The 122,291-nt window shown below is 32.2% G+C and overlaps 1 protein-coding gene across 9 annotated transcripts; it reads right to left on the bottom strand.

Moving 5' to 3' along the window:
• Positions 1-773: 773 nt before the first annotated feature.
• On the bottom strand, positions 774-87,740 carry LOC129808126 (neuropeptides capa receptor). 9 transcript variants are annotated; one of them, XM_055857936.1, is made up of 12 exons: positions 87,435-87,740; positions 72,948-73,543; positions 65,699-65,849; positions 40,877-40,967; positions 38,061-38,260; positions 37,763-37,939; positions 32,091-32,162; positions 27,571-27,615; positions 27,354-27,453; positions 18,555-18,723; positions 15,396-15,512; positions 774-1,407 (listed from the first exon to the last, which is right to left on the bottom strand). In XM_055857936.1, the coding sequence occupies exons 2-12, from the start codon at positions 73,239-73,241 to the stop codon at positions 1,147-1,149; spliced, it is 1,677 nt and encodes a 558-aa protein (XP_055713911.1). In that variant the 5' UTR covers positions 73,242-73,543; positions 87,435-87,740; the 3' UTR covers positions 774-1,146. The 9 variants fall into 9 exon arrangements, with proteins under 9 accessions (XP_055713911.1, XP_055713855.1, XP_055713872.1 ...); XM_055857880.1 differs by having other exon boundaries at positions 72,948-73,555; positions 87,303-87,733; XM_055857897.1 differs by having other exon boundaries at positions 87,303-87,733.
• Between the last annotated feature and the right edge of the window lie 34,551 nt (positions 87,741-122,291).

Here is a 122,291-nt window from a genome sequence, read left to right as displayed (position 1 = left end):
CTTTATACCTGTATATTCCAATGAAAAGCCATCGCAGATGGTGTTTGTTTGCTAAATATCCAATATAAATTATGCATGTATAAAGGGAAATAAGCAGAATATCAGTATTTTTTGAACAAGAACAAGAAAAAATGTTTTCCAAAAATCGTCAAAAAACAGATCACAAAAATTGTGCCAGAATTGAATAAAAATGAATACAGTAGAGTCTCGCTATAGGCCATCGCTCTATAGTCTACAATTTATCGACCGTTGATTTCAAAACATTGATTTTAAGTTAGGTTATGTTTTTTAGTATGCGACATGCATAATTATTTTAATATTTTTGGCAAACTTTATTAAGTAGTTGTGATAATTGTGATCCACAATGAAGAGAGCAAGGACAAGTACCACAATCACAAAGAAAGTGGAAGCCGTCGAGCAATTTCAATACTAAAAATCGTTGATAATTTTAAAAAATTACATGGACTATAGTGCGACCCAAGTGTCAAATTTGAAACCAAATATGGACTATAGCGAGACTCTACTGTAGCTATTTGAAAAGTAAGGGAATCTAAATTAGATATTCATATCCTTAATTGAATTTACTGCGTAAAATCCCACAATCAACCGAAAACAATCATAAATCACAATTTTGCATTGGTCTAATAATAATTGAAAAGACCCTTCCTATAACTGACTGTATTGTTTTAGCGGTTAGTGTATGTGGTAATAATCCGAACAGCTTCCTTTTCCATGTGTCATGAATGTTGGATTTGTCGAAAGAATTTTACAACTTTCTTTTTTTATCATTTTATATTTTATTTTTCTTTCATATATCAACTTTTTCAATAAAATCTCACAGTTTGAATCACAAAATTAAATTCATTACGTTTAATTCAATTACATGGTGCTTCCTAGTGGCTTTTCTTTCTGAATCATTATACAAAGTTATACATATATTATCTTTTATAAAGAAATTCCGAGATAAGACATCTCTCGGGGTCTTTTGAGCGGAAGTACTGAAGAAAGATATTTTCTTCAGTTGATGAGATATTTGGGGACTGTTGTACACTGAGCTATGTACATGATATTCCTTGAGGCCGGCATAGTTGATGGGCCGGGAAAACACCGAGTTTTGTGTGTTGGTGGTTCCTAATGAATGATTTATTAAATACGCGTTTCGTCTTTGTCTGATGAGATGGTGTCCCTGTCGCAATTCCTGTGACTTCCGTTTGATGTGGAGATGAGCGGTTGACCCGATGGTGTGGCTCTTTCGACTCCATCGGCAATTCCTCCGCCCTCCACTGAATCACTCTTTTGTGCTTTAGAGGTCGATGTTGCGTAACACTTTGGTCGACCATTGATACTGTTTCCAATAACCACAACCACATCGGACTTTTGGCTCAGCTCAGAGGCGTTCTTCTCCTCCTGCGGAAATGGACCAGAAAACAATACCACTCATCAGAAGTGTGATAACGAAATGCTTTCCTAACATTAACTCTGAACTTTCCCTAACTTTTCGATGGTAACAATTCCGCATAACTTGATCAATTTGCAAACCCTTAACACATACTTTTCCCTCACAGTAATTTGTCCAAAAGAGTGCTCAAGTGAATAATGAGAATAAGGTGCTAGATAAATTCCTGTATTGAACAGTCCTAATCACATTGAGACTATCACGTGCAAATTATCTCAATAAAGTCGCTTCCTTAAGTATTTTTCTTAACGAAATTGAAAGCAATTTGAGCAGCAAGTTTTTGCAACACAACCACCCAAAAAATAAGGATACTTTTACTTTGCGAATTTAATTTTGGGCTGGAAGGGGACAACGTATCAAAAAACTTTTACAATTTAATCCCCTCTATAACTTCCCAAAGTGGAATGCTGCAGATTTTTAGCTGGTTACGTATATATACATGTAGTGTTTATTGATGAAATAATTGGTTGTGAAAAGGGGAATGGATATTTCGGGAATTTTCCGCTTCATGTGTGGAAAATTAATTTTATTTTTTTCACATACTTGCGCGCTTCCAATGAAAAAAAAACGCCTCGAGCTGCTTTTTATTAATTGTTTTTCTCATAACATTTTGTACGCTAATAATAATTTATTGGATTACAACACAAAGTTAGTACGGATAAAATATGGAGAGAAAACTTTTACTCATCAGTATATGGTAAAAACTGAATGAACAGTAAAACGAAATTCTAAATCTAAATGAAAAAAAATGATCAAAATCGTCAGGGCCAATTTTTTGCAAAATTAGAAAGACCTCATTTTTTGCCTATTTTTGGGGGATAGGAAAAGCATTAAAGGGGAGGGGGAAAAACTAAAGACGTTGAGTTCGAGATAAGGTCATTTGAGGAGGGGTCATCGCATACTGGAAGTCGATATCTCTTACCGTTTAAATTTTATATGGGTCAAAAGACTGAAAAAGTGCGAAAAACAGTATTTCCAAAATAAATCTATTACCGTTACTTTCCAGATTCATCACCGATTATGACCGATGCAGTCGGGTTCAGAATTAAAATATCTTTCAAAAATGTCCAAATTTATCCAAATCCGTTGAAAATTAAGCCTTCCAGCACCTTCCAGGGTGGTTGACCTTTGACCTTAAATAATTCAAGATGGCGAATTTTCCGGTGATAGGTGTCTAAGGACGAAATGTTCAGCTGGACTACTTCCAAAACATATCGAAAAATGAAGGAAATCGTCAGGGGCAATTTTTTGCTAAATTAGAAAAACCTCATTTTTTTGCTTATTTTTGGGGGATAGGGAACGCATGAAGGGAGAGGGGATAAAAACAAAGAGATTACTTTCGAGATAATGTCATTTGAGGAGGGGTCACCGAAGACCGGAAGTTGATATCTCTTACCGTTTGAATTTTATATGGGTCAAAATACATTAAGAGAATAAATACGGTGTAATATTATAATTTTTGTTAATCCTTTGAGGACGATTGGAACACCTAGTGTCCCAAGAAATTAGAAAATATGATTTTTTCTGACCCTCAATTTTTGACCCACTCGTCTTTAATGGCTTAAAGGGGTAGGGAAATAATGGGAGAGGGTGAAGTAAAAAGAAAACAATAATTTCTAATATAATGTCAATTCAAAGCAAGTCATCGAATTGGCCTCCAGATCCAAAATAATAGTTAAATTAAAAGAATATAAAATGAATCAATTTATCGATACCGATCAAAACAGGTGTGCGGTGCAGTCAGATTGGATATTTCAATGCCTTTCAAAAAAAATCCAAATTTAAGCAATCCGTTGAAAATTGAGCTGTCTAGACCGATTCAGCTTTGACAAAATTGGACATTTGAAGGCGTAGGGGTTGGTCTCGATTTAAGAACTCGCTAGAAGACCGGAAATCAATATCTTTTATTTTTTTAAGCTGCAGAATGGTCTCGAGTTGAAAAAAGCTTTTTATCTATACTACTCTCTGAGTTCAAGCAGTGAAAACAATAAAAATTACAATAATCGTAACATTATTTTGACCCTAAATTTAGATCCACTTTGATTGTACCTATTATACTCTGACTGTTCAGACGTATAAAATTTTAGTCATTCTGCGATCATAAAAACGTTTAAACAACGTCTTTACAGCCTAATGTCGTGCCTCCAGTCAGGCGGTGCTTCTTGGGAAATCTTGATTTAAATATACAGAGAAAACTTATGTTTATTCCCTGCAATGGCATTTCACTTGCTATATTTTGCAGCTGCGTTTTTTAATCATTAAAGAAATCGTTATTTTACTAGGGGGAAGTGGGGCACCTTTGAAATTGGGATTTTTCTCCTATGTTTATGTGGAACTGAGCAATATTATAAAATAATTTAGGTTCTCAATCTGTTTGTGCAGGTAAATTACATAGCCATAAGGCTCAATTTCAATTTTAGGTGAGATTCTTAACAATCTCACCTACTACTATCATCCTACCAAAATTTCATATTCTCCAATCGGGCCCAAACTTTGCTAAAATGTGTTTCGCCATTTCCTGATCACGAATATATGGGTGGTTGACAAACTAAGAAAGATATCACTTGCGGTTTTCGGCAAAGGTTATCGGATAAAAATTGCAACTTGGTGAACTGACTCAATAGTTCCGCATTATGACATCGATCGGGCTCATATTTTAGTATGTTGTAGCTGGGCCATAGAGCTTTCGATCAGTACCAAACTTAAGGTGTCCTGAGTCCTGACCCCCCTGACTGACCCGAGCTATAAGGGTCCAAAAAAATTTCTTAAACTGGCCATAACTCCGGTTCTAATTGTCAGAATTTAAAAAGTGAGAGCGTTTTCGAAATCTCTCATGAAATGCCACTTTCCTATTGACATCGGAAGTTTATAAAACCACCACTAGAGGCGCTATTATTAAAAACAAAAATTTTGAATTTTCTAAGCTAAATAACTCAAAAACTTCATTGTGTATCGTGCTCAAATTTTAGTATGTTGTAGCCACAGATTATACTTATCAAACAAAAAAATACTTAAGTCGATCGATAACCCCTGACCCGAGCTATAAGGGGTCAAAGTTCTAACATTGACCGGCCTATATCTCCGGTTCTAATTAACATTTTGACCTAAATTTTGGTGTTTTGGTTTCATCTCGATGAACCCTTTCAAATGAAAGTTCAAAAAGTCACCACAGGTTGCGCTGCGAAAGCGCCAAAATTCAAACTCATTTTTCTCAAAAACGGCATTGTGCAAGTTAATCAAATTTTAGAGTGTGTAGTCTGGGTTATTAGGTTTTCAAAAGGTGGCGTGGGTTCGCTGGGGTTATAATAGAACCGGAGATATGAGGGGTCAAAGTTTGATGAGTGAGGGTTCATACGAAAGATCTCACAAAATGCTTTCTAGAACATTTTGAACTTCGTGAGACGAACGCCAGAGACGTCACAGTTGAAAAACCAATTTCAATATCACATAACCTCAATTATCTCGACTGTCGCTGACCCGATTTTGATGATTACTGTGACATAATTGTAGAGAACATTTGTCTCTATATTTCGTCCATATATGATTTTCTGCTCAGACTACGCTATCTCCCCGATTTTGCCGTTTTAATGTGAAAAAAAAATCATTTTTCCATAATAACGCTTTGAAACCACTCAGATGCCAATTTGACTACTTCTACTCGACCAAAACACTTAAAATAGGGTTTTAAATGAAAAGTCTCACAAAATACAACAATTCTTTGATATAGTTGAAGTTCATCAAATGAACACTTGGGGCGCTCTGGGTGAAAAAACGAGTTCACAAAGAAGCTTGATTATCTCGGCTTCTGAGTACTCGATGAGATCATCTATGAGTATTATGGCCAAATTATAAAGAACATTCTGGTCTACATTTCACCCGTATATCACTTTTCGGTCAGTCCATCTAAATCCTTGATATTTTGGTTTAAATACAAAATTTGTATAATTCCACGAATTTGATTCAAGATAACTGAATGGCGTCCCCCAACTTCAGCTCTAAATCGAATTTGCATGCATTCTGAGTTAGCTCACGTTAAGAATCTCACCCACATAAGCCGGTTAGAATTATCTGTCCCTTATTTAAAAATATAGTAGACTGTCGCTAATTCGGCTCTTTTAAGATCGGGCTACTTTTTAATTCGGGCGGCAGTTAAATTCAAAAAACGTTTGTTGACATTTTTCAAGTTTGATTATAATTATCGAATGAAGCAAATATCCTTATATTGCCATGGTTTGTTTTAGTTTTGATGTGATCTAGCTTATAAGGTCTTCATGAAATTTACAATAAATATGAGTATGTGAAATTAATTTGAGTATGCAGATAAACAAAAAATCGTTACATTTCAAACAGTTTGATGCCCGAATTTCATCTCTAAATCGGGTGACATTTCGGTCCCAAATGCCCGAATTTGAGAGAGTATACTGTAGGTGTAAAATCCCAATTACAAAGGTGCCCCACTTTCAAAAGTGCCCCACTTCCCCCTACGTGTGACCCTCGACCCGACTCGACTCTCACAATTGTGAGTTCGACAATTGCCCGGTGCAAATGATTGAAGCATCTGAATGGACATTGTGTGCCGAAAAATACATTTTAAAACTGTACAAAATGGTAGAAATAGCCCAGTACATCAAAATAAAAATATAAATAAAATTTACTATGCAAAATTTTATTTCAAAATAAAATATTTTAGACATCGCTGATATTAATTTATTTTGACCTATATTTGGAGAAAATCATACTCAATGAATTAAATTATTGCAATGCAATTTATACTGAAATTTGATGTAAATCATTATAAATCTTCTAAAGGGTAATTAATTGGATTATTTTAGTAACAAATTAAATTTATCTATATAGCTTTTTATCAGTCAATTAAAGTAATTGTATAACTCTGTTATTGTATTTAAAGTTCAAAAAGGTTTCTTTCAGCAAAATGGGAAAGTCTTTTGTGAAGATCACTGTGTCACTTTCCCTTTTGTATTTCCTGGAGGGATTTCAGTGGTATTTGATAGAGGAAATTTATAGGTGTTTAAGGAGATACATTAGGAAATTGTAGAAAGACATTTGATATGGGTATTCAAATCGACGCAAATTGATTCTATCCGGACGATGTTCTCTTTTTTTGAATGGTTGATTACCATAGTGTTGTGACCGTTGTGACATAGAGAAATAGACCCAAATGGGACGAATCTTGAAAAAGAGAATGAAAAAATACGATTTTTCTGTGAAAACATTTTTCGTCCACAGACGCTCCAGATACGTGACTGTTTTGGATGTTTATTTTCTAACACTTTTTCTCGACAGGAGACCACCGAAAACGAAGGCTTTGGGGGATGAATGAGAAAGCGCCTCCAAATGGGGTGTGAGTGAGGAATCGTAAATTGGTATTAAAGGGGTTTAGTTTACATAGAGACTGAGATATTCAATACATTTGGGATTGGAATGAAAAAAATATAGGAAAAGACGATGAATTTGACTGTATAGAAATTGGTGTTAAATAATTGAAAATAGACTACGTATTGAAGGCTTTCTTTCTTACTGAATATTCAGCAATTCTTTTGCAATTTACTTTCCATTTGAATTCACACCTTGTGCTTTTCGCACGAGAGCAATTTTAAGATATTAGACTACCGGGATCACCGTATAATCACTGAATCATGAATGAAAAGGTATTCTCTGGTGTCTAATGTGATGAGATTTTGATGGCAAGGCAGAGGCCTCATTTAGCATGTGAAAAATATCCCTTTTATTGTAAGCGATTTAAGAAGACATAATGCTGAAAAAAATGTGTGTTATTCAATTCGGATTTACCGACATTTTATTTTATGTAGAGAGTTTAAATTTATTGAATTAACATTCAATAATTAATTTATTTAAATTAGAATGTGGCATTTAAATTGAGATTTCTTCCAGAACACCAAAAATACTTTGGATCTTGGTTAAATTGTCCCCAAACTTGAGATATCCAAAAGTTTGAATTTTAAGTAATACTAGTAGAAGGGTAACATACCATGTGTACCCCATTGTGTTGGCAAAAGTTTTTAGTTTATCTCAACAAACTTTTACTCCAAATTGGATTTCTAACAATTTCCTACTCATAAATGTTTTGGAATAGTAAAATGAATTATTTACTGAATAGTTTCCGGAATATGTATGATGACGTGATAAATTAATTATTATAAATACTTAAATTTTTCGAAGGAAAATTTATGACTTCTTTATAATCCTGTAAAGGACAATGGGCAAAAGTGGTCTATGGTACATCCACCAATAAGACCTATGTCATTGAATATTGGTATATAGGTAACAACTTTAGTACCGGGACCAAATTTCTAAGCCATGGGGGGGGGGAAGCTATGAAATCACTGCATAGTCTCGAAATGGACATAAAAGCATCTTCTTATAAATGCGGGGGAAAACATTAAAACATGAGGGCTCAAGGTCCAAACTTTTACCCTTATATCTCAGAGATTTATCAACCGAATTTATTCAATGAATAAACTCAATCGAAAAGTCTCGAAAAACCTTACAAAATGACAAGAGAGAGGTTTGCAAGTCGACCGAAAGGGGCAACTTCAGGTCATTAAAGTTTTCAAATAATAAGAAAAATGTTATAAGCTTCGAAACTATTCAACCAATCTCAATGATATTATAATATGTGTGTATGTTCTCTGAGAACTTACAACTTTTTCAAAGTTAGAAGTTTTGTGATACTAAACGTCCCCGCTAGAAGCATTAAAAAAATCATTAAAGTTTTAGAGGAATTTTAAGTAAATAAAATATCGGATGCAAAATATTCCAAACTTTGGAAATACACTCGTAAGCTTGCTATTAAGCCCCTACATATAGGTTCCGCTTTTATTGTTTCGACGAAGCGAAATAATCAATTGTCCAAATTATGGAAAAAATCCTATCACGAGGTTTCCTCAAATATTATTTTATACGTTAACCGGAGTACAATTATTTTATACTGAACCATCTAAGGGTTCAGTATAAAAGGTAGAAGTGTATCTATAAGGGGGGTAAACCTAAGGGTTTTATATAATATAAATTTCGTTCTCCTTGGGGTTTCCACCAATAAAAATAATATGTCCATTTATTCATTTTTAGGTTTTTCAAAAATAAGTTACTGGAAATTAGTCATATAACTCCCAAAAAAGCATGATATAAAATTAGGCAGAGTTTATTTCGGGGTTTTCAAGAATTCTTTCCTACAAAATAGTGATAAAAATCTCAGCTAAAACTGAAATTAACAAGAAACTATCTGGGATTTTTAACTAATTTTAGATTATCTTATGAAATAAATATATTTCATAAAACCTTTCAATTCCGATATAGAAAATGTATTGCTCGATAACATTTACAAGTTTTCAACTTAGAAATTCAGTTGTTAGTAACATTCCTCTTCATTTTCTCTAGTTAATAATGTAATTTTCTCAATATGTAAAATTGGTATTATGAAAAGTCATAAGGAAGTAATAGAAATGAATATAAATCCTTATCATATTCTAGAGCGAATAAGGATTTGTTGGAAAATCTACACATAAATGTATATATTTTGATTTCTTTTAGAAAAAACACAATCCTACTTTTACTGGTTAAAGGATGACCCAGCACCAGGCTCTTAGAAAAGCTATTTGAAAACAAATGGGCTATCGTTTTCAAGATTATTTATAGCATAGTAGTTTACAAACGAGGAAATTTAATCCGTATATAGTGTTTGTATCAGATCCTCACATTTCTTGTAAACAAAATCAAGTTCTATACGTTGTATCCCTCCTACATATAAATATTTTTAATCTAATTTGAAATAGATAAATGCGAAATTATAATTGCATTTTAAGTCCTTTAAGCTTCTATATATATAATATTTCATGTGAAATTTTGACATTCACAAGAAACACCGGATGTTATTTACAATTAAATTGCATTATTTTCAGTTTTACTACTTTTAATGTTATTTAAAGAAATAAATTGCACACAACCCTATTACTGTACATCAAGTAATCCACTCATTATATCCGCTAAATCAAAATTGTGAAATATTTTTGTATACCATCTTGAGGCAATAAAGAAATGCCTTCATTATTTCATATTTTGGTCTCTTAAAGAATTTCCCCCCCATCTTTTGTTATTATTGTTAGCATCCATGAAGTTAAAGACCCGTTTCATTTCATTCATATCATGAACTGACCAGAGGGGCAATTTAATTTTTATTTCTCTCAATAAACGTCCATCTTGTAGGGTATAACCATTTTCATATCTTAAGGGTACTTTAAGAATGTTGAAAGACGAATTTTCAAGTTCCTCGGAAAGAAAAGAATGGCCAGAAGGAAGATTTTTTTTCTCTCTAAGAAATATATATGTTTTTTTTGTGTGTTTCTACGGAAATTAGAAAGGTTTCCTATCTTACCAATATATTTCACTGTTACTTCCTTTACCGTGTTCTTTGTAGAAAGTTAAATTGCAGGTGGGGAACAAAAGTGTGGACGATATATTGTTCCACCATATATTTTACCCATTTTACCAATTTGTTCACAACTAATTTTCTCACTGTCGACATTTGTGGGTAGTTCTCTCCGTTTTTACTCAACTTTTAACCACTTAACTTTCCCATATTCGAAAAGGATCACACACCTATTCTGACTGTGGAGAACATAGATACGGAGAATTTGAATTACAGACGGATGATGTTGCACAAAGAACATACTTCTATTATTTAATGAAATTTAACGTTAGAATTGATTCGCCTTTGTAAAGCTAGAACAGTCGTGTTGGAGCCTTTTAATCACGAATGCATTTAAAATATCTTTGCGTGGTAGAGAGATAGAAGTATAATTTAGTCACAGAGGTTTTTTTATGCTTTTGATGGTGATACAAGAGATGATACCTCCTGAAACGGAACTAGGTAATACTTGGTATATTGGATCTAAGAAATAAATTTCTTTGATAGGTGTATATTTCAATTTTTCACCGGTAATATTATGGAATCATTTGAATTTATTGTATCATTTCAACCCACAAACGCGTTTTTTTTTACAATATTACACCCACAATTTAAGAGTTTCCTTCCACAAAAAGTCATTTATATATTTTTTTACTCACAAAGCTTTCTCCTAAATTCTCCACATAGCTTATTTTGTTGAAAAATAGAATACGGTTCTTGGCCATTTCTCACAAATAAAACGATCAACATTCCTTGCCTATGGGCAAACAAAAGGTTCAAAATATGTTACTAAAATTTTCCCAACTTAAGAGACACTTTATCAAGAAATTTATTAGTTTGGGATTAGAAGTTTCATCCCATCAACAGAAACGTGATTGTAAGATAAAAGTATGTGGTGGCTGAGACCCCCAAAGACAATCCTTGATTTTCATGGTGTTGCACATACTTTTGAGCTTAAGGAGATTCACATGGAGTTTCCAGTCAGTGATTTATTCGTGGGTGAAATGAAAGACTCTTGGAATTGGATTTTAGTATTCAATTCACAATTTTATACATCACGTTCATTTATCACTCGTACTATGGGGGGATGCATAGCCCAAGAAAATAGCCAACATTTAACATGAGAAGAATGCGAAGAGGTGCAAAGATTTTCTTGGATCAGATAATATCAAACAGATCACTCTATTTCAAAGGGTTCTTTTTCAGTTATTTTTAAAAACAATTTAGCTTGAAATTGAATTTCTGAGATTTGGCTAGATAGATAGGGTTTTAGTATCATGATTTATTGAAAGTCAATAACTTTTTCCTTATCTCGTTTTTTAAGTAAAATAAAATTATAAGGATGCTGTTAGAACTCATCAATTAGAAGAGGAAAGCCCAATAATGCGATTTTAATGTAAAATCAGAAGAAAAATTAAAATGTCTTTCATTTTACTGCTCGAACTCAAAGAGAGAGCGGTATTTCCGCTGTTTTCCAGCCACCGCTCTAGAGCTTAAACGGTAAGAGATATCAATCAACTACCGGTCTTCGTCCGTTGGCCCTCAATAAAAAAAAGAATATCTTCAGGGGTCCCGGTCAAAATCCCGAAAGCCAAAATCCCGAAAGCCAAAATCCCGAACGCCAAAATCCCGGAAGCCAAAATCCCGAATTCTTAAAAATATCATAGCTATTCTCACGATTGCAACCGCGCTTGCTGAAGGCAAAGGCAAATTTTCTGTGTCTTGGGAAATTATTCTACATATTATCCTCCATATAATTTCATCCCTTTCAGGATTTTGAACATTCGGGATTTTGGCTTTCGGTTTTGCTTTCGGGATTTTGGCCCTTTCGGGATTTTGGCGTTCGGGATTTTGGCTGCCTCCGGCCTTCAAACGTTTTTTTTTCCAACCACCTTTAAGTTCTCTAAAACCATGTTTCTTGGTTTAATTCGAAATCGGCTCTATAGATTTCTTTTATTTACGGATATGTTTTAGAGGGTAGGCTAAGCGAACATTTTGTCCATGTTGTCCATACACCAGTGACCGGAAAAATCGGCATTTTGAATTATTGATGGTCAAAGATCAATCACTTTGGTCGGATCATTTTTAACCAATTTGGTTAAATTTTGAATTTTTTAGAAAGGTATTGGAATTTCGAATCCGGCTGCATCGATCTTCATCGGTAATGAATTGGGAAAGCACAATTTCTATAATTTATAAATCAAATTTAATCAGTAGTATACTACACCGAGAAAAATTTGTATGGTATTTTCTACAAATCGTGTCTTTAAATTCTACTGTCTCAAAAGATAGTAGAAAATACCATCCTCCATAGAAACTTTCCTTTAGAATCTACCATCTTGACATTTTAAATTTTACTATTCTATGGATAGTAAATTCTAATAGCCGGATGGTAAAATCTACTATCCTCCTTTAGATTTTACCTTGACCTCTCTTAGATTCTAATATCCGGGTAGTAAATTTTACTGGCCGCATATTAGATATTAGAATTTAACTGGAAGACAGTAAATTTTAACGGAGGATAGTAATTTGGATTGAAATAACTATCCAAGCCAGTAAAATTCGCCATCCTGCTATTAGAATGTCATTTTGGAATATCGTGTGTGCCGATGCAACGGTTCCCGATATGCTTTGAATACATTATAGCAATTCGTGGCGCAGCTGGAAGATGCTGGACTGTCATCACAAAGGTCGCGTGTTCAAATCTCGGCGTAGTCATCAATGTTGGAAAAAGATTTTCACGCATCAAAATGGCTTGAAATACAGAGATTGTCATCCAAGAAGGGCCCCAAGCTCTCAAATAATGGCTAAAAATTAATGGAAATATGGAAAAATAAATTTTTCCGACATTTTTCGTTCTAATATCCGGCTAGTAAAATTTACTATCCTGCCAGTAAAATTTACCATCCGGCTAGTAAAATCTAATATCCGGGATATTAGAATTTACCATCCGGTTATTAGAATTTACTATCCATGCAATAGATTCTACAATTTTTGACAGTCCGATTTAATATCGCGTTTGCTGGGTGACTTTTTTACTATCCGGCCATTAGAATTTTGTATGGAGGATGGTAAATTTTACCATCCACATTTTTCTCGGTGTAGTATACACCCAAAACCATGCGAAAAGATATTTCATGTAAAGCTCTTTCTCGTGATTTCGAGCCCTCCGCAAAGTTGGGACGCTTTCCCATCTCTTTTCCATTTATGTTTTTTTTAGTGAAATACTGTTAAATCCGATTAAAGAATCCGTAAGGGTTGAAGCAGTTAAGATAATCACGTGGATAAGTACCTTGGATACTAGAGGTTGTTCCAGAACTCTTTGTGTCCTTAACTGTATTCCCTACGACAAAAATCCAATATTAGGGGAGGCTGGGGCAAAAAGTCACAAATTGAAAATTTGAAAATTCAATATCTTCCAAGATAAAAGAGATAGCGGCTTAAAATTTTTTCCATAGATGGCCTTCATAGACCTTCTTCAAAGTCGTAAGTTTCTTAGAATTCGAACAAGGATTTCAGAAAATAAAAAAATATTGAAACTTTTAGTCCTATTTTTAAAATGTTCCTTACAGCAGATATCAATTTTGACCTATTTATTTTCCAAAATTGATGCACTGGTAAATATTTCCTAAATGATTTGGACTCTTTGAATACGAAACCACTATCTATTTTAGAATTATATAAAGATTCTTTTCTCCAGAAATCCTTTTATTAAAAATGACCACTTGGGGTAAAAAGTAACAAAAGGTATGGAGCAAAAAGTAACAAAGACCGAAGCTATTTCTGATGTCTCACGGCGAGATGAAACGTCATTTCCATGTTTCGCCGCTTTTTGGTTGCATTGGTCAAACGATTAGCAGTCTCTTGTGTGTTTTTTCTAAAATAGCTTGAAAAGCACTTTTCTCGTTCAGATAGAGAAAACGGTGTTTTAAAAAGGTGTAGAGGAATAAATTTTCAATTGTGTCGGTCAGTCGAATGGTGAACATCACGGATCAATTTGTGATCAAAGTTCAAGTGCAGTGTAACAACTCCCACCTGTACGTGATTTTCCCTGCCATATTCGATACCTGATGAAGAGGACATCCATCCTCGAAACGTCGTAGAGAATAAAATTGTGAAAATCAAGAAAGGTTCAGTGTCTCCGTCTATTTCCTGCCCGTAATAAAGTAAATCAAAATATGATAATATCCCATACCTGGTACTATTTGTCCCAGCATTTTTGAGAATGGTCACAAAATTACCTTTTAGAATACAGCTCGACAAATGTATTTCCTTACACAATAGACGAAAATGACTTTCACAAAGTTGTAGAGGAGTAAATTTCCTTATAAAACTGCACTAATTAGAAATTTCTGGGGCACTAGGGTAGCTTGTAAAAAAATAAAATATCAGTTTTGTAACTTTTTGCCCCAGTCTCCCCTAAATATCTCTCATTACTAAACCTTTCTACGGCAATCCTCCCGAAGGGGTAAGTCACAGGCTAATACTAGAAACGCTTTTAGGAGAAATCGGTGCCGTTTCAAAAGACATCTATTATGTTAATGCAAATACCAGCGTGGCTTCAATCGTTGGAAAGAAACTAGTGCTATCAATATATAGATGTTTGGATGCCTTTGAGAAAGAAGCTTTCACACATTGAATTTCAATTTTCAATAATTAATATTAATAATATCAAGTTAATTTTTTTACTAGGGACGTATAGTAATTTGATAATTTACCAAAATGTCGTGCATATTGTATAAGGAGGCTTAATTTTGTTAATAACAGAAATATTATTGGAAAATCATAATAAATATTTATTAGAGACTTTACGAATGTAGGGCAAATAAATTTTCGACATTGTTAGCAAATATAATATCTTAATGAGTGGTGTTTTTTGTCCAGCTTTCATGTTTTTTTTATGATTAACAAATGCTACTGATTTTGTGCTTTATCGAAATTTCTCATTGATAAAAATATTGAAAATTTATCTCAAGACGGGTGGATATGATAGCTGCCTGTACTGTATGTCAGCATTCAAGCACGATTAACTCATATTGAACATCAAATTACATGGAAATTAGCAGAGGACTGTTTTTTATTTCTTTTAGATTTTTTCTTGATAGTCTCTCAAAGTACATAAAACGTCTGGTTTCTAAAACAAGAAACAATTTCCTATAGGACGGATATTTGACGGGAAATAACATCCAAAGGACTTTGAGAGGAGAAAGATAAACATTTTCTCTAAATGAATAGGGGAATCATGTCATAGGACAACTGAGTCTGCATTGCAAGTGACTTGATTTCTCACAAAAGAGATTAACTTTTAAAATAGCTTAGGATGCCTATTTGAGTCAAAAGTATGAGAATCTACAACTGAAATAATTTTATCGTAGAGAATATTGCTATAAATTTCTTCAGAACTTATTAGGACTCTTCTTTAGTGGTAAATCACAGTTCATTTAGGTGTCCACACAATTGAGTCAATTGTATATAAGCAATTAAATATCTCACCTTAATTGCTTCACCTACATCCAGTCTCTCCTTCCATTTGACACTGCTAGCAAATCTCTTTCTTGATTCCTTGTACCGTGAGTATCTCTTGGAGGGCATTAGAGACCTCACACGGATCTGAAAGCGCGAACAAACAATAAGTTATTCAAGGCAGTTTTATCGTCTTGGCAGAATTTTCTTCTACTGCATCTGGGAGGATTTGTGGGGTTACATTGAGCGAGAGTAATTGTGGGTGAGGGATTTTTCTTTTGTTCCGCTGGATGTTTTTTAAAATCTCTCTTTTATGCATGGAAATATTAGAAAGATAGCCCAAGACTGTATATACTTTAGTATTGAAATGAAATTATTATACGATGTAGGAGCAATTCATTTACGAAGGCTTTTATGCTTGTCGAGCTGATGGAAAAAATGGAAATTTTAATATTTCTAGAGACGACTATGCTATAAACTGTGTTATCAACAACGACGGTTTACCTTTATTTGGCTATATTGCTTCTGAGAATATAGTTTGTTAGCAAATATTTTCTTTAGGTTTTCTATAATCTTAAAATATGATATTTTCTGAAAGAGATGATTGTGTAAAATACCTGGCTATTGAGAGGATTACGAATACTTTTTGTTTCCTTTTTTTTCTGGACAACTTCGTCCCAGGATGGCATAGAGTAATGATGGGGAACGACCTAGCAAAACCTAATTTTAGTTACCACCCTTGGTGAGAAAATGTAATTAACATTGCGTGAATTGGCACGATTGTGGTGCTTGAAATTGAAACACTTTTCCCCAGGCACTTAATTTTAATGAAAGATTACTTTTTAATTGATTGAACATGAAGGTGTAGATATTCAAAGTGGTTGAAAAAAGGTATGCTAAGGGGTACCAAGGTAAATAAGACTTCGCAGAATGCTAGAAATTATACGTACCACGCCGTACGCATGAATTTACATATCAAAACAATAGGGGAATGTAGGTATGGTTTGCACAGAGTGAACCATCAAACGATGCGGATTTTCTCTTTGTTTGCAAAGAGCTTACCTACCATTTCTTATTTCGTTTCATGAGCTATGGCTAAGAAATGACGAACTATCTATTTGCAAACAAAGAGAAAATTTGCGTTGTTTGAAGATTCACTCTGTGCGAATCATGCCAACATTTCCTTATAGTTGGACAAGACGTGATGAATTCCTGATCCTGATGCATAAAATTGAATTAATGATTTTAAAAGTTTTTCTGAGTTTTTTATTTGGTAATTTGAATTAGATACAAAATTCACATAGAAATAGAATTATTCAATATTTAATCACGAAACATTTTTAAAAGAATTCTCTCAAGGGAATCGATTGACGATTCTTGTCTACAAAAATCTTGCAACAAACTTCGTTGTAGTGAGTATAATAATTTTAATAATTATAAATCTATTTTATCACAGTGTGCGGAAAACAACCGAATCAGTTATTTAATGCATTTGCTTCATTCTGTGAAAATTTTAAATTTTTAATGTGAAAATGAGTGCAAGTGTTGAAAATATATGTCCAAATATTCAAGAATATTCATACAATGAGAAGGACTTTCTTCTCACAGTGCTCTTTTCAGATTGTTAAGAGAAAAGATTATATTCATGAAGTTGTTATCAGTGTCACTTAAAATTAGCATTTGTAAAGATGAATGTACTTGCCCACGGAGCAGAAAAGCAACTCGTGCAAGGAATGGTACTTTGAACTATATTCTCAATATTTAGATAATTATGTGCGTGTTTAGTTTCATAACAATCTACCTAATTTATTACTTTACTAAACAAAGACTCTCTCACCAAATCTGCTTTGATAAAATCTAATTAATTAGGTAAGTACTTTTTCCTTTCTACCGTTTACTTTCTTTCATTTTTGCAATCTAATCCATGATTATTGGTAGACTATAAATTATTTCATTAAATACCTAACAAACACAATAAGTCAATAGTTGTAAGTTAGATAACAGCGAAATATTCTCGAAAAAATAACAGCACAAAAAAAATAAAGTGACTGTTGATAAATATCTATATTAGTTACAGGAAGTACAGATATCGTATTTTTCAGAATCGGCATCTATCGAAAATAAATTATCATGTCACCCTTCCAATGTTTAGCAAACGTTTTTCCGAAACGGACGGAAGAACTACCTAAGACAAGGGGCAAACAACTGACCAAAATTTTATGTCGTAGAATCAATATTCACAAAATATTCACAATTTTATATGAGAAGAAGAAAATATTCGAATATTTCCCTAAATATTCGCGATATTCGCAATATTCAGGAATATTCGCAATATTCAGGAATTATTCGTGATATTCGAAATATTCAGGAATTATTCGCGATATTCGCGATATTCACGATATTTATGAAATATTCGCAATATTCACGAATAAATGCCGATATTCGCAATATTCACGTTGGTAGATGTTCTAGACTCGCCAGTTGTTTCCCTTTTGACCTAAGAACTAAAGCACTTACAATATGTTTTCAAGATAAGATGAAAACATTTTAAGGATATGTCGACCCAAGCGGATATCTTCCAATGTTCGGTCTTAAAATGAATAAAAGATCAATGTAAATTTTAACAATGCATGTTACTGTTTCAAGTAACTTGCAATGGTTGATATACATTTCTATCCCATTGAGATTGAGCAATGTAATTGAGCAGTAAAATATATCGAAAGAAAACTGTTAGGTACTGGTTCATCTATTCTGTTATTTTGATTATTTTCCACTTGACTTGGAAAAGGTGTGCGGTTGCTTCGCGATGTCCGCCAACAAAAGCTCTCAATAAGGGTATATGCCCATGTAAATATTTTAAGTAAATTTTGTGATGCTTGAGAAGTTGATCTTCGTTTATTCATGATACCAAGAGCACTTTCGTGGAAAACACTTTTTGAGGGATGAAAACGTGCCATTTCTGCCAGATATTGCTTCATCTTGTAACAGCTAAAATCACTTTTTGCAGCAGACGATGCCACTTTAGAGGTGTACTATGCCAAGTCCATGTAAATATGGATTTAGAAATGGGAAAAAAATAGGAACGGGGAGGGAGGTTGTTTAGTTGAAACTCCAGCAACGAGAGAGAGGAATCAACTTCAATTTCTCTTGACTGATAGATTTACAGTAAAAATTCTCAGCACCACTTACTAAATGAGAACTTTCGCATCCGCCTACAATTGTGGTTTCCCTGAAGCTAGACTGGTCCGTGGAAAATCCGTTGTTGTGAAAATAGCTCGTCTTCCGGCCACAAAGAGTCTCTTTGAATGCGATGCGGTAGCGATGTGACATCACATTGTATAAAATTGGATTTATTGTGCTGTCGAGGAGTTACAGCCAATGTGTCCATAGCAGTTGGTGGCAGTTGAAGTAGGTAGCAGAGAAAGAAAAAGAAGAAGAATGTATACGTCTGGATTAGTATTTCAATTCACACGCAACAATTTGGGATGATAGTATATCCGATTAATTAAGTGCCAATTCACAAATCGGATAGCTTAAAGTGTCGCACAATTTAAATAAATAGATTATTAAGTAACATGCCATTTATTCCCAACCATCCTACAGAATGTTACCCCTGAGGCTGTCAAGTCAAGGGAAATTCTATAGGAAAGGGCACGTAATTTACAAACAGCGTGAGATAAGACAATAAATTATCTGTTGTAATTTTGCTATGTCTCACACTGCAAGAATTTTCAATTGACAGCCATTCCAGGAGAATGTTCCCAACCTTAATAATCTCTGACAAACACGTGGCAGCAATTAACGAGGAAAATTTGGTATATTTTGGATATTTTCCTCAATTTCCTCCTTCGTAATTCACTGATGAAAAAGGCTCAGTTGAAAGTTTCCAAATAGCCCCATAAAACCACATAGCAATTTTTGTGAACAATGAAAAGTCATTAAATTGGGAAAACTTGATGTATATTTGGATCCCTTTCTCACTCAATCCCATATCAAAGCAAGTTTAATCTACAAGTTCGATGAGATTGAGGCACTTGGTGAGCTTCTCGTCCTTCTCATGTGCTTTAGTTTCGATAAAAGAGCTAACAAAAGAGGATTAATATTCAATACGATAAATCAACAGCTGCAATCGTTTATGAATTCTTCATATCGCTCATTCGATATCACAGGGGTATAACTTAATTTGTAAAGCTGGGACATGTGCGCTTTTTCAAAAAGACTTTAAAAAGGTATCCTACCTTATTAGACTACCTGTGAAGTATACACTGAGAAAAAAACGGGGGTGCGATTAACTTTTTTTTTCTCATAACTTTAACATTTTTTAGGTGTAACAATATATCAACATTTTTTAATGTTAATTTTACACCTTTTTAGGGGTAAAATTAACACGAAAAAGTGTAATTTTAACCTCTAATACACCTAAAAAGCATAATATTTACATAGATTTCGGATCAACACTGCAGGGTAAAATATAGACATTTCCGGAATGTTATTTTAACTTTTTCGGATTTCTCTCACTCAGTGTAAGCAAAATAAGAATGATAGAGATACGGTTTGTTGGACTTGGGCCTATGTTTCACAAAAAAATACAAAAAAAACATTTTTAAGCATTTTTAATTGAAAATAAATTTAAGAAACTTGCAAAGACATTAATAGGGTAAGTGTGCCAAAATCCGGCCAGCTTGTAATTTCGGCCACATTTTTTGTTCCTCGAATTTCATTGAATTTTTAGTTTTTGCATACTCTAGAAATAATACAATGAAAAACAATCAATGAAATACAATGCAATGAAATACAATCATCTTGTTCGCTTCGTCGAACAAGATGATCTAAAAAGACATTAGAAGAATTCCAGAAGGGCAAGGAACTGTGAAAATGAAGGTGGCCGAAATAGGCCACAAATGTAATGTCTACATTTTTATGCATTTCAGAATGTATTAAGAGTTAATTCAGAGAAAATAAAGACGATAGACTACCTACAAGGTTCCAAGGAACACTCCTTATAAAAAAAGTAACAAATAAATTCAATTTGTATTAAAAATATTACATTTCAAACCTAAAACTTTGGAGCTTGCATGCAACTATACCGAAATTTGGTACACTTACCCTAATTGTTTAAAAATATTTCTTTAAAAAAATAGTTACCTAACATTTTACAATTTTTTGACAATCTTAAAATATCTAAACTGAAACTCAAAAGTCGAGTTGTGTCCCTGTAATATGAAATGAGCGATGTATTGAGATATGACCATAAAGTAACGGCTTGTTATAAAATTCATTTCTCAGACTAGTGATTAACTCCACTTGTTGTTTCTTAATTTGATTATGAATTGAAATAAATTTAAAGTGCCTCTTAACTTATTTAAAGGAACTTAAATTGATCGAAAACTTGAATTGTGAATTTTATCTGATGTTTCAGATTTCCCAAGAACCAACCAAACTGACCAGAACACCGGACTATCTGACCGAGAAAATTTGGTGAAATAGTGGTTATTGACTAATTTCTCTTCATCTGACTTTCTTTGTAATCCCATCTGGTCTCTGTGGTGTTGAGATATTTGCTTAATTTCCCCAAAATTGTATTAATACCAAGCTATGTAATTACTGAATATATTTCATCCAAATATCCCCCTTGAGGGTTGCCAAATATACAAACTCAATCTGAAGTGGAGTTGGCTCACTTTCTTCCTTTCCAATACTTTTCCTCAATTGTTCCCTTTCCCTATTCCTTAAGTCAAAATACACTAAATTCCTAGAGATATGTGTTCCATCTGCTACAGGAACCCTCTATGAGATTTCATCCACTTTCCTCTCAATTTCTTTCTTTCGTTATTCAATGAAATGAAGTAAATAATTCACAGTATCCCTCACTTTATCTTATCAAACGTGAAAAGACCATCAGAAACTTATGATGGGACTCTAGAGTTTCCCGCCCCTTCGTATATATATGTATGATCCACGTGAAGGGACATCATAGTGCGGGGGCATCATTAAGAAGTGGCAACGTATCTCACCCACACATCAGAAAATTGCTCCCTAGACAGTTACTTAGCTCTCATATTTGAAGGTATATGCGAAAATTGTTCTGGGACGTTGTGGAAAACTCGGGTGGAAATATAAATGATATTTTTTTTCTCATCATACAAAACAACGATATCTGACTTTTTTTTAGGGTCATCCCTTTGATTCAGTCACTTTTCTGTGTGAATTTAATTCACCATCAGTGCCACTAAATAACCAATGTCAACCGCATAAAGCCCATATTTGGAAGCACTCTGCGACATGGCTTGGAGCTACCAAATCGCTTTCCTTTGCTTTTATGTAACAAGGGGCCTATCATATGCATTTTTCTTAGACTCTGTATTTGTTCTTATATTTTTTTTGTATGGTAAATATTACTTAGATATACGTTTGAACTATATTGAGAATATTTCAATAAAATACAAATAATCACTGCAAATGGAACTAAACATTTAGTACATTCATGTACTAAATGTAATACAATCATAGAAAATAGGTGCATGTAATGTCGAATTAGACATTTAAACCTCATTTCTGAAGAATGTATTTAGAAATGTAAGACAAGTCACAATCACACTTTTTTTGGAAATGTGTGCGAAGCCTGAAAGACTACTTTAGCAACTACTACTTTATAATAATTGTACTAAATTCTTAAAAAACTAGCTAGGGTAAAATGGGGTAATTTGGAATCATGTCTATTTTGGAACTATGAGATTTCCTAACAGTTTTAGATGACAAAAGGAGAAAACAACGAAGAAGTCCTCTCGTATGTCCTGTACTTCTTCGTGGTTTTCTTTTTCTCTTTGAGCATCTGAAACTGTGAGAAAATCTCAAAATTCCAAAATAGACATGATTCCGAATTACCCCATCTTATTACCCTATACGGAAGGGACAAATAAAATATTTTTATAAAGAGCTAGGAAAGCGACTCCTCAAATCAACATGAATTCGAGTACCCTCACTTAATGAGTGTGTGTGCTTTTTTAATTATTCTTAAATTCTTTCTTATATTTCAATATTGTTTTATATTTGAGTACTCATTGCTCTATTCTGAGATAAACTTAAAATTACTAAAATCTATGATCCAAGTATTGGAAAAGATTTTGAAAGTGCTCTTTCGGAATATTCAAAAAATTATAGATAACAATTTGTATTTGTGGTTCAATAGATATTGCATTTAATCGAATAGGTTACAGTTGTAAGTAAATGTGAAGTGAAATATTATCCTAGAAATTTTATTATGTATCTTCCCATCTCTCTGTTGTATTTAGGTCGGATGACCGAATATTCTAGTATGATATGCCTTCTTTTTATCCATTTTTACTACTCATACTTTTCACCCCACCCCCTTCGCTGTTCAAACGGACATCCGTATTGTTGTGGAGACATTTGCTGAGAAAGCATCATTGTGCGGATGATGAGCGCAGTTTTCCACTCGAAGAGTCATCTGAACAGCGTGAAAATGTGTGATATAAAATATTAGTTCACTTCCTTATTCTTCCCCCGGGCTGAGTTCGCAAGAAAAGTTCCTAAAACTCAAACACACTTCAATGCTAAAGCCATTGAGTGCAATAAATGTATTGAAAGGTCCTTTTCCACATACTTTTCTCATTTTGTACGTGATTGAACAGTGACTTTTAATAAATCCTCCACAATGTGTCCAAGAACAATTTTCCATAAACTTAAATACTGGGAAAAGTTTCTGTGCAAAAGTGCAAAAGCATTTTGGATCAAGTCTAAAGAACCACAGATTTAATCCGTTCTGCAGAACTTTTCACCAACATTGTGATAGATTAAAAAAAATATTGATTGAAGTTTTGGCTGGTTAAGCTACTCCACCCCGAAAATAAATAAAATGCTTTAGTGAAGTAGTCTAGGGACAAACGAAAGAACACTCTTCATTTGCATATTTACTTGTGACTATTCTCACCAACTTGTCTGGATCTAAAAATATTTTTAAAAAAAATTCTTCATGAGGTCTAGGTTACTCTACGAGTAAAAATGTTGATCTACTATACATCAAAAGTTTAGTGCCTTGAACTTAAAATATCCAACATTTCATTGTGCAATTCAATCGTGATAACAACTTTTATATAGTTTCGCCAACAACACATCCACTGGTAAAAATAAAAGGGTCAAATTGACTCTTTTCCAAAGGATGGATCATATTTGACTCTTTGAAAGGGTCACCAGGAACCTTGCGAAAGGGTCACGGTTTTGACATCTATTTAATTCCGGAATAAACGAATAAAAAAACAATGAAAAAGTGATCTTTGGTGTTTGCTCAGATGAGAGAAATATGATATCAGTAATAAGTTTACAATAAAACATGATTATTCGTGATAAATGTGCATACTAAATTTCAAGAGATACAAAAGTGAACCTTTCAAAGGGTCAAATACGATCCATCCTTTTGAAAAGGGTCAATTTGACCCTTTTATTTTTACCAGTGTCTAATAAATTATGAGATTCTATTCTTAGGCACGACAGCTCCTGTGAAACTTTTAAAAAATATATCTTTGCTATTAAACTTTTTTTGTATATCCTTGATGTAAAGATATTGCAGTATCTTGTGCTCATAATCAATAAACTTCAAAATATTGTCATTGTTGTCATTCATGTGATAAATTTGTTTCTTTTTTCTAAAGTCGCCTATTCAAATGATATAACGACTTTCCGCCTAACCAAATTTAACTTTGTTAAATTTTTATATAAATCTGTCGTATTAGAATTTAAAAACAAAAATGCTTTTTGTCAATTGAAATTTATGATTCACTATAAATTATTACAGAGTGAGTTTCGTGGAAGAATTCTGATTTTTTGGAATAATTTAACTTCAAAATTGGAAATTTATCGCTTCCCTGAGAATTATGACACAAAAGATAACAAATTATTCTTCTGTCTTTCAAAAGTGCAAATTGCAGATTGTCTAGTGAAAAACATCTTTTATCAAATTTCCCTGAAAGACACTGCTGGCGAATTTTAAGTTTTCTCATTACATTGAGTAATTGTGAATGTTTTATTGCAACAATTTGTTGGTTCTGACTCAGTTTCATAACTTGAAATTAATGATGCTTCAGATAAGATGAGTGATTTTATTTTTGAAATACCATTCATCAAAAAATCAATTGATTGCACTATTGTTCTAGAGAGCGTCTATGTCCTGGCGGTTCCATGATTCGAGGGGATTTTTTACAAAAAAAATCGTTAGCCAATGATTGAAATGTAAACCTAAATGTGAGGGGGAGGCAGTAATGAAACTTATAAAAAAGCACATTTTTCCGTATTATGTCTTATTGACAGGCTATAAAAATCGAGTGGACTTAGGTCCTTGACACACTTAGGACTTAAGCCGAGAGATGGCCTAGTGGAAATTCATTGAAATATGGTTTAACCATTATTTCGAATATACGCTAAGCCGTCTCTTGGCTAATCCTCAAGTCTGTCAAGGTTTTTAGAATACAAGACATGGCAAGAGCAGGGCCCTTTAAAATATTCTTTTTGCCTAATCTTTAATGGTCCCTAGACATTGGAGAAGTATTGAAGCAGATTACCTACGTTTGTGTAGGAAAAATTGTTAAATATGGACATAAATTTCTCTAGAGTGTAGGGCCCGAAAGAAACTATTAAAAACAGTCAATTAGATGTTTTTGTCGAGATTTTTCAACTGTTAGCTAAATAGAACCTGGCGGGTATAGATTGCCTTCCCTGTTCGCGGGAAATTCATATTTCACACCTCTCGCTTCAAGCAAGGCCTTTTACTGGTGGTATAGTTATGTTGCCTACCATTTAGGGGATTTCCTAACAGGAGACACTTTGTCAGTCAGTGTCAGTGGGTAAGATGGCCTGGAAGTGTTCGGATAGGGGCACAGAACTAAGTCGGCGCAGGTGTAATGGGCCGCGATAAGCCTTGGTCTCCCTGAGGAATCTTTCAGGGCAAAAGCCCGACAACAGTATGATTCTTTCATAATTACACTCACGCGTTTATTTAAGTATTAGTAATATATAAACTTATTTCCAAAAGAGAAATGTCTCGTTTGCGACAAATTAAGCGACAGTTGAGCCAATTTTCATTATTCAAAGCATTATACCCAATCTTAATATTCTGCATTCAAGAAGCACTCCAACCCATCCGAACATGTACTTAAAAGTACTGGACACGTTCTATTCATATTTTGAAATTATTATGTAAGTTCCTTGAAGATTAACAGATTAAAAAATTATGAAAAAAATCTATGTCGCATAGTAGCGCCATTATAAACACGTCTTAACGGTCACTAAATTTAAATACCTCATATTAAATACTTTGAAACGCCGTTTCTTTATATAGTGCAAATACTAGGAAATACAAATAGTCAGCCAGAATTTCAATCAGGAAAGGGAATTAAGGAAAATATTATCAAAATCGACGCGATGTTTAACTTTTCGAGCGTCACTTGAAGTAAAAACTTTGCATGACTTTTTCACGTCATTGAAGAACTCTGTCTCTACAACAATTCGAGAATAACAATTAATGGGGCGCAAGATGAATGATCAAAAACCGTCCAGTAAGGGAATTCTGTAATTTTCGTGGCATTGTCACGCGTGAGTTCGAAACCTGACAATGCCATTTGAGCTTTTTTTGTCATATCATATGAGTTCGAAAATGCAATTCATTGATTTTTTAATGAAATCCCTTTACTTTCTTTAACAAAATTCATTGTCACTTGAATTGTCAGAAATCTCAAAGACGTGACTTCTGACAATGCCACGTGAGCTGAAATGGCAATGTCACGGCTACAGAATCGCATTTTCGAAAAAGCTCTCCTAAGATTCGAACCCAATTTATCATATGGCATTGCCAGAGCGTTACAGAATTCCCCTCCAGTTCGCGTGTGATAGATGCGAAGCGGTTAAGAAGTTTTGTAAGCTCATATAGAATTACTCTTGTATCAAACGTCCCTGCTTTCTCCTACGCAGAGTATGTGATATTTGCTTAACAAAGTCACTTCTGGCTACAAAATTGATAGTGGGAAAATTGGAAACCTTTGGAAAAAGGAATGTGCATTTGAATTATCATACATCACTCGAGGGATATGTAAGGGCAAAAAACTATGGTTTTGCTTCGGAAAAAAGGATAAAGTCACATATTTGCACAGTGGCAATTTCACGATCCAGTGATTGTGTGAAGACGTTGATTGTCCTGATCTGGGATAACATGTTACATGCTAAAATACCTTCTATACCTCTGCATAATGTTTTTTTCTATAGATGATATACGGAAAAGAAGTTTTAGTACTAGTAGGGAGTAAGGACCATTTCAAAAAAGTAAAAACGAACTGATTCTTTTTGTTTGGAGAAAATTAAGGATTATCAAATTTGTCAATTTTATTTGTCTAACGCATTAACCCTTTAAGGACGATTGGGTCACCGGTGACCCAAAAATGAAATTTTTCCTACGGTCATCTAAAGTTGTGTTTTGTTCTAAAAAGTCAGAAAAGGCGATTTTTTCTGACGCCCGATTTTTGAACTTCTCGTCCTTAAAGGGTTAAACAATAAAATCATTAACAAAGTTGATTTTGGACTTTGCTTAACTGTCTTTCTCCTAAAATACTGTCTGAAAGCTCTATGAAAAGCGCCTTATGGCACAATAAATAAGGATGATGATTGTGTAGAAGTAATAATCAATAGAGTCCAGATGGAAAAACTATTGGTTCTTCTTTCAAAACCAACAAATATACATAATGCTTGCAAATGGCTTGATACATATTGATTTGTGGAGATTTAATTTGCGAAGTTTACTGGATCTGGATTTTCTTTCGGGTAACCTAAAAGAAATAGTCCCCATTTTTCTCTGTATTTTTTTCTTCCCTGACTCGAAATCCTATGAATTTGACATTGAACTGAACTGTTTTTCTCAGGCATCCCAATTCCACTCAACCGCAATATGGACATCCTCTTTTTTGTTCATGTCTCAAGAGTACTCACCATGAAATGTAGTAGAGAACTCCGCCGGATAAAAACAGCCACTCATTCACGATTCCTAAATAATCCCAGTTGCGACCGTACAACCACAATAATCTTTGCGCTGGCGGATGGAGGCATATACGGATAAAAAGTAAAGAATACGGTACACGTAAAGGCAGAGCATATAATAAATTTAAAATGGAAAAATACAAAAAAAAATTGCGAGAAATGGTCTTACCATGGAATGGGACCCAACACACGAAGAAAGTAATGACGACAGCGGCTAAAAGAGAAATTTAAAGAAGATAAATTGGAAAATAAAGACAAGAATACATCATTCTTAAAGTTAGTGCCGGAGGACTTTGTCCATGTCTCGATGGGACTCTTATGTATTTCTCAGTATAATAAACTTCATCGTTTTTTGACCCGGAAAATTACTCAGCAAAAAGTGCGGGAAAGTTGGTGCTATCATTGTCTTCCAATTAACAGTGAGACACTCTTATTTCAAGTTCAAGATTATAGTCAGACAAATTAAATAGTAAAATCAAATACCATGGTTAAAGCATTAACGAATTCAATGCAACAATTGTAAGATAAATTTGAATAAAAGTTAGATTATTACTAATTTTATTCTTTTAGGTTTCAAAAGGTTTCAGAAGTCGCTAATTGGAATTATTAAGATTTTGTGTTTCTATAATTTTTTTCTCATTTTATATATTGAAAAACGTCCTTTTGCAAAGTTTTCACAAAATCCAGTTGGCCGTCGATTTGACATTTATTATGTCATATTTTGTATACGTAATTTTTACGTTCGTACACAAACGTGCCTTTTGACCTAGAGACACTTACGACTTACGCCGAGAAACGGTATAGCGTAAGTAATTATTATCAAAATAATGATTTGATTAAATTTTCATTTGTTTCCTACTAACTGAACCGTTTCTCGGCTTAAGCCCTGAGACGGATTAACCAGGAACTGATAGAAATGTAATTTGATCATTATTTTGATTATAATTAAGATAAGCCGTCTCTACGCTTAAGTTGTAAGTGTATCAAGGGCATTATATGTTATTCGTTTATATTTCTTTTATTTTATTTTTTGTAAATCTGATAGTAATTCTTATCGTTTTCAGACTTAAAATTTAACGAGAATGAGAGATAATATTCTCGAAAAATATTCGGAATCCTAGAAAATCGAAGTTCCTGAATCTCTCAATGGACGGAGCATTTTTAATATGGGAAAATTAGGAGCAACATATCCTTCAAATTTTAAATTTTTCTCTATTTATTTACGATAAAGGTATAAGTTAGAGATATTTGAACATGGACTTGAGTCTCAAGTCTGAAAAGTGTTTTAAACTTTATACAAAGAATATTCATATGAAGAGGCAGTAAGCCCAACACTTTTAGTTTTAAACTTGTATAGCAATTATACTACAATACGAGTTAGAAGTTTAATTATATTAAAAATTCTACTTAAATCCTGTGCTACTTGGATAAACTACACTTCTAACTCCTATCCTTGTATCACACTTGCACATTAAAATTTTAATTTATTCACATTAATTGTTGCTGGTGAGCGTACTAATGGGTAATTTATATCTTTGAATTACTTAATACTTAGTGTTTGTTCTATATAATGATAAGAACATAATTCAAAAGCTTTAATTTAAATCAATTTCTTCGGACTAAATCTAACTTTTCATCAATAAATAGACCAAATTCTAAATATTAGTGAATCAAAGACACAAGTAACACATTTAGACGCTCATTTATAGTGGTCTTGTCGTAAGGTTACTAGAATTCAGCTGGTAGTTGATCTGTGGATAGATTTTGATATACAAATTGTAGAGGAAGAATCAATCAGATTTGATTTAAATATTCAAGATAATCAGTTGTACTGTGGTACGAACTGGTAATACAAGATCACAATGTTATTTTCTAATATTGTTATGTCTTTGATAAGCAATTTATCTTATTAAACTGATAAAAATAATATTATTGCATACATTTGACGATGACGCCTACATCAGAAAATCATTATTAGATTAGCAATATTTCTGTAAACTGACAAAAAAAATTAAAAACGTTACTTTTTGAAAGGTATTTTGTTAGTTTTAGTCCTTTACTGACCTTACTTCAATTTCAAAAATGTAAATTATACGTAACCTTCTAAAGATTAAATGTTTCTTAAAGAGACATATTTTATTCTTAAAACCATATACCATCACATCACGTTAAAGATCGAGAGAAATCCTTATTGTGAACAACTCTTCAATCAGACATGACTTTTTTTTTATATCCTTGCTTTATGTCGAATCGTGGCAGGGTTAAAATCACGTCTTTATGATATATTTATTTCTTTTCGAATATATTTCACCAATGCACCAATTGCTGATAGCATCATATAATATGTCTAAAGCTGTCTATACATTAGCAAAAATATGGATATATGGCCCTTCAATAATAATATTGATAAAAACTTTAATAATTGAAGAGAATATAATTGAAGAAAATACCTCCACACAGGAACCAATACGTTTTAATATTGACACTTTGTTTCATTTCTCAAGTCTTCCTGCAGCTTGAGATTCTTTTTCGCGAAAATTTATCATTTTGTTCCTGGAAAACTTTGGAAAGTGTTTGTCGAAGTTCATTGGGATAGTGTTCAGTGAATTTTAGTGGAAAATTTTCTAAAAATTCGGAAGAGGAGTGTTTTTCTAGACATGTTGTGCCTGGTGGAACCCATCAAGTTTTAGTGAAGTTTTTTTTCGTTTTTGCTTTAAAAATTGTCGGAAATTGCTTCTGTGCATCACTGAAGAGTCCTTTGGTACATCGAACACATATTCCAAATTCTAAGACGAGCAAAAATGGAGAAAATTGAGAGATTCATTGTCTTCTCTAAAGTCTCGGACAGTCGAGAGAAATCTTTATGGAATGCAGCAGGAATTTACCAGGAGACCTCTGAGGATCGAGACACTATAGAGAGGAGAGAGAATCTTGAGGATCACATTATATTCAGCAAATTCCCTCGCAACAGGATAAAATCTTGGTTGGAATGGAATTCCGGAATATCTAAACATAACCTCAAAACAGTGTTTTTTGTTTGCTAAACAATTTCTGTTTTCGCAATGAATGGACTTTATGAATGTGCCCATGAGGAGAATCTTATCATCCAGAACACTGGACAGACTGGACACCATCGATTGATTGGAATGTGTCCTTTTCAGAGAATGGAACAGAAAGTTTGAATTTTAGGATGGACACAAATTCATTAGGAGATTGGCTTTTGAATCACTGATTGAGGGATTTCCTGATTGTGCCTAATTTTATCGACGGAGCTGCTGTGGCACTCAAACAAAAGCAAGGGATAAACAGTTTTATGATATTTGCTGGACAGGCGGCTGCTATGGGTTCTGCCTCAGACAATAATTTGATCCAGAAAAGAAACCTCGGAATTTTTCCCCATTAACTATGCAAAGTGCCAGGAGTGCAGAATCTAACAGCTGAATTCCGGAATAGGGTAAGTGTGTCAAATTTTGGCATAGTTGCATGCAAGCGCCAAAGTCTCAAGTTTGAAATGTAATATTTTTAATAAAAATTGATTTTTTTATTCCTTCTTCTTAAGGAGTGTTGCTTGGAAACTTGTAAACCGTTTATCGTCTTTATTTACTCTAAAATCATTCTTAATACATTTTAAAATTAATAAAAATGTAGACATAGCTTTGGTGCCCTATTTCGGTCACCTTCATTATCATAGTTCCTTGCCCTTCGGGAATTCATTCAATATCTTTTTCACGTCATCTCGTTTGTCAAAGCTACATTTTTGTTATTCTTTTGCATTATATAATCTCTAGAGTATGTAAAAACTAAAAATTCATGGAAATTCGAGGAACATAAAAGGTGGCCGGAATTGCAAGCTGGCCGGAATTTGGCACACTTACCCTATGTAAATTCCTCAAATAAATATGTGAGTTTGCAAATATTGATGAAATTTTTTCCTAGTGTATAGACAGCTTAAGTCTAAGGTATTCACAAAAAAAAAAAAACAAATGGTTCAAGTTTCATGAAAGAAGCTCGTGAAATCCATTCTAGGAATCTTTTTGAAATATATGCAAGTATACTGACAAATTATCTCGATTGCTTGAGAGTTGTGATATGTGTCTTAAAGGTCTTAAAGGAAGGAAAGTGATATGAAATGACAATGATGCTTGTTCTGCTTGTAACACTCCATCTCAGATTGTCTTCTTTGATTGTTACGCCTCTATCTCCTTATCCACCCTCCTTTTTTTTTGGGTCATTGACGACAAGAGTCTGTCATGTAGGAAATATTTGATTAAATCCTGCTTCTGTCTACCATTTTCAAAAGTAATTTTCATGAGTATGTCGTTTTTCTATGCTCTAAAGTCCTTTTCATCAACACTAACTTGAAAAAAATATATATTCATGAAAAAATCCTCTTTCGTAATATCTTAAAGAATCTCTCAGTTTACACTCTCATTGTCTCATGGCGTGATTTTTCAATTTTATACTTTTTTTCATCTCTCGATGGTGTGTCATTTCTTTTTCTTTCATTATTTTGTGCCTTTTTTTTCATACTGATAATGAGGATGTCAGCGAGTGGAAGTAATACCTTAAAAGGGAGAACTCGCACCTTTCCTATTGAGATAGCTTTCACTTTGACAAACGATCAGTGAAAAGGTGATGAATCGGTGTGAGTGTGATATTGCAATAATTAAGGGCAAATAATAATCTCACCTAGCATTCGGATGATTGCTTTCCGTGATTGGATCTGTCTGGATTCATTGTGCACTGATCCCTGTTGAACACCTGAAAGGGAAGCCAAGAATGGCAATTGAGTAGAAATTCTATGAAACAATGCTCTCCCAAGTGATTCTTTCTTTTTTTTGCAGCTTCAACGTGTAGTGTACCAATTGATGTGAAATGTTAGGTGAAGAGACTTGCCGAATGTTATGTAACAAAATGACAGAGTATGGGAAAACTCGATAAAATTTTTTCCCCATTTCACCATAGCTGTTGAAAGGGAAAACATCAGACAATAAACTGTTTCAATATAAATTCATGGTGGTTGGTTTTCCCTATTTCGCGATGTTATACTGGCTTGAGATGGGGAAATTTTTTTCAGGGATCCCAAGAAAATGGGACTAACGAAAAAGCCCGGTAAATTTTATTATGTTATATGGTAGAATGTGAATGACTTTCTGGGCACATAATTTGATATGTTAGCAGTTTGAATATGTTTACGCTTCAGTAGATCTATTTCCCCTTTTGACACCACAAAGGATCATAATAATAAATTGTAGTTTTTACATCAGTGGCACTTTCCAAGTCTTTTAGGAACACCCACAGTGGTTGTAAACTCGTAAATGTCATGGGAAAAATTCATTTTTTGCCAAGTTACAAATTTACACGTAGTACCTGTAATATTACCATTCAAGTACGGAATTTTTAAGAGAACCCAGTAATATAATCTTTCAACTGAAAAGTTGCTTTATAACCTACGAGACAATAAGCCTCTATTTTGAGTGAAAAACCATAAATTATACTTGTCCAGAGCGATTGAAAATGTTTTATGAATGATAATCATAAAAGTAGATTTAGTATTTGAACTACATATTTTTGGTGAGCAGTATTGCAGTGATTTTAGCGTGAAATTTAAGAGGATTTTAATTTGTGGATTTTTAATACTTTAAAAATTCTCAAAGGTTAAAACATTTTTTATTTGGTTTTGGGGACATTTGCATCCATTAAAAAAAAGATTCAATAGGCTTTTATTTATTTCTGTTATTTACTTGTTTGGTATGAAGGATTTTTCTGAAATATTTCTTTGTTTCTGAAATATAGCCAAATTGTTTCTCGAATTCTATTAAAAGTCTATTAAATATCTATTAAAGGTAGGGTAAGGCACTCAATGTCTTAAAAAGTAGAATACTCATTATAGGGTAGAGTCAATCCTTTTGGCCATGTAAGCACTTTTGGCCACCTAAAGTAAAATCACATTGTAAGGCAATTATGAGTTTATTTAGAACAAAAAAATGGGTCTTATTTCGTGACCTCTAATCTAACGAAACAGAAAATCATATTTGATTTTGTATCGACTTGATTAATTCTAAGTTATTGAAAGAAATTCTCGACAAGGTAAACAATCACTAAAAAAAAACATGAAATTCTTAAGAAACTTGTTAATGTTAAGAGAAATTGTTTTGCATTATTTCATATTTTTGATGAAAATATTTGATGTTATTCAATGAAAGTCCATTTCTCAATTAACTAAATTTTATTGTCATATCATCCTTAATAAGATTTTCTAACAAATTAAATGAAAATCGGATGTGGCTAAAACAGCTTACATTTTTCGGCTGTGTAAGTACTTTTGGCCATTCATTTTCCCATACATTTTACACGTGGCGCACCTCGCGGATTTCAGTAAAAACAATCGTGACTTTTGCCTGATTGTTACATCAAATAGATAATGTTCAAAAAGTCGTTTAAAATACTCTAATGATCACATAAAATTGTTGTTAAATAAGAATAGGACTTGTGCTGTGTATTTGTGAAAGTTTTCGAAAGCTGTTTCTTCTGTTATTTTATTAAAATTCTATTGGAAACAAGTGGTCAAAAGTGCTTGCACACAATGGCTAAAAGTACTGAAATATGCATAGTTGCATAAAATGCATTTTTCACTAAAATAAGGTAAAGTACCCTGTAGTCGGCCGGTTTCTCAACTCGGCCAGTGCGACTATTTATTCAATTTACTTAGATTTGTTATAATATGGTCTTACCGATTTAACATTATAAGGTGTATTATATTATATATAACGTAAATCAGTGAAAATTTCATAGAAATTGACTATAAAACGTTAAAAAAATTGATTAAATAATTCAACTGGCCGAGTTGAGAAACCGGCCGACTAGAGGGTACTTTACCTTATCCAAAAAAATTTAGGAATTCTCTTGGATTATTAGGAAGAAACGGCTTTAAGGTATCTTTGTACAAAATTTTATTTTATTTAATTAAAGATTATAAAAATTACAAGCATATGAAACCTTAAACTGGCCAAAAGTGCTTACTCCACCCTATGGTTCTATGGTGCAATTGTTTCGGATTTTAATTTCTTTTAAGACAGTAAAATTTTTTTGGTGTTAAAGGTATTTGAATTGCATCTAATGAGCATTACTTTACTTGATTTCATGATGTGTGTGATTGATAACGTCACTGCTGTATAAAAAAAATAGGGGAGAGTGGGGATGTTGGGATACTTTTTTTTGTGTTAAACGTTATTCGAAAATGCCTAGGAAAATTGTGTCAAAACTTAATATATGCCGTAATATACCCATAGCTATTACCTTTATTACAAGAATTGAATAAGGGTCAGAAAATGAATAGATTTTCTTAAAAAATGAAAAATATTTAACGTGTTAGTTTTTCCTTAACATCTTAAATCTGGGGAACAATGGGACAAAAAGGGAATGTTCGGGACGCATTTCTTCTGGCATAATTTGATATTTCTGACAATAAGAAGCTTCAGTCCTGCGTCAAGTTCTACTTCGAGAGCAATCTGAGTTATGAATGACCATCTAAATACCTTCTTTCCTAAATCTGGGGTACAGTGAGACAAAAAAGCGGATGTTCGGGACGTGTTTTTTCTGGCTTAATTTGATATTTATAACAATAACAAGCTTCAGTCCTGCGTCAAGTCCTACTTCGAGAATAATCTCAGTCATGAATGACCATCTAAATCCCTTCTTTCCAAAGTCGTTTTTCAACACCATTTACCATCTAGAGGGCTTTGTACTTTTCCGGATGCTTTTCTATCTTTATGATCTTTATATACCACTTATTTTAAGGCAGTTTTATCGGTCGTCTCTGATCAAACACTTTTCTCACCTTTCTCTGTATCTTTTCGCATCTTTGGGCGTCTTCAAAACACGTTAAGTATTTTTCTCAAGCATATTGTTGCCATTCTTATTTTGACTGTAATACAGAGCGTAAATAACAGAGCGTAATCTTTGTAACTTCTCTTAAAATACTTTCCTAAAATACTTTAGAAGTCAATGAGACAGCAAAATCAAAATTCGGCGGAAGTGGAGCAACTTTGAATTTTGGACAGCTTTCAAACTGGGATTTATGAATACCAAAGGAAAGCGATAATTTGACATCGTTAAACTCGGAGCATACGGTTTCAAAGTTATTGAGATCTAAACTTAGTTGCTGTTCAATTGACTCACTTGGTACTATTTTGAACAAAATGAAAAATGGTTTGTATAATCTAACCGATAAAACTGATGATATCTATTTTGTCACTCAATACGGGACTCTGGGACCGAGTGGTAAACATGTGGTTGTTTTAGACACTGCGATTTTTATACTTAAAATACCTATATGAATTCAAAGATACTATAGGGATTCTTGTTCACTGAAGAAATAGTCGACATAAGCTTATGTGTAGATATAAAAATCCGTATTTACAACTTTGTTATGTTTATTACAGCTCCAGTTTCCCTTATACCTCTTAATGCTGCCTACGATTGCGTAATGATTTAATTCCATTTATTTTAATAGTTTGAATAAAAATCAGTGTCCCAATCTATTACTGTCCCAAACTTTCCCGTTTTCCCCTAATGCTCTATTGAATGTCGTATGAACTTTATTATAACTTTATTATGGTAATTTCATTAGATATAGATCTCGATGTCAGAAACAAAATATGTCTCGTAGGATAATTATTACTAATTCTAAGTTGACTTTAGTCTGGAAGATTTGGAATGGAGTCATACTTCATGTCAAAAAAGTTAATCATCTACCTAAAGATTCTGCTAGAATTTTTATAGGTTTCAGATTTGTAGTAGTTTTGGTGCTTCCGAAGTTCCGAATTGGGATGAAACTTACAATGTGTTTATTCTTAAATTCATGGTTTATATCGATCATTGCCCTATCTACATTTTTTATGGTTGTATGGACTGGTTGTATCGGGATGTATAAGATCCAATCATCGTTAATATGGGCTTAATTTTTAAGGCATGTCTAATATAAGAATGTATATTAGTTTATATTGTGTAATATGAAAATTATTCCTTAGTGGCTGTGGATAAAAGAACCATTTTTTTTAAAAAATTGAATCATTCGTATAATGAATAAAATTATCATCAAATATGAGAATCGATAAAGTATATCCTGCTTCTATATTCATAGAAGTTAGGTTATTTATATTGGAAAGTTCAACCCTAATATACATTTTATGTATAATTTGAATTCACCTTTATAATATTTTTTTTTATAATGAAAAAGAGAATTGACCTATACGAGTATATCATACATGTTCCCCAAGTAATTCCCTTGGCTAATTGCTTACGAATCCTCAGACTGAATTTGGAGTGCACAAAAGTGACAAGAACCGTAAAATATACTGCCTTACTGGTATCTAACGTGTTCAAGGTATTGGGTTGACTGAGGTCGTTTATGGCGCCGATAAAGCCACCCTGTCACCCTCAATGATTTGGGTCATTTATCCATCGCCCCAACCCTGGCAGATTTGCAGACAGTTGCGCTGCGAGCAATTCGTCGCAATTTTCCATTTATTCGCATGCCCTTCAATTTTATCAATTATATCTTCTGATTCCAATGAGTTTTGGGCTCTTCAATTTTCCAATAGACTTCACATAATCGTCATTTTTCGCTTATTATTTGCTCAAAATTGTCTAATGAATAAAATATTTTTCCCTAAAGCATCGGAATATAGATGATCGTTGAAGACTCTTTAAAATGTATGAACAAAAAAATGGAATCATTTTTTTCTCATTTTACTTGGGTAGAATGAGAATGTATACAACACATTAATATAGTATTTTTTTTTTTACTTTACGGTTAACACTGCGAGGTTTTTTTCTGACCAAATACATCGGAGTGTGAATTCACTTTAGCAACTTTATAGAGTGGTTCTATATATAAGAAGTTTCAGCTAGAGAGATTGCGAAGCATTTGCACAATGTTCTTTTGTATTCAAATGGCTCGGATAGATTTTTTTATGAGTACCGAAAAGCTATTTAAAACCATGATTTAATGAATAGTGCATCCAATTTACAGGAATGAAGTATATAAAAATTCTTTTAAAAAGTTTCAAGGGTTTAAAAAGGCTTTATAAAAGCAAATATATAGCTATAATTTAGTTGATAATTTTGATGATTTAGTAGGACTTATATCACCAAATTGTTTGACTACAATTTCCTTGGGAAATTCCCCAGAACAAGTGCATCCGTTTTCCTGTGTTCAAAAAAGCATCAAGTGTTGCATGTTGTGTTTTATGTTTTCCCTTAGTTTGGTTTATATTCAGCATGAATTATAATATGTGGAAAATATAGTAATTGAGGAAACGGGCAAAATGTGGCAGTTATAATGCAAAATAACTCACCAAGAGCAACAGTGTGACGGGTCCGTGAGCGTATCCTGAGCCCTATTCTCGTGTAGAGCACCACAATAACGGCCATGGGTACGACGAAGAAGATGCATGTCGACAGCTCCCAAAGTGGGAAGCCTTCTGGATTGTCGAGCATGGCACAGAATGCAGAATCCTCGATGGTACTGTTGTCTGCCAAGAGTGCCATTTGTGACAATATTTGGGTCGAAGAATGTGAAAAATCTCGTGAGTCAGATTATGGATAAAATTTGCTCTGGTTAGTGGTAAAGCTATAGCGATAAGGATAACTCACCAGCCGGATACGAGATGTAATGGATTTTGGTGAATATTCCAAAAGGCACAGCACTGAGAAAGCTAACCACCCACAAAGCCCCGATGATTCGAACCGCCCGCTTGAAACCGCTCATTGTGTACAAGTGAAGGGGATGACAGATGGCCAGAAAGCGCTCCATAGTGAAAGCCACTATCGTCAGGACTGATACATATGTCGATCTGTTTGTTTTTTTATTTTTTGGATAAAAAAATTGGTCACGAATTGATTTTGGGAGGACTGACATCTAGCATATTCTTTTCATTTTTTTTTTATTTTGGCTCCTTCATACTAAAAAACAAAAGGAGTCAAATATGAGATTTGTGACCAGCAATCAATTCAATGTAACACCCTTCAATATTTTCATCATGCATGTCTATCCCATACAACTTTTCCTATTATGGCTTTCATTTCCCTTGAGAAATCATCCCATGAAAAGCAGATCAATATAAAAATATAAGACAAAGTTGCTGCTTATTGCGAACGTGTATATACACATTTTTTTTCTTCTTTAATACAACATAAACTCCTACTGATCCATATAAGGGCAGATAATGTTGATTTCCAATCAATTACAACGCCCCCTTAAATACAATAATAGAAAAAAAATGAGAAATTGATTGTATTTGAAAAAAAAATAGTTATTCACTGCAAACTTTTATTGCTTGAGGTTAAACTTGTTGGTAAAGGTCTTTTATGATAAATCAACGCTAAACTGAGCTATACGGTGTTGAGAATAATAAAAATCGCTTCTATTCTTTCACTGTTAGCATATTTTGATAGGGATACCGCAACACTAAATAAATGATGCTCTATTCTGAACTTGACGTGGCAATATCTTTAGTTCTCTCACGCTCCGGCTTATAGAACAAGTGCCTCAATATCTTTCCGATTTGTTGCCAAAACAAGCGTTAAATAATTCCACTAAACACTGCTCTCTACTAAAATTTATTGGATGCCGGATATAATATTTTCTCAAAATTATTGCCCAACTTTGGTATATTGGCACGTTTAGATATTATGTTGATTTTGGATATTTGATATAAATGGTGTTGCATGACTGCAATTTAGTTATGATGCTAGCTACTACATGAAAAAGTTCTAGAATATAAAAACATTTTTATTCAGTAAAATTTTCATTTTGTTTAGTAGAAAATTAGTATCTGCTACATATTTCTATCTGTAAATTACTTCAAATTTTTCAAAAAGCTTTTAAAGTGTATAATTATAATTAATCGTTTACTATTTTTCGATTTATTCTAAGTCAAATGTTTAATTTATGCAATCTCTCAATTTTGTTTAAAAATTTCTTACTGTAGAATTTGATATGATTCAAAATTGAATAAAATACCGTCCAAAATGTCGCAAAAAATAAAGAATATTGGAAACGGGGACAAAATGAGCCAGGTGTAGAATTATTAGTCAGGTTGGAATGTTATAGTTTGCTTTAAAAGAAATATTGAGGAAACCTTTACTTATTCAAAATAAACACGTTTTCCCATTCATTGAATTATTAATCAATCTGATAATAAGGATAATTTAATTAATAGGATAATTTTCTGACTAATTTTGCCTAGGTCTCTCCTAATATAGAATCAGACGTTGTTCTAATTCCTTATTCAAAATGTTGTACATTTTTTTCTGTTTTCAATTCTTTTATTGCTCGAAATCAAAAAGAGAGCAGTCTATAATCCACTTTTTTCGACTTGTGCCACGGCTAGAAACCAAACGGTAAGAGATATCAACTTCCTGTCTTCGACGACCACCCATAAGTCAACATAATCTAGGACAGTCTTTTTTCCTTTTTCCCGACATACCTCCTTCCTCTCCAAAATCATGTTTTTTTGGTTTATTTCGAAAATGGCCTCTAGATTTTTTCTTCATTTTCGAATACGTTTAAAATTAAAATTGTATATGACGAACATATGTGATTTTCATTCAAATTATTCTACTTTATTCTCTGCAATGCTTCTATAACTCTACTATTCCTTAACTCTTTCACGTCATTAGGGTCATATATGACCCGGAGAAATTTTTTTTTTGACTATTTACATTAATTGAAATCTAGCTGTTTGTGCATGACATCATAATAGAAGAATGTAAGATTCTTGGCTAATTTTCTCAATACTCCAGATATTCAGGAAAAGAAAATATTTGAGATAAAAAATCACGAATTTCGAACTTTGTGAAATGACTTTTCTTTTTTAAAATTTTTTATATTCATTTATTTTTTCAGCAAAAAGTTCTTTAGAAACACAAAATAGAATATCCAAAGATTGTATATTGCATATTTTGATATAATAAACTACTCTCAATTTTCCAGAAAAGCGTGTAGAATTTTCCGGGTCATATATGACCCTATTGTCGGCAAGGGTAAAGGTTTATGACAGTTTTTGACAGAAAACATGTTTGTAAACATGTTTTCAAAATTTTCTATAGGAGTGAGCGAGATGACTAGATCTAGATCTCACTCACTCTCATTGAAATGTCAAAAAACATGTTTACTAAACAAAAGTTATTGTGCGTTGGGCATTATATTCTCAATATATTAATTACTGCTATTATTTAAAAATAAATCTATTTAGAACCACAGAAAGACTATTTGTGGAACATGTTGGTACCAAAGTGAGAAACTGACATGAAAATTTCATTCAATATTCACCAGAAGATTGTTCGCCATGTGCTATGAATGTTTCTGGCAGTGTAATGTCTAGTTTTGCAAACATATTCCGTTGAATTGATTGCTGATTCAAATATCCCTTATTTTATGATGTTTCACAGCAAATATTATTACTTACGCTTCCGAAACAAATGCTCGCAATTTGCAGAAAACAATTCCTAATTGATATGGATACTGATGCCATACTATACTCATTTCGAATGGAAGACCTGAAAGCAAACAGAAAATTCGCAGAAAAAAAATTAGGCATAATCCCAATATATTGCAACATATAAAATCGCTTGGAAGTGAATTAAAGAAATTGTATAGACCTGAGGCGGAGGGAAGCAATCGTATATAGAACAAGGGCAAATATTTATGATCATTTTATCCACTCAAGCGGCATTTTTTTCGTTAGGGTGGAGAAAAAATTAAACTTGGAATTTTGTAATATGCAAAAACGTACAGAAAGAGCAATAACTTTTTTTTTCTCTTTAAAACATTCACCAACTCAGCATAGGGTATGTATTGCCTAATGGAGTGTTTTCCACTTCAAGTCCTTCTAGGGAATTTCCGCGAAAAATACTCAAAAAGATAGTGGTGGCACCAATATCGTTCGCTCTCATCACCAGTTGAGCGGAAATATGAGTAATGGCGTGGTACTTCAACTGATTTAAGGGTGAAAATATATAGTAGAAGGTGTGTGGGCGTGACGTTATATTTTAAGAATAGTCAAATATTTGAACTTCACAGGCATTTTGGCACATTTTAGTAAAAAAAAAAGAGAACCTATGTATGTGGAATTGAAAAGCCAACAGACAGTTATTGACATGTCTCTAACTCTAACCCAGGAATATGATGTGAATTTATTGTATAGGTCTCTATGGGTTCGTCTGTTTGCTTCTCGACCACAGACATTCCATATCCTCTCAAATTTCCTATACACACTGCTTATGTAAATTTCTATTTTAGATAGAAAAAAAACAAGCTATTGGTATCAAATACACGTTTTGCTCTATGTGACCTCTCAAAATTTTATAGTCACTACCATTTCAATATAACAATTTCAAGCACACTGAATTATTATTATTTTTTTTCACCAGAAAGAGATTGTATTTCTTTGTAAATCAAAATTCAATTTCATTTCTCCATATGTGACAAGAAATGAAAAATCACAATAAGGACAAAGTCTTTGTAGGCCAGGAAGGAAAAAAAAAATCACGCGGATGTGTCCTTATGGTGACACTGAAGTTTGTTTCTAAATCCTTCGCCAAATATTCAAGATAACGATTTAGATATAAATATTTTGCGTAATCAATATGAAGACGCTGAAAATAGACATTTCATATTGAACGGATGTATGTACGAGACTTTCAACGCAACAAAGCAAAATTGTTTTAGAAATGTGTGATACTATTGCCAATGCAAGTAATACAATTTCTTACATCTTCAGTTAAAAATTGTTTAATGTGTGATCGAACTAAACAAATAGAACAATGTCTCGGTTTTTTTTTTTTGTAAAATTTTTATCGGCCACCACTCGTCAGTGTCACATTTTTACTGCCCAAACTCTATAGAAAGAGCAGCAGTAAGTAATGCATAATTCTTCGATTTTTTTGGGATCCACGGGGCCCCCCATAAATCGTACCTGAGACCATTAACATGTCCCTCATTTTCCCAACCGACCCCCCTCTTCCCCTTAAAAACCATTTTTTTTGGGATTGCTCGAAAGCAGGTCGTGCGATTTCTTTTTTTCATTTTTGGATATGCTGTAAAGGTTGTCCAGGCGGACATTTCATCCAGATACAAAAATACCGTTGAATCATTTCTAATAATGGTTTTACAAGATCAAAGGTTAAAAAGGCTCTAGAGAGTGTATTTCTCAATCGAATGGTATCATGTTAGGGCTCGTTGGTAAGGTCTTGGAAATCCTGATAAGCCTGAACGGATTCCAATCGGTTTTACTAATTTTAATATACTTAATTTTTATCCGAAATTCAATTTTATATTACTGCTAAGGTATGTTTTGGAAAATATTTTGAGTCATTTATGAATTGCTTCAAATCGATTGTGAATCAGTATAATGAACCGATTATGGACCGATAAGCAATTTTTTTACGAAAATTAGTTAAGGGAAACTGGGGCACAACCGAACACTGATTATTATTGAATTATGATGATTATGAATATTGATACTTGAATTATGACGATCACTTCTTCAGCGAACAAGCAACCCTAAAGCTGTCTTCAGACTAGAGGTTTAATCCAGTTCTCGAAGATCTCAAAATCTTAAATAGCGAGCGATTTTATTGATTTTTGAAGACCTAATAAGGTAAGGTATCCTCGAGTCGACCGCCTCTTGAGTCGACCACCCTGGGTTCCTCAAGTCGACCGGTGGAAATATTTATTCAATTTATTTACATTTACAATAATATTTATCGAATGGTTTAAAATCATAGGGTCCATTATTTCATAATTAATCAAAATCAGTGAAAATATCATAGAAATTGACCATAAAACACTGAAAAATCAGAAAAAGGACGGAGGGGTAAGGTATTTCTTAAATAAAAATTCGCAATTTTTCATTAAATTATGGCATACTTTTTGATATTCTTGACTTTTTTCTTAAGGAAATATTTCAATTATTACCCTCACAAGATTACTTGAGAATTCAAATTCTGAGTTTAATCGCAAGTTGAGAACTTAATCTTTATTACCTGTGCAAAAATTTTAGTACCATGACTAAGTTAAAGATTAATTTTATGTATTAAAATTGAAAGTGCATTTCAAATAAATTGTTCCTCAATTCGACCGGTCGATGAATCATAGCAAGTGAAGCTTTTTTCACTTGAATGTTGTTCTATACTTCTGAAAGAGTTCATAAGTGAGTTTCCCTATTTATTTTAATGATTAACTAAATTTTAAGTGCTATTCATGATGAGTTAAACCAGCCAAAGTTAAATCAGTGACTTTTTAGTTTTGTGATTTGTTTAATTTTAAGAAAAAATGAGTGGTCGAATAGAGGAACCCCAAGCGGTCGAGTAGAGGTACACTGATATTGTAGTGGTCGAGTAGAGGAATACTTCGCATTTTTGAAACATTTTAATTTTTTAATAATTTAAAATTTTATGACTAAATGAAGTTAACAATTACATAGATAAGGATCTATTCTATAGTTTTAGGTAAAAACCCTATCAAAAAACACAACTGTTTTTTCATACGTTTTTCACAAATTCTATCCTTAAGTGGTCGACATAGGATACTTTACCTTAGGTCATTTATCTTTAATAATTCAATTTTGAATTAAAATTTTCAAAAAACTGATAAGAAATTAGAATAAATAAGCTATATGGCTAAGCCTTAAGTCTGAAGCCCGTATAAGTATCAATGAAGTAATACAGATCTCATCTTCTAAAGTCTAATACCTTATTTAAAAATCGCAATGTTCGGTGCTATCTCATGTTCGGTGATGTCCCAGTGTCCCCAATATTACTCCGAAAATGATTGTTACGTCTACGTTGAGCTGAAGAGTTGAAAACAAGAGTAGGAGATTGTCCGAATCCAATCAGACTACCCCCTTGCTCTGATAAAAATATTCCTGAAAATTCCGGGGAATTCGTTCTCTATTCGGACTGGTTCTCGGCTATTATCACGGCCTCTAGTAACGACTCTTTCGAGCCACCAGACTTAAGGCAGTAATACCTCTTTATGTAGGTTGCCCCAGGAGTGCCTCGAGAGATTTTTAAATAAATAAATGCCTCAGAAAATAAATAAATGCCTCTACAGAATAAATTCCTTAACAGAAATGCATCCAGCTCCTTAAACCCTTTATATAAGTCAGTGTCTTAAAGAGTAGTGGTAACGAAAGTTTGCAGTCTTGGTGAAGCCAAAATTATTCAAATTTTATGTTGAATTATTCGTATCTTTTTAAGGATGTAAGGACATATGATATATATTCTGACGATTTAGCTATTTAAAAGTGTTTTGATATGAATTAAAATCCATTTTTATCCAATTTATTTTGAACAATGATATAAAATATTCAGGAATAGATTTTAAAATTACATAGAATCAAGAAAAATATATTTGGCTTTCTAAATCCAAGTCTTCGTTAAATTTGAATATGTTGTATATCGATACCCTAAAAAAATAAGCTTAATAAAAGAAGAACTTTCATAATGATAGACAACTTTACTCTGTCGCACGACTTAATAAGTAATTTTGAAATTATCGCGTCAGATTTATGAGTTCTCACATTCCACAAAGTAGAATTTATTTACATTGAAATTTTTTTTTTAATGTTACATATGATTATATAGAATTTGCTCTAAATTAAAAAAAAAAAACATAAAAGATTAATGAAAAATATTTAATCGTTGTACCACATTAATTTTGGTTGCAATAAGGCTAAGTTGCAAATAAAACCAACAATAAATATTATAAATGATAAATTTTGCACTGTTAAACTGTTACTTCTATCTTTCACACTTTTCGAACATTTGCTCCTAAGTTTAATTATTCAGGATTATACATGTAATCTACCTTTTCTAGAAATCTGTAGGAAATTTTAATCAAAGGTGTAATGACAACGAATTTCCAATTTCCTCGAATATACATAATTTTGCATATGTTTTTTCGACGGATATGCCGAGCTTCCCAAGCTTATTTTAACTAGCTTGAACTTTGTCATCCGGTCCTACATAATGTTTATTCGTGAATTAATAAATTCATAATGTCTAGCAAAATATTGAAGTTTATGACATGGTTGTTAGTTTGTCGGATATATGGCTTTTATCTGCAATTATGTATGCAAATATTTACATATCACTGAATATAAATTTTACAAAATCTCTTAGCTGGCTAAATCGCCTAAGCTGTACTTATACACTACTTCACAATGAGTATTATAAAGTTTTTTTTACTTTAGAGAATTTGATGAAAAACAAATGGAAGGTATTTCACTCACTAAATAAATCTCAAGTAAAGTACTTGGTCTTCTGAAGGTAGACAGTAAAGAACAATACCTGAAGATACTGGAGGCAATTAACGTCAAGTGCGCTTGTATTAGCCTGTTGATTGTCACTTGAAATCAGATAAGACGCCTTGATACGATTTCAATTTATCTCCATATTGTTGTGAATTTCAATTTAGGATGTTAAAAGCAATATCAAAGTTAGTAAAAAGGCCTTTTATATAAAAGAAATATATCTCTGTAACAGATTTTGAGTAAGTGTTCTCATTTTTCTTCAACATTAATTTTAAAATAGAGTATGTAGAATATTAAAAGAAATCCCTCTCAAAGATCAGCACAAAATTAATGTATGGCACGTATAAATCATTTGTATTAGGAAAACTTTTGACGATGATGTGGCAAAAAAAGCTTATGCAAAAGAAACCATTTACATAGCGCTTTTAGGAGATTTACGGTTCAAGATATGAAGATTTTTTTTTTCTTTTAAATTCGGCTATTTTCATACTTTTTTCTCCATCATCAGTGGAAATGATGTTGGATCAAAGAAGAAGTTTTGAGATCTATTATACCAGATAATGCATGTAAAAGTAGCACATGAAATCACAAGAAGGAGCGGTATAGGACGTTATTTAAGAGATATTATGAGTGAAATATTGCTGTAGGGAATTCAAGTAACAATGGGTGGAAGTGGATTATCCCATTAACATAATGAAAATAAATTTAAGAAATTAAAAAGCAGATAAGACAGATTTCCCAAAATGTTGTTTTTTTTGGCGCAACTCTCATTAAAGCAGTAAATAAATTGTTTTATCTTTCAATCTTATTCTAAATTAATTGCAGAAATTGTCAAATACAGGAATTGCATTGTTAAAAAAACAACCAATACACGTCTTATATTATTTCTTGGCTTCTAGAACTAGTCTCCATATTTGTAGGATGTTGTACTTCTGAAGTAATTGCTTGTGAACTTTATCTCTCGATTTATTTATATATTTCTATCCATTTGATAAAAACATTTAAAAGAATTTGATAGATATTCTTAAGCAGACTATATGTATATATTTACTATTCAAATAAAAAACTAATGAGAAGCCTAGATCAGCTTATTGTAGGTAAGATTCTTAACGTGAACGAATTCGGTTTGCATGCAAATTCTATTTGGAGCTGAAGTTGGGAAATGTTATTCAGTAATTTTGAATATATTTTTTCTTTTTAAAGGATACAAATTTTTAACCCTCTAACGGTGTTTTCTTTAATATGCGAAAAAAGTTCTAAAACAATGTTTTCTAGGATAATTATGATCCAATAAAGTCGAAAAAACCATCCATTCTTCATTATCTCTTTTAGTTTAGGCGTTAGGTGAGGAAATATAAAAATTTTTTGAAACTCTTTTTGCTTTTAAAATTCACATTTTTAGTTTTTTCAAATTTTTTAAATAAAATATACAAAGAAGAATGACATATCTTTCAGTAAAAAATAAATTTATTTTAGTCAGATAACTTTAAATCGGTATTTTTATGGAAATTGGAAATGAGTTTTTTTGCACAAATATTTTTTGTTGCTTTTTCTCTGACCTGTCACACAAAACTGGGAATAGCAACAAAACGAAGAGTCAAAATGAGTTCAAACTTTCAAGAGATGTTTATAAGACTATTACCGAGGACACTATAGCACTTTTAAATAAATAAAACCTTTATTGTCGCTGTAAATGTGATTTTTGTGAAGATCGCCTGGAGGCGGTCTTACCCGTTAGAGGGTTAATGAAACCAAAATATCTAGGATTTGGATGAAATAACATAAACACGATATGTGGTTGAAATATAGGCTAGGGTATGAATTCTGAGATGGTGAGTTTATTACGTAATAAATTCACCGATCTGAAATCTCTTTTTCTAAGTGTTTCCAGAAAAAATTTCCCAAAAATTATCATGTAAATATTCTACCGTGAGTGTTTCACATGGCAACATGATAACACACAAATGGCGATCTAAGAGGTGTAAATTTCTCACGCGAATAACTCATGAATTGCAGAATTCACCCCCAGAATGTTCTCTATAATTTTTCCCTAAAACTTGATCTTATCGGTTGCTCTAGACCCGAGATACTTCAATTTATTTGTTTGTAAACTCGTTTTGTGACCCTTGTGTCCATATAACGAATTTCAACTCTCCGAGATTGATTGAATTTTGTGAGACTTTTCTTTTAAACTATTTTGCGACTAAAAGCGCTCATATCAGTATTTGTGTACTTTCACAGTATTATTATTGGAAAAAAATATCTTTTTACAGTAAAACGACAAAATGTTAAGATGACATAATACTTAATCTGAGTAAAAACTTATGTATTGGCTAAATATAGATACCGTTTGTATCTATATTTAGCTGTCTATATCTCTATAACTGTGTAGAAGTAATCATCAAAATCGGTTAAGCGAGAGTCGAGATATATGAGTTTATGTAATATGAAAATTGGTTTTTTGACTGTAGCACCCCTAACGTTGATCATACAAAATTCAAATGTTCTAGAAAGATGTAGCGCTTTTCGAGGCCTTTAATTTGTGCCGTCACTCTTCAAATTCGGTCAAATAAAATCAGAAATATAGCGTCTTGAATTTCGGGAAATTTGACTCCTCATATCTCCGGTTCTATTGTAACCACAGCGCACCCACGTCAATTTTTGGAAACTTCATAGCCTACACTACACACTCTAAAATTTGATAAAAGTACGTTTTTGCGAAAAACGCGAATTTTGATGATTTCATGAAATTTTCCTGATCCAAATGGTATACCGGAGGCATAGGGAAAGTACATTATATTCTGTATATGATTATAACTTATATAAATGTTTAATATTTTGATACCGTTTTGATAAAAAAAAGGATCGTTTAAACCGTTTTACCAACACTTTAATACTTTTATGTTTACTTATTTTCAGGACATTTGGAGAAAATAAGAAAAAGACGATTTTTTTGGTTATTTGAATTACAATCGAACGAAGGTGGTCTTCATCTAATTTTTCTAATTTTTCATCTAAGAAAGGTAAGTCCTGAAATTTTTGTCAATCTATTTTTCTGAGTGCAAGAATATTATGGCTTCATTAAAATTCGTGTTGATGTTTTGAGTAAACAAGGTTGCTCTTGGAGGTAAACTTATTGGTTTTTCTCTCAAAATTGTTTATGATATGAGGAGGGCAAATCTTTATTGATATTGACCTATTAAGTAGAAAAGAGCCTTACCAACCATAAATGCGAGAGAGTCTCTTCATCTGTTGATAATAATGTTTACGCAGAGTTGTTTTATCTACAAATCACACACAATTTGTATTACAAGTTAAATGATTTATTTGGAATATATTCTGAGGATGATTTTGAAGTTGTTTCAGTGTCTCTGTGGGGTGGAAATGGAAAAGCTAAAAGGCTATAAAATTACACGGTGTTCACTTATGGAAAATTTTAACATAAAGGAAGAAATCTTCGTGAGGTGGTAATGTAGTGAATGCGTATTTAAGGGAAATGAGGAGAGAATATGACTGTGTAATTGCGTATATTCAATTCATGAAATTGCTCACAGAGACCATTACTTTACCATTGGGGATGCTTTTCGCGCGTTTTCGCGAGAATTAGATATGAATGTGAGACGTGCTTTTAGAAATGATTGAAAGATTTCATTCACCGTGTGTACGTTATCCTTGAAATTTACCTAAAAGAATTTTAACCTAGTGGACTTTTTACGATAGAGCAGTTCCTAATTGAGATTTTATGAAATAGAAGTTTTAAATTTTACCTATCGTAAAGTAGAATCTTGATATTTAGGCATTTTAGGTGTAGGTTTATGTATTCTTGTGAGAATACAAGTATTTATTAAGAATGCTATTAAAATCTCTTGAGATTGTGACGGTAAATATAATTTTGAGAAAGAAAATATAACACGGAGACTATATAGCAAGAAACATTATTTATTCACACTAATATGATCATTAATTTTCTCTTTCTGTGGTATTACAGAACTGTAAAAATGCACTGTCCATGTACATTTTGTCATGAGAATATGTACGGAGAATTATGGTTTCAATGGATGGGTAAATGTAAATTGTCATGAAAACATACACCGTTTCAGGCATAGTGAGAGATTTTCTTTTAATAAAATGACGCACAAAAGCAGATTTTTTATGGTAATTTCTCATGAAAGTCATTTAGGGGTAGAGTTCTGAATTCAGAGGGTTTTTTTTATGAATCGTTCGTCTTTTAGCGTAGTCTCGTTTAACCTTTTTTACTCAGGGAATGATCTATTTTGCATTTATGTCATAAAGTGAAGGTACTTTGTGAAGCGACAGATTGTAATCAGTTATATAGAAGATCCATGACCAAGTTTTATTGTGCAACATTCTTCCTGTTTTTGAAAAAATATTTTACACAAATCCACACAGTAAAAGTGAAACAACAAGAGAGATTACTTTGTAAAGTAATAAGACTAATTAAATACAAAGACTTTACAATGTTGCTAATGAGTCAAAAAGGACAACAATACGAATTTTCATTAAATTGTATGAAATATAGTGTTCAACCAATACTTTTATTTGAATCCTTTTTTTTTCAATTTAGGTAATTGAAGCTTTAAGGAATTAATATAAATGCTAAAATGAAAGACTTTTTTTATTTTAACCTTTTAAAGACGATTGGGTCACTGGTGACCCAAAAATGAAAATTTTCCTATTATCTAAAAATATAAGCACAGAAAGTTTAGAAGTCAATTAAAAGTATTTTCGAAAATACTAAGTTAAAAGCAAAAAAGCACTGAGCTTTTCGAGCCTTTAGGCGAACATCGAAACCTTTGAAATGCGCTTTCTCCAGAATATTAATTTCACAATTTCAAATAAAAATTTATTGACCGATTGAAATGAATAAAAGCCTTAAATAAAAGCCTTTAGCGTTAAATTTTCTTCTATTTAAATTAAAATCGTTATTGAAAACCAATTTTAACTGCTCGAGCTCCACGAGAGAACAACTTGAACAATTAAAATTTTTTAAATCGTCAATAACGGGAAATAACAGTAATAGCTACTTTTTTGCGTTTCTTCTATATTGTCATATAAAATTCAAAAGTAATTGAAATAGCATTGACGTAAGACGTATCTTGAGAATCAAGGAGATAAACTCCCTCCGGGTGCGTCAGGGGTGGTTATCCTTTCAGGACAAGAAAACACGGATATCTTTGCCAAAGCTTTCGACGCTACAACGCACCTTCATCAGTGGCTAAAAGGGAGGGAAAATTTTTTATTCAATGCAATTGATTTACATTCCTTTGTTTAGCTTCTGCTCACTGAAAATCGTGAAATGTCTCTAAAATTTGTCTCTCTCAAAAACAAAAATCAAAAGGTTAAGAGATATCGACTTACGATCTTTGATGACCTTCCTAAAATAACATAGTCTCGAAACTAATCTCATCCTTGCTCCCCCTTTATTCGTTTACTATCCCTCTAAAATACGTCGAAAATGAGGTTTCTCTAACTTTTCTCAAAATTGGACCAAGGGGATTTGAATTATCTTCGGATATATTTTGTAGTTAGTCCACTTTGATATTCGTCCATAGACACCTTTCACCGATTAAATCGCCATCTTGGTTTATTTAGGATCAAAGGGCCTAATTTTCATCCGATTTCGTCAATTAATTAATTAAAATGTTAATGACTTTTTAAAATACCTCTTCTTGAAAAAAATCGATTTCACGATGGTTTTGTGATGAATTATAAACAAATTTAAATTGACATTAATCTTAAACACATAAAAAAAAAATCGAAAAATAATATAAGGCAGAGCTTCTTCTCGTTTTTAAAATATGGGTGCGATGACTCACATTTATTAAGAAACATAGGAAAAATTTAGTCATTACGAAGTTTGGGATCGTGCGAAACATGGGAATTTTCCCCTATTTACTCGCTTAATATAGAAGAATATTTAATTCTAAAGGTTTTTATACAATAAACTTTTAAGAAAAGGGAACGTTGATTAAAAATAGTAAAAATTTTAAAATTTATAGTAATTTAATTGTAATTCACAAATCGCCTGAATCGCTTTTATTGTGTGTCACATATAAATACATACTCTATACCAGTGGAAGCAAAATTCCAAGATTGAATGTGAAAAGTATTCAACAAAAAAAATTCTTCAGCAAGCATTTTTGAGGACATAACCTTCATTTTATTTTGAAGTAAGAGTTTGTAAGAAATCACAAAAAATTGTGTTGTATTGCAGGATAAGGCTTCAGCCTCATTGCCCAATAAATCAAATGTCAGAGTAATAGAGACCATGTCCTCTGAGACCTAGTACATATTAATTTTCAGGGAAAATTTATATCCATGGTAATAAATTTTCTATTTCATCTGAATATCCTTCTTTAAAATTTTTGGTTGAGATTTATGCAAAATATAGTTATATGAATCTCCTTCTCCATTATTTTTAGCATTCTTTTATCTGGTTTTGTACAAAAAAAAAGATCATGCTCAGCCTTTTATTTAATGTATCACACAGTCTAATTACGCTAAATGTAAATCTTAGCTTTCACATATGTGCCAAATTAGGTATAACCTAATTTTTATAATGGTCCAGGAATTTAAAGTAGAGCGAAAAACTATACTTTCTATAAAATTACAGTTTTAATGTCATTATGCAGAGAAAAGAATGTATGTGCTAAACGACATTGCTAAAGTTTGCTAATTTTAATGATCTAAATTGGATACCCTTGTGCCTCTGTGTAGCTCATGAAGAGAGGGCCCCATGAATGGTAAAAATCTCTATAGTGTAATTCACACAACTCTAAAATGAGATATTTTCCGGAGATGGTGAACTTTTCATATTAAACTTTATATGCTTGTTTCGTATACCATTGACTACATGTGTGTCTGATTTTTACTGGTGCTCAACTCTATCTCGTTAATTGTTATATTTTATGCTAACTCTCTGAATCGTGAAACACCTGTCTCTTAACTTTGGGCCACAGTCAAATGTTGCCAAAAGAGCATTTGAGTTCCCAAGTACCAATTCACCAGGCGCCTCCACTGCACAGTACTGAATTGACGATACGTGCAAAATTTACTTTCAACAATTTTATGGGGTTCATAAAAAAAAAATCTCACTGTGCGATTTGTTTACTCCATCCGCATGTGTTTCTTTTTAACAATTTCACCCTCCATCCCCATTCTTTTATAGTTCCATTCTATTTATTTCCCCAATACAATGTGATTCTCATGTATTTCCCCCCTAGAGTCTTGTCGTTTTACATGTCTTGCAATTCTTCCTCAAACTATTTTTGGGAAAATTTGATCTGCTGAATTTTCAATATGATGCTCTTGTAGATTATTATAGAGAGTGAGGTAAAGAAATAAGTACAGGAAATAATGGTACAAAAAGAACGCAAATGGAATTTTTCTGAAAGCAACATCGCACATTTTGTACATTTTTATTGTTTTTTTTCTGGTCTTTTCTATACGAAAAATTCTGAGAATAGAATATTTCTACTCAAATACGAGTACTTACAATATTCCATTTTGGAGTTCCTAGGTCTTCCCATCCAATATTGTGGATAATTGCCCAAGTTTAATCGCAAACTTGACTCAGCAGTCACTCACTTAATGCTGCTGAATGGATTGAACTTTGGCGAAAACCCAACATTAGAACATATTGCGTGTTACATCAAAGTAAATATATATTTCATGAATGACTGTTGTGAATAACTTGACTTGGTAATTGAGGGTGCAGGATGAGGAAGAGAAAAGAAAACAAACAGAAAAAGAGACGTATAATTTAATTGTGATGAAAATAGTAAACTTTCGAATGTCGCATGTCACGCTAATGATTATTTTTAAGTTTCACAACAACCCCCTCTAAAACTTCTGTAATCAATGTATGCTGTATACCAGCAATTGAAATCATCATGGGGAGTTGAACCTAACATCATTGATATCATCCTTCATACACTAAGCTCTAAATTGCACGCAACCTTGAATTATGAGCATTCATTATAATTCTACATGCGACGGCATTTCCTTATCCTCGATTTAGGTATATGATATAGAACTCTTGATTGAATGAAGATTTTCTACCCCCCTATTCGATTAATTTATTTCCTTAACATTGTGATTATCTCAGTTTACATGTTTTGTCCCTTAACTATCTCATCTCGAAGGCATTTAGTAAGCAAACATCATGGTACAAATATTGTTGATGTTCAAGTAAATTATTAAATAATGAGACGTCCTGAAAGTCAATACGATGTTGTTATCCAAATACTACTATTGTAAATTGCTAAGAATTTAAATAGTCTCTGCGTAAATATATATAAAATTATATTTCTATGTTTTTTCGTTCATATTTGACCATTTCCTACACAAAATAGGAAGTTATTCTGGCCTTAACCTTCATGTATATAAGTGAAGTTCTAACATAAAATCAATGGCAAAGGAAATTTGCAAAATACTCGAGTTCACAAGAGTTCAAGCGTTTGTAATATTCAATCTTTTCTTTGCTAAAAGTTTAACGCGTGTACTGATTTATAAATAATTTAAATTGGCTCACAAATAATACCATGCACCTCCCCAAAGAATTGGTATGATTTTTTAAATTCATAAATTTTGAGTGATGAAAAAATCTATAATTGCATAAACAAATCAATTACCAATTTATTACCTTTTAAAGTCGATTCTGAATTATGAGGAAATCGAAGAATTTTTACGATTACTTAATATTAGGCAAAGTTATGACAAAATATGTGTTTTTGAAGATTATATAATTCTTTATATTACTACTGATAAGAAATTAGTGGAAATCACTTATATACTTTATTTGGCCAGAATGCCCCGCCCCGTATTGAACGGATAAGTCTATCCGAAAATTCTAACTCCATAGCTAGATTTTATAACCTAGAAACTGGTTTCACGAAGAAGGCATATAATGTAGCATAATTAAAAATAAAAACCATAAACATTGCATCAAACTTACAAGTTTGAATATTATGAAAAAGATTTCAGAAATGTTTTATGACTTAAATATTTTACTAAAAGCATAAACTTGAAATATGCAAAACGACAAATTTACGTGTGAAGGGAATAAAGGGATATGTAAAAACTGAGTGATAAAGGAAGAGTACCAGCGATCGGAAGTGTTCCTCGGATCGACAGGTTAATACCACATTGTTGTTCCAAATTAAATGATTTTTTTTAAAAATTATTATCTACTTTTTACCATTTAACTCTCACAAGAATGCAGTGAATTAACTCAGATTTAATTTATATAACAAATTTTCCCTGTAACACCTGATTAAATTCCTGACGATCCGAGGTACAGCGTGCAAGTTTGCAATTACACATATTTTTTATTAATTTATTGTAAAAATTAAAAATTTAAAAGCACAGATATAGTAAAGGGGGTCATTAATGTATCCATTAGCATACATAAAAATACCAAGTAGTGTTTTGAGGACTGTATTTTCAACTAAATATCGAGTATGTCTCGTAACATTCCGATCCGGGGTACTCTTCCTTTATCAATTATTTATATATCGAATATTGACCTAAGGAGTAGAAAACTTATCTATACACGTTATCAAGTTACACTCAGAAAAATAATCGAGTAAAACTTACTCGAATCGATGTCGAATTGACTCTTTTTCGTTGTGATATTCGATTAACTATATTTTAGAGTTGATTTTACTTCAATTTAGGTGTTATATTCGGAAGAGTTGTTTTAAATTTTTTTTCCTAAAATTTACATGACAAAAGATTGTAAATAACTTTTTAAGACTGAAAATAACTCGTTTTAAGAGTTATAATAACTCGTTCCAAGAGTTAAAAAACATCTTTTGCGGAGCTAAAATAACACTTTCAAATCCCAAAATGGATAGATTTTGCAATTTTATGTTTTTTTTTATTTTATCATTTTCTTTATGAATATTTTCTTGATCTCAACTTCCCTATATTTCGAGCGAAATATCACGTATGATGCACGCACATGTCTTCAAGAAACACTGCGCTGTTAGGCATATTTCTAGTTTATGTTCCATATGAACTTGTCAACTTAGACCCAATGTTCTTATCTGTTATCGTTAGGCTTCTAGATCTTATGACGGGTAGTCATAAATGTACGGCACAGATGAACAGACCTACGTAAGTTTTCACAAACATAGCGTAAATTATATATTGTAATATGACAGCCTAGATTCTAATTATAAAAATGATTAAACGTTTAAGGTTGAGTCCAAAAGTCATCCATCATTTAGAAAATAAGTTGTGATACCCATACTTCTAAAAGCAAAAAGCAAACGGTCATATAGAATTACATTTGATTTTATGACTTAGTGACTACTAGATGGGAAAAAATATTTTTTATTGATGAATGCTTGTATATTTTAGAATTCACAAAAGCGCTGAATTTGAGACAAAGAAACTTCAGAAATTGGTACGGGCTTTAGACCTTTAGCCGTATTGCTTAACTTCTCTAAATTCTTATCAATGAATATTTTTTAAAAGAATTTGACTTAGAATGGGTATTAATGATAAATGATCCTAGATCATAAAAAAGGTAATAAAATTTCTTCATATATATAGCAGTTTGATGCCTTCGGGAACTGGGAAAAAACCTTTAGTCCAGAAGATCGCTTTACAAAACTAATGTTCATTTATTGATGCTATAAGAATTGGGTACTACATACATAGTTTATATAACTTTGCCCAAAAGCTTTATAAATTTTTAACGCATTTCCGTGTCATTCGACATGTCTCTTTTCGATCAGTTAATGATTAATACGTATTATACCATATTTCACAATTTCGTAAATCGTTCACTCCTGGTGAATTATTCACAAAATTTAAAGAAATCATACCCTTCTTTATTTCATTATAACCATCTCATCGTGGATAATAAATAATAAAAAAAAATTGTATTATAATCAAAAATTTACTATTGTCATGATAGTCATATTCGATAAATTCTATGATACAATGCCATTTTGTATAAAAATGAAAAACAACCTCATTTATATGGGATATGGTAAATATTTTGCTATTTTTTTCGGTCCGGCCAAATGTGTGATAAACACAATTATGTAACTTTTTCCAAAACATTGAATTCGAAAAATTTTTACATCAAAATTTAAACCTTGGGGAGTAGGGTGCGAAGATGTACGTACATGTGAAAAATAGTTTTTTTTTATCGATGACGACGTCGATTCCTTTCCATGCTATTTCATTTCAAAATACAGCTTTTCAAGAAAAAATCTTTGCTGAAAATCTTTTTATGTTTATAGGGATAAATTTTAGAAATAGTAGTACAATTTATTTTAAGTCGCCTTAGAGTATAGTAGAATGAAAGCGTTAGTTCATTGCTCTTTTTTCGAATTTGACTAATAAAACTGGACAAACATTGGAATAGAATATTCACTAAAACTTTATATTCACAATATTTTGCGAAAATGTGTTTATTTGGTAGGGGGAATGATGGTCGATTATAAGTCGAATTCAATGAATTGTATGATATGCATATATTGCTCTTTCTTGGAGTTCGAGCAATAAAAGAGTGAAATTTATTTAAATTGCCTGAAAGGGAAATGAGGTTAAGCAATTTGAAGTCACGTTGCTAAAATCTCCTTTGTTTATGCTGCCAGATTTTTAAGGGATTCAACACTTTTTGGGTTGCCGTACGGTACATTATATTTTAAATATTTAATTGGACAAAAAAGTTGGTTAAATAGAGTTTTGTATACAATACGGAACCCAAGATAAATATTTCAGATTGTATCCCAGATATATGGAATGCTCTTAATGATTGTAATATTACTTCCATATATTTAATTTTCAATATAATAGAAATATGATGAAATGATGATGATTACTACAAAATTAACTACTCTTGCTCTTGAATCATGGAGTACCAAATGCAATGTATAATGACAATTACATACAAAAAGGACATTATTTATTGTAATGTTGCAAACGTTTAAATATGTTATAATAAATCATTGAGTTATTTCATTAGTGACTATTTTACGTATGAGAATTAATTACATGTCACAAGTTCATAGTGTGTATATGTGTGATTATTCCAAATTGGCTTATTAAGATAAAAGTTTTGCAGATAAGATAGCTGTTTAGACGAGAAATGCTTTAACGTTTTGCATCCAATTTGCTCATAAATGTTTTTAACACTTGCGGGTGTGGGGAAATTGCAGTCAATGTTACCACTATCATTAAGCAATCTCATCATTTAGATGTTTGTAGTGTGAGAGAAAGGAGAGAAAACTCACAAGTTGAGGATGCAAATTTGGTTTGTAGATAGGGCACATACAGAGTGCACACAAGCATTTCCGCGGTTTCTTCTTAACCTCCATTCACTGCTCTTTTTGACTAAAACTTGGGAAAATGTCACTGGTGGATGGAACTGATATGTATAAGGATACATTAGCACCCAGAAATGGATTTATGTGGCAGGAACTTTGCCGCACAATCTCTCAGCACCGCACGACCAAAAATTATCTCATGGGTAAATACAGTAAATAGCAAACGTCGATGGTGCTTTGCACTACATGGTGTCGTTCACGATAATAAAGTTTAGGAGACCAACACAAGATTTGTGTTGATGATGAAAAACCACCCGCAGACATTTAAAAAGTATATTCTATACTTTAACAATGAGATTTTAAACTTTTCGAGATAGAAGTGTTGTATATAGTGTCTTGTAAAATGTTTGAAGCTTTTGGATATTTCCTCCACTAGAACGTAATATGCAATGTTATATCATTTAAGATTTATTACTAAATTAGGTTCTAAAAGGTCATTAATCTATTGTGTAGAGCTTTCAATACGCCTAAAATTGTAAATTACCTCTAGACTAGCTTCTTGGAACACTGAAGCCACATGCTAACCGCAGACTACCATTGACTAACATGAACTAAATTGCCTTCATTCTACTTCTACTTTACAATAAGGAATATGACGTTCAGCTTGAATATTTTAACTAATTTCCATTATAATCGTAAATTAATATGATTGCAAATAGCACTCTGGATAACAAGAATGTTCGTAACAAATATGTTAGAATTTCAAAACCCGCATATATTTTTGAGGTAACAGCTTCAATCGTAATTTCTTGAAAATTGTACCTTAAAATGCAGAAATTGAACGGCCAACAAGAACAAGAGTAAATGTGCTAAACATTGTGTTGACCACAAAATTCAAAATTAAATTCCATTTTACTGCGGTCGATTATTATAAATATATGTGGTTAAGTATTTTGCTTCCTAGAGAATATGCACACTTACTATATATATAATATTATTGAACAAGGATTTTATCTGCTCTCCTTTTTATTAGAATAAACATCGTTAAATGTTATATCAAAAACGCTATCGCGGCTGAAAAAGACCTGTAGTCTTGTATGTATTCATATTCAGTCTTTTTCAGGCTATTGTGTCGATTCTATTCATTTATTTTTACCTCTGGGGTATAATGAGAAAAGAGTACCAATGGAGAAAATGCTTTGTTGAGTGCTTGCTCTTCTGGGATTGTCTTCAATTATTAATTTAAATGAGTAGGAGAAGTGGATCACCTTAGAATTGGGCAGCTTTTGAAATTAGGCTTTTTTCTCTTACTTCTTAAAATGGAACTGGATCTTCCCCCCTTACCAAGGTTTTAGGCCTTGAGGCCTATTTTAACTAAAATCCGAGATAGGAGATTCGATATAAAATTACCTATGTTTTCAAAAATACCTATCCATCAATCAATAAAATTTTTCTATCATCTGGTAAAAATAAATAAATAAATAAATAAATAAGGGCCCCGGTCAAAATCCCGAAAGCCAAAATCCCGAACGCCAAAATCCCGGAAGCCAAAATTCCGAAAGCCAAAAATCCGAATAGGCCAAAATTCCGAAAGCCAAAATCCTGAATTCTTAAAAGTGTCATAGCTACTCTTACGATTGCACCCGCGCTTGCTGGAGGCAAAGAGAAATCTTCTGTGTCTTGGAAAATCATTCTGAACATTTTCCCAGATATAATTTCATCCCTTTCACGATTTTGAACATTCGGGATTTTGGCTTTCGGGATTTTGACCTTTTCGGGATTTTGGCGTTCGGAATTTTGGCTTTCGGAATTTTGGCTGCCACCGATAAATAACATATAAGATTGGAACTTACATATCATTAGCCGTGTTACAAACTAAATTGCATTATGATAGGTTTTAGTTCTATTTACAAATAGGAGAAAAAAAAGTCTGATTTATAAGGTGCCCCAATTCAAAGGTGCCCTACTTCCCCTTAAGAAAGTCTTTACAATCTCAGCTTCTGTGGTCCTAGATAAAATCCAACCTCGACAGATCGGGCACAAACATTTATACACACATTTTGACACTCTTAGATCCCATATTATAATTTAGTATTTATATATTTTGATGTAATGCACAGATTTTCACATTTTCAAAAAATGAAAAAAAATATGGGCCACTAGTGATATAATCATCCCGAAAGGCTTAAAGGTTTATCTAATGCAGTTCACTTAATTTCACAGATTTAGAATTCTAGTTTAGGCTTCGCTATTAAAGCTTAGTACCTCAATGAGATATTACACTGCTTTCTACGCCTTCTACGCATTGTTCTAATTTTTTTTATTTAGGTACTTACTATTCTCACGCAATAATGTAATACTTCAAAATATGTAGAAGTTCTATTGGAGTTTCCATAATTTAATAATGATGTTAAAATTTGATCATTTCATTATTTATTTTAGCAAATTGTCTTTTATTCCAACCTCCTTCCTTTCGCTTTTGGTTTTATAATAGGTCAAGCACCTGTTACGACCGGAAGGTGCAATTTCGGAAACATATACAGATAGCTGTACTCCAGTCCAGACACTTCTTAACTCTACTTGTGAGTGATATAGGAATCAGGTTTCCTATAACTATTGGGTGTACAAAAAAGTTCTCGCTGTTTTTTTTTCGTGAAAATTCAAGTTTTATTAAAGAACTACTCATCACTCGTCATCGTCATTTTAAACTTTATGAAGAAATATGTTGTTAACACTTTTCCAAAACAAAATGTACTTTCAATTACAATCTATTAATAGAGAATCATTATGACGTTGGTTACAAATACCGACAAAAAGTACAGTCTTTGACAGCATCATCTATCTGTGAACAGCGAGGATTTTTTTGTACTCCTAATAATAAACTTTAATTCGCAAATTTTATAAAAATTAATAATTTTTATAGTTATTATTCACTAATTTTTATGTAGCGCTTCTTTTTTTTTATTCGCTAAAATATCGTTTTCTTATTTTTTTTATTCGCTAAAAAATCGTGAGAAAAGATGGTCGTCAATTTGGTACCAAAAAGATTCTTCATGCTGTCGTACCACTGATCCGATACCATGTCGTATTGCTAATGCAAAGCAAAGCAAAAAAATATCTGTTTTGTAAATATTTCCTATCACAATTTTGATTGAAAAGTGATCAAAACAAACTTTTCTTTATATTTATTTATTTTTGCAAAGAGGCTATTTTAATTTACGGATATTAGAACAATTAAGTGAGACCTCATTTACTTACAAAACTTATGGCGAGGGGGAGCAGGGTATCTTCCAAAAGTTCTAATCGTTATCTCACACCATTAAGCTTGTATTTCTATATTTACATTTATATAGAGCTGTAGCACGAACTCTTGTGAATACGAAAACTTGGTGAATATTCTACTCTCTTTATTGTTTTTAGTTTCAATTGTTAAATCATTGAAAGCTCAGAATAAAAAAAAAACATTATCAATAATATGGATAAAAATAATCAAAACATTTTATATAAATAAATCAACATCTTGGGAGATTTCTCCCATGGGAAAAATTATTATTATTTAATCTAAGATATTAGGCTTTAATGGAAATACCTGCCTCATTGGTCCATGTCAATGACAGACATGGTCGAGATGGTAAATTTATATTTTATGATGTTGTTTTGGCACGAAGTAACGTTAAATTCTTGGAGATATTATCTTGACATCTTGCAAATTTAATGAAAGTTTTAGTTGATTTGGGGAGTGGATTAATGTCAAGCAAGGATGTTGTCAGGGTTATGAGCCATCCCTTATACTTTCATCTGCAAAACTGTTGAAAATTGTTCGCTTCAAATTTTCCTCATTCACCACTCTATTTTCGACCACTTTTCAACAGTACTTGAATAAAGGATATGGTTAGTGGGGGGACGGGACATGAAAGAGCGATTTTCATGTATGATAAAAGGGAGTGTGTAATTACTGGATGTACTCTATCGAAATATTACCCATTGAAGTGGGGCTCACGTGAATTGAAAGCAACAATTTTTCACAAGTGCATTTTTTATCACAATGTCACATCAACATGATACATATAATATATAAATTGGTTGGCTTTTTCCCACAAAATTGTTAAGGGTGAAATATCATAGGTCGATTAATTTCCAATACGAGAGTCGTATCATTTAATCGGAAGAACGTCATTATATCATGTACGGAAGAATCCGAGTGCACATTAACTTAATAAATTGCATTCGGTGTCCAAAACGGCAATGTTTTTAACCAATTGAAATTTTCAATTTATGTTTTTTTTTTGGCTGTGTCATAAAAGAAAATCTGTTGTTGATACGCGCGGAAACAATTTATCAAAATATTGCGAAGGTTATTCGGTAAATGGAGCTTCTGCCAAATTGCAATATAAGAGAAAGTATTGAGAATTCGGTGTGCCAAAATTGAAATATAAAATGAAAAAAAAATCGATTACAAATTCGTATAAATCATACAAGCTGATAAAATATTTTATTTTATTCGTAACTCTTTCCGTATTCTAAATCGTTATTCATGTAATATCAATTTTCTTGCGTTATGTCCATATATTATTTCTATAGAAATATTGTATTCTACTGCTACTGCACAGCTTGTGATTATGCGGCTTAATATAGAAAATGTACATCCAGCAGAAAATTCCCAAAGGACATATACTGAGTGAAAAAGTAAGCGCATATTCTTTGGAAGATTATGCATTTTTCACGATCTAAATGATTATAAAGAAGAGCCTGTAAGATGCCAGGAAAAATTATGATGTTGTTGGATGATGATGTCTTTAAATATTTAAGACTTGTCTTATATCCTAGTACACGCAAATGTCTCACAATGGAACAATAATTACTGTACTAACGGAAAGTGACATTAGCCTTTTATGGAGCAATAACTTAAATGAAGATCCAACCTCATATAATTTCTGCGATTTATTAATGTAATTCTTAAATAAAGAAATTTAATCATTTTTTTGGAAAATTAGGGTAAATGTCCTAATTTAAAACCATTTCCAGACGGTTTAACTTTGACAGAAGATTCAACACATTAAGTTCATATTTTTTCTGAAGAGAATTACATAAATTTACTCATTGACTCTTCTAGAATGTTACTGTTTAGTGTAAATTCTTTAGATATAATTTGAAAACTTCTAAATACAAGAAAAATACGCGAACGTAAAATGCTTCTATTGGAAACAATTTAATCCAAATGGAGACAAGGGAAAGTTTCTAATTGGAGACAAACAGTGTAACAATTAGAAAATCTCTCCAAAAAAAAATATATTTCCGGAGTTTCGTATTGAATCATTTGCAGACACTTCAGAAAAATCCTTTTTGTTCACGAAATAGGTAATTATTTCATTTGAAAACTTCACGTTCTGTTAACAATAAAGATTAGCACATAATTTAACTAAAATTAGCCAGAAATATGACATAAATGTTAAACAAAATCAATAAACAACAGTCTCCTCATTGTGTTTTTCATTGGAAAATATGATCGATCGATGAAAAATTCGATGGTGAAAAGGTACACAAGGGTACACATTTAATTTTTCTGAGAAATTATCAAATCAAAATTTGTGAATATGAATGGATTTTCGCTTTATTTGGAGCAAAATTAACTAAATAATGAAACTGTGGTATAGAAACGATATAAATATAATAATTTAGTACTGTATTTATCGTGAAAACAATGACGTTTCCATTTGGAGTAGCGAAAAATTTCCATTTGGAGCAGGTTTTGAATTAGCTTAATTTACCCTATATGAATTAGTTCGACTCTAGAACAGATTTTATTTTGGCAATGCTAATTTCATTTTCAGATTTTTTTTTTAAAATAAATATTGGATAGGTGTAGGCTCGGACTTCATTCGGAGTCATGATGGTAGAGTACTCGATCTATATGATGATCCTACCGCTTTAGGCCACCAGGAATTTTTTCGCGTTAAAGGTGTTTGAATTGTACCCAGTGAGCTTCACTGAACATGATTTCCACGGGGCATGGGACTGACAATCCCATCCCTGTATAAGAAAACAAATAATAATGGATGTCCTGAATTCTCCTTGCGATAAGGCCTTGTTCCGCTATGGAACATTGTGCTACTATTATTAATGTTAGCAGAAATAGGCTCTAACTCATTAAATAAGTAGTATAATAAATATGATTTTTTTATCAAACATTTTTTACAACATTCTCTGGCAGCTAGACATTTAATAGTAAAAAGGATCTTATTCTTATTCTCTCTAATTTTTGAAAATAATAAAATTGTAAAAAAAACTAGTTTTATCTTATAGAGGCTGCAATTTCTTAATTTAATCTAATTTATTAGCCAATATGAAATAAGTAGTAGGAATTATATTGAAGACTATGATTATGAAATCGCATTAATTTGTATGCAAAAGCCAGAAATTTTTGAAGTTGTAGTGAAGGGAAAATTTAAGTTACGCCAAAACAAATAAAAGATTTTATATTTTTAGTCAATAAAATCAGTAATAAAAGGACAATACCTTTGCTAAAATTATAATGAATAGGTGCTTAAAAAATGTATGTTTTCTGTTGTGATGTTATTGTATCGTTCAAAAATTAATTCGTGGGCGCCTAATGAATAACAAGAAATGAGAAATATTTACGTTCAGTGCCTATGCCTCCAGAATTAAGTCAATCTAAAGAAATTTCTGGATAATGATATTCAAAGTCATATATTAGTCAAATTCAAATAATAATAAAAAAATACAATAATAATTTTATTCATTCATTTAAGTTGAATTAAAACTTTTGAAAATAGAATTGAAAATAAATACTTTCGATCTTTATCATTTGGAATGCGCTTAGTTGACTGGTTTTATTATACCGTATAATAAAAACAATTCGAATTACAGAAAATCTATTATGTATGAAGCATAAAAACAATATACCCATGTGAGTTGTATAAAAACTCGTTTAATATATAGAAAAACGTGTATTTGACTTTAATCAATTTCAAGGGATAATAAATGTGAATTGTTGAATCGATAAGGTCTATAGGAAATTTCTGAGAAGCAATTAGATCTCATATAAGAATAATTTTCTAACAAATTGATTTTTCAATACTTTCACAGATAAAACAAAACCACTTATATCCTGAAAGATATCTCATCTTCTCATTCAATTTGATTGAAATTGTTTTCAATTTGCTCTTGTGTAATGGAAAGTATCAAGATGTACAATTGACTTCCTAAAAAGTATTTTTATTGAAAAGAAAATGGTTTAACTTTTTTACATTACAATTATTTACACAGGATACGAGATGACTGTTTTATTTCCCAGATTCTTGACAATTTCTTCAGATAAATTAGCGCATTCAATATTAAGAGACGTATCCTTCGTTTTGGCATAATAAATTGAATGTTTAAAGATAATACTCGTTGGATATATAAAAATTTACTTTTTTCTCTTTTTCTTCTTCGTATAAAAACAAATCACTTCAAATCGATTTTGCATGTACGACGCTCCACAAAATCAGATCCACCAAAAAAGGTTACCACCCAAAATTTCAATTATTTGTGGCAATCTGAGACAAAGTGAAAGCTGAAGCCGCATATAATTAATGTCCTTAAACGCACCATTGCGTTCCTCTCTCTATAGTTAATGTACAATGGTAAGTGTTAGTTTACTTACCTACTAGCAGGAATATAAGGTCTGAAACCGCTAAACTAAATAAGTAGTAATTGGTTGCGGTGTGCATTGATGAATGTCTCACAATGACGACACAGACAATCACATTTCCTATTACTCCTGTGACGAAAATCGCGATGAATAGAATGCTGACCTGCAAAATTTTAATTTAATTATATTTTACTCACATAGAGTTTCATTCAGCGACCTAATTTGCATGATAATGTGTCTCTAGGGAAATCTAGAAGCACTTCCGTTCATGTGAAAGCTAAAAATTACACCATTTAAACTGAAAATTTAACCCTTTAATCTTACAAGGGCGACAAAGAATCTTGGAATTTAATTACTTAAAAAAAAAACGATCCAACTAGTCATTTAATGATTTCATGATTAATAAATTGGATAACTGGTTCACAATTAATTCTATGATGGATTTCAAAATGTTGCTTAAGTGCTGACAACAATACTTTATGTAAAAAGGGGTGGTAAAGCGTCTCAGGCTTTGCGAAATGCTCGAACTCATGACTTAACTTAGATGCTATACCTCAAAAGTACTTTCGCATCATTTACCATTTACCGGTTCTCAACCGATTTGAACCAATTCATAAATCATTCAAAAGATCCTCCAAAATTGTTTTAGATTTGATTTTCGGATAAAACTTAGTTATCGACTATAAACCGGTTCATTGTCGGTTCAGAACCGAACCGGTTCATTTTTATCGGAAATTTTAAAACCTTTCAACGAGCACAAGTATAACACCATTCGGTTGAGAAATCGTTATTAGGAATGATTCAACGGTATTTTCGTAAAAGGATGAAATGTACGCCTGGGTAATCTTTAAGTTTAAAACATATCCAAAATGACAGAAATCGCGCGACGTGTTTTCGAGCAATCCCAAAAAATATGGTATTGGATGGGAAGGGGAGTGGTGGGGGAAATGGGGGGCATGTTAACGATCCTTGGGTCGGTTTATGGGGGAGTCCTCTAAGGTCACAAGTCGCTATCTCTAACCGTTTGGCCTCTAGAACTGGCGACCGTCGGATGGACAGACGGACAAACAGCATGACGACATTTCTCAGAAATCGTCTGAAACGTGAAGATTTGGTGACAAAAGTAGTCTCCGGAAGGTGGAACGTGGAAATGGGGGGGGGGGGCGGGTGAAAAAATCGAGGGATTATATATACTGCTCTCTCCGTGGAGTTCGAGCAGTAATAATCACTCTTAAAATAAATTTTACTTGAGATATCAATACCATTGTTCTCACACATTCTGCTTGAAAAAATCTTATGACAAGATTGATGTTTGGTGCGCCAAAAACAGCATCGTCAACATCGTAAGTTCTAAAATTGTCATCGACAATGTTTTCGGTACGGAAGTTTGATCTTCTTGACAATTTCCCATTTCAATTACACGAGCTCAAAAGGCTTCACATATGACTTAATCAATATATCACACTTAAATACTTGAATTTACATATAGTGTAGACCAGTTAGATGAGATTCATTACAATCTCAGTTTTTGTGGTAGCAGGTGAAATACGACTTCGTCAGATTGGACCCAAATTTTGGATTTACACGTTTAGATAATCATAGATCAGGAATATCATATGTGCTAAAAATCGATTTTCGTGGACGTCCCGTACGTCCCGTCCGTCGTGTAACCACTTCTGCAGAGAGAACGGAGTTTAGTCGACAAGCGGTTTTAAGGTTATAACGTTATAAGTATAAGCAATTATACACAGAAAAAACGTTTAGTAAAATTGTTCGTAAATATTTGTAAATTTCTACTACTAGGGGAAACTGGGGCACCACCAAACACGGGGTACCACCAAACACTGCGATTTTTTAATCGGATATTTGATATCATAGGATAAGACCGATAGAAATTTATAAGCACTATAGGGATGCTTTTCTACGGAAGGAATCGTCGAGATAGTCCAAGTAGTTTAGGAATAAAAATTACTGTTTGGTGGTACCCCGTGTTTGGTGGTGCCCCAGTTTCCTCTATGTACTTTCGTACATGAGTCCCCATGAGATGTTCACAAACAACAAACAAGTTCGTTAAATTTTATACTTTTTTCACAGACATTGTTCGAAAGATAACCATTTGATGAGCATTTTTAGTAGTTTTACAAAAATTTGTTCGTATATTTTTGTTTGTCTGGCAAAAATTTACGGACAAAATGTGTGTTTACGAGCATTTTTTTGTAAAATTTCTCGGAAAATCTTGAAAACTCTATATTTACACAGTAAATAAGGGTTTGAAAAATCTAAGATTGACGAAAAGTCTTTACTACAAGCTTCTTGAGACAAAACCGGATTTAGAGAGTGCATAAAATTCTCTGTCGATAATGTGTAATTATCGAAAAATCCTCAATCAGTATCACTGTTACTGCCGCTATGCGATATTAGTCATCTATATAATTCAAGTATACATTTCATGCGAAAAGTACATGAAAGCTCATTGCTTTAATAGCAGACAATATTCATATAAACATTATTTATATTTGTATTTTGAACACTAAGACATTTCCCCTTATTCAGCTAATTTCATAAATATTACGGTATATAAATCGTATTAAACGTTTTATTTCCATACTTCGAGAGTGGGTGCTCAACGGATAATTGCCATTTAGAGAGTACTTCAAGATTTTGTTGTGCACTACACTCACTGATGCATTTTAATATAATGCAAATTCCTTATAAAATATGACTCTACTTTGGATTATGAAAAAAAAATATTATTTTAATAATAGAGCCAAATTCAGTAAGTCTGTACAGAGTTCAGTACGTGAAGTTGACAAAATATTTAATTTACCACAAATATCAACATTTAAGAGACTTTATTTTGATAACTTGAGAAACGTGATAAGAAAAATGTGATGCAAAAAATGAATTTAGCAGATGTTTTAAGCCATATTTGCATAATTAGCGTGCGTGACTCAACCAAGGGGATTTACATTATCTTCTTCCCAAATCTAGATTCTTGAGAGATATGTTTAGATTCATTCAAAAAGTTGATTAAAAATTCCACAGGGCGTTATACAAAATTCCTCATCTCTACATTTGGTACTTTCTTTTGGAGCCAAAGAGAACTATAGTAAAGAGAGGTAATCCGGATACTTTTCATTGAGTGCGACTTTAATGCTTGTTTTTGGACTGATGAAATATTTTTTTCCCCATTCCAAATCAATAGAATTATTCTTTGTTTAATTTAGAATCATAATAGAAATAGAATTTTAGCAATAATATTGATGAAAATTAATAAAATTACGATAATATTAATATATGCGCAAGAATGTTACTGCGACGCTTTTATGTAACTCCGTTGAATTCGATCAAACTCGGATGCTCATTTTAAGGAAAAGTTTAATGCATAAAAATGAGAAGATATTATTTCAAAAACATTTTTTTAGAGTTTTATTCCATCAATTCATTTCATTAATTTATTATTTAATTATATATATTTTTATTTATTTTAAGATTGCACTCAATTCTTTGATTTTTCCTCGGTTTTCTTGGCTGACTTCCTTCCACGTTTTTTCTTTTCAGCTTCAATTGGCATTTGAGCCTTTTCCTTTACCATGTGTTTCTCCTTTAGTTTTATCTCCTTTTCTTCTGCCCTTATATTTTTGTTCCTCTCTCTGGTCAACTTCCGTTCAGCAATTTCTTTCTTTTTTTGCAAATCCTGCCTCAATTTTTCCTCCTGTTCCGCGATAATTTCCTCGGAAGATACAATATACTGGTGTTTGACATTGCTGGCTTTGACCCTCTTCTTCTGACGACGTTTTGGAATTTCTCCTGGCCAGAAATAGCATTGTTTTAGTGTGTCGAAGATCGGTTGAGTCTCAGAAGTTGCAGAGAGTTGGTTTCCAGGGATGACTGGATCATTTGAAGGATTATTGTCGGTGGCCTGATCGTGCTGGTTATTGATAATGGACTCCTCTGAATGTTGGAAAACAATTTTCGGGAAATAAAGACCAGCATAGAAAAGTGGCCCATCCATCCAGCCACTCTGTGGTGACGTTCCCATTTTCCATCCTTCTGCGTTGTGAATGGCAATTTTTGGAGTAATGTCAGTTTTATGAACAGCCATTGGAGGAGCAAGTTCGCCAGTAGCTGACACCCTGAGGAGTACTGTGATACATTGCTTCGGTCCTGAATTTTTAAGAGATGGAACTACACGTGAACCTCTCCTGGACAGGACATTTCCATCTTCCGGTGTCAAAAAGAAGGCACTTTCGTCGCAATTAAAAACACGGTCTGGTGAAATGCTCAGAAGGTTGTGTTCTGTGAAATATCCAAGAAACCATTCCGTGAGGTCTTCAGCAGTGACAGTAGCTCTTTCCAATGAGAAGGATTTTGGCTTGCGCATGCTGAGCTCTGGATGACGCTTAAGAAGATTCCTGAACCAAACGTCTCCGGGTCTTCCAGCTGTAAAATGGTTTGGAATTTTGTAGACCTCACAGATGAGTTTAACGCTGTCCAGAACTTGTTCCTTCCCGATGGGATGCCAGCCATCCGCACATCCCAGGATCCATTTGACAAGCTCTTCTTCTTGTTCTTTTGTAAGCGTCGTTTGGCCTGCCATTGGGGCACTCCTCTGGGTATTTGCCGGTCAATTTGTTGTGCAGTGTTCTTGGGACATTAAATGTTTTGGATGCATATGCTATGGTAGAACCATCTCGTACACACTGCAAGGCATTCCTAAGACCTTCCTTAGAGTAGGGCTTGTCCTTATAGGTCTTTTCTTTTGTTCCCTTTGGCATCTGAAACAGAAAAAGAGTCCTGAACAATGCAAATTCCTAACCAAAACATTGACTTTCACCGCATCCGACTTGCATCGAAATGTAAACATTCACAAAAATCACTTATTTCTGTATGAATTATTAATATATTATCAATAAACTCTTACTCACCTTGTAGATCAATAACTACACTAACTTTTATTAATAATTTTGATTGCAAATAATGTTTTATTATATAGAAAAAACACTAAACTTTTTCCAGCGACGAGCTGTCAACAGCAAAATTTTCTCAGAAATTAAATTTTTAGTACACAACCCAGCTGACCCGAGCTTAAAAAATATTTCTTGTACCCACTTATTAAACCGATAAAAATATAATTTTTGGTTTTTCTTAAAGTAGAATAGTTATAATATGATACTTCAGTAATTAATTACAGAAATAAAAATATAAATTATATTTTAAGTGGATGTATCGGAGTTAAATCGGTCGCGGCATCCGAGTTTTGCAATCGTCGGAGTTACATGGCCTTACTATATTATCTCTGTCTCTTTCATTTTGAGAGTTAAATTTTTATCCGATTTTGTGAAACGTAAATTTTTAGAAAAAATACATAGGGTAAAGTGGTACAAGTTGGACAGTGGTACCAGTTGGACAATGGTACAATTTGGACAGGGCTTTTTGTCTTGATAAATTTAGTACTTCATTTTTATTTGTATATTTTTAATGCTTTAGTTTTATAATTTGGTTCCTTGTGCTTAAAAACAAATTTTATACTGTATTTATCAAGTAAAAAGCCATGTCCAACTTGTAACACTAATTCCAAATTATACACTTTACCCTACTATTATATCTTGGTACGTTCGTTCTGATATCTAGATATCAAACAATAAAACATACCTAGCTTTCATCGGATTTTAAAAGGTTTTCATGTTCCCTGACTGAAAAACGTTTTTCTTTTTCATTCCTTCATTTGCATCCACATTTTTTGTTTATCTTGACTACGAAATTTTATACGATGATTTCTATGCAATTTTCAGTGGAAGTAAATATTTTATCTAACACTTTAATTTTTCTTTCTAACGATTTACAGCTATTTCTTCTAAGTCACAGGTTAAAAAGATTCAAGAGGACGTACATATTTCTTGTAGAATTCGATTAGGATAAGTTCGGATTCGTAACCCACAAACAAACTGTACAAACCGTACAAATCCGTATAAACCGGACTAGTTTGAATTGGCTATAAACCTATAATAAATTTATAGCAAAAATTCAATTGTTATATTTCTGCTCACTTTTGGGTAAATATTTATTATGAATAGTTAAAATTTTAAAATAATTTTAAATTTTAACTTTAAAATTTGAAAAAGAACTTTGCAGAAAGTTCATACACTGAGAAAAAAAGAGGGTGCGATTAACTTTTGTTCCTCAGAACTTTAACACTTCTTAGGTATAAAAATATATCAACATTTTTAACGTTAATTTTACTCCTTTTTAAGGGTAAAATTAACATGAAAAAGGATAACTTTAACCCCTAATACACCTAAAAAGAGTAATATTTGCACCGATTTTAGATGAATACTGCAGGGTAAAATTAACATTTCCGGAAAGTTATTTTAACTTTTTGGATTTCTCTCAGTGTACTTATGAGCATGATAATTTTTTCTATGCATTATACACATTACAACTCTTTTAATTAAAAGAATGGCAAAAAACAAACGAGCAGTAAAAAAATCATAATGGGCAGTAAAATATTTAATTATGGCCAGTAAAAAATTTAAATCTTTACAAAAATGTGTCTAATTTATATATTTAACATTTAAAATTATTGCAGATAGAATGAAAAGCCCTTTATTTTCCTTTTGCCAAAATTTGGACGATAATATCACTGTTTTAAATTTTTATGTTACTGCTCAATTTTAACTTTTTTCTACACATTTATATAATGCTGCCTAAAAGAATTACTGGGCAAATACTTTTATGGGCATAAAATTAAATTCACAAGATCGATCGTATAGATCACGTCGCAAATACAGAAACGAAAAAGTTTGGAATGCGAGAAATTGTGACGGTAACGACTTTCCAATTTAAGCTAGGATTTTTTTTCAATTGACTTTGATTTTTAAGACTGTAAGCAAACTTATGAGTTTGATCATTTTATGGATTCTTTAATTTTGTCAACTCATTTCTTGGTCAACATTTTCAGAGAAAGAAAGAAAGACAGTAATAATTCATTTAAAATGTTTTAGAATCCATCAACTTTAATATCTAGACAAGTATCTAGAATGCGGTAACAGTGCTAAAGTTATTGATAAATGGAATTTATATTATATTCAGAACAACTAATAATGAAAATTTTGGATGAATGGAAACCCACACAGAATTACTGTATTGCTTTTAAAGTGAGTTTTCAACTTGTGGCATTAAATGCGTCGGTGTTTATTAAATCAAATTAGTTCACTGAATGATTAATTAATTAAAACTTTATTGGTATGTTGTGTCTCACCATAAGTGCTGTGACCAGTGGTAAAGTTTTTGGTCCACGTACATACTGGAGGTATTCGTCGACAGTGCAGTTGAATAAGAGATTTTCCGGATCACATGGTGACAATTCCTGGTTCCTGCTACCGTAGACAATTGGAAATTGAGATGTATTGTCATTATTGCTGTAGTTGACGAGTATATTGTCACTCCAGAGTGTAGATAGCGTCACATTGGAATTGCTATTAAGTGTGGCTACATCCAACGGTATGGAGTTATTTGAGAAATTGTCAAAGAAGTGCCCTTGGTTTAGCATCATTTTTTTCCATCAACTAGTGGAACTCTTCTAACAACTCGTTTGCGATGGAATTTAATCAAGATGATGTTTAACCCTTATGCCACAATACCACTCTTCGTATCACTTCACATGTCCTTTTCACACTTTCACTCCAAGCTATTAGGTTTGCTATGTAGCACAAAACTTTTTTTTTATTCTTCCTCACATTAGCTAGTGTCTCTTTCACTACTTTCTTTTCACTACTATTTTATGATTAAACTAGATTGATGGTGCATTTCCTGATGTTAATAGCATCACTATAGTGCGTGCAGCTGCTGTATTGTCTCATAATTCAACTTGCATATTTACAGACAACACTCAAAGTGTATGAGATGGAATATTGTGCGGAATTGCATCAATTCAAAAGGGGAGAAGAAAGAAAACCAAGTGCAAAACTCATTAAAATAGTGGTATCACCTACACTTCCTGCAAACAATATTCCTTCTTTTCTTATAGCGATGTGTATTGACAATTTAACAAATTGCTTAGTTGCAAAATGGGACTTGAGAGAGTCTTGGCGCGGAATGCAGTGATCAATATGTGCAATTTTCCAAAACCACCCACTAACTTCGTGACATTTATATTCCAGCTTGTCGCTGTGTTGATTTATTTGCATGAGGAAAAACGTTCTTGACCTTCATGGCAGCACCAACACTTTGTCACAATGTACAAGAAAATTAAAGTTATATCTTTCGCACCTCTGGCTTATCATCCCCCAAATGAACTACACGTGGGGGTTAAAATGTGGTAGAAAGTGTTGTTCTATAAAATCAAATTTAACGATCATTTTCCACCGTGCCACGAGTAACAATGCAAATGGGGGATTTTCACGTAACAAAAATTGTCTGAAGCTTCTCTTCTGCACTTTCAGGAGTCAGCTTTTGTGCTCTTATTTTATTGCTTTCGATCTCAATCCTAACTTTTTAGGAGAAGGTTATAGCACATAGTGTAGATTGGTTTTCGAAAAAAAAAACGCAATTGACTTTTGACCTATTTTTGGGACAATTAGATAGAACGAAGGACTTGGATAAATTACATAGTTTTTCTACGACTTTGTCGATTAGACTGACTTCTTTTTAAACTTTCTGGGACTGTCGCTTCTTGTGATAATTTTTGGAGAAAGAAAAACTTTCCTCATTGAATACTAATATTGACAGGTTCTTCCAACTTCTGAGATATTATTTCTCATCTATGGATGTTTAGGCAGTATGTTACCAAAAATGATTAGTAAAACTTACATTTTTAAGAAGATGAAAATGAATTAAAAAATCAATAAATTTTAATGCATAAAAGAGTAAAATTTTCCTGACAATTGGAAAATTAAGAATAATTAATCATCTTTGCAACTTAAGTATTTTTAAACTTACAAAAATGTATAGTAGGGGAATGTAGGCATGGTTTGCACAGAGTGAACCTTCAAACGATGCGAATTTTCTCTTTGTTTACAAAGAGCTGATTTACCATTTCTTATCTCGTTTCATGAGCTTAATAATTATCTATCTTATGGCTAGAAATGACGAACTAGCTCTGCATATAAAGAGAAAATTTCAGTTGTTTGAAGACTCACTCTGTGCGAACCATGCCAACATTCCCCTACTAAATCTATAGGGAAGGCTGGGGCAAAGTCACAATATAAATATTTTATTTTTTTACAAGCTACCCAGCAACTCCAAAATTTCTAATTAGCATAGTTTTATAGGAAATTTACCGCTCTACAACTCTGTGAAAGTCATTTTCTTCTATTTTGTAAGGAAATATATTTGTCGAGCCGTTTTCTAAAAAGTAAATTTGTGATCATTCTCAAAAATGCTGGGGCAAATAGTATCAGGCATAAGATACTATCACATTTTGATTCGCTTTATTACGGGATTCCGTAAATGTAAGTAAAATACCTAGATTACATATGGCATTGAATAAATGAGCAGTAAAAAGTTAAAATTGATCAGTAACAAAGAAATTTGAAACAATGATATTGTCGTCCAAAGTTTGGCAAAGGGAAAATAAAGGGCTTTTCACTCTATATGGAACTATTTTAAATGTTAAATATACAAATTAGGCCCCTTTTTGTAAAGATTTAAGTTTTTTACTGACCATAATTAGATATTTTACTGCTCATTTTTAATTTTTTACTGCCCATTTAGAATTTTTTACTGCTCGTTTATTTTCTGCCATTACATATTTTCAAAGAAAATTTATTCTTCTAGACCTTTGTAAAACACTGTTTTCTCTATCTGAAAGAGAAAAGCGCATTTTAAGCTATTTTACAAAAAAAACACACAAAAGACTGCAAATCGTTTGACCAATGCAAACAACAAGCGGCGACACATAGCATTGACGTTTCTTTTCACCGTGGGACATCGGAAATTGTTTCGGTTTTTGTAACTTTTTGCTCCATAGCTTTTGTTACTTTTTACCCCAAGTGGTCGTTTTTAATAAAAGGATTTCTGGAGAAAAGAACCTTTGTAAAATTCTAAAATAAATAGTGGTTTCGTATTCAAAGAATATTCAAAGATAATTTGGGAAATATTCACCTGTGCATCAAATTTAATATAAGTAGCTAATAATTGATATCTTCTGCACGGAAAATATTTCAAAAATAGGGCTAAAAATTTCGATATTTTTTTATTTTCTTAATTCTTTATTCAAATTCTAACAAACTTACTACATTGAAGAAGACTTATGGAGGCTATCTATGGAAAAAATTTTAAGCCGCTATCGTATTTATCTTGGAAGATATTGAATTTTAAAATTTTCGATTTGTGACTTTTTGCCCCAGTCTCCCATATTCTTTCTTTATTGTTAAAATGGTGATTTTTATGATGTTAATTACTCCTTCCGTTCCGAAAAAAGTGAATGCATTCCTTAATATTCAATTTTTCTGCAAACGTACGACTTTTTTCCCGGAACGGAGGTAGTATTAAATATTTCAATATATTTGTATATAATAAGCGAATTGCTAGTTTTAATTGGAAACAATCCAATATAAATGAATGATTCTACAAAATTTCAAAAATTCACATGAAACAATCAAATAATTTCATAGAAGTTCCTGATGTGTAATGTGAAGATTAATTCAAATTATTTTCAGTTCAATTGAAAATATTACAATGTATTTTATCATTAAATGTATTGCAACATTACTTGATTAATAAATGTTTGAATTTATTTTAGAATATAAACAATCCAGTTCGCGCGCGGCTTTTGCCCATTGCAGACGTGTTTTACCAAGTGCTCTGTGCATAGTGTTCAATAATTGCTGATTTAAATACGCCGGCGAAGAGAGGTCGTTCTGACGATTCAGACGACTCTCCTGCGCAACCTTCCAAAATGCCTTTATTTGGAAAGTCAAACAAAACCCCAAGGACCCCGCCAGCCACCCTGACGACGATTTTCTCAACGCCTACAACTGCCACGATCTCAAACACTACAATTTCATCTCTGTCATCTTCATCTGCGACATCTATGTCCACTTCAAAACTTAAAGTTGTTCCAAATATCCCCACGAGGAACACGTTCGATGTCTTGGATCATGAAAAAAATGACGATAATCCTGAAATGAGTGGTGATGAAATTAACCAAAAACCACCACCAATAACAGTTATTCGTGAGGGCAATAACACTGTAATTGCAACTGAAATTGTGAATCGTCACAATATCACAGACATTACTCTGAAAAATATGTCTATTGGTGCGAAATTAATGCTAAAGAAAATGACCGATTATGCGACACTCGTCCGTGAGTTCAAAAATGCTGATGTGAAGTTTTACACTCACGATGTGAAATCCAATATTTCGATAAAATTTCTTTTGAGGGGCCTTAACTTCTCAACAGACGATGATGATGCATCAAAAATTTCAATTGTTGAAGATGATTTGAAAGCCTCCGGTGTAAATCCTGAAAAAATCCAAATATTGAACCCGAGGGAACGGAGATATGAAGGAGAAACTTTGTTCATCATTTCATTTCCTAGAAATACGATGAAACTTGCTGATCTACGCAAAATCAAAGTAATTAACTACACAGTGGTTCAATGGAAACCATTTATCAGGAAAAACAAAGGACCTATTCTCTGCCGAAAGTGCAATCTCTACGGACATGGATCCCGAAATTGTTTTCTTCCCGTGTGCTGCGGAAAATGCTCAGGAAGTCATGAAACTTCCGCATGCAACGAAGTCATTAGATGTTGCCGAAATTGCAGAGGTAATCATTTCGCCGATTCTCCAACCTGTCCTAAAAGACAGGATTTCATTGAACTCAGACAACGGCTATCGGCAAGAAACAACAAGCGATCAAACCCTCCCCCTACTCGGACTGAGGAGCAGCCTCCACCTCCAAATCCCCAGCGGAGCCGAAGACAATCTTACGCCAATGTGGTTCGTGGGGGGCCTTCAAACTCTCAACTTTTCTCCCCCGTGGAGATTTCTACTATCTTAAAAGAAGTTTTTACGAGGATGAAATCCTGCAAATCCAAGGAGGACCAAATCGGCTTGATGTTTGAGATCACCTCTAAATACATCTACCCATGATGATTCAACCCCAATTGCTTAATATTGCATTTTGGAACGCACGTAGTATAAATCAAAAATTAACTGAAACTAACTTTTTTCTTAATAGCAATTCAATTGATGTATTTTTAATTTCAGAGTCATGGCTCAAAAGTGATTCAAAGTGCTATTTGGCTGGCTATCGAGTTTATAGAAATGATCGGAAAGACAAGAGAGGTGGTGGCGTTGCAATTGCAATTCGCGATAATATTCCTCACAAATTACTACCCCATCTAAATACAAAAATAATAGAGACAATTGCCATAGAAATAAGTCACCCAAAAAATCCTTTTACACTAGTCGCCACGTATTTTAGTCCAAACCAATGCACAAATGATTTTACATCTGATCTTAGACTATTATTTAATAAACCCAATGTTATTGCCTGTGGTGACTTTAATGCACGTCATAGGCATTGGAATTGTATCCGGGCAAACAAATATGGGACAATTTTATTTAAGGATATGTGTAAACATGACTATCGAATTATTTCTCCTAACTCTCCAACTTTTTACCCTTCTCAATCTAACTCCACACCAGCTACTTTAGATATAATTCTCACGAATTCAAACTTTGCCCTTGATCAAGTCAGAACTATTCAGGCGTTGTCATCCGACCATCTCCCCGTAAACTTCAAAATCAATACTACTTTTCAAATGAGAAATTACCCAGCCCTAATTCAGGATTATGCATCGGCCGACTGGAAGATGTATAAACAATTGATCAACGAAAATATTTCTTTATCAAACAAAGAAATCAAAGACAAAACTCTAATTGATCATCAGATTTTAGATTTCCAATCTATCATTTTATCAGCTGCTAAATCGGCTATTCCTTTAAGGACACTAAAATCCAAAAAGAATTCGGATATTCCAGACTATTTAAAAGATCTCATTTCTCATAAAAATAAAATTCGACGTCAATGGCAACGCTCTAGGGTGGCGGAGCTCAAAGTCGAACTTAGGAATCTTGAAAAAATAATAAAAGAACAAATTAACCTTCATGAAAATGATAATTGGCAATCACATGTTAAATCACTAAATTTCAATCGTCCCAATTTATGGAAAACTGCCAAGTTACTGAAGAATAGAGCTCAAGGTATTCCACCCCTTCGGAAGGGTAATCAAGTTATCATAACAGATGAACTTAAATCTCAAGAAATTGCTGATAATTTTTCCAAATTTCATAAAAATAATTTACCTAAAAAAACAACGATTACTGAAAAAGTCGCACAAACTTTAAAATTACAAAAAATTATAAATTCCCCTGTTAAGGCCGAACATCTTCCTACACCCCGGTTAATATCTACAATAATTAAAGACTTAAAAAATAAAAAAGCTCCAGGCATGGATAAAATTAATAACAAATTAGTCAAAAATCTTCCTAAAAAAGCAATAATATATCTCAACAACATCTTCATAAACTGTCTGAGGATCAACTACTTTCCAGACCCCTGGAAGATAGCTCAAGTTATCCCCATTCCCAAACCCGGTAAAGATACTTCTTTAGCATCAAATTATAGGCCCATAAGCTTATTACCAGTATTTGGAAAAATTTTCGAAAAAGTGATCTATAGAAACATTAATAATTTTGTAAACAACAACAATATTTTGTTAAACGAACAGTTCGGTTTCCGACCTGGACACTCCACCAATCACCAACTGCTTAGAATCACTAAAGAAATTAAATCTAAATTAAACTCCAAGACTTCAACTGGACTTATTGCATTTGATTTGGAAAAAGCCTTTGACTCCGTATGGCATGATGGCCTTCTATATAAAATGAACCTTTTCAAATTTCCTATAAATTTTATAAAAATTATTGAATCGTATCTTTACAACCGTAAAGCATTTGTACAAATTAATTCTGGGAAGTCCTCTTTGTACTCTTTAGATTATGGTGTCCCTCAAGGAAGTGTCTTATCTCCTCTACTTTATAATATTTTTACTTCAGATTTAAAAATAAATCCTCCTGTAAAAATAGCATTATATGCTGATGACACAGCTTTTTACTACTCTAATACAAATCCAGATGTAATCATCAACAAATTATCAAATGCTTGTGCTCAGTACATTGATTATTGTTCTGATTGGCTAATTAAAATTAACATGGATAAATCTCAAGCAATTTTCTTTACGACCAGAAGAGCTAAAAAACGTCTTCCAAGTTCGCCCATTCGGATTAAATCCATGGAAATAAAATGGACTAAAGAAATTAAATATCTTGGTATGATTTTGGATCCTAAGCTAACGTTCAAAGATCATATTAACTATACTATAAATAAGTCATTAAAGGCACTCAAAATACTTTACCCTTTAATCAATAGAAAATCGAAACTCTCCACTCCCAATAAAAAGTTATTATATATTGCTATTGTACGCAGTATTCTTCTGTACGGTTGTCCCATCTGGGAAGTCTGTGCTAGAACGCACAAAAAGAAGCTTCAAATTATTCAAAATAAATTCTTAAAAATTATTTACAAGAAATCATGGGACTTCTCTACAATCAAACTTCATGAGATTGCCAAAACTCCTCTTTTGCAAAACCAAATTTCTAAGATTAAAGATAACTTTCTTCTGCAATGCAAAACCTCCCACCACTCGATTGTAAGTCAATTAGCACTTTAAACAGTATCATTTGTATAAAATACATATCTGTCTCGCATTAAATCTGTAAGCACCATATTACCTTGTGCTTAATTTATTTTTTCTTAATCTTTTATCTCTTAATACAATTCAAATATTCTTAACAATGTATTAAAGTTGAAGCAAATCAATGATTTGGAACACTTACAATGTAATTATTTTGTAAATGTACAAAAAGTAGCTCAATAAAATATTTTATAATAATAAACAATCCAGAAAAATATAGTTAGTATTTTAACTGCTCGAACTCTAAGAGAGAGCAGTTTTAACAATTTTTCTGTTTAAATTAATTTTTGACTATGAACTGAGAATTTAACTACCTTTGTTATTGATAATAATCTAGATTCCAATGCATTATGGTGCGTGCAAAGCTTTTTTCTTAACCCTTTAAGGACGATAGGGGCACCAGTGTCCCAACATTTTTTTCTATGGCTTTCTAAGGTTATGTTTTACTCCAAGAAGTCAGAAAGAGGGATTTTTTCTGACTCCCAATTTTTGACTCTGTCGTCCTTAAAGGGTTAAATGTTGGTACCGCACCAAAATTGATCTAATTGAGGTCTAAGAATTTGATTGTAAATCTTACAATCCAGCGTTATTATTTAAAATTTGGAATTTAAATTTTACTAACCGGTTTTCAAAATAAAAATTTCAAAACACGATTTTAATAAAATATCATTCAAATGTAGAAACATCAGATTTCATACTACAACAACCTAGAATGTTTTGACAGATTTGCATGGCACTGTGTATTTTAAAATAGAATTTATAATGTAACTTGTCTAAAAATCATCACTTTACTCTATATCCCTTTTCTCGCAATGTTTTAAATATTTTTGGTAATAGTATTGCTATACGAATAAAACACTTACAAATATGAAAAATGGTGTAACGAAATGTTATTTCATAATTGTTTTCTCATTTCCAACAATTTTTATAATTTGTTAAGCATTTTTGCATTTCAAAAAGTATATTATAAATCATATAAGTTAGGGTCTTGAATGAATGGGCATGAGACGACAAAACCAAAGTTTTGATTTATTAAAAAGAAATTCAAGATATTTTGATAACGCCTTCAAAGGAACATTATGAAGCTAGAAAATAAGTTTGAGGTTTGAGGTAACTGTGGCTATCTATAACCATACTTTTACTATAATCTACTGAACCCTAATAAAGGCTCAATGTCTTTAGTAACTCAATTCATGGGAAAAGCGAAGAATATCCAATTTTCGTGCGAGTCACACAAAATATTTTTATGTTTCAGACATTGTTCTTATATTTACAGCAAAATAAATGATAATGTCGAGCTCAGAGCGAAGTGTTACACCTTCACCCTGCAGCCTTTTTCTTTTGTGGCAACAATGAAAGCCACTCTACCATTGATTGGAATTGTGTAGTTTTATTTTTTCCTGCCTATACAATACCATAAAAGACTGAAGTGTATTTGAAAAGTTGTACCTTGCTCTAGGCTGTAACCAGTCTACTGGAAAAACTCCTTGTTTTTCGCACTAAAACTTACATTCATGCAGTGGCTAAAAGTATAAGGGGAATGAATAGTGGCAACCTAACAATCCCCGCATATACATTTTTCCGGAAAAGTTTCAACGTCCAACAGAATTTATATGCAATTTGCTCGACGTTTTTATTATTAAGTTTCACGTAGGGGAAAAAGTGTAAATGGGCAAAATGTTGCTTTGTAATAAATAATATGCTAACACTGTGCGTTGAATTGCAAAAGGATTCAGAAAACAAGCTTTTCTGAGTTCTTTGCCACAATCTTGTGATGTGGCAACCAGTGAGATTATGAGTAATAAATGTGTTCACTATCATCGTAGATAAATGCTGGTATTACTTTCAAGGGCAGACGATCAATAAAGCTGCCGGTTGAACAGGCTTCGTGAGATTTAAACGTAAACAACAGTCAAAAGAACTTTCTTTGTTTTTTCCCACTTATCATCTTGTACTCTGTAAATTTACTGGAAAATTAATTTTCTTCTTTAGCCAAAAAAAAAATCAAATCAATTTACTTCAAAAACTTACTCGTTGGGAAATTTTCGATTGCCTTATGGAACGTTTAGGGGCATTAATTTGGAAATTCTAGCAAACCCAAAGTGAGTCACATCTCGGCGGCAATTTTCCAACGGACATGCCTAGAGTTCACCCATTAAAAGCCGTATCATTATCTCTAGGGTCCAATTTAAAGTATCAAGTCTCTGAAAGCATAAAAATAAATCCTCTACCTAAAATATATATTGTGCAAACCAGTCGATTTTTTCATACAAAAAAAAACGGTGTAAAATATTTCTGAGATAACATAATAAAGACTTTACAAAAGGTCTCATATGATTCGGTCAAAGACCATCTCGTACAATATTCTTTATGACTGCAAATTTGGTGTTTTATTATTTACATTTTTGATGTGCCAAAATACGACAGCAATTGTATCTGTTTCAAAATGAATATTATGGTGTAATAACGAGGCACTTAGAATTTTATTATTTGATATGCCCTTTTCTGGCTTGAACACTTTGTGCGGACAGTTGGAAAAGAAAGAAAATTTGCCATTTACGTTGTTGAATTTTCTTTGTGACGACGAAATATTCTGGCTTTTACTTACTCATAATTTTCTCACGTGATATCTTGAACTGTTAATTACTAGGAAAATACTGTGAATAGCGTAAAAGAGAAAATATTATATATATAGAAAAGCTACGCTTTCCTTCTTTTCTATTCAAAATATCCTATTTGTATTCAAGAGATTTTTTGGAGATTTATCATAATACACGACAGCTTATATCAAGATTAAGTATTTCGTCAGAGATGAATTTCTCAGCTCCAGTCCTTTCATACACTTTGAACAAAGGTTTTGAGGAATTCGGCTTAAGGTTGTGCCAATTAAAGTTTCACAAAAGGGAACACAGAAAGTACGGAAAGTCATTAGCAGGTTGTACTGAAGGCTATAGCTAATTTAACACATAACTTTTAGCTATTAAATTAATAAAACTTCGACAGTTTGTCTTGCATATGCTCCTAAATCTCTGTAATGCGATGCAATGATGCACTTGCATCATCATGAGGATTTATTGAATTTTCTGTCTTCAAAAGTTAGGTACGAAACTCTAATCACATTGCAACGTGGTGTAGTGTTGAATATTATTAGTTACTTTAAGTCTGAAAACTTAAAAAATTAACTAAATTTAAAGTGACAAAAATAGATTAAAGAATTGAATGGCTTAAATCCAACCGCAATAATTGGATAAAATATATTTTTAATAAGAATTAATTTGACAAAAGCTATTAATTTACTTTTTACTCTTTTAAAATTTAATCAGGTTAGTTAATGAAAATAAATTATAAGGTTTGTGTTTAATAACCTATTCTATTTTTTTAAAATAAAAATTTTAAAAGTCGCACTGTAGTTTTTTTTTGTTTTTTTTTTTATCAAATTCAAATTGAAATACTTATCAACATATTTAAAACATTATTAAATGATGATACAATATAAAAAAAATAAATAAATTTAAAATGTTTTTGGAATTATTTGTATTTATGAATATTAAGACTGTAAATCCTATTTTTTATTTCCAGTTTTTTTTTGAGCATTGTGAAACGATTTTCAATTATTTATTATTCATATGAATTCAGAAACGTTTATTGTGAATTTCTTTTGTTTAATTCATGCAGTTTTGCATTCTATAGAAGAAGCAGATTTTCTCGCAAGAGAGTTATCTATATAATACATTTTATTTTATACAGTTAAGAGATTGCCACAGTCACTTCTAAAACCTTACACCTTATAAGATTAACTGCTGTAAAGCTTAAGCGGTTTTCAGACTAGATGTCTAGCCTAGTTCCTGAAGGACTCCAATTTCTAAACAACATAACTAACTGCAGTGATTTCGCAAAATCTAGTCGGCAATTTCTCTTAACTTTCAATATTATAAGTAAAAAAGGATGAACGGATAAACCTTAGGTTTGAAAACCGTTTAATTAAACTTGATATAATCACTTTAAGGCCGGCTTCAGACCTAAAGTTTAGCCCAGTTCCCGATGATCTGGAAATTCAAAATAGCAACCAATTGTCTTGGTTTTTAAAAATGTAATGGATCACTTGCCCATGTTGACCAATCTTAAGTGATAATTTTCCAAAAATTTTTGATTAAGAAGAAATTAAAGAAGTTAAGCCATATGGCTTAGCCTTAGGCCTGAAGCCCGTATAAGCGTCATAAAATTTCTATGAACTTTAGGAGTATTCGTATCCGGAACACTTATTATACATAGGACTAATGCTGCATACTTGAAATCTTTGGGTTTTAGTATCCAAAGTTTCAATAAAATAATTTCAAAATAATTGTATTTTCAATGCTTACCATCTTTAACTTTTTCATTAATACAAGAAAAATACAGCTTAATTTCAAAATTAATGAAAAGGTCAATACATAAAGTATTTAGCATTCAATAATTTTTGCAATTGTATTTAAAAGTTTCAATTTTTGAATACTCACAGTTCAATTTTAAAGAAGATTTTAAAATGTCGTATATCCTGTTTTTATTGATTTTAAAATATCAAGATTTTGAAAATTTCTTTATTTTTTTGTGGTGTAAATAAAATACTGAAAATGTTGAATAAAATACTTGCATTTAAAAAAATTTTGAATAAAAAATCGTGTTGAAAACATATGAGAAAATGTGTTTGTTTCGTATGTCTTGTGAACATATGCCCAGCGCACAATAACTTTTGTTTGTAAATATGTTTTCAAAATTTTCCGTGAAAGTGAGCGAGATGACTAGATCTAGATTTCACTCACTCTCATTGAAATGCCAAAAATATGTTTACAAATAAAAGTTATTGTGCGCTGGACTTATATGGAACTACATCAATCTCTTTGTCAAAATCCAAAATAAATTTTAAAATAGGTCTTACATATCTTGCATTTCAGTAATCTAAATTACACCTTTGAGAAATCAACGCTTAACTTTTTCTTCATTTTTTACTTCTTTTTTCTTTATATATTTTTTCTCATTTTGTTGTATTAATTTTTTGTTTAAGTTTTTCTTTTTTTTCGAAACTGTAAGAGGGATGACCCTATTATTGTGAATTAAATAAACTATTTTTATTATTAAATATACTCACATTAGAAAAAATTTGAAATTGAAATTTTAAACGGTTAACGTGTTTTAACAACTTTCATTTTGTTTTCAAGTAACAGAATTTCCAGTTCTCGAGTTTTTTTTTCTAAGTACACAAATTTTATAGTACAATTTTGCAATCGTGCAGAAAAAATCGAGTATAACTACCATTCCGTGTTTTTCAAACCTTAATTTATTGTTGTATATCCGTTTAAGGTTAATAAAATTTAGAAAAAAAATCCTTCAACAAATTCAAGAAATGTTTTCTCAATTGCTTTCACCCCTAAAGCATTTTTGATCTATACGGAATATGCTTTTCGATCCTTTATAGTCTGCTCTGATATTTTTGCATGATTTTGTATGATTATATCAAGACGTAGAAAATGTGGTAAGAAAGTGGAAAAAGATGTAAACAGAAATAGAATTGAGAGCATCTTATCTCTTATACGTAAAGTTTTGTCAATGTAAATATTTAAACTATGATACACTCTTCTGTTGGATGTCAGGAATAGCAACATGTCTTTCTGCAGACTTTTTATTCTCAGTATTGCTTCAGCGTCTGCATCGTACACCGGCGCTCAGGTGGAAAAATAAGAGTTGAAATATCAGGGAAGTGAGTAAACCACGCGAATGCTTATTTTTTTTTTTACACGAATGACAATGGGAAGGACGAGGGATTTTTTTTTCACACCAAGCCCAGGGAGTCTCAGTAAATTTACGATTTTCACACGGTACCAAATCACGCGATAACGACGAGATTGCACACAATCAGGTGGATAGATTCCCTGGCGGAGCCAGAGGATAGTCTCGGATTTATGATATGGTGGAAAAGGAGTTGGAAACCACATGAAGTCACTGCATAAAGCACAATCATTCTCGCTCATATTTACTTGTTTGCCAACCCAAGCTTCCTTTCATATTCAGGAAGATTTACCATCGTAACATGAGATAGGGATGAAGTTTGAAAGTAGGAAAATGCAACGGAAGAATTTGAGCCTTGTTGAGCTGCTCCAAAGACGGGTATTTTTATGTTCTGTGCCCCATTTTGCATATATCTTTTTGTTGCCTGCGGTGGGAAAAGCTGAAAAGTGTCTTTTCTTTTCTTTCTAGTCTTCCGTGGTGGTTTCCTGTTAAGGAATCCCACCAAAAGACACCATAAATAATTCATTTCTCTAGCTTGCCACAAGGGGATGTTTTTTAATTTTTTTTTTTTTTGCTTTTAGAAACATTTCAGCAAAAGTCAAAAAATATGTCTTACTTCTCTTTTTGGTTTCTCTTGCTTGGAGAATATTTAGCGCAAAGTGACAAAATTACAGGTGAAATAAAATATATTCTACACCTGGGGGGAGTGTTGAGAAGACGACGGAGGAAGATTTATGATATTGCGACAGATCGCGCACTACCATGAATTTATCAGTTAAATGACGAACAATTCACTTTTCTGTATAACTATAGCTTAAGAATTTATTTTCACCACCAGAGATTTATTGGATTAGTTCTTACTAGATTACTTTGAAAGAATATTTAATGATATGTAAACACTGTATTCAGTGAATTCTGATGCAGTTAGAATACTGGATTTAATCATGTAATTATATATTGGGATGGAGAAGGGAAGAGATGCATCTTCCAATATTTGTTGATTTGAGTGCAAAAGAGGAATGAGAATTGGAGATACCATCATACATTATACTATCTATCTTGAGAATCTGATTGACTAATCTACCTCGAGATTGAAAATAAATTGAGTTTGTCGTTGGGAGAAGATCCAACCATATCTTCGCATTTTCATCTTCTCACATCATTCCCTTAATATTTGCCATTGAGATTAATTATTCCTGCACTCTCATAGATATACCATTTCCACACTTTCGCTTGTTATATCACAAATTCACACATTATCCTCAACGAGATTTTCCTTGCCATTCACTTTCCTTTAACAGTCACATCAAGTTGATCCCGCAGAGTAATTAACTTGAGGTGAAAACCACTAGATAATCTTGCACACTTGAACTACATCAATATCTTGGTGCTCTCTTGCCAGTTACCGCAAGAAATCAAATATTAGTGCTCTTGACTTCGTTGTTAAGGGTCGTAGGAGCTGGACAAAGTGTACATTTCAGTACCCGAACACAGACTGAACTGTGATGTTTCGCAGACTGCTTAAAACTTTGTCGGTTACAGCCAAGTGGAAATGTTGTCGCTCAGATTTGTCGCTCAGTTTTATGACGCTCTCTTCAAGCGCGTGTAACATTTCCCCTCCACATTTTGGCTGCTTTTCCGCACAGCTTTAGATTCTTCTATAATGGTGGGGATACAGCCCCTCTTCATTCTAGTCTATTTATCAATGAATCCTTAAGCCCACTCCCCACTGTCCCCACTATCTCGCACAAATCTCGCAATGAGCCCCAAATGCGCCAGTGACACAATAATGAGTATAAGATATTTATACAAACATTTATCATTTGGCACCGGGCACGGTATATAATGTGAAATATACTTTAGGGGTATTGAGTTGAAAATTTCTCGCCCACAAGGCTTTATTAACATTTATTTGGCAGGTATCGATGTCAGTTTGAGAAAACCACACCTGTTGCTCCTTCAAAAGACTCCCCTATATTGTTTATCTTATAATTTCTCGATACAGACATATATAACTATCAAGGATCTTAAAAACATTTCTTATTTCAATTTTACTTTTTTTTAACCATTTTATTTTGTGTGCAAAATTGCGTTATGCTCAAACTTTAGAACAAATAACGGAAAGTATACCTTTAATTAAAAATGTGAAACTACTTTTTACAAAATTTTTTTATACAAAATGATTTTTTTTCCAAATATGTAGAATACAATGAATGACCAAGCTACACTGAGAAACTAGAACGGTATAATTCTCATTTACGATTGCAAAATATACAGATTGCGCCATGAATTTTTAGTCTACAAAAAAAAAAAAAAACGGAAACTGCTGTATTGTAAATCAATGGCCTCAACACACTAGAAAAAAATTATGTCCATTATTTTGTATGGATGTGAAGCAAAATCTAAAGGAGGCTAATAGATTTTAAAAGTTCTAAAGAAAAATATCCATGGAAGTTAGCCTTGTCTACTATCTTTTAAGCTAAAGTATAGGATTTAAAAAGACTTTGTGGAAAATTTCATCTAAATTTTACTGGTAAATTTTGGTATTTATACGATATTATCTTTCATTTGACACGTTTTCTCATTAATAAGGTATAATTGATGTCCATTTATGTGAAATTCATATTAAAGATAATATTCTCTTTTATACGAAATGGGGTAGAAATTTGTCCCATTCTTTGCGAAGTGCTCGAACTCATGACTTAGATGCTATACCTAAAAAATACTTTCGCATCATTTACTGTTTACTGGTTCTCAACCTAGCCCCCGGCAAAGTGTTTTTTTTTATATGGAGCTGTTTGAAGCCAACTCACAAATTAATCAGAAACTCAGCTTACACTTCTCAGAACAAGACCGCATTTAGATAGAATAGTAAATTTATCCCTCTTTACAAGGATCAGAGTCTTGTAAGGCTCACCTCAATTTTTTATTATATCGTGTAACGGTCACGAGTGCAGAAAAATTCCCATACGCATTTGTATGTGAAAGTAAGAAATTGGCTTCAATTTTGATGGCCACTCGCCGGGGACTAGGGGGACTAGTTCTCAACTAATTTAATCAGATTTATAAGTCACTCAAAAAATCCATCAAAATAATTTTAAGAGTTATAGAATTAATTTTCGGACGAAAATTACTATTCGTTTTATAAATAACGGTTCATTACTGGTTCACAACCGATTTGAACCAATATAAAAATCATTCAAAATATTTCCCAAAATACATCTCAGGAGTAATATAATTGAATTTCAAAAAAACAAATTATTTATGAACCGATTCATTACCTGTTCAGAACCGATTGAAAATGGTTCATTTTTATAGGAAATTTCAAGATCTTTCCAACGAGCACAAGTATGACACAATTCAGTTGAGAAATACACGCTTTAGAGTCTTTTTAACCTTTGACCTTGAAAACCGTTATTAGGAATGATTTAACGGTATTTTCGTATAAGGATGAAATCTCCGCCTGGATAATCTCTAAAACCGGAGGCTGCCAAAATCCCGAAAGTCATAATCCCGAAATCCAAAATCCCGTAAACCAAAATCCCGAAAGGCCCAAAATCCCGAATGATTAAAATCACGAAAGGGATGAAATTATAAGGAGAATAATGTGTAGAATAATTTCGCAAGACACAGAAAATTTCCCTTTGCTATGCCGCTTTTAAGAATTCGAGATTTTGGCTTTCAGGATTTTGGCCCATTCGGGTTTTTAGCTTTCAGGATTTTGTCTTTCAGGATTTTGGCGTTCGGGAATTTGGTTTTGGTAATTTGGCTGTGGGACTCGTCTAAATCTAAAACATGTCCAAAAATGAAAAAAAAAATCGCACGACGAATTTTCGAGTAATCCCGAAAACCGTGATTATGGAGAGGGAGTGAAGGGTAGGGCGAAAATAAAGAGCATGTTAATGATCCTTGGATCGAGGGGGAGGGTCTCCCAAAGATTGAACATAAAGTATCTAAAATTGAACATCTAAAATTGAACACAAGTAATCAAAATTTAACTTCTAATAATAAGACTTCAATTACCGCTTCATTAAATAGTAATTAAAGATTCATTATTAGGAACCACTTTGCTTTCTCAGAATTTCAACGCCGTTAAAATGAGTTTAATTGCTCATTTGAGCAGCTTACTGCATTAAAAACTGGTCATCGGTCTAAGATAAAATATTCACCTAGACTGCTATAAAATGTACACATTCGAATAAAAAAAACATTAAGATAGTGTAAGTGTGCCAAATTTCGGCATAGTTGCATGCAAACGTCAAAGTCTCAAGTTTGAAATGTAATATTTTAAATTTAAATTGATTTTTTTATTATTTTTTCTGAAAGAGTGTTGCTTGGAACCTTGTAAAGAGTTTAGCGTCTTTATTTACTTTAAAATCATTCTTAAAACATTTTAAAATGAATAAAAATATAGACATAGCTTTGGTGCCCTATTTCGGCCACCTTCATTCTCATAGTTCCTTGCCCTTCGGGAATTCTTCCAATATCTTTTTCACGTTATCTCGTTTATCGAAGCTACATTTTTTGTTATTCTTTTGCATTGTATAATCTCTAGAGAACGTAAAATCTAAAAGTTCATGGAAATTCGAGGAACAAAAAAGGTGGCCGAAATTGCAAGCTGGCCGGAATTTGGCACACTTACCCTATCTAAAATGAATATGGTTTTGTGGGAATCATAAAGGCCATGGATAGAAATTTGAAAAATGTTCACTATAGAAGAGGAGTCGCCGAAGATAAAATGCTGATATCACTTCCCTAAATCGATAACCAATGGATGGTAAAAGTAAAACAAAAATAGGCAAATACAGAAAGTAATATGAAAAGTACGGTTGTTATAGGTAACAAGAAATCGAAATATTACAAATCTGACTCTAGCCGTACTCACTATGGCGTTGTTATCTCGTAATCTCCGTAATCTGTTATCTTGTTATAATTTTTCATTTATAAAATACATTACGAGAACATAACGAGATAACGAGATAACGATATTACAAGATAACAGCGCCATAGTGAGTACGGCTTCTGTCTTTCAGATCCGCAGCAATTAAATCAAAACCCAAGAAGCTGAACTTTTGCATACACACTTCCCGCAACTTGGTTTGTCGCTAAGGAATACCATTACAGTCTATCCATAACAATTTAATTGGGGTGTGATTGAATTACTCAAGGAAGATTATTTATATGTAATATAGCAAATAAGGATTTGTGTTCCATTTAATTGGGCGAAAATTGTCATAATGATACTCAGTGATAATAAAATTCAATTTAATTTCGCAATTCTTAGAAATTCATTATTACCGTAATCAAATGAATATTCCTTCAAAGATTAATCAAACTTTGAGAACTTTTGAATTATTTAAAACTATGTCAATTTATGCTTATTTGAGAAGCCCCTGAACATCTTCTAGACGTCTATAGAGAGAGAAAATAAATTAAATTTGGCAAAGTTTGTTTTAATACGTCACATTTTGCTAATTATAAAACGCAACGGTTGTCACAACGTCAGCAAGTAATATCAAAAATTTCATGAAAAGTCAGCGCAATGTATGATGATTTCAATATTTATTTTGCAAATATGTAAAATTTTTGCTTCAATTATTTTATTTACATCGTAATATATTCTTAATGAACAATTAGACAATTAAGCTTTTTCGTTAATTATGATTAAAAGATAGGGGTGGGCGAGGCTACATTTGGATGAAAAATAAAATTTTAGATTAGAGATAAATTTTAAATTATAGTGTTTAGAAAAAAGTAAATCAATTTAGAATGAAAGTCTATATGGCGTATAAACTTCTTTTTGGGTATTGACGTTAACAAACTTATTCGTTGGTTTGCGTTATTGCTATAGAGAAATTTAAAAATAAATTTCACACCTTGTTCAAAAGGGGACAATTAAACGAAATAGACGCTGAAATAGAACGAAACCTACCAAATACCTGAGAATCGTGTAACTTCCTAACAACTTCGTATTTTTTCCTTTTTTTCACAAATATTGTCCGTAAATAGGACAATTTTGCGTGGAATTTAACCTTTTGTTTGTTTGTTTATTATAGAACAACTTTTTGAATAAATGTTTGTAAAAGGACGAAAGATGTTCTTTAAAGGACCATATTACGAACAATAATAAGAATAATAATAAATTGTCGTACAATGTTCCATAGAATAGCTTAGGCCTTTCCGCAAGGGAGTTCGGGACATTCATTATTATTTTTTTCTTATACAGGAATGGAGTATGGGGTGGTCAGTCCCATGCCACGTAAAATCTAGTGCAGTGAAACTCACCTTTAGATCTTTAACGCCAGAATATTCCTGATGACCTAAAGAGGATTCGAACCTGGGACAATTGAGCGAGTACTCTACCACTTGACCCATTGAGTACCCATTATTATTAATAAATATCCACGGCTTATCGCAACAAATAAATTTTGAAAAGCAAAGCTTTTGACTTTGTCAACGTTAAGACTTTGGGGTTTATACGCGACACGAACTATTGTACCGTTCGCATTTGTGCTGTTTATTTTTTATATGTAGGGTGGATTGTGGAAAGGGAGACACTTAAGAAAAAGTTTAATTTCAAATGCATTTTTAAATCGAATAAATATATATATATTTTTTTCATTTTCTTTGCATCATGAGATTGCTTGTGATAATATTCTAACAGAATCTTAACAGTTTTTAACAGATATTTCAACCAATTAATTGGAATATTCCATTAAATTGAAAAACAACACATTTTGAAAAGATGGACAAAATTTTGGAAAGCGGGACAAAAATTTTTGGAAAATTGGACATAGTGATATTAGTGACAAAATATTATATGAAATATGTAGAAAATCAATAGTTGGGGGTTTTCTGCGCATACTTGCACATTGCATGGTTATGCTAATCCCTCCTTTATATCCGGGTAATAGTTGAGGAACGCTAATTACCAAGAACTTCCTGGACGTCCAACTAAAAAGAGGTTCTGTAAATTTCACAGACGCCTCGCGCTGTCCAGAAGTTATAGCTTTAAAGCGGATGCAATTTTTAGCACATTTCAATTCTCCATCCGCCCAGATCCTTTTCCACTTGCTTTGGGAGTTCTGTAGAGGCTCCTATTTGTTTTTCTCCAGGTGTTTTTGCGATATTTACTGTCCATTCTGTCAGAAAAAGTAGTCTTCGGAAATGGAAATCCTTGCAGCCTTTTCCAGAAGATTTTCTCCTTATCAGCTGCTAATTGCTGTTGCAACTATTTCTTCGGGTACTTAAGGATCTTTGTCGTCCTTGCTAACATGATCTCACTGCACAAAACCACCAAATTCATTCACAAAATCAACTTGTCCAAGTTTTCATAAAACTTGTTTTGAAAGCAACGCGAAATTAAATCACTTTTCCATCCTTTTTAAATGTAATATTTCACAAATATTTTTTATTGACCTTTTAAATGGATGTATGTCCATCCATTTTCACTACGGACTTAATAATATTTCACAAATTATGCCGAAAAATCAAACAAAACACTTTGATATTTTCCTAGCAACTTCCATAAGAAACAGAGAAAATGACAACTACTGTGTCAAGGTTATGAATATCACGCATGCAATACATTTTTTAAATTCTTCTTGCAAGTCACTCATCTTTGATTGTTTAATAACGACTTTTGCATTTTTAACGTCTCAAATAATCACAAAATTAAGTTTAATAATCTTTTTATCGAAAATTGAAATATTAAATTAATTTATTATCAAGTTTTTAAGGAGGTGTCTCACATTCCACACTGCTTTGTCCAACTTTCCAAACTGTCTCGCTTTATGGCCTCTACACATTAGAAAAATTTATGTCCATATTGAAGAAAATTCCCTACGCTTGTGTAGGAAAAACTCTTCAATATGGACATAAATTTCTCTAGTGTGTAGAGGCCATTAGACAAATTACCCTATTGCCTTATTGAAAAGCTCACCGTTGAATGTAGCTGATATGTATAATTCTACCCCGTTCTTCCCTATTGTAAAAAAGCTATACCCAATCAAAGTATTATTAGATATTGTTTCATATTTAATGTACTTTTCCCACTTATTCCCCTAACCTATTCTTTTGCTACAGCTCTTCTACATTTAGATAGGGTGCTGATATAATGTACAAATATTATACAAATTACTTTTTTTGATAAAATGATTGATTTGATTGAGATCGACATCATTCACTATACACATATAGAGTGGAAAAGGTTTAATACGCACGTGGATTTATTTTAACCGCATTTCAATGAAAATCGATTAATTGTATGTGAAATGCAATTTTTCTGAGCCAGAAAAATGATACTTTTGTTTAAACTGATTCGATTACCGCAATTTTTCAATTGAATAATCACACCACAAGAAATATGATCAAAAGTCAAGGTTAATTAATTTTATGTTAAAATGTCTCAATATCTCAACAAAGCAAATCTGATTGAATAGAAAATGTAATTCTCTTCAGAGAATGTGTAAGGGAAAATCGTTAAATTAAGTTCTGACTTCATCAGTCTCTCGGGACGCTAAATTTTATCATTTTAGCCTTGTCAGTTAGAATATATACTTTACCATCTAAAATCCATCATCAACTCTAATGTAGCGAAAATCTACTTTATTTATTTTATTTATCTAGGGTGGTGGCAAATTCAGAGTACAGGGATTTATTGCCAAATTTTATTGTTCCTTGTTGTCTGGCAATTTTATAACCCATCATATAAAATTTTCTTATTGATTCCTCATTGCGTTAAAACACAGAATATGAAGGAAGCTAATAGAAAGTAATCAATAGATATCTTTCTAAGATTTATTGATGATTTTAGTCGTAATTTCAATTAATTGGTGGAATATTTCTTTTTATTAAAGCTCAATCTTGTCTTACTATATCAATAGTAAATTTTGTGCTTTTTGAGGTGTCTTCATCTAAAGGATGTTTAACTAACCCTCTATAGTGTAATTTTTAAATATGCAAGGAAAAGTAGTGAGATATTTTTTAAGCTAATTATCGTCCAATAAACTCAAAAATACCATCTGTTCTTCATTATCCCTTTTTGATTTGGTTGCCAGATGAGAAAATATAAAAAAAGAATTTGAAACTCTTTTCACTTCTCAAATTAACGTTTTTATTTTTTTTTAATTTAATAAGTAAAATGCACAAAGAAGAAGGACATAACCTTTCAGTAAAAAATAAATTTATTTAAGTCAAATTATTCTAGTAATTCTAGTTCATACAGAAAAACACAGAAAAATTTAGTCGTTTGTTCGTAAAGTTTTGCCAAACGAACAAAGATGTACGAAATAATTTTATCTGACTGGCAAAAGTAAGTTCTCTAAGAACGCAGGAAAATTTTTTTTTGAGTCACCGGTATCCCACTCGTTTTCAAAGTACTACATACTAAACTGCGTAGAAGAAAAAAATAAAGAATTACTCAAATTTGAGCATATTATTTCTCTACACTCATAGCAAAGTTTATACATCATTACTTATGAAAATTAGGTGATCGGGTGATTATTATCAAATATATTTAAAATAGTTCTTATAATCTTAAAACATTTTACTCATAATAAATTTATTAGTAGTGAGAACATAAGGCAATATTTACGTGGATAAGTTGCGGCAATTATTTCATAATGATTTCATATAATTATATTTACTTGTGTTCATTAAATGAAATCGACATCCCAACTAATATTGATCACTAATTCCATTTAGTTCTCAAAACTAATGCAAATAAATGGACCTATATATTCATAAAGTTCTGACAACTTTTTCAATAGTACAGAGTGGTATTTTTTACTTATCTGTTGAAGCTTTTTCGAGCTATAGTAAACACAACTAATATGATATAGTTAATACAGCCAAAAAGATAGGTATCAACCATATTTATTTACTTATTGGAACTAATATGTTATAGTACCTGCTACTAATCTAATTTAGTTATGATAACTAAATGAAAAAGATACTGTATTTAATATTGGTCAACTATTTCATTTTACCCTAGCTAAATATATGGATGGGTCTATGCTTACTATATTTTATAGTTTCCATAACTATGAGGTAGTTGGGACTAAATTTTTCTAAGAGTATAGAGAATGTTGACTTGTGGGGGGGTCATCGACAACCGGAAGACAATATCTCTTACCGTTTGGAAGCCCAGGGTGGTGAAAAGTTGAAAAAAAAATTGGATTATTAAAACTACTCTCTCGTTAAGTTAGAGTAGTTAAAAAATCTTTAAAAAAAAAGTTACACACCACCATCACCTCAAAAATTACTTTTTTCCCTCTTCCTTTATGGAAGTCTCTCGTTTCATATATTTTCCTGGGTTATGAAAATGTAAATGACAATTTAATTGGACAAGATTGTCGATTTTATTGGAAAAAATTTCAACTTATTTTTTTTCGTTGGATATTTTGCAAATTTTCTTAATATTGCTCTGTGGGAAATGAAGTAAAATCAAATTGGAAGTTTTAGCAAAGGCAAAACAAAGTAAAGATTGTTTTGTCCTATCGATTTTGCTGACTTTATCGATTAAAGATTCCTGGTTGATGCTCCACCAGAGAAAAAGCGTCATACTATACTGTTTAAGCTTGATTCCCAATGAAATTTTTGTGCATCTGAAAATAGTGTTTTCATCGAAGCTTAGCAGTTTAAAGAAAAATGTGTTTTAATATTAGAACTGATAATACAATTTAATAGAATGTTGATGCAGTTGTGGAATATTGCGGAAGAGTTGTGAAAGAATTAAGTTTGATGTTGTTTGAATGCAAAAATGATGAAAAAATGCAATAGAATAGCGCGAGATGTTATAGCATATCAAGTGTATTTGTATTTTGCAAATATGCATTGTGCCTTAGGAGTATTCCAATAAAACACTTCCGACAAAATGTTCTATTGTGCGTGATGTATATCTACATATTATATGCTTCATGGAAAAATGCCATTTCAGACGAAAATGATAATGTGGCAAAAATCTCGCAAGTAGCTTCGAGTATCACCCACTTTTATACGTTCATGGCCCATACTTCTGTAAAATGAAAAAAAAGAAGAGGGGTGTTGTTTTGCCAGGAAGCGACAGCGGAAGTAAGATATGATGCCTACCTCTCTGGTAAGAAGGAATATGTGGGAGGTATATTTGAGGTGGTGTACGCATAATGTGTATATCACACCATGAGAAATATCAGTCGAACGAAATATCCTTTTTTCTACGAGCGTGTGTGGAATCTTTATCCTTCATTCAATTGCGAAAATAACCTGCATCAACCCCTATATTTAACCGTTTTTCTCCGTCGTCGCATTGAAACCTGTACACAAAAGAGTGGAAATTCCAAGGGAAAAAATTAAGAGATTGTATTACATAGAATATTATTCTATAATTTTTTCGATATCGGTAAAAGCACAAGATATTCTTTATAAATAAAATCCTTTCGCAAATCCAGTTGAAAAATAAAAAGAGAATGTCTTGAAAATAAAGATATAAAATTGTCTTTAGATTCTTATTGTCAAATCATAGGATAACATGACAGCTGTTTGAAGCATATTTAAATTTAAAATGTTTCCTCTGTCGTTATCGTCTTGCCATAGAATAGAATGACATAGCCAAATAGAATCGTGAATTTGGGATTCATGCTGATGATGTTATTTTCCCAGTTCTCTTATATCCTATGTTATGTTATCGCGAACAAGGATCAAGTTGAGATTGTTGAAAAAAAAAGAAAAAGAGATACTAGAAGCAAAATACCCAATAATATTGCCCTAATATCACCACATATGTAGCTCAGTTAGCAAAGTTTTGACCTTTTTTTTCCAAATTTCACAACTTTTCTAACAACAAATGAAACACATGAGGAAAGGGAAAGAGAGAAATGAAAGAGTGAAACACATTTCATTGAAATCTCTGCCAAACCATTTAATTTGCAAACACTGTGGAAAAATATATACCAAGCACAAATACTTTTTTTTTCATATTTTATGAAACACTTGTATAAAAATTCTTTGTTATTATATAAAATGGCTAAAGGGCTTTCCATATGAACAAATGGTATGATGGAATCTCATACAACAAAGTAAATATATAATAAACTTTAATTCAATTCGTTTAAAATTGTAAGTTTGCATAATGTTTAAGAAAATTTCAAATTAAACTCTTACTATTTTCATACCCGTTTTGTTGCAGTTTATTTCTGCACGTAATTGGGTATCATCCCACATGCTAAGGAGATTGCATTCTGGGGATAAGATCTCAACAATACACTGTGTACACATTTCTTCCGCGAATAAGGAGCGTAACCTCGCAACCAGACGTTTCATATGAGCAAATATTGTAATTTAGTTTAATATACAATTTATTGTAAAATTTTGAAACGGTAAGAGGAGTGAAAATTTACAGAACAAACCAATTTATCTGTAAATGCATAATAAATACTCAAGTAAAAGCTTTCAGTGACAAACTTTTGTATGAATTTATATAAATGAACTGTGATTCTTTCATTGTAAATTAGGCGTTTATGTAAACTTGATAGAGATACTTATGGTTGAATATGTAGTCTTTGTAAATGAAATTTCTTATAGCCTACAACAATTTTCAAATTTATATAAAATTCAAGCACCTATCTCTCATTTTCCGCTTTAATCGATTTTAAATTTTACTGCTCGAATTCAAAGAAAGAACAGTATGCAATAGGGTAAGAGTGGGTATTATCGATCAGTTAAGGAAATGATCAACTTTAACAGACATAAAACCCAGGGCCGGATTTAGAAATGTGGAGGCCCAATGCCTATTTGTGGGGGCCCCAAAACTTTTACGTTTTTCAACAGAGCCATTGCTTTTAAAATTTTATACAATATAATGCTTTCCATTCTACAGGTAAATTTAACCCTCTAATGTCCAATTTTTAAAAATGCAAAAAACAGTAGTATTATAATTTTTTCCAGGCTCATTAGGGTCCAATAAACTCAAAAAATACCATCCGTTTTTTATTATATCTTTTAGTTTAGGCGCTAGCTGCGAAAATATTAAAAAAAAATCGAAACCCTTTTTGCTTTTCAAACTTACATTTAATTTTTTTATTGTTTTTCAAATTAAAATTTATAAAGTAGAACGACATATCTTTGAGTAAAAAATAAATTTATTTTAGTCCGATTACTTTAAATCGGTATTTTTCTTCAAATTATAAATGCGATTTTTTACACAAAAAATTTTCCTACTTTTTCTTTGACCTGTCACACAAAACTGGGGATAACAACTAAACAAAGAGTTAAAATAAATTTGAACTTTCAGTAAGACTATTACCAAGGATAGGGGAGACGAGGCAAAAAGTCACAAATCGAAAAAAATCAAAATTCAATATCTTCCAAGATAAAAAAGATAGCGGATTAAAATGTTTTCTATAAATAGCCCCCGTAGACCTTCTGCAATGTCATAAGTTTCTTAGAATTCGAACAAGGAATTTAGAAAATAAAAAAAAGAATATTGAAATTTTTAGGCATCTTTTTGAAATATTTTCCTTACAAGAGATATCAATTATTACCTACTTATTTACCAAAATTGATGCACTTGGGATTTTTTCCTAAATAATTTAGATTCCCTGAGTACGAATCCACTATCCGTTTTAGCATTTTCCAAATATTCTTCTCTCCAGAAATCCTTTTATTAAAAATGGCCAATTGGGGTAAAAAGTAACAAAAGGTATAGAGCTAAAAGTAACAAGAAGCGAAGCAATTTCAGATGTCTCACGGCGAAAAGAAATGTCATTACCATGTCTCGCTGTTTGTTGTTTGCATTGGTCAAACGATTTGTAATCTTTTGTGTATTTTTTCTGAAATAGCTTGAAAAACGGTTTTCTCGTTCAGAAAGAGAAAACGGTGTTTTACAAAGGTGTAGATGAATAAATGTTTTATGAAAATATGTCCTTTAGGTATTTTTTCAAATTTACGGAAACCCATAATGAAGCGAATCAAAATATGATAATACCCAATGTCTGATACTATTTGCCCCAACATTTTTGAGAATGGTCACAAAATTACCTTTTAGAAATCGGCTCAATAAACGTATTTTCTTACAAAATAGAGCAAAAATTACTTTCACAAAGTTGTACAGCGGTAAATTTCTTATAAAACTGCGCTAATTAGAAATTTCTGAAGCGATCGAGTAGCTTGCAAAAAAATAAAATATAAGTTTTGTGACTTTTTGCCCCAGTCTCCCCTACTATAACACTTTTAAATAAATAAAACCTTTATTGTCGCTGTATATATTATTTTTGTGATGCTACCCTGGAGTGACTCTTAGGGCCCATTTATAGCTATGTAAAACACCGGTGTAATACCGAGAAAACTTTTAAAATTTGGATAAATTATGCGAAGCTACTTTTCGGACTGAGCACATTGTTTTATTTTATTTTTTCTTGTTGTTAGTCAATTTTTTACGATTCTTAATAAAATTGAACTTGTCCATAATGCCTACGCAGCTCAACTCTCTCAAAATATCTGTTTCTGAACTAAAAATTATCCGCTAATTCTTGGGAGGGAATTTATTGTGGCTGAAATGAGTTTTTTTCTTGTTGATTGTTGATTGATTATTCATTCTTAAACTCGTATAAATTATTTCGCGCCTAATATTTGAATGTTAACGAATTCATCATGTGCCCAGATACATTTGTGGAGGCCTCAATAGGAAAAAAAACAAAATGTTGCAAAAGGAATATTTTAAATAAATAAATGACTCTGTGAGGACTCAGTAGGAGGACAGAAAACGCAAAGTTGTAGAAAAATGCTTAATAAATAAAATAAATAATTTTGAGTGGAGACCTCAGCACAAAAAAAATGAAACATTTTCCAAAGTGCAAGCCGCTTCAACCTTTTTCATATTGTTGGACATTAAATGCTCTTATAAGCTAATAGCAATTTAATTTGCAATTTTTTTCGTAGTAATTTTCATTTTGAGACCATTGTGACCATAGTAAGCTTTTTAAATGTGGAGGCCCCTAAAATGTGGAGGCCCGGTTCCTTGGCCTCAGGGAACCCACCTAAATCCGGTACTGATAAAACCATATATATATATATATATTCGTATTTTTGAAGCGAAAACTTGTTATTGTCAATCTTACAGATGTAATCTACAAGATCGACCACTCACATTCTTGATATGTTTATTTTAGAGTGGTTTAAAACACGAAAAGCCTTTCGAAGTGCATTTGCATGTAATATCGATCAAGGAAAAAATAGGTTTTATACTTACTATCAGGGAATGTGAATATGTATTTTCTATTTTCTGATAAAATAAAAAAATAGTGGGTTAAAAACAAGGCTGCCGGACGTTAATTGACCAGGGAAAGTGTCCCAATTCCTCGTCAAATTGTGTGAAAATTCCCTTTAACTTCCCATACAGTGTTCCTGTTCCATACGACACATTGTATATCTGAGCTACCTCTCTAATACTAAGTCCATTCCTGGCAAACTCAATGGCTTTTACCATTTCATCATCCCGGTATTGAAGGCGTTTTATGGTGTTTTTTGCTGAAGAAAAAAGTGAACGATATTCCATACATCAGAATTTGAGATTATCGATCACAGAAAATCTCTTAGTACGCTCAACTAACAATACTTACCTATGAAATCTTCATATGTAAGCTTCAATCCTTAATTGGTTTCCAATATCTATACCAATTGTATCGATAAGAAGGGAACAAACAGCTCAAATCACTGACAAAACTGACTTGATTTTGCTTAACCCATTCCTTACCATTGTATTATACATCATACGCAAATTGAGTGATTTTAGATGATTTATTTCTGGGCAACTGATAATAGAATTGCTGTCGGGAATGGATTTTTAGTAACTTTAGTTCTTCAATTACTTGGGAAAAATAGTCCGATAGAGTTGAAAATACATTTTGTTATTGTTTTCTTGCTTCGCGGAAGGTCATGCAAAATTTTTGCTCAAAATGGCGGACGGAAAATTCGACATCCCGTAGAATTTGTTAAAATTGGCCTCTTTCCTCTTTCCTGATTTGAATTCTGGTTGCCAATTTGTTTTCTTGGATAGTTACTCTATTTAAAGCAATAGAGTTTGTAATGAATTAATGCACAGAATTTAAATTCAGTGACAGTTAAGACGTGTATTTAAGGACGAATCCCCGCGCCCTCATAATAAATAAATTTTTTTTCTTTTCAAAAAATTCATCTATTAATCTGTAGGAAACTAATCCCAAAATATGAACATTCTATCTCAAGTATTTCTGGTACATTGACTGAATGGGTTAAGACAAATGGCAACAAAATGAACTTATGGAATGGCTACTATTGTAATTTTGTGCACACATTTTTAAAAATCACTTTTCTTGTGTAAATATTACCGGAAAAATTGTTAAATTTTTTATTTGACATCGTAAAACATAAAATAATTAAACAATCTTATAATAATTAATATTCATGCAGAAAAATTTTTTTTATCCATCAATTGGAAGAGAAGTCGATATTACAAGCATCACTTAATCGATATTTGGAGCGTTTTGATATTATGAGCATCTACCCTATGCGTTTTTTCAAATTGTCATCGTTCTGGAGCTTAAACTGTTACTTCCGATCGTTGGTGGCCAACAATAAAAAAAAATTGTGTAGACATTTTTCCCTTTTTCCTCACCCCCTTCATCCCCTCCAAAACCATGTTTTTTTTTGGTTTTTCTCAAATTTCGACTGAACCTTTTCAATGATTTCCGGATATGTCGTATAACAAGTTCATACATATGGCTATATCCAGAAAATTCGCCATTTTTAATTTTTGAAGGTCAAAAGTCACATGGGGGGATTTTGGAATTATCTTGAAAATGCTAACCGTAGGTATCGGTCTTAATCACTAAAAAATGTTAAGTACTGGCAATTGAATCATGATAAAAAACTATTTTATTATTTTATTTCTAATTTAGTTCTAATTAATTCCAAAGATATATTTGTTTTCTTTAATATAATCTTTCTGGTTAACATTGTAGAAAAATCAAATAGGAAATCTTTTCGTCTACATCCTTTAAATATAAGTAGAGGTACTGTTCCAAATTTTCGCCAGCTTGCAATTTCGGCCATTTCTTTTGTTCCTCAAATTTCCACGAATTTTTAGCTTTTGCATACTCTAGAGATTATACAATGAGAAAAAACACCAAAAATTTTGCTTCGGCGCACGGGATGATGTGAAAAAGGTTAAGAAAAAATTCCAGAAGGATAAGGAACTATGTGAATAAAATTGTCCAAAATTATCACCTAAAGCTATGCCTATATTTTCATTCATTTTAAAATGCACATTTTAAGAATGATTTTAAAGAAAACAAATATGATAAACTATCTACAAGTTTCCGAGCAACTCACCTTTAAAAGAACTTACTCTCCTTTAAAAGATTTTAGTTCTTGCATGAAGCTATTCCGAAATTTGGTACAGTTCCCGTATTATACACCCAAAAATCATGCGAAAAGATAATTCACGGAAAGCACTATCGAAAACTGAACGTCAATATCTTATTTCACCGTTCGGCTCCTTAGCTGATAGTATCCATAGAGATAAATAAACTACTCCATTATAAATGATATCAGTTTTTCTTTAAATCTATTATTTAAAATTTATTCATTATTTTTTATATGGAATTGAGGTATAGAAAAATTAAAGGATTTTATATTCATCATACTCCTTGAATTTGAGCAATAAAAACAATTTATCCCAACGTATAATTTATATATAAGAGCATGTAAATTTATTACTACCAACGAGATTGTATGTAAGTTATTTACCTGTAGCACTTGAGAAAATTAATGGATTGAAAAAATAATTTTCATGCAAAGTATAACTTTCTCTTTCACACGAGGATGTAATTGAAGTTGAGGAAATTCTCCTTTCATACAGTATACTTCCACTATAAAATATATCACGATAAGGATATGACTTGCAATTGTGCTTCTCACGCCATATCCTAACTCCCAGTTGTACTTTGGTGCTAATGTCCTTTTATGCTGAAAATTATTATACTAATTGGAGAGAGTCCCGCCAAAACGGCTTAACAGCTTTATTGTTGCCAATTAGGCTGTGAAACAGCTGTTTTTGGCTTTTTATCTTCACATTTTTCACCGCTCAGATTAAGGTTAATAGGATTGAAGTCTTCTACGCCTAATAAACAAGTGTAATTGAAATTCAGAAAACCTCACGATAAAGATAAGCCAAAGCAATATCCTCTACCACTTGTTTCACATAATATTCAACAGAGAATTTTATCCCAGACGAGACACATTTAAGTTCCCTAATGATGTTATTTGATATATCCCAAGAGTGAAATAAATTTTCCCTCAGCAAGACAGAATAATTGAATATCCCACAAATGTTGAAAAATAAGTGCATAAAGTCTATGATCTTTAAATTGACTAAAAAGGGGGTATTGAACTAATAAATGTCTTATCACCAAGGACTTTTCCTCTCGCTTCATATTGTTTACCAGCGTCAAATTTCATTTGAATCTTCCATCGTCAATTTAAGTTTTCTATGATATTGAAGTCTTTCTCATGATTTGAACATACTGAATTCGTTTGTCTCTCAATGTGCCTGGTGTTACAATATCATTTTGATATTTGTCGTTTTTCTGGGATATAATACCTACAGAACTTTCCCATTGTTTTCACTTTGAATGGGGTTTTGTTACAGCACTAAATGTGGGCAAAGTCGTTCACTTTTCAGAAAATACCAAGTCGATATGATAGATACATCAACAGAAGTTATATCTCTATCCTATCTCCATGAACTTGAAAACTTGATGAAGTCGGAACTTGTATTTCCACAACCCTGGATTTCCGAACATTGTGAACTGCCCAAGAAGACATGAAACCTACTCTTCTATATACATAAAACATGACAGACACTTTTTTAATTAAGCCCATGTTCTGAGGGAAAGGTCATGTTCTGAATACTATGTTATTATTTTCTCACGAAGATGGATTTTGGCCAAAAATATTAGCTTTGATTAAAGAAGTGCGGTCTGACAGATTCACAGTGTATCTCGGTTTTCTTGAATGTTACAGGAAAATTAATGAGAGTGCTATAGAGTATTTGATATACATTTAACATATTTAGCAGGATAAAGAGAAGAACTGGAGTTTGACCTGGTCTATGACCGATTATAATATTAAAATTGTATTGAAAATTCGGAAAATTAATACCCATAATGCATTAACTTCTGTACATTAAGGTTAAAGGTGTCGTATGTCATGTGCATTAAAAATTAAATGAAAACCCATAAAGATCAGAGAGAGACCTCCACCTGAATTTCCATTACTTTACCTATATTTAATTTTGATATGATTTTGCTGCTCGAACTCCACTGAGTGGTCATATTTTGGTAGAATTTTAGAAATCTTAAGTTTTGAGTGTTTGACACCATGCTGTTTAGCCGTCTCTTCGTCTGATCTGACCGGCTGTCGTTAGCTCTAGAGGCCAAACTGTTAGATAGAAACTTGAGATGTTCGGGAGACTTTCCTATAAGTCAACCCAAAGATTGGTAACATGCCTCTCATTTCTTCCGACCCCTCTCCTTCCCCTCCATAACTAGGTATATATTTTTGGGATTGCTCGAAAACGAATAGGGCAATTTTTTTCATCTTTGGATATGTTTTAGAGATTACCTAGATGAACATTCCTCCATATACGAAAATTTTTTTAACAAGTCTAAATGGATTTCAATCGGTTATGAATCGGCAACAAATTTTTATACGAAAATAAATTTTATTATTCTCCTAAGTTATTTTGGGCTATCTTTTGAGTAATTTATGATACGGTTTAAATCGGGTGTGAATCGGTAAACGATAAATCTTGCGAAGGTATTTTTAAGGTATAGTCATTCGAGGAGAGATGGAACACCTTTTTTATAAGTATTCAATATTGCGGATACGTTTTGAATGCGAGACAAAGACGAATCTCACTGGTTTATCATTTGAAGACTCTAAATTTAAGATATCAATATTAGAAATGCCTAGATGAAAATAGTCACTTCGAAAAATAGGATTTAAAAAAAGTTGCATTTTGAGGCACTCAAAAAAGTGCGGGTGAGATGGAACACTCCTAATTTTAGCAAAATATTTATAGTTTATTTTATTAATTTAGAATAGAAGGGAAGTGATTTTAGACATGAACACTATTTCATTGAATTTATTGGAGTTTATTTTATTTTTTCAGTATAAATGATTTATTTTGTGGAATATATGGCTCATATACTTCGATGGCAATTTCGCTGAGTGTATCAAGTCAGTCTTACCAGAAATTTATGGAAAATAATTTCTAAGATTTACTTGAAAAAAATTTGAAGAACATTTACCAAAATTCACACCGGAAATGTTGCCAAAACTATTGAGTTCCATCTCTCCTCAACCCTCAAATACACGTATTCTTATGGCGAAATAAAAATTTTTGGCCATTTTTCAGACATCCAAAAAATTCAATTTCAATTTTCTCGTACAATTTTAAAGGTAGAAAGCTGTAACTTGGGGGTTTTCATTAGAATGTTGAAGGGCACAAATAGACCAAATGAGGTGGAGATCGTGCATAGGGTGTAGGCAGGAGGCGAAGTGGTCCATCTCTCCCACTGTTTCCTCGAATGACTATATAGGATCTAAGTCACGTGTTCGAGCATTTCATTTTCTACCTCTTTCTCTGATTTTATTGTACCTCTTTATATTGCTAGTGAACCAAACAGAAGGAGAAAAAAAAACCATAATGAAAGGAAAGTTCGCGGGGTGCTCTAAATAATGATATCAAATTTTCTCTGAATTTTTTTTTCAGTCCATTCCATTTGCATATTGTAGACTTTAGTTGGGAAGGCATAGACGTACACAATATTGTATAGCTGACTAAATTTTTTGTGGTTCTCTTATTCTTAGTTAAATCTAGATTAACATATTAAGTACTTAATAAACACTTGAGAAGTATACTTAAATTAATGTAATGCTTTAATTTTAGATAATTATAGAACTAAATAATAGATTTTAGATAATTAAAGTAAGATAATAAGATAATACAAGTAACTCGGAACCTCATGCAACCCGGAATCCTTATGCCTTGACCGTTTTTATCGCCCTTTTAAAGATTTATAATCTGAGATAAATATCTTCGTTTGTAAATTGTTACAAATCTTTTGAAGCCACTAGAAGCTTTTCTTAATCTGACCAATTTCACAAGTGCTGTTGATTTATTTATTTATATTCTCAACCGCTTATTTCAATCGGCATATCGGTTTTAATACACTTAAGTTAGCAACCCACGCATGTCGAAGTGATGGTTTAATTTAAAATTTTTATCTTGAAAATTTAAAAAAATCCTGCAATATCGGGTTAAACGATAATTCGAGGTTTCGAGCGAGCCCTTACAAAAGGTAATTTTTGAAAATATGTCACAAGGAAATACCGGAAATACCGCTCACTGTGAAAAAGGCTTGTAACGTGATAATTGAATATTTTAACATAGCTCAGTCCTGTCATCGTAAATAATGTTCTATATTTATTTCTGTATGCCATCAGTCATCAAAGCATTATTAAAGTGATTGATTCGACGTCAGACGGGTATGACATATTTAAAATCGATAGGAGGCCGTCCTATAATTTATTGAGATCACATTGCTCAAAATTTAATTGAATATTGAGATTAATGCAATGAAAATTCTGGTGAACTTGAGCCCTTTTAGTAAACTCGAATTTTAAATATACATATTTATCCTGGAGTTATTTATAAGTATATGTGCATAATTACGCATTATATCGTGATATTTGACATGAACCCCTTTTGGTAGATTAATACTCAGCAATTTGTGTATATTATACTGACGGAGTGGGGATTTACGATAATAGTATATTATCTGAATGATTGTAACACAAACCTAATGGGGCTTATCGCTGAATATATTTATGCGAATTTAGTAATTCTTTATATATTATTGACTTACCCGTCAATTAACTGTTAATGACACAAATTGAGTTGTAAAATATTACAAATACCAATTGAAAATAAAAGTTTATTTTTATCCAATCAAGAATGAAGCACACATCTCTAGAATCTCTAGCCATCCTCACTTGAGAAACTTTCATCGCATCATCATGGTTGAAAAGCCACAGAGGATGAGTCACATGAGAAGATTCACTTAAACTTAAGCTCTCTGTTGGTGCACCAGGATTTCTTTCGTTCTGTGAATCTATTGTGTTGTGTCTATTTGTTTTTTTTATTTCTTTCATTTATTAAGAATACATCCGACCAAATAGGATTTGCCAGTTCGTGCAGTTTCCAACTGTTCCAACTTCTGTAATACGAAAGGTTGAGCTGGAAGTTGTTAAAGCGGAATAAATATTTTTTGTTTCATTAATTAGGGTTTGTGGATTTTATAAATTGCTTCCAAAACTGGCCTCAGGCATATAACTTTTTTTCCTTAGTAATCTTTCATCTCTGTTGCTTTAATTGTGCGAAATGAAATTAAAAACGAAGTATATAAAAGGTGTAGAAATAATTGTTATTTTTTGTTCCAATTTGAGTCTCGTTTGCAAATCGACCTTTATGGCCTTGATGAGTAGGAAATAAATATTTAAGGGTTTTATTGACCTAAATCTGCGTTGTATGTTTTTATATAGGACATACCTTATTTTTTTATATGTAAAAAATGAATTTTGTATTGGAATCTGAAATTACCCTATGTAAACTTTCGTATCGATTATTTAGCTCAAATACCATTGGATGAGAATTTCAATTAAAAAGAACACATCATCGCAAGAAATCATTAAAGAAGCGTAATTGTTACAATTTAATTTTACTTCTTTTGAACACTACAAGACTATAGTATTTTGATCAGTATGTTAGTAAATTTACCTCTCGATTCTAAGTTCAAGAAACCTTAATATTTTGAGTCAAAATTGATGATTGAATTAATCAAAGTTAATGATGCTTCAGGCATCTGAAAAGTTTTAGCATTTATAAGGTCCTCGTGATTAGCTTTAAGTTTAAAAACAGTTTTGAATTGGGGAATCTTTGAAATAGAGATTTTTTCACTCATTTGTAAATAAAACTGAACTGGACCTTACCATGACATAATTTAACTCCATAAACCATTTGTGAAGTTAAAATACATTATGATAAGGCTTAATTCCATTTAAAAATATCATAAAAGAGTCTAATATTTCAAAGTTGCCCTATTTTAAAGGTACTCCACTTCCCCCTATAAAAGTTTTTGACATTTCTATTAGGAGAATGTAGGCATGGTTCGCACAGAATGAATCTTCAAACCATGCGAATTTTCTCTTTGTTTGCAAAGAGCTGGCTTACCATTTCTCATCTTGTTTCATGAGCTTAATAATTAACTATCTTATGGCTAAGAATTTACGAACTATCTCTTTGCAAACAAAGAGAAAATTTGCGTTGTTTGAAGGTTCACTCTGTGCGAACCATGCCAACATTCCCCTACAGCTTAATTATTGTGAATTATGTTGCAATTTTTTCTCAAAGACTTATGTTAGAGTTCTCCGGCACATAAGAATTAAATGTCTTTAATAGAGAATACGGAGTGGATTTTAAAGCTGTATTTTTTATAGCTTAAAACTATATCAGAGAATAAGAGGGTTTATAAAATTGAATATGGCAATAAAGGAAATAAAAAACTCTGTAACTCTAAGTCTTTCTCTGAAAACTGTTATAATGTTTATATGAAATTACAATTAAACATATTTATTAATGTTATACAAAATCGAATTTAAAATAAATTCATCAGAACTCATAAGACCTAAAAGAAGTCCACATGATGTTTTTATTTTACTCACATCAAGTATTTTCTTACATTTCACGTTCAATTTGTTCAAACAAATTTAATTAATAAAGGAAGAATTCAGGAAATGTTCCAAAAAAGACCATACCCTTCACTTCTGAGAAATTCTTCATGTTTCTGTGAGATAGGATTTTTTCTGACAGCTTCATGGGAAAATATAGTCATTCACATACAAAAAAAAAGGAAAGAAGCTAACATTATCTCATCGTTCTGGGGGAATTTTGGTGTATTTAGTCTTTCTCTAGTCACGTCATTTTCTCTCTAAATCGTCGTTATGACACAAATCCAGCCATAATCCTATTTGAGATTTGTGAATTATATAAATGGGAATAAAATGAAGGGTCTATCTAGTAGTATGTGGTGAATGATACTGAACAAAAAGGATGATTATTCACAGTTGTCTACAAAAAAAAAAAATAATATTATCTTGATTTACAAACAGCATTCTTATATTTCAAGGAAAATTCCAAATTGTATTCTCTGGAGGAAATGAGATGGTTTAAATTTTAATTGTACCATTGTAGCAATGAGTTATTCAAAAATGGTTTTGAAGAAGATCAAATTATAAGGGTTGAATGTTCCACTAATAATAAGTTTCTCTAAGGAAAAACACATTAACGAATAAAGTAATTAATTTTACAAAGATTGAAAGTAGTTCGGACAAAATTGCTCTTTTATTTTGTATTTAGTTGACAAATGTTTTCTTCAACAATTGCATCCAGTAGATGATTAAGAGATGCTTTTCAGCAGGACTTTGTATGTTAGGGTGGATTTTTGAGGACAGAATAGTGTGATATATGAGCTGTATGGCAGAACCTAATAGTTCAAGCACCAATAAACACTGAAGGGCATCAATCACTGCCAACTGGCTGTCTTTACTCTTGCATTGGCACTGCAATACAAAAAGCTCTTAGTCTCGTCGTTTTACTTCCCCATATATAAAATCATTCACACGAAGAGGAAAATACTTAACGAGATTTTAATAAAATCGCACATGAGATTCAATTTAGTGTATGAACTGCACAGAATCACTTTAGCATTTCTCGATCAGCTAATTTTTGCTGTAAAGAGAATGTTTCCTAAATGCAATAAAATATCTACAGGACATAATATCATTTTTATAGTTCCTATAATGAAAATTCCCAGTTGCGCTCAATGTTCAAAACATATTAGGGTAAGTGCTCATAATTTTGTCCAGTTTCTTATTTTGGACACTTTGAAGATAACATTGGACACTAAAAATAAATTGATTAAAATGATGGATTTTTATTCCAATATTTGATGAAAAATGAATTCTATCTAAATATTTGTTCTTTTTGGAAGATTTTGACACTAAATACGTTAAATTTTGAATATGATTTGAGTTGAAATTGCTGTTGAAAATTCAGTGTGAGCAATTGCTTACGAGAAATATGACAGAACTTCGTGGCTTACTTCAGTCTTATTTAGTTTTGGTGAAGTACTAACAAAGTTTGTTCGCTGTTTTTGAGTGATATTATTGAATATTCATTGAATATTGTGTTGATTCACGTTACTGATGATTTGTACATTTGACCTGAAGTGAGATTTGCCTTGTGAATTATATTTTTCGTGTGAAAAATGGGAAATTTTTTAAGACATTCACCAGTGAGGTGATGATTCTTATTTTGGACAGGTGTTTTTCTCACGAAATTTCGTGAAGTTTTAGCTTTTGTGATGACTAGGTTGGACAAATGCCTGGAGAAACAAAGGAGCTTCATCTCTACGAAAGAGATGTAGCGAGAAATGCCTTGAAAGGCTCCCGGAAAGGTCAGGGAATGAGCGAATCCGCACATACTTGGAGTATCGAAGTCAACTCACTTTAATGAATGATATGGAAAGTTTCCGGGCTTCTGTGACATTCTAAGTTTCCCTTACATGAACAGGAAGAGGACGTGGTAAGATTGGTTCATCAAATGAAGAACAATGGGCATCCTATTGAGGCGGATTAGCTGTCCAAATTTACAGCCAAGTTGGACAAATTAATAAACAAGTTGTCCAAAATAAGAGCCAAAGTCACCTCTACATATCAATTCATTTTTAAACGTATTAAAACTAATTTTAATAAAAATAAGACGATAAATAGCTTGCTAAGTTTCTAAACAACCCTTCTGAAAAGAGAGTAACAAGAAATGTCAATTAGTATAGAAAATATCGCACTTCAAACTTGGAACTTCGATGCTTATAAGCAGACTGTCCAAAATTATAAGCACTTCCCCTACATTATAATAAGTATTTGATGGCAAAAGAATGTTATTAATTACGTTTTCACCAAACTCCCACAATACTCTCCAGAGTACTCCCACATTATTACAAAGGGAATTGTGGAATCTGTATTTTAATAAGTTTATAATATGCTAATGTATTCTGTAAAACCGCCCACATTATCCCATAAATATTGAATGGACTTGAAAGAAAGTATATTTAAAAAAATAGTGGAGGAATCGTGGACGAATCATTAGAGAAAATTAAATAAATTCTAAGGATTTTCTTCAGCTTTGCGGTTTCCGATATGTGTTACATTATTATGAATTGTAAAAGCTCCAGAAAACAATATAAAATACAGGGGCCTCTCGACGTTTCTTTTTTCCATACGTTTTTGCATAGAGGCACAGAAGACTATTGGTAACTTTTTTCCTAAAGAGAATTGACTTATCAGTCTGGTATATTTTATGCATTAAAAGCTATCTAAAAATACATATTTCATAATGTTTGCAGAAATAATACAAGAACTACGAACAAATTTGTATAAGTCGCGGTGCAATATCTTTGAAATTTTTACAAAGAAAAGTGAAAAATTGCTTCACTTTTTATTAGGCTTGATGGGCCCCTGATAAAACTACTGTCATACCCGTGTTATGGAGATCGAAAAAATATTTTATTACTAAATTCGTAACTTGATGAAAATATTCATCAAGGGAGGTTCAAATTGGAATCTCTCGCAATGCCAAATTGGAACAGATAATTTCTTAGTATAAAGTATTTTAGATAGCAGAGAAACCGGAGCAGAATTATCCATTCTCTATGTCTCTATTATCCATCAAATTATCTATGTTTGCCTTGAAGATTACGATGTTAGAGCAAAATTGAGCTCAGTTCTTTATCCAAATCAAAACCTGTTATGGCTTATTCGAATTTTTTCCAGGAAATTAAGCCACTGACGCTTAATTTAGATTTTTTATTCTTTCAGAACAGGAAGCACCTTTCATTGGTAATATTTTGATGTTTGAACATTTCTTTTTTCGTAAAGCACATAAAATATTTCCGCTTAATGACATTTCCTGTAACACTCATGATTTTGGAAATCTCTTTTCACATTTCATGTGATACGATTGGTAAGCCTCATTTGATGGGAGAAAGTAAATTTTAGCACCAAGTCAAGCATATATGTGATCCTCTTGAGCTTTCGATGGCTTGGTTGAATATGGGGATATAAATAGAAGGAATGGGATGAGAAAATGTAAAGGGCTTGAAGAAATTTGTGAATAAGATGTTCACAGGGACATTTAACAATAGGTTTCTCTTGCACTCAAAAAAGAGCTTATTTGAGGCAAGGTTTAAAATCGACTATAAACAGGGTTAGTCACGGTTTAATTTTAAAAAGGTTTTAAACTGTAAACATGAGTTAACCCTGTTTCAGCAATTTTAACTCCTTTTTTTAGTGAAGGATTTCACTATTAACCTTAGCACATCGGTTTAAATCTTGCGCAAGGTTTGAATGGTTTTAAATTTCTATTATGGCGAGATTCTTTATGCATTTAAGGGTTTCTCGTGTAAACTTGTCAAGTGGAATCAGTAAGAGAAGAATGGTGTTTAGTGTTCAGTGTGCCTCAAAGAATGGAGGCATTTGCGTTGGCATTTCTGGGATTGGGGCTCAATATGAGCCCCCACAGTGACCACCCAGGGACATATCAGCGACAAGAAGAGTAAATTGTGAAAAGTTCTGTGGTAAGTGGTGCTTAATTTTCTTTTCAAGTTTGTAACCAAACGTGCGCGTCAAGAATCAAAGTGCGGAGTTTTCTCTCTTTTTCATGAGATTTTCACTGAATTTAGGGTCAATTTTACCGTAAATGTGTAAATAAATGGTGAGCAATATATTTTCTAAAAAAATCTCGGTGAAATTCTTGAAGATTTTAGTGGAAAAAGTGTGAAAATTCTGTTCACTGAGGATTATCCGCACGCCTAAATTTTAAACCCTGTCAAGATTAGGATTTTACCCCTGTTTTAACCTTGATTTAACCGTGTTTTAATCTCTCAAGGGTTGATTTTCATCCTTGCCACGGTTAGTATTGGTGCAATGTGTGCGCGTCTAAAGCCATTGTGCGGCGTTTCCTCAAATTTTCACAGAGTTTATCCCAATTTTCCACCATCAATGCCTAAATAAACAGTGAGAAATTAATTTTCATAAAAAATATCGGTGAAATTCTTGAAGGTGTTAGTGGAAAAAGCGTGAAAATGCTGTTCACTGAGGATTTTCCGTACGCCTAAATTTTAAACCGTGTCAAGATTAGGATTTTATCCCTGTTTTAACCTTGAGTTAACCTTAAGTGTTTTAATCTCTCAAGGGTTGATTTTCATCCTTGCCACGGTTAGTATTGGTGCAAAGTGTGCGCATCCAAAGTTAAAGTGCGGCGTTTTCTGTATTTTTAACGGGATTTTCACGAAATTTTAAAAATTATTATTTTCTTATCTTTATCTTTATTTTCTAAAAAAATCGATAAAATTTCTCGTGATTTTAGTGAAAAAACTGTGAAATGCTGTTCACCACAAAATATTCTAAAGACTTTTGAATTTTAAACTGTGTCAAGATTACGTTTTAACTTCTTTTTTTAATCTCGAGTTAACCGTTTTATACGTTTTCTATTTTCCATGTGATTTAGTCTCATTTATTGCTAATGAATAAACAACTATCTATCTATCTATCTATCTATCTATCTATCTATCTACATGTCTAAACGGTTAAGATAAATTTTGTAATTTTAGTTTGTGTTACCATTTTTTCTTAGATGTCGGAACTCCAGATTTGCAGAAGTTCGAACGAGAGGATCATACTGAAACATGGAAATTCTACCTAAAATTTCATAAGAGGAGAGAGCAGAAGCACGCCAGGGAGCAGTGGAAAGTGCAAAATAAAATAATTGCCACCGTCCTGCTTACACATCCTTTGAAGTGGTGCAGGCTGAAGCAGGATTGATTAATTTCAGGAATTACGTAGGTTTCAGAAACCAAAAAATATGCCCTCTTTAATTTTTTTCAAATATAATAAAGAATATTTCTTCAAATCCAACTCTGAAACATAAAAGTACGACATTAGAACAATATTTTCTAAAATTTTCATTTACAAATTTTAAGAGGCTGATCTTTTAAAATGATTTTCGGAGACATAACTCACATAATTTTACTCTGAAATCAGAAAACTAAATATTTGCTATAAGCAGTTGAGCAAAAGTTATATTTCAACGAAAGTTTAAAAACATGAAATTTGTTTTTATTAGCATTCTTTACAAGAAACAATGGCGTATTTTACACTACATTTCGCCGTGCAAAATAAAGTATGACCAAGGAAAAAAAAACAAATCCTTGTTTAAGTTTTAAACCATCAACTCTAGAAGTATGCAAATTTTCGATGAAATTGATGCATTAGTTTTCGAAAAATTTTGCATATAAATCTCACAAATTGAGATTTTTAAAAAAGCTTTTACAGTTGATGCTTCTCAATTGGCTTTAAATAAATTTGTAAAGGCTCTATCCTAAAGTTTCTCACTGGCTTGAAGCTTTGAGATGAGAAAATATTCTTCACATGTTGTACTTTGTTATCAAAGAATATGTATATATTTTATTTAAAGTTGCAATACTGCAAAAAAAAAGAAATTTTTTTAAAAATGCCTTTTTAAAGCAAATTTCCCATATCCTTGTAGGTAGAAACGTCAGAATTTTTTAAAAAAGGCATTTAAAAAAAAATTCTACTAGTGTGTAGACGCCATAAAGCTGTTAAGGTAATCTAGATATATTTATTTATTTTTCATTGAGATAAGATTAAATATTGAAAAAGAATATATAGGTAAACAAATACTGTCAATTTTTCTTGATAGATTTTCCTAAGTTTTTGCTTAATTATTTTGAAAATAACTTTTCTCATGCTGTTGTAAAATTTACTCCCTAGTTTTTGCCAATATTGTTTAAAAAGCTTTAAATTACAGATATTTTTATGATACCTTAAAAAATAATAATATAATAAAGTTTAAAGTAATGAAATAACTAGGAGTTATAAATTCTTATATTTGTGTTAAATTGTAATTATTTATTAGTAAAATAAGGAATTATAATGATATATTGTTAGAGAAACAAGTACTATTTTATTGTAATAAATTCTAAATGTTTACTTAACCTAATTATAATTTTTTTTATACTTCTACACTGATGTATGTATATGAGAAATTCAAATCTCACTTAAGTAAACTTCTTGGAGATCATTTTTCAATCTTTGTTAGAATTTAAGTCAAATTTACATGTAAAACAATTAAATAAGGCTTAGAAATTCCTTTTATAATATTTTTCTTCACTGAGAAAATAAGAAAATAACGACTAAAGTATAAACTTTTTATTCTAGCCGTTACTTTTTATTTCCTTAGTGATGCAAAATATTATAATAAGAATTTCTAGTTTTATTTAATTATTTTCCAAGTAAATTTGATTTTAATCTTAACAAGGGTTAAAAATAGTCATCCAGGCGTTGAAAGAGGCGAGATTTGAATAAACTCATGACAAGGGTTGTTTTTCCGCTTGCCAGGGGTTGATGGAAACAAGGATTGAGTGTAACCCGTGTTACGGATTAAGCCATACTCCTTCCAGGGTTTGACGAAACATGGTTTAAGGTATAAACATGGCGAGGATTGGTTTTCATTCTTGCCAAGGTTTACTGAGAAAAGGTTTTAAAATATACCCCTGACAAGGATTATGGTTTACTCTTGCCAGGGTTTGACGAAAACAGGGTTTAAAATATAATCATGACGAGGATTGGTCTTCATTCCTGCCAAGGTTTACTGACGGCAAGGTTAATCAATATCCATAACAGGATTTGACTTTCTACCTTTTCAGGGTTTGGTTGAAACAGGGTTTAAAAAATACTTGTACGTCAAACCTTGCCACGTTTAGGTTGAAACAGGGTTTGGCATCAGTTTGATAGACAAACCCTGTTTTACATACCCATTTAACCGTGGATTTTTTTGAGTGTGTGTTTATGTTTTTGTGGTCAAAAGGAAGTAGGTTGTAAAAGAAAATGAGACCGTATTGTACAAGAAAACTAATTTACATGTTTACAGAATGTCACCAAGATGTGAACTTTGCCCAAAGTGTTGGAAAACTTTCATTTTCCATTTAAACTCTTGGAAGTCTCTCTTGAAAATTATTACAATTTTGTGTGGGTGTAATTTCCTCCTGAAGATACTTTTAGTGTTAACAACAGTTTTGATGGAACTAATGTAACTTTTTTTTCCAATGTGATGCTTTTGGGAAAACATTAACCCTCCAAAGAGTCGCTGAGTTGCGCATTTGAAGACACAATTTCCCCATCGTGAGTTGTGAGAATTTTATCCGCACAACTCAGCTTTGGGATTTCAATTTACACAGGCAGGAAAAGCCGATGCTAAAGTGAAGAAAAAAGTACTCTTGAGAATGTCTTTAAAACTTTTCGTAACTCTCAAACACTCAATAGATACTTGACTGTTATGCAGGAGTATGCATATTGAATGGATTATTTGCAAACTATAACACTTTCTGCAAACTTATGTACTTTGTGGTGGGAAAAACATAATGTTTGCAAACTACGTTCTCATCCCAAACCATTGCACGAAAATATTAATAGAGCGAACAGTAAGTTGTATGGGAAAAAGGAGTGATGATAGTAATATCAATTTAAATTTTCAATTATGAGCCTTGATTTAATAACAGATCCCACAGACATTTTCCGACTTTTTACCACAATGCAATTTTCATCTAGGCGAAATTGAAATTCAAGCTTTTACAAGAAAATATAATGAGTTTTTCTTGAAGTTATTTTCAAAGAAAAGTGCACTTTGACTCTGCTAAATGTTCAATTTGACATAAACCAATCAAATAGATTTGTTAAAGTAAATGGATTTTGTGGCTTAATCACAACCCACACTTTGATGACAAATATATTATAGTTTACCAAGCATTTTGTGTTGTATGTTGTCTTTCACTAAATCTATATTGAACTTTGTGTAATTCTTGGCTTTGATCAACACCACTGAACAGTGGCTTTGATGAAGTACAGAGTGTATCATAAATTCCTTTACAGAATGGCTTTATTGTAATTTAGATAATTTGTATTTATGTTCGATGTGTAAAGTTTATGTTTTCAAAACACAGCTGTAAAGAAATATTTTTCAAAAAATCAGTCATTTCAAAGAATTTTTTTTTATTTTTTGAATAAATTACAAACGTTTAACCCACTGAGAAAAAAAGAGGGTGCGATTAACTTTTTTTCCTCATAACTTTAACACTTTTTAGGTGTAAAAATATATCAACATTTTTTAATGTTAATTTTACACCTTTTTAAGGGTAAAATTAACATGAAAAAGGGTATCTTTAACCCCTAACAAACCTAAAAAGAGTAATATTTACACCGATTTAGGATCAATACTGCAGGGTAAAATTAACATTTCCGGCATGTTATTTTAACTTTTTCGGATTTGTCTCAGTGCCGTTATTATTTTATGAAAGTTAATGTTAAATTCTACATCGTAGAATATATGAGTTTTATGATGTCATGTATATATCACCTACACCAGGATATTTTATTTCTCTTAATGCTTAAAAATTGCACATATTTGTCTCTTTTTTTCTATTAAATATATTATATTACAGTAAAAATTAAAATTAAAATTATTAAATCATTGAATTATTAAGCAAAATTAAATTGAATTAAAATTAAAATTGGCTTTGCTCTGGAAATTGGACACCAACGTTAAGACGGTGATGGACGTTGAAAACTACACAGCATCTCATCAAAATGAAACTGTAAGAGAAAGTACTCTCCCTTCGAACGTTCGTGGCTTCCAATAATGTGAATTTTCTTTTATTTTTCCTAAGAGACTTACATACAATTATCACGTAATTATCAATAATTGATGATAAAGGTAACTAACATTAATTAGAAATGTGTAATGGCCTCTACATATTAGAGAAATTTTTGTCCATATTCAGTTTTTCCTACACAAGTGTAGGGAATTTGCTTCATTGTGGACATAAATCCCTTTAGGGTAAAGTGATACAAGTTGGACCATGGTACAAGTTGGACAGGACTTTTTTTCTTGATAAATTTAGTACTTCATTTTTATTTGAATATTTTTAATGCTTTATTTTTATAATTTGGTTCCTTGTGCTTAAAAAAAAATTGAGTGCTGTATTTGTCGGGAAAGGATCCCTGTCTAACTTGTAACACTATGTCTAACTTATATCACTTTACCCTAGTGTGTAGAGGCCATTACTCTATTAGGAAAAATAAAAGAAAATTCACATTATTGGAAAGCATGAACGTTCGCAAGCAGACTACTTTCCCCTACTGCGAAAGCATTGATGAATAAATGTATCTATCTATCTATCTTTTATATTTTGAAGAGATAGTGTCTTTTTCTGGACAAGGGTCGGCGGTGCAATTATAAAGAGCGTTCGGCTCTTGGGCAGTGTGATCACCGACTCGACTATCACATTATGAGTTTAAGTCCCGCCCGGTGCAAATGATTGATTAAGTCGTTTGAATGATTTGAATGGGCATTTTACACGAAACATTATAAACTGAATAATAAATTTATAAACAGAAGAATTTACAAAATCAGAAATAACCCACTACATCAAAATAAATATAAATAAAAAATATTTTTACTGATTTTTTCGCACATGTGGCTGAATGTACGAATCAGTAAAATATTAGAAAATTGTTCAGAGATTATTTCCTTCTGAAAATTGTCTCAAGCAGTGTTAGGAAGCGAAAATCACTTGAACTGACCCATTGAGGAAGACCTGTCCTTGATAAATATGATAAACAATAAAAAAGCTAAAAATTAAACAAATTAATCCGTCACATATCTTTTGAAAAGTATTGTGAAAAGTTATAACATTGAGATCAACATTTAAATTAACTGCACACATTCTACTGGATCTTTCATTTCAATTAATTTCATGCCTAAAACTTTAAGAAGTTATATATCTTTATAGAATTTCCGATCAACATTGTAGACTACGTGGTCATCAGTAGGTTTCGAAAGCGTATTTGGGTGTTGTTTTAAAGATCGAAGGCACATGTCAAATATATACAAAAAGTACTCGACAGTAAATGTGAGATAGGAGGAAGTGGAGTACTTTTGAAAGTGGGGCACCTCTGAAATTGGGATTTTTCACCTATTTTTAAATATAATTAAGTCTTATCGTGATATAATTTAGCTTCTCAATCTGTTTATGCAACTAAATTATATCACGATAAGGCTCAATTTTATTTAAAAATAAATGAAAAATGCCAATTTCAAAGGTACCCCACTTTCAAAGGTGCCCCACTCCCCCCTACTGGCTTTTAAATCTGTTCAGTCCATGAATATATGGCACAGCCTGTATATTTAATGGTTGCCGATACAATATTACTAAGTAACAAATTAAAGGCGATAATAAAGGAAACATTATGTGGAATTAAACCTATCTTCCGCTTAATCGATAGAATCATCTAATTGAATTGAAAGACAAAAAGAAAGGAAAAATAGACTTTCTCTGAATATGTTCTGGTTTTTGGTGAAATAGTACTATTTCGGCGTCATTTGATCTCTAGAACCCTAGAATGGTCGATAAAAGGAGCTATATTTATTCTTGGCAAATTAGCAGGACAAATTTTCGCATGTGAGTCGAATGTTAAAATGTTGTAACGTTTATAGTATATATAGTACTTTTTCTCCCACGGAGCACGAGCTCATGAAATAAAATGATATATGCATAAGGAGCACTTTCTCCAAATGAACACCACAATTCATGTCTTGTATGAAAATTTGTTGAGTATTTTCGCACTTGACTTAAAATAATAATGAAATTCTGAAAGAATGAATGTTTTTTTCTTTCTTTCGTTTTTACTCATTTTCTTTTGCACATTGAGAAAAATTTTCCTCTATAGAGTGATTTATCGAATTTAATTTCCTTTCATTCTCAATAAAATTACGGTTGAAGAAGTTCTGCGGTCAGTATCATTTCCCCCTTGGACACCAAAAGTTTTGTTTCTTGTGTTTCCACAACTAATCCCATTAATCAACAATGTTTTTGGGTAATAACAACAATTAAAATCTCTTACCCCAATTAAGTTGAAATTATCACAAGACTGTATGATCATTAAGGATAAATTAACCTTTGGTATTTGCACATAATAATATATATACAAGTTCTATATCTATAGGTCATTACATTGTATTTGCACATCTTCCTTAGAATTTGGTGAAGCATAAAATTAACATAAAGGGACAAATTTACTTTCATTATCAAAAAAATATAGGGGAGAGTAGGTCAGTTTATTATTCAATATTTTTTTGATCTATTTGAGAGAAATTGGAAAAAGCTTCAAGGATGAATGAAGACCTTTTTGGGTAATTTTTGGGCTAAAACCAAAACAGTAATCGTGCCTCCGGTAGCTTTTTTCTTTTCCCGAAACTGAAAGGATTCATGAACTAACAGCGTTTTTTTTCTAAATTCTAATTATGCCAGGAAGTGGAATAGTAAGGTACTTACAATTTTCTTGTGACTAGTATGTCACAAGAAAAACTCTAAAAACCTTCTGGAATATAAATTTTTTAGGACTCAGATCTTCCGGTATTCGCCAGAGGCTGCTTATGAATCTATATCCGACAGATACCCTATACTTGTTGTATATAAATTTTTATTTTATATATATATGTTTATTTAAAAATAATTTAGTTTTAATTTTAAATTTATTAGATGGTTATGTTATTGGATGATTGCATAAGTTCGTAGGACTGCTTAAGATAAATTTCAACTGATATTTTCTTTTAGAAATATAATTTGTATAATCAAGGATATAGTCTCTATTGATCTTAACACTTGTCCTCAAAAGATATATAACCTTATCAATCTCATAATTTAGAAAAAAAAACTGTTTTTTTCTTGAAGAGAGTTCGCAAGGTCATTTTATACAGCTTCTAAGGGATTCATATTTTTGGGCACCAAACTATTTTGTA

Source organism: Phlebotomus papatasi, chromosome 1 (assembly GCF_024763615.1).
Source record: "Phlebotomus papatasi isolate M1 chromosome 1, Ppap_2.1, whole genome shotgun sequence".
NCBI classification, from domain to species: Eukaryota; Metazoa; Arthropoda; class Insecta; order Diptera; family Psychodidae; genus Phlebotomus; species Phlebotomus papatasi.
Note: the sequence above shows the minus strand (reverse complement) of the source record. Positions and strands in the feature narration are given on the sequence as shown.

Excerpts from the sequence above, each read along its gene's own strand:
- LOC129808126 (XM_055857936.1), bottom strand. The coding sequence starts at position 73,241 with ATGATGCTAAACCAAGGGCACTTCTTTGACAATTTCTCAAATAACTCC. Across the intron at positions 37,940-38,060 it reads TTACATCTCGTATCCGGCTG|ACAACAGTACCATCGAGGAT; the intron begins GTGAGTTATCCT and ends CACTCTTGGCAG. Across the intron at positions 27,616-32,090 it reads AGCAATCATCCGAATGCTAG|CCGCTGTCGTCATTACTTTC; the intron begins GTGAGATTATTA and ends TTTCTCTTTTAG.